This window comes from Bufo bufo, chromosome 5, assembly GCF_905171765.1.
Source record: "Bufo bufo chromosome 5, aBufBuf1.1, whole genome shotgun sequence".
NCBI lineage: Eukaryota > Metazoa > Chordata > Amphibia > Anura > Bufonidae > Bufo > Bufo bufo.
The window spans coordinates 72,240,447-72,384,625 of record NC_053393.1 but is presented as its reverse complement, the minus strand read 5'-3'; the positions used below and the strand labels follow the sequence as shown (position 1 = coordinate 72,384,625).

At 45.1% G+C, this 144,179-nt stretch overlaps 1 protein-coding gene across 1 annotated transcript; it reads right to left on the bottom strand.

Moving 5' to 3' along the window:
- Positions 1-23,914: 23,914 nt before the first annotated feature.
- Positions 23,915-141,178, bottom strand: LOC121002389 (neural-cadherin-like). The gene is made up of 34 exons (XM_040433850.1): positions 140,590-141,178; positions 132,465-132,659; positions 132,080-132,305; positions 126,121-126,325; positions 124,227-124,338; positions 123,762-124,011; positions 115,769-115,911; positions 115,503-115,675; positions 112,637-112,805; positions 112,331-112,501; positions 112,069-112,241; positions 111,781-111,948; positions 110,877-111,126; positions 110,397-110,524; positions 110,047-110,233; positions 100,539-100,682; positions 94,816-95,099; positions 93,087-94,704; positions 90,003-90,093; positions 87,910-88,094; positions 85,277-85,503; positions 84,487-84,764; positions 83,616-83,830; positions 82,824-82,951; positions 81,251-81,375; positions 78,161-78,284; positions 63,189-63,369; positions 62,943-63,109; positions 48,723-48,987; positions 37,433-37,610; positions 33,392-33,645; positions 30,332-30,483; positions 28,784-28,843; positions 23,915-24,346 (listed from the first exon to the last, which is right to left on the bottom strand). The coding sequence occupies exons 1-34, from the start codon at positions 141,176-141,178 to the stop codon at positions 23,927-23,929; spliced, it is 8,235 nt and encodes a 2,744-aa protein (XP_040289784.1). The 3' UTR covers positions 23,915-23,926.
- Between the last annotated feature and the right edge of the window lie 3,001 nt (positions 141,179-144,179).

Sequence of the window (144,179 nt, the reverse complement as noted above, 5' to 3'; positions counted from 1 at the left end):
CCACCAATGGGGGCACACTGGCCACCAATGATAATACAATAGAGGGAGGGAGGGGGGGCAAGGGGGGCCGCACTGGCCGGGTCTGCCCCCTCCTGCCTGGCAGCCCCGGATCTCTTACGGGGGGCTAAGATACGCACAATTAACCCCTCAGGTGTGGCACCTGAGGGGTTAATTGTGCGGATCACAGCCCCCTGTAAGAGATCGGGTGCTGCCAGGCAGCAGGGGGCAGTCATGTACCCAGTTCGTAGTATATTCTAACTAGAAGCGTCCCCATCACCATGGGAACGCCTCTGTGTTAGAATATACTGTTGGATATGAGTTTCACGATGTAACTCAAATCCAATGGTATATTCTAACATAGAGGCGTTCCCATGGTGATGGGGACGTTTCAAGTTAAAATATACCATCGGATTGGAGAAAACTCTGATCCTATGGTATATTAACTCCTGACTTTACATTGAAAGTCAATGGGGGACGGATCTGTTTGCAATTGCACCATATTGTGTCAACGTCAAACGGATCCGTCCCCATTGACTTGCATTATAAGTCAGGACAGATCCGTTTGGCTCTGCACGGCCAGGCGGACACCAAAACGACTTTTTTTTTCATGTCCGTGGATCCTCCAAAAATCAAGGAAGACCCACGGATGACAAAACGGTCACGGATCACGGACCAACGGAACCCCGTTTTGCGGGACGTTAAAAAACACTGTCGTGTGCAGGAGGCCTAAAGCTTTAGTCGGCAGGGAAATAGCTCAATCCTGAGAGGACACATGTACTATATAGAAGATGAAGCCGTTACCCATCGAGATGTTATTCAGGGGTTCAAAGCCCCAGTGTAGCCTCTGGAGACATTCTTCGGCCCCCATTTTGTCCAGCGAGACCGCATGGTAACAAATGCTGGCTCTGTCCGCTGGGGTGGTGAAGCATTTCAGGCAAGATGTCGCTACCTGAGCTCCACATAGAAATACTATTATCTGCAGCAGCAGATAATAGGAAGTAAAGACTCTCATGACGTTTTGTCGCTATATCCCTTCAGCCTGCGAACCTGAGAAAACGGAGAGAAGGGAGTATAATATATATATATATGGGGTCATTTATCAAACTGGTGTCAAGTAGAACTGGCTTAGTTTCCCATAGATTCCACCTTTCAGCTTCTTTGGAAAATTAAAGGAGGAATCTGATTGGTTGCTATGGGTAACTAAGCCAGTTCTACTTTACACCAGTTTGATAAATGACCCCCTAAGGCTCCTACAACAGCTTGTACTAGAAAGATAATGAGGGATGGGTTTTGCACCATAAATCAAATGGGAGAGATTTATCAAACTGGTGTAAAGTAGAAATGGCTTAGTTACCCATAGCAACCGATCAGGATTCCACCTGTGAAAAATGAAAGGAGGAATCTGATTGGTTGCTATGGGTAACTAAGCCAGTTCTACTTTACACCAGTTTGATAAATCTCCCCCAATGGGTCTAGCTGAAATTATTTATTGGTGAAGAACTACACGTCACAGCAAGCCCTGAAGTCTAGAGGCTTTGCTATAGAGATGGAGATTTGAGATCTGTATTGGGTCCGGAATCTCCAAAGCCTGAAGAAAGGAGGGTATGGATTTGGGAAGGGGGCACTAATTTCTCAGCTACAGGTACGGACATGGTAATGATGGAGTACTCACGTGTCACATCCAACTGACGAGTGACCGCTCTGTGCCCAGCGCCTCCTTATATACCCCGATGACATCACAATAGAGATTGCTGCTGGGTGACATCACAATGCACAAGCATGGTGCTGGGTGACATGCAGAGCGGCCATCTTTCCCTACAAAAATACCATCCATCAAATAATAATTGTTTTAGGATTCGTACGAAATAGTGACATGAATGAACTTAAAGCCTTCACTCGCAGCAGAAAATCTATAGGGCTGTGACATCACAGGGCTGGCTGCTGATTGGCTGCATGCATGGCTTTATGGGTGATCCTGCGTTCCCAGACTTCCTTGCTCCATGTCTATATAAGATTCAGGGGTCTCTAGGACCGAAGTGTGACTTTTTAACACCTCACTGACTAATTAATTATATAAAACATACATTTTATTAGTTCCTCTTAAAATGTGTCTTTGAACTCTTAACTACTAAGATTAAAATTCCTCAGAATTTAGAGAGGTGGGAATTATATCAGTTATCTGGATACACGTTTTCCCTGGCGGGGTGCCTGATGACTTCTCAGGACTATCCCCCTTTCCTTATACCTCCGATTAGTCTAATCTCTACACCAGCTGTATATTTAGCGGTGTATTAATTCCCCTGCTGGGGTTCCCTCCTCTCTAAGGCCTCCTGCACACGACCGTTTTTTTTTGCGGTCCGCAAAAACGGGTTCAGTTTTTCCGTGATCCGTGACCGTTTTCTTGTCCGTGGGTCTTCCTTGATTTTTGGAGGATCCACGGATATGAAAAAAAAGTCGTTTTGGTGTCCGCCTGGCCGTGCGGAGCCAAACGGATCCGTCCTGACTTACAATGCAAGTCAATGGGGACGGATCCGTTTGACATTGACACAATATGGTGCAATTGCAAACGGATCCGTCCCCCATTGACTTTCAATGTAAAGTCAGGAGTTAATATACCGTAGGATCGGAGTTTTCTCCAATCCGATGGTATATTTTAACTTGAAGCGTCCCCATCACCATGGGAACGCCTCTATGTTAGAATATGCCAAATAACCTGACCCAAGAATGAGTCAAAAAGAGCCACCCCATAAATGCACATCCGACCATAAAGAAATGTTAAAAATATATATAAAGTTTATTGGACACAACAACAACAGACACGCATTAAAAAATTGTATACAATATAGAACAAAGTGCGGTATGCAATAAAATGTATGTCACCGACACACACAGGTCCACTGAGTTACCACATATGTATGTATGCGTTATCAACCAGCATGTAAAGCAATACAATGAATCCCATGAAGCAAATGTAAGGTAAGGCCACTAGAAATGAGGATAAAGACAGACCGACATAAGGTCAAATACCAAGAGCCAAACCTACATAGCCAGCTGGTGGAGTGGACCTGGAAACATGACAAGCGCCCAACGCGTATCGCCGGAGCAATCCGGCTTCCTCAGGGGTGAAGAGCTGTATGTTGGAATGTCACCTAATATAGGGTATTGAATAGGGTATAATTACAATCACCTGTGTAGCAGAAAAAGCTGTAATCCGTGTGTGGGCATATCCAATTCCAGTCAAACCGGAAACCGGAAGTGTGGAAGTCACATGATCGGCTGGTGGAACGCATATGCGCTCCACCAGCCAAAACACAGCCATATAGCAAGAAAGGAAGAGGGGGCATTGATATATTGAATGGGCATTGCATAATGCAGCAATTTGAGGTCACAGAGGCGATACCGGACAGGCTGGTGGGCAGTGGAGGCGATACTCCCGAACCGGAAGTAGGTGTTCTCGTGACCAGAAGTGAGGTGCCGCTGTGGAACGCACTGTGAATAGTGGAGCGCACGATGCGTCCAGCACACGCACAGAGGCATCAAAGTCACAGCAGCATACTGGAGGGAACGAGGAACTTACGTTCACTGTTTTTTATTATACCTGATATGGGGCTCACCCTTTTGGTGGGGCCATCGACTATTCTCTCATCTTGATATTGGGGTCTATCAAATCTAGTATGCTGGGAACACGGGCACAGCAAGGATTTATACCATATCGGTCAACCTTGCTGTGTGTCATCAGAGCACCAACAGTGGGGGGAAATCAGGGGGTCTCTGCTTTATGTGTATGCATCCATTTTTATAGTGCGCAGTCTAGGTATTGCATTGAGGCGGGCATCAGCCATACATTGTGGCACATACTGGGCACTGGGCAACCATTATCTTATGGGGGCTTAAGGTGGGGGCTGTAGCTAGGACAAGGATCATATGAGGCTTGCGTCTATCACCATGATTGGTACTTCATTATAATTAAATTCTTTATCTGCATTAACTTTATAATGTTATTTCTTTACAGGTCTTTTTCACTTCTTCATTTTCACTCACTGTCTCATACGCACGGTTCGGGCACCTCTGTATCCACCATTCTTTTCACTTCCACATCAGTGGTTTTTCCAATTTTGTTTTCACTTAATCACTTCTCTTTTCTCCCTCCCTTGTAGGTCCTCCATGGGTTTTGGATCTCATATTAGGGTCATCCATTATCATGCACGTATATTGCATAATAATTATGTGTATTTTAGTTCACTTTCATCAACGTTTACGTCTTTGTAGAGATATATATTGTTATCACGTAGGTGTTTGGATGTATATGCTTTATATGTGTGTATATATGTTTTTATATGTGTTAAACATATCATACATAATATATCTCAAGGTCTTTCTTCTGCATTACATTGGTATGAATTGGTATATATTTTTGCATATATGTCTGTTTGTCCATCTATGCCCTTATTGCGATGCACTTGCTATATTATTCTGTATGTATATACTAATGTCTGTCCATGCACCCACTTATTATATTATTGGGGCACATTATGTTGTTTTTACCTGAGTGTGCCCAATATTATCTGCCCCAGGTGCATGCAGAGACAGCTCCATGATTGATTTATGTCCCATCAATTATCACTATAGTATAGTATTTCTATCCCTCTGGGTCTGTGCTCTCTCTGTTCCCTCCAGTATGCTGCTGTGACTTTGATGCCTCTGTGCGTGTGCCGGACGCATCGTGCGCTCCACTATTCACAGTGCGTTCCACAGCGGCACCTCACTTCCGGTCACGTGAACACCTACTTCCGGTTCAGGAGTATCGCCTCCACTGCCCACCAGCCTGTCCGGTATCGCCTCTGTGACCTCAAATTGCTGCATTATGCAATGCCCATTCATTATATCAATGCCCCCTCTTCCTTTCTTGCTATATGGCTGTGTTTTGGCTGGTGGAGCGCATATGCGTTCCACCAGCCGATCATGTGACCTCCACACTTCCGGTTTGACTGGAATTGGATATGCCCACACACGGATTACAGCTTTTTCTGCTACACAGGTGATTGTAATTACACCCTATTCAATACCCTATATTAGGTGACATTCCAACATACAGCTCTTCACCCCTGAGGAAGCCGGATTGCTCCGGCGATACGCGTTGGGCGCTTGTCATGTTTCCAGGTCCACTCCACCAGCTGGCTATGCAGGTTTGGCTCTTGGTATTTGACCTTATGTCGGTCTGTCTTTATCCTCATTTCTAGTGGCCTTACCTTACCTTACATTTGCTTCATGGGATTTATTGTATTGCTTTACATGCTGGTTGATAACGCATACATATGTGGTAACTCAGTGGACCTGTGTGTGTCGGTGACATACATTTTATTGCATACCGCACTTTGTTCTATATTGTATACAATTTTTTAATGCGTGTCTGTTGTTGTTGTGTCCAATAAACTTTATATATATTTTTAACATTTCTTTATGGTCGGATGTGCATTTATGGGGTGGCTCTTTTTGACTCATTCTTGGGTCAGGTCATTTGGCATATGTAGTTACACCACCCTTTGCACTCCCTGAAGTATTTGGTGTGCCCCCTGTCTCTTCAAATCAGTTCTATGTTAGAATATACCATCGGATTTGAGTTACATCGTGAAAACTCATATCCGACAGTATATTCTAACACAGAGGCGTTCCCATAGTGATGGGGACGCTTCTAGTTAGAATATACTACGAACTGTGTACATGACTGCCCCCTGCTGCCTGGCAGCACCCGATCTCTTACAGGGGGCTGTGATCCGCACAATTAACCCCTCAGGTGCCGCACCTTAAGGGGTTAATTGTGCGTATCATAGCCCCCTGTAAGAGATCAGGGGCTGCCAGGCAGCAGGGGGCAGACCCCCCTACCTCCCCAGTTTGAATATCATTGGTGGCCAGTGTGCGGCCCCCCCCCCCGGACCCCCCCTGATCATTGGTGGCAGCGGAGAGTTCCGATCGGAGTCCCAGTTTAATCGCTGGGGGTCCGATCGGTAACCATGGCAACCAGGACGCTACTGCAGTCCTAGTTGCCATGGTTACTTAGCAATATTAGAAGCATCATACTTACCTGCTGCGCTGTCTGTGACCGGCCGGGAGCTCCTCCTACTGGTAAGTGACAGGTCTGTGCGGCGCATTGCTTAATGATCTGTCACTTACCAGTAGGAGGAGCTCCCGGCCGGTCACAGACAGCGCAGCAGGTAAGTATGATGCTTCTAATATTGCTAAGTAACCATGGCAACCAGGACTGCAGTAGCGTTCTGGTTGCCATGGTTACCAATCGGAGCTCCAGCGATTAAACTGGGACTCCGATCGGAACTGTCCGCTGCCACCAATGATCGGGGGAGAGGGGAGGCCGTACACTGGCCACCAATGATATTAATACAGTAGAGGGGGGGCCGGGGGGGGGGGCGCACACTGGCCACCAATGATAATACAATAGAGGGGGGGGCCGCACACTGGCTACCAATGATAATACAATAAAGGTAGGGAGGGGGGGGCCGCACTGGCCACCAATGAAATTAAAACTGCGGAGGGAAAACTCAGCTCTGAAAAAGCTTTTATGCAGACGGATCTTCGGATCCGTCTGTATGAAAGTAGCCTACGGACACGGATCACTGACACGGATGCCAATCTTGTGTGCATCCGTGTTTTTTCACGGACCCATTGACTTGAATGGGTCCGTGAACCGTTGTCCATCAAAAAAATAGGACAGGTCCTATTTTTTTGACGGACAGGAATCACGGATCACGGAGGCGGATGACAAACAGTGCATTTTCTGAGTTTTCATTGGACCCATTGAAAGTCAATGGGTCCGCAGAAAATCACGGAAAACGGACCAACGGCCACGGGTGCACACAACGGTCGTGTGCATGAGGCCTAACCTATATAACTAAGAAGCTGATGTGTGTTTTTTTCCTGACCGGACTTCTGTTTACAAATCCAGGAGAGGGTTAATGTCCTGCGTTCGGGGGCCACTACAATTGGTTGCGTTCTTGCAGCATAAGCCAAACAATAGCAGGTGCTGTTTCACGAATGCAGGCCCATTCACTTTAGCGCCATCAGCGCTGGCCACACAGACAGTGCCCGTGCCAATGCGCGGCGCACGTTCGTGTGCATGAGCCCTTAAAGGGATTGTCTGACTTGAATAAAATGTTAAGGGATCATACAAAAATTCTACCATGACATTATCTATGGTGTGTCCATATACCACTGTTTAACCGCTGCAGTCAATCATTGGCCTCAGCAGTAGACAGCACGAGGCCAGTGATTGGCTGCAGCGGTATACAGGCTTGTCATTACTGCAGTCCTGTAAACAAAGCCTGGCTGGCAGGATCAGCGCTAGAATGGAGGGGGTGTGAACCAGTATAACTTGTTTTATTATTTTAACCCCTTCCCCGCTGTTTAGCAGTTTTTATTTTTAACTCGGACAACCCCATTAAAGGAGATAAAAATTGATGACCAGTCCTCAGGATAGATCAGGGATGCCCAACCTGCGGCCCTCCAACTGTAGCAAAACTACAATTCCCAGCATGCCTGGACAGCCTACAGCTATTAGGGTATGCTGGGAGTTATAGTTTTGAAACAACTGGAGGGCTGCAGGTTGAGCATCCCTGGGATAGATCATCAATATCTTATCAGTTCCCAGCCGATCAGCTGATGAAAGGAAGCGCTAACCCGAGAGCTCGTGTGACGTCGCGTGCAGCTCAGTCCCATTCAGGTATGTTCAGATGACTAAAATACATGTGAGAAGCTCATCTGCCTCTGAGAAATGTGTGCATTTGGCAGCAGAAACGTCTCAAGCTATTTCAGCCTTTCTCCATTGACTCCAATGGGTAACGCAGCTAGAATATGCCTGAAAGAAGAAATATGGCACATCTCAGACCTGAAAATAGCTGCAAAAACACAGTGGGAAGCTGCTGGTTGGGTTTTTGCTGCACATTACCCTGCGTAAATCTGCCATTTTACATCATGGAATACACAGCATACAGGGCCTTGATAAAGTATTTATACCCATTGAACGTTTCCAGATTTTTTCACGTTATATCCACAAACCTAAATCTATTTTATTGGCTCTGGATAGGTCATCAGTATCTGATCAGCGGGGATCCGACACCCGGGACCCCCACCAATCAGCTGTTTGAAATCGGTGCTCGCAGTAGCGCCACAGACTTCTGTGCTTATCAAGCACCGTACATTGTATAGCGGCTGTACTTAGTATCACCTCCGCCCCATTCACTTCAATGGGGCGGAGCTGCTCCTAGGCCATGTGACAGATGAATGTGACATCACTTGGCCTAGGAAAAGCTGGAGAAGGCCGGTGCCTTCTCAGACAGCTGATCCGCGGGGGTCCCAGGTGATGGGATAGGTCATCAGTGCAAAAGTCTCGGAAAACCCGTTGAGGAGCACAAGACAATTGCACTGTCAGTGTTATACTGACAGTCACCAGCAGGCTGCGCCAGAGAGGCGCAGCCTTCTAAGATACACGGCAGGCAGACAGGCCTGAGCCTTCATTAGACTTCAGACTGCCATGCACAGGCATTGGCACCCTGCGATGTTATTTGCAGGGGTGCCAATGGGAGACAGAGGGAGTCTTGTCCCTTTGTAGACCATTTGAATACCGCAGTCACTATACACCATGTTATCTAAGGCAGGGATGTTCAACATGTGGTCCTCCCGCTGTTGCAAAACTACAACTCCCAGCATGCCCTAATAGCTACGTATAAGCTGTCCAGGTATACTGGGATTTGTCGTTTTGCAACAGCTGGAGGGCCGCAGGTTGGGCATCCCAGATCGACCGGGCCATTAGAGCAGACCTGTTGAGCGATTAGACAGGGCCACTAAATGGTGTTAACAGTACGGGGTCCGGACATTGCTAAAAAATTGCACGTGGAGCGGGATGAGAACATTTAGTTTAAACCTTGCAGCTGGAACATTAGGACATACATATCTGGTGCACTGTGAAGGTCTTGAGAGACATTGTAGATCACGACCAGCAAGAGGGCCCTTATAACAGAGCCAGCCTGCAACAGACAAGGAGGCAGAATAAGGGATCGGAGCAATTACCGGGAAATAATGTTTTCACGAATGCACGTTCCCAATAATTGCCCTGTCTAATTGTGCTAGTTATCACCTGCAAAACGAGCAATTCATCTTTCATGCGGCACCAAAAATCCTCACTCGTCAGCAGGACTGGAGTCAATAGAAGTGGACGTGGAGTGAACTATCGTCATAACCTTTGTTCAGCTTTTATTCACTTAGCATCTCTCCGTATGAAAGTCTATCGACTTGTAGCGTATATCTTAGAACGGGGCTTGTTATACATTGGATATAAAAAGTCTACACACCCCTGTTAAAATGTCAGGTTTCTGTGATGTAAAAAAATGAGACAAAGATAAATCATTTCAGAACTTTTTCCACCGTTAATGTGACCTATAAACTGTACCACTCAATTGAAAAACAAACTGAAATCTTTTAGGTGGAGGGAAGAAAAAATATAAAAATAAAATAATATGGTTGCATAAGTGTGCACACCCTTAAACTAATACTTTGCTGAAGCACCTTTTAATTTTATTACAGCACTCAGTCTTTTTGGGTATGAGTCTATCAGCATGGCACATTTTGAATTGGCAAGATTTGCCCACTCTTCTTTGCAAAAACACTCCAAATCTGTCAGATTGCGAGGGCATCTCCTGTGCACAGCCCTCTTCAGATCACCCCACAGATTTTCAATCGGATTCAGGTCTGGGCTCTGGCTGGGCCATTCCAAAACTTTAATCTTCTTCTGGTGAAGCCATTCCTTTGTTGATTTGGATGTATGCTTTGGGTCGTTGTCATGCTGAAAGATGAAGTTCCTCTTCATGTTCAGCTTTCTAGCAGAAGCCTGAAGGTTTTTACTGGTATTTGGAACTGTTCATAATTCCCTCTAGCTTAACTAAGACCCCAGTTCCAGCTGAAGAAAAACAGCCCCTTGGCATGATGCTGCCACCACCATGCTTCACTGTGGGTATGGTGTTCTTTTGGTGATGTGCAGTGTTGTTTTTGCGCCAAACATATCTTTTGGAATTATGGCCAAAAAGTTCAACCTTGGTTTCATCAGACCATAATACCTTTTTCCCGCATGCTTTTGGGAGACTTCAGATGTGTTTTTGCAAAATGTAGCCTGGCTTGGATGTTTTTCTTCGTAAGAAAAGGCTTTCGTCTTGCCACTCTACCCCATAGCCCAGACATATGAAGAATACGGGAGATTGTTGTCACATGTACCACAGAGCCAGTACTTGCCAGATATTCCTGCAGCTCCTTTATTGTTGCTGTAGGCCTCTTGGTAGCCTCCCAGACCAGTTTTCTTCTCGTCTTTTCATAAATTTTGGAGGGACATCCAGTTCTTGGTAATGTCATTGTTGTGCCATATTTTCTCCACTAGATGATGACCGTCTTCACTGTGTTCCATGGTATATCTAATGTAGGGATCGACCGATATTGATTTTTTAGGGCCGATACTGATACCGATAATTTGTGAACTTTCAGGCCGATAGCCGATAATTTATACCGATATTCTGGGAATTTTAATTTTTGAGAAAAAAAAAAATTCCTACACAAATCTGCTGAAAATTAATATGTTTATTGTTAATGTGTATTTTTTTTGTTTATTGTTAATGTGTATTTTTTTTTATAAATCTTTTTCATTTATACTTAATATTTTTGTGTTTTTTTTTTTTTTTACTAACTTTTAGCCCCCTTAGGGACTAGAACCCTTGTCCTATTCCCCCTGATAGATCTCTATCAGGGTGAATAGGAGCTCACACTGTCCCTGCTGCTCTGTGCATAGTGCACACAGCAGCATGGAGCTTACCATGGCAGCCAGGGCTTCAGTAGCGTCCTGGCTGCCATGGTAACCGATCGGAGCCCCAGGCTTACACTGCTGGGGCTCCGATCGGAGGAGCAGGGGAGAGGGGATCCTGTGGCCACTGCCACCAATGAGTAATACTGGGGGGGGGGTGGCTTGGGTGGGGGGGCGCACTGCGCCACCAATGTTTTTACTATTGGCCGGGATGGGGGTGGGGGGCGCACTGCGCCACCAATGATTAATACTGGGGGGCTTGGGGGGGCGCACTGCGCCACCAATGAAGATAAGTCTCTCAATCATTCATATACAAGAGGCGGGAGCTGGCTGCAGAATCACATAGCCGGCTCCCGACCTCTATGAGCGGTAGCTGCGATCCGCGGCACCTAAGGAGTTAACTACCGCGGACCGCAGCTACCGCTCATAGAGGCCGGGAGCCGGCTATGTGATTCTGCAGCCAGCTCCCGCCTCCTGTATATGAATTTATGAAAGGCTTATCTTCATTGGTGGCGCAGCGGCCACAGCCCCTCCCCTCCTCTTGTCCTCCCTCCTCTCATTGGCGGCAGCGGCAGCACAGGGGGAGGGAGACACTGCTTCCTTCTCCCCTGTGCTGCGGAGGGAACACAGAGAGCGCTGAGAGCAGCGCGATCTGTGCTCCCAATACGTTATCGGTATATCGGCAAAATAGATGCCGATAACGTTCAAAATCCTCAATATCGGCCGATAATATCGGCCAAACCGATAATCAGTCGATCCCTAATCTAATGCCCTGGAAATCCTTCCGTACCCTTCTCCTGACTGATACCTTTTAACAATGAGATCCCTCTGATGCTTTGGAAGCTCTCTGTGGACCATGGCTTCTGCTGTGGGATGCGACTAAGAAAATTTCAGGAAAGACCAACTAGAGCAGCTGAACTTTATTTGGGGTTAATCAGAGGCACTTTAGATGATGGCAGGTGTTTGCTGACTCCTATTTAACATGATTTTGAATGTGATTGCTTAATTCTGAACACAGCTACATCTCCAGTTATAAGAGGGTGTGCACACTTATGCAACCACATTATTTTAGTTTTTTTTTTGTTTTCTTCCCTCCACCTAAAAGATTTCAGTTTGTTTTTCAATTGAGTGGTACAGTTCATAGGTGACATTAAAGGTGGAAAAAGTTCTGAAATGATTTATCTTTGTCTCATTTTTCACATCACAGAAACCTGACATTTTAACAGGGGTGTGTAGACTTTTTAAAACCACTGTAGGTCTCTCATAGGCCCAGGTAACAGGACCCACATATGACCATATGTTTGGCCCACATCCAATCCGCATTTTTTGCTGATCAGATGCGGACCCATTCATTTTAACGGTACCGCAAAAGGCGCGGACAGCATAGCTGTCCACATCTGCACATCCGTTCTGCAGCCCTGCAACAAAAGATAGAAAATGTTCTACTCTTGTCCATTTTGCAGAAGGATAGGACATTACTATTGAAGTGAAAAAGAAATTGTTTGCACGCACTCCGCCAGGATCTGCGATTTGCAGTTCGCAAAACACATACGGTCGTGTGCATGAGGCCTTGGAGCACCAATATATACCTCCTGTGCTGCTTACTCCTAGGGTAAATATACCACAGGTTAAAAAAGTAGGCCCTGAACTACCAAATATAATACCCAGAGGCATCACTTGAAGCTCCTGATCCCTCACTCCATGTGCTTTTTATAATACTGATTTCTATTGGGGTGGTTGAGGGGTCTTTGGGAACCCCTTAGACCCCCAGGTATATTAGATGTTATATCTAACCACTGTAGACCAACATGGATCTTACCATTAACCCCTTCACCACCTTAGACTACTAAGGATATTAGACATTATCCCCTAATCCACTCAGGATGTTATCAGGAATACCGTCCTTACTATTGTCGTCCATCCGGTTATGCCCCCGCTATCCAGAAAGCTAATTGACTGTTGTTAGACACAGAAGTTAACCCGAGCTTAATCTTCGACGCCAGTGCAGAGGGAAATGAAAATATTCCATTGTATTACCAGGCGACGAGCCAACAGCTTGTGACAACTGGGTCACGCGTTGCCATTTGTTTACTTTTTCAAATAGAGTTCAATACTTAAAGGGGGTGGAGCCAGCCACCACCTAGTTTCCTACAAGGACTGAACCAGGATTATTAAAGGGGTTCCCCTCACTTCTGCAAATAACATTTATCCTGTAGAGAAAGTTAATACAAGCCATTTACTAATGTATTGTGATTGTCCGTATTACCTCCATTGCTGGCTGGATTCATTTTTCCATCTTATTATACACTGATGGTTTCCATTGTTACGACCACCCTGGACTCCAGCAGCAGTGGTCGTGCTTGCACACTATAGGAAAATGTGTTAGCCTGTGCGCACTCCTGCGGTCCTGGCCACCGGTGAGGCCAGTGTTTTTTCCTATAGTGTGCAAGCACGTCCACCGCTACTGGATTGCAGGGTGGTCGTAACCATGTAAATAAGAAAAGTATAATTCAATGGAAAAATTAATCAAGCCAGCAAAGGCGGCAATATGGACAATCACAATACATTAGTAAGTGCCTTGTATTAACTTTCTCTACATGATAAATGCTATTTGCTGAAGCGAGACAACTCCTTTAACTATGGCTGCGCCATGCATAAGTTAATAATAAGACATCTCAGATGAGTGATACACATGCAACTACTGCCCTGTAATCAGCTGTCCCTGCAAGGGGACTGTGTAATAAATACATTATACAGAATTCTTTACATCCTGGCCCTCGGCACCAGTGAATGTGGCTTCTATGATCACTGGACCGGAGAGTGAGAATGCAAAATAAGGGAAGGTGTCTCTTAGGCCTCATGCATATGGCCAGTCTACAGTCTCTGCACTCCATGTGTCGCCATATGATACTTGTTTTGGAGGTATAGTATGGCCTCAGACTTTTATACGTACAGTATTAGTTTCATACAACGCAGTGGTCAACATGAGCTGTAATGTGGTGGTATGTGCAGAAAGCCCCTGAGGAGCCGGAGCGGAGGATAATAGTGGTAGTATCTCTGGCTGTTACAATCAATCACAGTGGCTTTCCTCATACTATTGCTTTCCAGGGCCGTGCAGTGAAATGAGGGGGCACTCTTTCCTCCCGCCATGCACACCTTCCTGATGGTAGTTGGGGTGCCTGTGATGTTAAGTCTCTGTATGAGTGCAATGGCCAGCGTATGGTGTAGGAGTCAGGAAACCAGGCCAGTGGTAGAAGAATAAATGTCTATCTTCACTCAAGTGCAAAATAGGAGCTGTAGTACATCCAATTATAGCAAAACACAGTCCAATTCTCTCCCATATAGCATTGTATGAATTTAGGCAAGGATGAGAGTTATGGCACTCTTTCCTTTAATATTTTGCCAAAGTGCCTCTCAGTAGAAACTATGGCTGGCAACAATACCTTGGCAATAATGACTGTAGTGTCCACCGAGGGATACAGGGTTTTAAAGTCACGTCTGGCCAGGATGTGTCCAGGTTTGAAGGTTGTTTTAACAATGTCCCTCACTGCAGCAAAGTTTGAATGGCTGTAGTCGCAGTTTACCTTACTGACTCCTATGCTTGTCCATGTAGATTCTAAGTTCACCTCTTTCTCTCCTCTTTCTGTAGATCTGTCTCTGTCACAGGTAATGGGGAGGGTATAACACACAGAAGGAATAGACCGGAGTCTAGGCCTCAAAGCTAAGGGAGAGGGATGGTGACCTCCTAGGAATCCCTAGACCTCTTCCCTGACTCCTGCCAGTATGAGTAGACCCTGAAGGTGGAAATACTCATACACCGGAACCTTAGCCCTGAAGACCCTGGAAGGCAGTAGGAGTGGTGGCAGCTAATGAGACTACTGGTTCCTCCCCAGATGAAGGAACCAGCGTCTCCCTGAGGCCTAGACAACAACACACACAAGCGAACAAAAAATGCACTTAGCTTCAAGAAGAATGGAGGAGCAGAAGATCTAAAGGAACAACACACTAGCTCAACCAACTCCAGCAGGAAATATCAACCGCATGGTAAGCAGTGTGAGTCGGGACTAAATAGAGCCTCAGTAATGACTACAAGCTGCACCTGCCAAGAGTTGTGGTCATGACCGAACAACAACACTGCAAGGAGAAAACAGAGAGACTGTCAGATAACCTCACGTGCCGCCAGTCTCTACGATCTTTTCACCTCTGTCATTGGAGGGACCGTGACAGTCTCAGTAGCTTTCTTGGGCCTGAGAAGGGAGAACACATGGACTATGCCTCCTCTATCTCTGAACTCTCTTTCTCCAGCTAGAGGTGGAGCCAGCCACCACCTAATTTCCTACAAGGGCTGAACCAGGATTGTTAACTCTGGCTGTGCCTTACATATATGGCTATGCTGGATACACATAACATGACAATGCATGGCATAACATTAAAGAACAAACCATTTGCAGATACCCCATGCTCTGGGATACTGCATATGTATGAGCACTGTAGCAGAGTTTCTTATTAGTATTGGACCCTAGCGATCTCCTCCACAGTATGGGGAGCAGTGATCACTAATGCCATCACTCCTCCCCATACTGACTTGTTTGCTGAAAGCAGATCGTGATTACACTTTTCACCGGTCCTGACATTACCATATAAATAGCTGGCAGGGTAGGGCATACTGATGACATGTGATATTGCTTATTATTTTTTCTATGCGCTGCTCCGTTTCCCCGCTGTACCCCCCATTCTGGTTTCCCGCCCTGTATGTAGATCCATATCATCAGTAGGGGGAGGAGGAGACGACCGTGTTTCTAAAGAGGCATCTCCTTCTCCCTGGATGTGAACCGGTCAATCACAGCAGAGAGCGTCACACCCAGGGAGAAGGAGACGCCCCTTGAGAAAAGCTGCCGGCCCCTTCTCCCTGTACCAATAGTATGGATTTACATATTAGGCAGGAAACCAGAACAGGGGGCACAGCGGGTGAACGGAGCAGCGCATAGAAAAAATAAGCAATATCACATGTCATCAGTATGCCCTACCCTACCCTACCCAGTATGCCAGCTACTTAAATGGTAATGTCAGGACCAGTGAAAGGTGGTCCTCTTTAACCCCTTAAGGACTCAGCCCTATTTCACCTTAAGGACTTGGCCATTTTTTGCAAATCTGACCAGTGTCACTTTAAGTGCTGATAACTTTAAAACGCTTTGACTTATCCAGGCCATTCTGAGATTGTTTTTTCGTCACATATTGTACTTCATGACACTGGTAAAATGAAGTAAAAAATTTCATTTATTTTTTGCATAAAAAAATACCTAATTTACCAAAAATTGGGAAAAATTTGCAAATTTCAAAGTTTCAGTTTCTCTACTTCTGTAATACATAGTAATACCCCCAAAAATTGTGATGACTTTACATTCCCCATATGTCTACTTCATGTTTGGATCATTTTGGGAATGATATTTTATTTTTTGGGGATGTTACAAGGCTTAGAAGTTTAGAAGCAAATCTTGAAATTTTTCAGAAATTTACAAAAATCTAATTTTTAGGGACAACTACAGGTCTGAAGTCACTTTGCGAGGCTTACATAATAGAAACCGCCCAAAAATGACCCCATTCTATAAACTACACCCCTCCGTACGGACCGCGGTATGGAAAGGGTTAAACGGCTGACATCACATCACAGATGTCAGCCGTTTATACCAGGGTGTCAGCAATGTGCTGACACCCTGGTATACCCACTGTACACCAACGATTATTCACTGTACACCAACGATATATCCCGCACTGCCCGCAACACCCCCCCTGCACCTCCCACCGGGATAGCATCATTCAGGGGTGCAGGGGGGGTGAAACATATATATTTTAGGAATACTAAAGTTTCTGATCGCGCGGGGATCAGAAACTACATAAAGCGCAGCAAACTGCAGGTCTGAATTGACCTGCGGTTTGTTGCGATCGCCGACATGGGGGGGTCACGGGACCCCCCCGCGCATTTAGCCGAGGTGCCTGCTCAATGATTTGAGCAGGCACCTTGTTCCGATCACAGCCGGCCGGGCGGCAGTGATTGGAACAACACATGACGTACTGGTACGTCATGGGTCCTTAAGGACTCGGGAAACATGCCGTACCGGTACGTCATGTGTCCTTAAGGGGTTAAGCATGCTTAAAAATACAGATTGCCCAATGAACGATTGCTTGCGCGTTCATCTGGTAATCGGCAGTATTGCACTGCTACATCCCCACTAATGAGCATTCCTACAAACACTTATCCATCATAGTAACATAGTATATATGGCGGAAAAAATACATTTGTCCGTCCAGTTCGGCCTGTTATCCTGCAAGTTGATCCAGAGAAAGGCAAAAAAAAAAACTGTGAGGTAGAAGCCAATTTTCCCCACTTTAGGGAAAAAAAATTCCTTCCCGACTCCAATCAGGCAATCAGAATAACTCCCTGGATCAACGACCCCTCTCTAGTAGCTATAGCCTGTAATATTATTAAGCTCCAGAAATACATCCAGGCCCCTCTTGAATTCCTTTATTGTACTCACCATCACCACCTCCTCAGGCAGAGAGTTCCATAGTCTCACTGCTCTTACCGTAAAGAATCCTCTTCTATGTTTGTGTACAAACCTTGTTTCCTCCAGACGCAGAGGATGTCCCCTCGTCACAGTCCAGGTGATAAATAGATGATGGGAGAGATCTCTGTATTGACCCCTGATATATTTATACATAGTAATTAGATCTCCCCTCAGTCGTCTTTTTTTCTAAAGTGAATAACCCTAATGTTGATAATCTTTCTGGGTACTGTAGTCCACCCATTCCAGCTATTACTTTAGTTGCCCTCCTCTGAACCCTCTCCAGCTCTGCTATTTCTGCCTTGTTCATGTAATGACCTAGAGTGCCTTTACCACCTCCTTTTGTACCCCCACTATCTTTATTGGTGTGATCCTGTGTCATCTCTATTTATTGCCATTTCCTGCAATGTGTGTATGCATTTCCTTATCAACTGCTGTTTTACATGTAATGTGCCTGGTTCGCCAGCAGGTGGCAGCAAATCTCTGCAGAGAGAGTTTCTCTGGAGAGGAACCTTCTAGTTCCATTCCAACCCTCTTTAGAGCGGGAGGAGTTAGAGTAAGTCAGTCTAGCCTACCCCCTCCTAGGGAAAGGTTGTGTGTTGGCTAGCAGAGCACTGCCTGCTCTGCTAGGCCCACAGGCCCAGCCTGTGAAGTCCTACATGGTTGCATGTCCCCTCCTGGGCTTGCATTGCCTCTTAAGCTAACAGCTTGATGCCAGGAAGAAGTTCCTAGGATTAAAGATAAAGTAAAAGACATACTACAGAAAGCTAAGTTCCAGCAGAAGAGAAAGAGTTTCCTATTTAACCCAGCCAAGCATAGCAGTGCTGAGAAAGCTACCGCATAGCAGCGCTGAGATTGTTGCAGAAGTGTTTGCCTGCCAGATAAGCCAATACCTGCTGATGACCAAGATGAAGTTTGGAAACTGGATTACAATTTATGTCAAGTAAAGCTGTGTTCAACGTTACTTCAAAGTCTGGACTCCGTTTATTCTACTGATTCATCACCCAAGTTCAATGACCCCTTTTTGCACTTGCTTCTGACTACACCACATGTGGGATCCAAGGATATCCAGGTAGGAGCACCGTGACACATGCCTATAACATCTACAGAGACACTGTAGGCTGCTCTACACCCCTCTGGCATTCCTACCCTGGGTTGCACCAATGCCATCTACAAAGCGGACTCCGAGTCCTCGTTGCTTAATTGCAGCTGGCGTCACGACTACTTGCTTTAACAGAGGGACATCTAATCGTAGATACCTCTTGAGGGGCAAGGGATCCCCCAGATGCTGGCAGTGGGCCACTGCATTCATAGGAGCCCAGAACTTTACACAGTACTCCATGTGTGGTCTGACTAGTGATTTGTAAAGTGGCAGGACTATGTTCTCATCACGGACATCTATGCCCCTTTTGATGCAACCCATTATTGGCCTTGGCAGCAGCTAATACCCAAAGGCCAGGGTAATAAAGCCCTTATTGACCACCAATATACCTTTTCACAGCAGGCACCAAATGGCTTTAGGCTGGGCTGCTGCCTTTTTATGGCGGCCCAGTCTAAGCGCTGCTCGAGGCACAGCTGTAACATAACAGTCGCACTCCTACTTTTACAGCCTGAACTGGCAGGAGCGCTGATCTGGGATGTCTGTACTCTTACATGCCGAGGGCAATAGCGCTTGTGGCATTTAGGCAGTTACAGGGGGAGAGGACTTCCTCTGTCTCCCATCAGCACCCCACAAATGAGATTGCGGGATGCCAATGTCAATGCAGTGCAGGCCAGGGCCTAGTTTTCCAGCAGTGTTTCCCTCTCTGGTGCAGCCTGCTGGTGAATGTCAGTATAGCACTGACAATAAAATAAATTGCACTACAGGAATTGTGCAAAACATACCAATAATAAGTCATAAAATATAAAGTTTATTTATAACAAATGTTAAAAGTAATATTCACAGTACATAACTGTGAATGGGTGGGGACAAACAGACAGTAACACACCACCTCAAATACGGACTCTCCAACTATGACAAAATGCAACAGTAATAGCGACCTCAAAAGATGTTAGTAACAAATCCCAATACAGGGTATGGCTTCCTGAGGAAGCGATCACACGCGAAACGTGCGTCGAGGAGCGTCATCACCCTCTTATTACCTCTCTTCACATCGGTATGTTGCCATTTATGTCGCATTAGTAGTTAGCGAGTATACATGTTTGCAACTTTGCTGCTCTTTATATGCATTGGTCACTTTTTGGCACATCCTCACACTCATATGCACTTTATACAGACTCGACCGCCATACCCTGTATTGGGATTTGTTACTAACATCTTTTGAGGTCGCTATTACTGTTGCATTTTGTCATAGTTGGAGAGTCCGTATTTGAGGTGGTGTGTAACTGTCTGTTTGCCCCCACCATTATGTACTGTGAATATTACTTTTAACATTTGTTATAAATAAACTTTATATTTTATGACTTATTATTGGTATGCTTTGCACTCGTTTCTGTGGTTTATCTAAGTATTTGGAGTGTGCCGTTTATTTGAGACCGCATGGTGATTTAACTACAGGAATTGTGCAAAATATTTTAAAAGTGATCAAAAGATACTTCCAAGTTAAAGAAAAAAAATACTTTTTTTAAAAAAATCTCCACATATTTGGTATTGCCACGTCCGTAACGACCCACACTACACAATTATCATGTCATTTATCCTGTACAGTGAACACCGTAAAAAAGCAACACAAATGCCAGAATTGCTGCTTTTTGCTTTTTCACCACCAACAAAACGGAATAAAAAGCGATCAAAACTTATTATGTAACCCAATACTAATGAAGACTACAAGTCGTCCTGCAAAAATCAAGCCCTCACAGAGCTCCGTAGAAAGAAATCTAAAAAAGTTATGAGTCTTTGGATGCGGGGGTTTTATTGTGCAAAAGTAGTAAAAAGAAAAATATAAACGATGTATTTGGTATCACTGTAATTGTACTGACCCAGAGAATAAGTTTATAGTGTTATTTATGCCCGAAAAATGAACGTCTCAAAATATATAACTTGAAAACTCAGTGGCAGTATTGGTGTTTTTTTCCCAACCCGCTCTCAGAAAGAGTTAATAAAAGTTAATCAGTAAACTATGTGTACCTCAAAATGGCACCATTAAAAACTACAACTTGTCCCGCAAAAAACAAGCCCTTATATGGCTACAATGACGGAAAACTTATACAAGGAATAGAATATAGTGTTCTTGCCTTAGTGTAGTAAAATCATGGTGTCCCAGCATATGCTGCCCTCTGGTGTTCAAATTAATAATTGCACCAAATAATAGATTTCATAACAAGTTGTGGATTATTATGTTAATGAAAAGGGACATTTTTGAGCACCTCAAAATCATACTGCTTAGGAAAAGGATTTTTTTTTATTGGGGAGTCAACTGTGTCAATTTCATTTTTACCCTCATAATTCAAGAAAGCTGACATGTGACTTGAAGATCCTCGATGACGATGCAAAATCTGTAGCCGCCCTAACATCAGGGTCTTCTTTTGTGGCAGAGAGGTTTTTGGGCCCCCTCAGACTACTGGGCCCAGTAGTGACTGCTACCTCTGCACCCCTTATAGTTACACCCCTGCAAGAAGAGGAGTAGCTTAAACGGCATCTGTCAGCAGATTTGCACCTACTGTATAAAACTGGCTGACCTGTTGCATGTGCGCTTGGCAGCTGAAGGCTTCTGTGTTGGTCCCATGTTCATATGTGTATGATATATGCAAATGAGCCTCAAGGAGCAACAGGGGCGTTATTATTACACCTAGAGGTTCTGCTCTCTCTAAAACTGCCGCACCCTCTCCAATTTGACAGGACCAGGCAGGCGTGATTACATTTACATTGCCTGGTCCTGTCTATCATAGTGCAGAGGGTGGCAGTTGCACAGAGAGCAGAGCCTCTAGGTGTAACGGCAACGCCCTTGTGGCTCCTAGAGGCTCATTTGTATATATTAAAACATCATTTTGTGTCACGTCACACAAAATAGGTCAAAGAACTAGACCTTCTAGAAGAGTATGGCGGTCAGTACCTACACAGTGTCAGAGCATATCGGCTACTTAGGTTGGGGCTTCATCCTGTAGAAGTGTAACTCTGGGAATACCTGCCCCCAAAGATGCACTTACCTGAATGGGTGAGATGTCTGTTCTGGTTGGGACAACATGATAACTGAGCAGCGCTGTCATGATTCACTGTGTACAAGAAATACTGAAGGTTATTTGTAACGCAATCTGCGACATTTCCCTGGTTACGCCAGGGTAAATAAAAACTGGTCTAAATTTAAGCTAGCAAGGAGGCTGGCTTACATTTAGACCGGCGGGGGATGCGTTAAAGTCATGTAGAGGCCGGAGCCTCCTAATAACTTCGGCCCATCCACTGCCAGCACAGGAGTTATTAAGACCAGCACCTAAAACATCGGTGTTAATAAATGACCCCCTAAGTTTTAATTTTTAGTTGCTGCTATGACCCAACCCAAAGGGCATACATCCCATGTAGGCAGCTGCAATGACATCGGAGCCAAATCAAGTTACAGTAGCTGCCTTCTCTTATTCTGAGCAAGGTGGACCTGCAGAAGACTTCAGGAGGTTCGGGCTTTTTAATATTTCTGTAGGTCATCAATATCAGATCAGTGGGAGTTCGACACCCGGCACCCACGCCGATCAGCTGTCTGGGAAGACAGCGCGCGCAGTGTGCACGTGCCGTCTCCCTTCCTTCTTCCTGCTGTGCTGCTGCTGTCCGACAGAGATATAGCAGCAGACAAGAAGACAGAAGGGAGACGACACTGCGTGCGCTGTCTCCTCAAACAGCTGACCGCCGGGTGTCGGACCCCCGCCGATCTGATATTGATTACCTATCCTGAGGACAGGCCATCAATATTTAAAAGCCCGGACAACTCCTTTTCACTTGTTCACAGGGCCCACGATGTTGGCTTTGACTGCACTTGATGGCACATGTGGCTGGCACTGCATTCGGGAGATTTCTGGGCTTTTTTTTTACTGGGAGCAGGTAGTGGTTGGCCTTGCTGTGGCTTTATTTGCATTCTGGCATTTATGGGGGCCATTAACAACTTTGAAAGGCAGAAAATAAAAGACAAAAAAAATAAAAATTTGCCCCATCGTACTGCAGAATGCATGTGTCTGTTTTCAGGTCTTTATTTTCCAGAATGGACATCGACAGCGTCATCACGTGTGACCCATCTGAACCATAACAAAAAGTAGAAGAAAAAAGAAAGAAAGGCGGCATTTACCGAATCTTCATCAAGTCGTAGCTCTATTCGGGTTAAGACATAGTGGGTGCGGGTCACAATTTGCAGAGGAAAAAGGCAACAGCCATTTCGTGCAACAATTGGCTTGACAAAGCGCAATTGTTGCGCGAAATGGTTGTTGCTTTTCCCTCTGCAAATTGTGACCCGCACCCACTGTGTTTTAACCCGAATAAAGCTACGACTTGATGAAGATTCGGTGAGTGCCGCCTTTCTTTCTTTTTTCTTCTACTTTTTATGATGCCATTGATCTTTCATTTTGGCTGAGCACCACTCGATTATTTGCATGGTTGCTGAGAGAACGTAACGTTCTCTCAGCAACCATGCAAATAATCATGCAGTAGTGCCGGCTGTGTTTTCTCCTTTTTATTGCGAAGCCACCATAATGTGGTCAGGCTCCCAAATCTTGAGTTATTTCCTTCTGCACAGTACATATGGAGAGTATCAGGAGGGTGGCATGTCCAGTCATTGTCTGCCGCCCAAGCAATATGTAGATGAAAAGTGTAGGATAAGTGATTATCAAGAGAAAAGGTGGACTACACTCTACTTCAGGGAAAGTGGGTCAATAAAGACTAGCTGTAGAAGTGTAGCCTATCCTCTACTTTCTTCATCAAAGAGATTGCCAAGTTTAGAAAACCTCTTCTCATATACCCTATTAGGGAATACTAAATTAATAGAGTGGGGTCCTTTTCAGGATCCCTATTCCTTGGCCAGAGTGGAGAGAAGCCACAAAGGGTTTCTCTTGGTCCGGAGGATCTGTCCTGTACTACACAGACAACCCATTCATTTGAATGTGCACTGTGTAATGCTTTAATATCCTGTGCAGTGGCGCTGCACAAATGGAACAATTGACTGGTTTTACCACTGAGAACAGCTGATCATTGGCGGTTCAATCAGGGGACCCTTCTAAAGACCCTTTCACATAGGCCATAAATCTCGGGAATTATCGGGAACCAGTGCTCCTAGGAGCACTGGTTCAAGATAATTGCCATGTGGAAAATTGCCAAAACTGGGGTCCGATAATATAGATAGTGGATAAATAATATTTGTGGGATAGCCCCTTTAATTACTATATGATGTCTTCCACCTATGAACACAATATAATAATGTCACAGATGGTCCAGGTCTTAGTTCCTCTACTACATTTATTGTATGCTCCATATAAAATAAAATAAACAATGTTATCAATGAATGAAGCTTGCGGCTCTAAAAAATAAGTCTACAGCTAGCTAAACCTGAGTTTTTGACGGATGGTAGAGATCACCAAGTCTGTCAAACTTTGGTCCCCATTCACTGAGATAACCAAAACTCAAGTCTTCATCGATACTAGAAGAATCTAATGAACTCAGGCTCCCAAATCTTGAGTTATTTCCTTCTGCACAGTACATATGGAGAGTATCAGGAGGGTGGCACGTCCAGTCATTGTCTGCCGCCCAAACAATATGAGCCACGTGCTCCTGGAGGTCAGTGACACTGCTGTCACTACTGGGTGTCTCTTCAGAAAGGAAGGGTCTTCGTGGTCTATCAGCATTGAGGAGATGGTCTGGCTCATGATAAAGCTTTGCTGTTCTTTGTTCACTTAAGGTAGAACAGAGCACATGGGCATTTGCTTGTGTTGGCTTTTTTAGTTTCTGGAGGTCATAGCCGTTCTGAAAAGAGAAACCGCTCAGTTATATCATACAATTTGCAGTTTGTAAAAGAATGTGCACATTTAGTAGACTGCCTTAAAGAGGACCTGTCACCACTCCTGACATGCCTATTTTAATAACTTCATGCATTCCCCATGTAATAACAATTCTAGAACATCTATTCTTATGTCTGTATGTTGTGCTATTCCTTTATTATTTCTACTAGAAGTTATGACTGAATTGCTAGCAGTCTGCAGTAAGGGTACAAAGGGGTGGTGACCAGTTGGGGGGGGGGGGGGGGGTGTACCTCCTGCCCAGTCTCACTTTATCCAGTCAGTGCTGCCATTTTCAGACTGTGCAGGTACACCCCCCAACTAGTTACCTCCCCTCTGTACCCTTACTGCAGACTGCTAGCAATTCATTCCTAACTTCTAGTAGAAATAATAGAGGAATGGCACAACATAGAGCCATAAGAATAGATGCTCCAGAATTGTTATTACATGGGGAATGCATGATGCTATTAAAACAGGCCTGTCAGGAGTGGTGACAGGTCCTCTTTAATGTCAGACTGGGGTGACTAAGGCCCACCAGTAAAACGCATTCTGTGGGCCCACTGTAAAGCTACATGCAAATATTAAATGCACACTCAGAGGAGGCAGAAACAAGAGACTAACAGTTCAGGGGAAAGAAGGGTATATTTATAATCAGAAGTATCAGCCCTGCCAGGCATCACTGCTGGTTTAGTAGGGTCTGCTGACAGATGTCCTTTAAAGGGGTTTTCTGAGAGCTTTTTTTTTTACTGATGAACGGTCAGCAGTATCTGATTGGTGGGGATCCAACACCAGGAACCCTTGCAGATCAGCTGTTTGTGCCACGGCCTTTTTCAGCTGTGCCTAAGCCAGTGACATCACCTTCATCGGTCACATGGCCTAGGCGCAGCTCAGCTCCATTGAACTGAACGGGGTTGAGCTGCGATTCCAAGCACAGTCGCTATACAATGTATGGTGCTGGTCAGTGGGGGTCCTGGGTGTCAGACCCCTTCCGATCTGATACTGATAAACTATCCAGAGGATAGGTCTTCAATTAAAAAAAACTCTCGGAAAACCCCTTTGGGACTATTATGTTAAAGCTACACAGTCAGGTTAATGCATTCAGTTTTGAAAGCCAAAATCAGAAGTGAATAAAAAAAAAAAGAGGAGTAGTTGTATCTGTTCTTTATACTTTTTCTGTCTTTATGATCCATTCCTAGTTTTGGCTTCCAAAACTGCAAGTAGAAACCTGAACGCGTGGCTGTACCTTTATGCAGCCATAGAGCTTGCTGTACAGCATATATGGAGGTGTGTGCCTTCCTGATTAATTTATGATATAAGATCCTTCTACAGTGGCTCCTGCCCATCGCTGCCTTGCTGTGTCTATTAGGAACATTACTCATTGAACTACTACTACTACTCCCATTTTTGCCTTCACTACCACTCCCCCAATCTCCTTGCTCTGTGTGCCTGCCTTCTCTCTCCCTGCCTGCGCAGTTAGGTTCCTAGCTTGCTTAAAGGGGTTGTCTCACTTCAGCAAATAGTATGTAAAGGGAGTTAATACAGGCCACTTACTAATGTATTGCAATTCTCCATATTGCCTCCATTGCTTGCTGGATAAATTTTTTCACCACATTATAAACTGCTCATTTCCATGGTTATGACCACCCTGCAATCCAGCAGTGGTGGTCGTGCTTGCGCACTATAGGAAAAAGCACCAGCCTATGTGTGGTTCCATGCTCCTGGCCACCAGAGAGGCGTTTTTTTTTTCCTATAGTGCGCAAGCACGACCACCACTGCTGGATTGCAGGGTGGTCATAACCATGGAAATGAGCAGTTTATAATGTGGTGAAAAAATAAATCCAGCAAGCAATGGAGGCAATATGGAGAATCGCAATACACTGTACATTAGTAAGTGCCTTGTATTACAGGGGTTGTCCAGGTTCAGATATTTTTACACAGGCAGCTCCTTTGATGTTAGCATCGGAGCATGCCCTCCCTTTCCCTGCGCTGGATCGCGCAGGGCAAGGGCTTTTTTTATTTACAATAATACACTGCTGTGCGGAAGCTTCCACCCAGCAGTGTATTCGGTGATGTCACCGGCTCTGATGGGTCAGCTTTAGCGCTGCCCTAGCCGTTTTACAGGCTAAGGCAGCGCTAAACCCCGCCCATCAATGCCGGTGACATCACTGGGCTCACTGCTGGACGGAAGCCTCCGTCAGGCAGCCCTAAGGAGAGCCCGGTTCGTCACCGGAACTCCTGAAAATGCTTTTGCCCTGCACGATTCAGCGCAGGGCAAGGAAGAGCTTCGGAGCATGAAAGGGGGGCTGCCTGGGTGAAATTCTGGGTATGTCCGGGCTCAGCTCTGAACCCGGAAAAGCCCTTTAACTTCCCACATGATAAATTCTATTTGCTGAAGTTAGAGATCCCCTGTAATTCCTGCTAAGGTGTTTATCCCTGTTGTCTGCCCGTGTACCGGCCTGTGCAATGTTGTGATTCTCTGCTGTCAGCCCTGGACTCGTGTCACGGATTCGCGCGAACTCTGCCTGCCCTTACTTTGGCCTGTTTCTGACTACAAGTATTGCCTGATCCCTTGATGCTTTATCCCGGTGTTTCTGATCCCTGTGGGTCAGCTGCCAACTACTCTGGGACTTCTCCAAGAGGTAGCGGCCTGGTGGCTCCCCTACAGCAAAGAATGGGACGAAATAAGTGAATGGGACGGCTTAGGTGTAATTACACCGGCTCATCACTGCGGTTGCGACAGCGATCAGGTAAACAATGAAGAGAAGGCATCGCTTGCACGGAGCCTAGCCTTCTCTTAAAACACCTGATCGGCGGGGGTGCCTGGGATCGGACCCCCACTGATCTGATATTGATGACCTATCCTCATGTCATCCCATGAGCAAGCACTGTTATCATGAAATACAATGGGTCTACGCCAGTCTCTGCTAGCAGTTATTTAGCATGTCCCCTGAGTTAGCTCCACACACGCTTGCACGCATGCTTATATTCATAGCTGCTGTGTGCTCACCTGCTCGCTTAGATCATGTCACTCAGGACTGGCTCACAGTCAAGCGACGGAGTCACAGCAAAAGCATGAAAAATGGCTGCCTGCAGAGAGCGGCAAGCTTGAATTTTCAGCAGGTTTTTTAGGAAAAGTGCTCCCCTGAAATATAAAATAAAGCCATTTTGAGATAGAATAATGTAGATGTCTAGTGGAATATAAAAAGAGTGCAAAATCGAGGCGGCTCACCTGTATAAGGTGCTCAGTGTCTAACTGACTCACCCTATCAGAAAAAATGTAATATTAATAAATGTATAGACAGGCACTCTATTACTGGAAACACTCGGAGAGGTAGTGTCGGATGAAGGGAACCTTCAATATATAAAATATAGTAGCAAAGCAAAGACAAAAAATGAAGGAGTCAGTTAGACACTGATGAAGGAGTCAGTTTCAGACTCCGAAACGCGTCTGGTGAACTATCAATGTACCCACGTGTTCTAACGTGGAAGGAATATGGTTTAAATTACCCAGTCTGAAGCACTTTACCTGCCGGCACTTGCTTTTACCGGTCCACACAGCCCGCCAGCTAGCACACGAGCACTCTACCATCACGTGGGACGTCAACTCTGCTACCACCACAGACGCCAACAGCGAGGCTCGGACTTACAGAGACAGCAGGCTGCCAGAACGATAGGACAGGTAATCGCGGTCAGGATACAAATGCCACGTGGGATGCCACTGTAGGCATATATCAGTACCTGACTGCCAACTTAACCCTTAAATGAACTGAGTATATTTAAATTTTGCACTGTTATGAACTGGGCCTATGGTTAATGGTCTCTGGAATAACGCAGTGCGATTCATTCTACGAGACACACACATACTATAGTGTGAACTGCACCGTTATCGGAAGATAAGTTAAAAGGAGATTATCCGATCCATTACATCCCTATTCTGGATATTTATGAACTACCAGGAGTGATTTGCTCCACCACACTATGGTATTAAGTGTTGCCAAACTAATAGGAGCAACTTAACAAACTACATTGCTGCAACATAGTTTTATAAATGCCATCTGTAATTGCGAGTGCAATTAGGTGGAAGTACTGTATTCTCCTATCAACAGAGGTTGGATCCTTAATATGCGTTTTTGTATACTTTACACCAAAAATGTGATATGATCATTAATTGATTATTTTTATCCTATGTGGCTATTTACAGATCATCTATGTTATTTATCTATAGAATGGTTTTTATCTTGTTTTAATATTTTTGTGCGCACTTTAGAGGTTCCTTCATTTTTTGTCTTTGCTACTATATTTTCTATATTAAAGGTTCTCTTCATCCGACACTACCTCTCCGAGTGTTTCCAGTAATAGAGTGCCTGTCTATACATTTAGGAATATAAAAAGAGTCTCTACTTACAATGACCTTCGTGCCTTTGTTGTTTATTGCCCCTCTAAGTCTGTCCGCTTTCTTCCAGCGCTGGAAAATAAAACAATACAATTGTTGAGTCTTACAACTGAAAAGGGTTTTCCAGGATTTTATAACTGATGACCTATCCTCTGGATAGGTAATCAGTTTCTGATTGGTGGGGGTCCGACACCCGGGACCCCTGCCGATCAGCTGTTTGAGAAGGCACCGTTGCTCCTGTGAGTGCTGCAGCCTTCTCCCTGCTCAACAAGCTGTGCTTGGTATCGCAACTCATCCCCATTCACTTCTATGGGGCTGAGGTTCTCCTAGGCCATGTGACCGATGAACGTGACATCACCGGCCTAGCAAAAGCTGTAGAAGGCTGCAGCGCTACTGCCTTCTCGAACAGCTGATCGGTAAAGGTCCCAGGTGTTGGATCACCACCGAGCAGATATTGATGTCCTATCCAGAGGATAGGTCATCAGTATTTAAATATCGGAAAATCCCTTTAAGTATACACTTCTTCTTGTAGAGACATCTATAGATTTCCTGATCGAAGTAAGTGAGTCTAAATGGCCCCTTGTTCTTTGACGGTGAGCTGGAGGCGCTTAGTGGGTGTAGATGCACTCTGTGACTTCTTTTTGTAAGGGTATCTTATAGTTACCTTTAGGCCTCATGCACACGACAGAGCCAGATGTATAGAGTCTGTATGAAGACACACAGATTTCCTGTGTACAATGGCATCATAGGAAATCTACTAAGACCATCTTTTTACGCCGGTCTTAGATTCCCCCCGCGAGGCACAAACAAAACATAGGTGATACAATCCTTCTAATGGTACAGACAAAGTCATTTTTTAAATGCAGTTTTTGAAGCCAATATCAGGTGTGGATCATTAAAGGAGATATAGTTTATTGAGGGCAAATATTACTACTTCTCTTTTATGATCCTCTCCTGGTTTTAGCTTAAAAACTGCATAATAAAACCTGAGTTTGTGTCCCTAAGGGGAATGTTGTACTTTACTAAGCAAACAAGTTAAAGGGGTTTTCCAAGACTTTTATACTGATGACCCATCTTCTGGGATAGGTCATCAGTATCTGATTGGCGGGGATCCGACACCCCGGAACCCCAGCTAACCAAGCACAGCGCCGTACAATGCATAACGGCTGTGCTTGGTATCACAGCTCGTTTCCAGCTGCGTTTAGGTCATGTAACCGTTGAACGTGACGTCAAATGGCCTAAGCTAAGCTGCAAGAAGGCCATGGCACTACTGCGAGCGCTGGTGCATTCTTAAACTGCTGATCGGCGGGTTTCTCAGGTGTTGGACCCCCACCACTCAGATACTGATGACCTGTCCTCTGGATAAGTCATCAGTATAAAAGTCTTGGAAAACCCTTTTAAGGGCAGTGAAGCTCCACATACATGTACAGCAGCTCTACAACAACATCATCATCATTAGAATTTGTATAATTGTTCTATTGATCTTCCAAATATATATGACGATGGGGAAGACTTTACTGCTGCTCTAATGGGACTGCATAGTTGTACTTTGGTCTGTACCTGGTCATGTTCTCCACCATCTTTGTTATAATTTAAGACAGTTCTTCGCATGCCCTCCCAGCTTTCGTGCTCAGGAGGCATATAGTAAACTCCTCCTTTCCGAAACTTAGACCGTCCCCACTGACTCCATACTGTATACGAAACCAACAACGCTGCAACGAGAAGATGATTTTTTATTGAGAACTCTACATTTTGACTTTATATCAAATGATATTGGGAGATTTTTAGAATTTTATGGGGGGTACTGTTTCTCATTAAAGAGACACAGCGGTGTATGGAGACTCATTTTTCAGACAATGCACCATGGGAAAAAAAATATACAAATTAGCCCATGCCAGCCAAACCATAGATGTGTGCCTCTAGTGTGGCTGGTAGGAGCTCATTTCCAGACTCTTAATCAAGAACGAACGGTAACTTGAGTTTCACTGCCCTTGGGGTACATGTTCTATAATCTCCACTGTGCTCTACAATAAAGGTGCTGTAGTGCTCACCTGGATGCCACCCACATTAGTCTCCCCTATAGATGGGTCTTTAAAAGGCATTGAAGTCTATGGCCCGTTTTTATCTCTCCCAAATGAAGTCATGAGAGTAGGGGCGTAGCTAATGGCTCATAGGCCCTGGTGCAAGAGTTCAGCTTGGGCCCCTCCCTTTCTCAGTGCTTTGTGGCCACAAGGCAGGGAAACACATAGCCTTCCTGCTGCCTGAGGCAAAAATTGAAATGGCACCCCTCCCCGTCATGCCAAATTATTGACCTAACCCCTTTCTTCCAGCCAGAGGTGTAACTTGACCAGCATGCACTTTCTATAATAGTGGTGTCTTCATATGTGGCACAAGGGTCTTTGGATCCCCTCAGGCTCCTGGGCCTGGTAGCGACTGCACCCCCTATAGCTGCACCCCTGCATGAAAGACTGACCAGGGCTGGAGGATCGTGACACTGTTATGTGACCACCTGCACGGTGTTCTTGCAGTTGGTGGAGATTACATATCTCTGTGGTATGTCAGAATTTTATTTTTATAAAAATAAAGTGTATTCATTGAAATAATATTCTATTTTCTAATATTCTTTGTGTTTCAGTTTCTTCCCACGTTACAAAACCTCATTCACTCAGCGTAGAAGACAAATTGGAATGGAAAACTCAAAATATCATTTGTGATAAATTTGCAGAGTTTAATGAAAATTGCGATATGGCTTTTATTGTGGATTATTCTGCACATAAAGTTATATTCCCATTTTATAGGCGATGGCATATTGCTAGGATAGATCATCGGTATATGATCAGTGGGCGTCCAACCTCTCAGTCCGATCCTGAGAATGAAGTGGCGGCTACACTGATTTGGTGCTGTTGCCCTTCACTGTTTTTCATTGCACAGCTTCACTTCCAGTCACCCGACTGTGCGCTGAACTACAGCCGGCCTCAGTCGTTGAAATAAAGCTCTGCTGCTCCAGTGAGGGGTCAGTGCTGTGGCCCCTTCATTACTAGTAAGATGGCACAGCTTAGAAATTTGCAATCAGTTAATGAGATGGGTACATCCTTTTTGGACGACCGAGTTCCACGTATTGGACTCACAGCTTGTCTGCGGCAGCACCCGTCCTGACCTCTCAGCACTGACGGGGTCACATAGCATTATATTGATTTATGATGCTATGTAACCCTTTCAGTTCTGGAGTGTATTGGATAAGGCCTCATGCACACGACTGTATTTTGTTTCTGTGTCCGATCCGTTTTTTTTGCTGATAGGATGCGGACCCATTCATTTCAATGGTGTGCTGTCCGCATCAGTATGTCCGTTCCGATGCTCCGCAAAAAAAATTGTGCATGTCCTATTTTGTTCTAGTTTGCGGACAAGGATAGGCATTATTACAATGGATCCGCAAAAAAAACGGATGCCATACGGAACGTCATCCGTTTTTTTTGCGGACCGCAAAACACATACGGTCGTGTGCATGTAGCCTAACACTGACGTAATGTTGTCAATGTTATCCAATACATTCCAGAACTGTAAGGGTTTCATAGCATCATAAATCAATATAATGCTATGCGACCCCGTCAGTACTGGGAGGTCAGGACAGGTGCTGCCGCATATTCACTCTGCAAGTCCGATACATGGAACTCGTTCGTCTGAAAGGATGTACCCATCTCATCAACTGATTGCAAATTTCTAAGCTGTGCCATCGCTATGCCATCTCACTAGTCTAAAAGGAGCCTAATCCACAACATCAGAACGTGGACATGGAGGTCAGAATAACATTACCTGCTCTGATGAATTTTGATATCTGATGTAGATGGCTGGGTCAAAATTTGGATAAATCCCATGCTTGTGTCAGTAATTTAGTCAGCGGGTTCATGCATGGTCAATCTTACCATTCTGCCCCAGCCATCAGTACCTGTGGAGAAATCCATACTCTCCTTGACCCCTGCTTGATTCCAAATCCCTGGCTCCTGGGCTGTCTTCACTTTAGGTTCCTATTGGTCAACTTCCTGCACGGACGGGGTCACGTGTGGCGCTGCAGACAATCACTGGCCTTAGCAGTTACGTGTCCCCAACAGATAGAGACCCAAAGTCCAGTGAAGACACCCAAAGAGCCAGAACTGAGAGGCAGGGACCAGGTGAGCTCCACCCTTTTCTGTGTGCAGCTTCTCCCTTGCTGCTTTGCCGTTGCCTGGCCCTGACAATCAAAACAGCCATGGACATGGAGAAAGAGATGGAACTTGGGTGCAACAAGAGAAAGGGTGACACCCTCATTGCACCAAATGCCTAATCTGCATATTGAGAAAAAGTACCATAACTCAGGAATAGAGCCTTGGATGAACAAAAGAAAAACAGTTTTTTAATCAGGAGAACCATGTCTACGTATGTGTCTATCCAAACAGCTGGATAGGGAGGTTGCTACTAGGGTCCTATACTTTTTATAGCAAATTTGGTCTAATTTTGCCCTGCATTAGGCATAATACAGTATATCAGCTTTCCAGAAGTGGTCCTTTAAACTGTACGTAAAAAAGTTCAATAAATGTAAATAAATTCAAGCAGAGGATCTCTTTAATGAAACAATGGGCTCACCTATGAAGATGAGAAGACACATACTGATGGCTAGGATGGATCCTGAGGTCAGACCAATGGGTCTCCCTGTCCTGGTCAAGCTGCTCTCACAGCTCCTTCCCTTGTAGCCATCTTTGCACAGACAGAGATATTTATGTTGGGATTGCACTACACAAGTGCCTCTGTTTCGGCAGCTCCGTCTTGTGCAGGGTGATGGGTGGCACTGCTTCTGTCCGGTCACATTGTTCATCACTTCAACCTTGTCTGCTGGGCATCTGAGTAACAAGACTTCATAAAATCATATTACATAAAGTGGTCTAAGTAAATGTTGCTTCGAGAAATCCTCAAACCATACACAAGGTTTTTAGGTCTTGGGATGGCGCAAAGCTAAATTTAATTTTGAAGATAAGAAGAAGATAAAATATGTTTTCTGCCCCTGGATATGACAGTATATGTCTCACTTTAGAAGTAACATTGTATAGTGTTGGTTCATGACTATGGCTATAAGACCCTCTTGTCCAATGTTCCCTTTCACCTAGGTTTTCATGGACACAACCCCTGTCTATCCTATTAGGGTATATGAATATCATGAAGAGGGTCTTCCCCTTTGGACCCCATCCTATCAGAAACAACAGTGTGGATTTCATAGGCAGACATTCTTGTAGCAGAAAGGCTGCTGATTTTCCATCTGACTTTACAGGCGGATAATCGGCAACAAAGTAGGTGAGGCTGCTTCATATCTCATCAGCATTCATCATTGACATGTGCTGATTTTAAATTCAAAGCATATCAATTCTTTCTGTGGATTTCAACCACTTCAATTTAACCGGGTGAAATCTGCAGCAAAATCCGCATAGCTGCACATATTCATGCAGATTTTACCACGGAATTTGTGAAATTCACATGGGATTTTTTGTGGTACGTATTGTGGGGATTCGCTCTGGTAGGCAGCTTAGCGGACGCAGTATAGAGGCAATCACAAAGTCTTTAACTTAAATAGTTCAGTGTTTATTCACACAGAAGGCACAACAAAATAACAGTTCCCAGTGTTGGTGTATGTTCACACCATGGACAGTCCACAGAACACAAACGTTCACCTTGTTAGCGGTTTTTCATCAGCCATCCACAGCAGGCTTTAGGGGGCCTGTTTTCCAGCAATGCAGCTCTCAGCCCTTTAGCACACCTCATGCAGATCCCAAAACCACAGAGTCTCCAGAGCTTCACTGTGAAATGGAGGAGAATCTACACCCAGCTGAGACTGCTGGCTGGGTTTTCATACCCCAAACCAAAACCCGGCCTGGAACGTGGGGTGTAGCCACCCACCCTGCACTTTGGCTGCTGCCAGTAAGAGCCGGCCCGGATCGGCTCTACAGCCATACTAAATAAATAGTGTCAGTCAGCACTAACTGCCGCTGACACTTAAAATTACCGGCTCTCACCTGACCTTGTACCCATAAGTAATATATTTATAGGTATGTACTGTCAAAATCTCCCTTCTTCCTAAAACTCCCATCTCAGCAAACATGGGATGAGAGGGTAAGCATAACAATATACAATGGTATTTTAATGTATTAAGAAATACAAGAATGCAACTAACTGATTTTACAGTTTTTTGGGGGGAGTTCAATATCCTCGGGATAGGTCATCAATATTTGATTGTGGTGAATGAACTCCATACACCCCCACCAGTCAGCTGTTTGAAGAGGTCCCTGTGCTATGGTGAGCCCTGCGGCCTCTTCCTAGGCCAGTGATGTCACTTTTATTGGTGACATGAACCTGAGGCTTCTTAAAACTCCCTTACCAGACCTATCCTCTACAGTTAATAGCATGACACTTTCTCCAATCTCGCAGGTCCACTGCCTGGGGATAACAGTTGATTCTACCCTGTCTTTCAAGTCACAAATCCAAACCCCTTACCTCCACCTGCTGCTTTCAACTTAAGAACATCCCTCGTATTCACCCCCTAAGTCAACTAAAAAAAATAGGACTACTGCAACTTCCTCCTCTGTGGTATACCATCTAGTACTTTCACAATCCTCCAATCTATCCTCAACTTAATCCACCTCTCCCCTTGTTTCTCCTCTGCCTCTCCCAATCACTTCACTGGCTCCCCATTGAATTAAGTTCAAGATACTAAGAATTACATATAAGGCCATGCACAACCTGTCTCCTCCTTACATCTCTGACCTGCTTTCCTAATACCTTCCCACATGTAATCTATGATCCTAACAGTACCTCATTCTTTGCTCTTTTGCTCTCCTCTGGTCTACTCCTCACTCAATCGTCTACAGGATTTCTGATGTGCATCTCCTATTCTCCACCAACATCAAAACCTTCAAAAGTAACTTGAAAACGCACCTCTTCAGACAAGCCTACTGTCACGGTACCTTCTGTGACAGAGGTTAGAAGATCGGAGAGACTGACTGCACATGAGGTTAACTGACAGTTTCTTGATTCTCAGTGTTGTGGTTTGGTAATGACCACACCTCTCGTTAGGTGCAGCCGTGGTCATTACTGCATTCCCTACTTAGTTTGGTTTCACACTTCATGCCATGCGGTTGATATTCTCTGCTTGGATTTGGAAGAGTTGGTGTGTTGACCTTACCTGTGTTTCTGCTCATCTATTTTCTATAAGATAAGTTGTACTGCTCTTTGTATTTGGTTTTTCCCCAGTGCTTGTTGTTACTAGGCCTCGGAGATGCTGGTTCGTTCACCTGGGAAGGAACCAGTAGTCCCATTCCCTGCCACTACCTAGGGCATTTCAGGGCTCCTAGGGTCTAGGTTCCGGGTCTATACATACTGACAGAAGTCAGGGCCAGGTTTAGGGGCTATTTAGGAGGTGACCTTTTCCCTCTCCCTAGCCTTGAGGCCTAGTTCTGTGTCCCTCCCCTGTATTCATGACACCTACCACCTGCAATAAGCATGCTGCCACCGCACAGCCAGATCAGCAGCTTCTACCCAACTTAAGACACCTACTGTGTCTTCCCCCTTTCCCTTTTAGATTGTAAGCTCTCACGGGCAGGGTCCTTTGCTGTACCAGTCTGTTCATAAGACATGCCTTTTCTACTTGTGTTTTTATATTATATATGTGTAACCCCTCTTAGATGTTCAGCACCATGGAATTAATGGTGATTTCAAAATAATAATAATAACCTGGCCTAGTGCAGCTCAGTTCCTTTCATTAATCGGACCTGGACTACAATATTAAGCAGGGCAACTATACATGTGCTGTGAGGAGGCCGCATCATACACCGATGCATTGCTGATTGGCGGAGGCCCTGAGGATAGGTCATCAATATTGAAAAAAAACATTTAAGATACTTTGCTGATACCTAACTTCAAGATCTTGGGGCCCTAGTCTTTGTGTACATATTCTGCCAACGGGGCGGATTTGGCATTTCTGGAGACAGAGGAAGCTATAATTGGAGGTCCACCTCCATTGGTGCGCTAAGCCCCACTGTTGGCTTAGCAGTGCAACCTGGGCACTTCTGCTAGTGGTCTACAGTGGGGCAGGGTTGCCAACCGTCCAGAAATTTGGCATAGGTGACTTTTTCATGTGTCTGTGAAAAAAAAATAGATGTGTCCGTGATTTTTTTTGAGGCTGGTGGTACTTGACTAGATTATTTCGGTTGCAATTATCAGCGTTTTACAACTTACAGTAAATACCGGTAATGAGTTCTTATCAGTATATTAAATTTTAATCATGTATTACTTCCTTCATTATAGTTTTCCAATTTGTTCGTAAAAATGTTGTCTGTCTGTTATTTTGGGATAAGTTGTTCAGAAAAAAGAAAAAATCTAGTTGGCAACCTTGCAGTGGGGGACCCTCACTGACCACTGCGTAGCTGAATCGGCTGCACAGGCACTATGCCCGCCCCTGGTTTTAGTCAGCTTTTTTTTGTGAACCACTTGTGGCCAGCAGGAAGCCAACTGATCTTTGGGGCCCAAAGCCCTTAGATTTATGTGGTAAAGTCCACCCCTGTCTTGCAGTAATGCTGTGCTTCTCTTATATAGCGTCTGGAGGATCCCCCCTGTAGTTATGACTCTTCACATACCACATACCTGCATTCATACTTTCTCCATAAGTCTATGCAGTTGAGATGAGGTTGACAAGGTTGGTTCCTGCAAACCTCCGAGTGACACCCATTGTTCACCCCCTCAGAACTGACCGTACTGTGCTCATTTCCCTCTCCACCTATTGGCAGCAAGTGGCCATTAATCCGCACATCACGCAGACATCCTGGTGGCAAATGTGAGAATGAAACAGATTAATTCTCCATAATGAATGGATAGATAATCGATCGACAGATATTAGATAGTCAGATAAAATATAAAATAATCGATAGATATTAGATAATCAATAGACAGATTTAGATAGACAGATAATATATAAAATAATTGATAGATATGGATTGAACGCAGAGATGATAGATAGATATAGAGATAGATAGATAGATAGATAGATGGATATGGACTGAACGCAGAGATGATAGATAGATATGAGATAGATAGATAGATAGATAGATAGATAGATAGATAGATAGATATGAGATAGATATGGACTGAACACATCATTGCCTCTAGTCTCTGGCACTGAAATTTACATTACTGGCCTGTTATAAGAAATTACTAGAATTATACATAAATCCTGCAGATTTACAGAAATTTAAACCAATACTTAGAAGATGTCTATCTTGCACCAAATCTACTCCCTCTGCCACCCTCTAAAATCACACTAGCGTTTTTGCTAGATCCGGCAGGGTTCAGCAAAAACGCTTCCATTACTGATAATATAACCATCTGCATCCGTTATGAACGGATCCGGTTGTATTATCTTTAACATACCCAAGACGGATCCGTCGTGAACTCCATTGGAAGTCAATGGGGGACGGATCCGTTTTCTATTGTGTCAGAGAAAACAGATCTGTCTCCATTGACTTGCATTGTGGGTCATCCGCATCCCAGGACAGAAAGCAAAACACAGCATGCTGCGTTTTGCTCTCCGGTATGAGAACGGAATGGAATGCATTCTGGAGCATTCCGTTCTGTTCAGTTACATCTTGTCCCCATTGACAATGAATGGGTACAAAACGGAAGCGTTTTTTTCCGGTATTGAGACCCTATGATGGATCTCAATAACGAAAAATATTAACGCTAGTGTGAAAGTACTTAAAACCATACATCAACACCATGTACTGATGTAATACGGATTTTCTTGCACCATATATACACAGTGCGCACATTTCACATGATAATTTCTGTATACTTTTGTGGTTAGCTATAGGCAGTAATATGGAAACCATTTACACTCACATAAGGACCTTAGGGGTATAACTAGGTCTAAGCATATCCACAGACTGACTAACTGGCCACAATGGCCCCTGGGTCAGCCATATACATAAACCAGTAAGCCTAACCTTGACATACAATAGTATTGCAGTGTATTATAGACGCCATCAGAGAATGACATTTTCAGAAGTTGTTGTTTTCAAATAAAACTTCAAAATGAAAAACAAAACTTACAAAGTCCTTTATTATGGCAAAAATTATAAAACTATACGTATTGGTGCATCCATAACCATATTTACAATAAAGTGAACATATTATGTATCTTGCACAGTGAATGTTGTAAAAAATATAAAAAGCCAGAAATTATTTTTTTTGTTCAACCCGCCTAAAAAAAAATATATATATATATACAGTACAGACCAAAAGTTTGGACACACCTTCTCATTCAAAGAGTTTTCTTTATTTTCATGACTATGAAGGCATCAAAACTATGAATTAACACATGTGGAATTATATACATAACAAACAAGTGTGAAACAACTGAAAATATGTCATATTCTAGGTTCTTCAAAGTAGCCACCTTTTGCTTTGATTACTGCTTTGCACACTCTTGGCATTCTCTTGATGAGCTTCAAGAGGTAGTCCCCTGAAATGGTCTTCCAACAGTCTTGAAGGAGTTCCCAGAGATGCTTAGCACTTGTTGGCCCTTTTGCCTTCACTCTGCGGTCCAGCTCACCCCAAACCATCTCGATTGGGTTCAGGTCCGGTGACTGTGGAGGCCAGGTCATCTGGCGCAGCACCCCATCACTCTCCTTCATGGTCAAATAGCCCTTACTTTCAAAGTTTTCCGAATTTTTCGGCTGACTGACTGACCTTAATTTCTTAAAGTAATGATGGCCACTCGTTTTTCTTACTTAGCTGCTTTTTTCTTGCCATAATACAAATTCTAACAGTCTATTCAGTAGGACTATCAGCTGTGTATCCACCTGACTTCTCCTCAACGCCACTGATGGTCCCAACCCCATTTATAAGGCAAGAAATCCCACTTATTAAACCTGACAGGGCACACCTGTGAAGTGAAAACCATTTCAGGGGACTACCTCTTGAAGCTCATCAAGAGAAGGCCAAGAGTGTGCAAAGCAGTAATCAAAGCAAAAGGTGGCTACTTTGAAGAACCTAGAATATGACATATTTTCAGTTGTTTCACACTTGTTTGTTATGTATATAATTCCACATGTGTTAATTCATAGTTTTGATGCCTTCAGTGTGAATCTACAATTTTCATAGTCATGAAAATAAAGAAAACTCTTTGAATGAGAAGGTGTGTCCAAACTTTTCCTAAAACTGGTCCTATAAAAAAATCAAGCCCTTACACAACTCTATCAACCGGAAAATAAGAATGCTATGGGTCTTGAAATGCGGTGATACAAAAATAATTTTTTTGTTAAAAAGGTGTATTATGTAAAAGTGGTAAAACATAAAAAGTATATAAACTTAGCATCACCATAATCATTTTGATCTCTGCTATTTTTGGAAGTCCCATAGAAATAAATGTAGTGCGCACTGAGCAAGCGCGGCCACCACTCCATTCACTTCTATGGGACTGCCGGAGATAGCCGAGCCAGCGCTTGGATATTTTCGGCAACCTGATAAAAAAGAATAAACTACTCTCCCCTCACTTTGGGGGTACCATTTAGGAATTGGCAAGTGGAACCCACACCTATCTGACATTGGTGGCATCTCCAAGCAATATGCTACCAATGTCTAAGATGAGACAACCCCTTTAAAGGGGTTATTCAAGTTCTATATAGCACCCGGTGACACGTGGTACGGCTCAGTCTTAGTCAGGGAGAGCTGCAGCAGAAGGGACAGATAGTGTAGGGACAGGAATTGTTTAGTGTTGAAAGGTGTAAGAGACCCAAAAGTCCTTTTAAGGACAATTGTTTTACCTGGCTGCAATATATATTATTAGCGCAACCTGCGCAAAATTGCGTGCAATTGTTTGGCCGCTGCTGACAGTGACACAACCTCTGCTACATCTGCTGTGTTACATTAGTGCATCCTAAATATCTGTGACATTTAGCGCAATTGTTTGGCTACTGGTGACAGCGACATTACCTGCGCTACATCTTCTGTATAACGTTTGCATATCCTAAATATCTGTGACATTTAGTCAAATTTTTTCGCTGCTGGTGACAGCGACATTACCTGTGCTACATCTCCTGTATAACGTTTGCACATCCTAAATATCTGTGACATTCAGTTTAATATTTTCGCCGCTGGTGACAGCGACATTACCTGCGCTACATCTCCTGTATGTTTGCACATCCTAAATATCTGTGACATTCAGTCTAATTTATTTGCGCATATACTTACAAAACCTGTGCTAGTGTACGTGTGGCATACTTGCAATATATATACCATTTAATATGCTCAAGGCGAGCAGTAAGGGATGGGGAAGTGGCCGTGCTGCTGATGGTGCATGCAGAGGCCGTGGCCCTGGGCGCGGTGAAACTGTGCCTGCTGCCAGAGCACAAGAAACACACTCATCCACGATACCTAGCTTCATGTCCCAGTTTGCAGGGCGGCGCAGGACACCGCTCTTGAAGTCACACCAGTGCGACCAGGTAGTCGGTTGGATTGCAGAAGATAATACTTCCAGTCGGTTAAGCACCACCCTGTCTTCCACAAAGTCCAGTCTCAGTAGTCAAGAGTCTGGTCAACAGAATCCTCCCACAATGGAGAGTCTTGGCAAACAAGTGATCCCACACTCGGATATTCAGAGGAGCTCTTTTCAGCGCCATTCCTTGATTTGGGCCTCTCGCCAAGCCCGCTTGAAGAGGGACATGAGGAGATCTTGTGCACTAATTCCCAAACTCTTGACCATACACAGTCAGAAGATGACGGTGGAGAAAGGCAATTAGTGTTTTACAAGGTGGATGATGATGATGAGACACAGCTGCCAATAAGTCAACGGCAATTAGTGTCTCAGGAGGTTGATGATGAGGATGAGACACAGTTGTCAATAAGTGAGGTTGTTGTTAGGTCAACAAGTCAGGAGGATGACCAGAGTGAGGAAGTGGAAGAGGAGGTAGTGGATGATAAAATCACTGACCCAACCTGGGAAGGTGGCAAGCCGAGCGAGGAGAGCAGTACAGAGGGGGAGGGATCCGCAGCACCGCAACAGGCTGGAAGAGGCAGTGGGGTGGCAAAAGGGAGAAGGCGGGCCACACCAAACAGGCCCGCAACTGTTCCCCAGAGCACCCCTTTGCGGCAATCTCCCTTGCCACGGGGTAGGTGTATTGCAGTCTGGCGCTTTTTTAAGCAAAGTGCGGACAATAACACAATTGTCATTTGCAACCTGTGCCATACCAAAATGAGCAGGGGGCGTGAACACTAGCAACCTCACCACCACCAGCATGATCTGCCACATGGCATCAAAGCACCCTATTAGGTGGGCCGAACGCCTGGGTCCACAATCAGTGTCTGCGGGTCACACCACTGCCTCCTCTTCCATTGTGTTACGTGCTGGCCAATCCCCTGTCCAAGACGCAGGCCCGGATGCCTCCCGCCATGCACCTGGACCTTCGCAAGCACCATCAGCTAGCACATCCACTTTTGTGTCCCAGCGCAGCATACAGATGTCCATACCCCGGGCCTTTGAACAAAAGCGCAAATACCCAGCCACCCACCCACAGGCCATAGCACTAAATGCGCACCTTTCCAAATTGCTGGCCCTGGAAATTTTGCCATTTAGGCTTGTGGACACTGAGGCTTTCCACAGCCTGATGGCGGCAGCCGTCCCTCGTTACTCAGTATCCAGCCGCCACTATCTTACCGGGTGTGCTGTCCCCGCTTTACACCAGCATGTGTCCCGTAACATCACCCGTGCCCTGACCAACGCAGTTATTTGGAAGTTCCACTTAACGACTGACACATGGACAAGTGCTTTTGGCCAGGGACGCTACATTTCCCTGATGGCACACTGGGTGAACTTTGTGGAGGCCGGGAGCGAGTCGTACTCTGGGATGGCACAGGTGCTACCGACACCAAGGATTGCGGGCCCTACTTACATCAGGATTTCCGCCACCACCTACATTAGTGGTTTCAACCCCCCTTTCTCCTCCTCCACCTCCTCCTCCACTTCCACGTTTGAATTCTCATCTTGCAGCACCAGTCAGCCATCAGTCAGTAGCTGGAAGCAGTGTAGCACTGCAGTGGGGAAGCGCCAACAGGCCGAGCTGAAACTAATTTGCTTAGGTGACAAACAGCACACCGCCGCAGAGCTGTAGCAGGGTATAAAGGACCAGACTGAGCTGTGGCTCTCGCCACTCAACTTACAAACAGGCAGTCTGATGATGGCCGTAACTTGGTGGCGGCTTTGGAGCTTGGCAAGCTCACACATACCATGCCTAGCCAACGTGTTCAACTTAGTGGTTCAGCGGTTTCTCAAAACCTACCCCAATTTGCCTGAGCTTGTGGGCGTGTGTGCCCATTTCTGAAAGTCATCTACAGCTGCCGTCTGTCAGGCAATGCTGCAGCAGCGCTTGCAATTGCCAGCTCACCGACTGTTGTGCGACGTGAGCACACGCTGGAACTCCACGTTCCATATGTTGGCCAGGCTTTGTGAGCAGCAGAGGGCAGTAGTGGAATACCAGCTGCAACATGGTCGTCGCCTTTCCAGTCAGCTTTCGCTCTTTACAAGCGACGAGTGGGCATGGATGTCTAACCTTTGTGAGGTTTTACGCAACTTTGAGGAAACAACACAGATGGTGAGCGGTGATAACGCTATTATCAGAGTAACCATCCCACTTCTGTGTCTACTGAAAAGCTCGCTGTCACAATGAAGGCGGACGCTTTGCATGTGGATGAGGTGGAAATGGGGGAAGACAGTACACAGGGTGATAGCCAGACCACCCTCAGTTGGTCTTCTCAGCGCGAATTGGATGATGATGATGAGGAGGAGCAGGAGACGGTTGCCTCCAAACAGCGGCTAGTACCCATAGCAGATTTATTCCATCTGTTCAGCGTGGATGAGCCGAAGAGGATGAGGAGATTGAGAGTCATCCTCCTGATGGGGACACCGAAGTCTTGTCTGTTGGGACTCTGGCACAAATGGCTGACTTTATGTTATGCTGCCTTTGCCGTGACCCTCGTGTTATACGCATTTTGTCCAACACCGATTACTGGTTGTTTACCCCTCTCGACCCCCGCTACAAAGAGAACTTCTCATCTCTCATTCCTGTGGTGGAGAGGACTAGCAAAATGGTTCAATACCATAAGGACCTTGTGGAAAAATTGCTCCAAAAATTTCCAGCTGACAACGCTGGCGGCAGAGTACATAGTTCCTTGGGCAACCAAGCAGAGGAGACGAGGGGAACGCACAGCAGTTCCAACAGAGGCAGGGCAACACTCTCCAAGGCCCGGGACAGTTTCATGACACCTCGCCAGCACCCTGACCCTGATGCGCAGCCTAGTGTCACAAGGAGGGAAAGTTTTGGAAGATGGTAAAGGAGTACGTAGCAGACCGTGTCAGCGTCCTCAGTGATCCCTCTGTGCCTTACAACTATTGGGTGTCCAAGCTGGACACGTGGCACAAACTGGTGCTCTACGCCAGTGGCATACACACAATCCATGGAGCCCCGGTGCAAAACTGATCCATGGGGCCCCCTCCCCGTCCTCCCCCAACCTGCCACTGCCCCCCCCCCCTCAACCTGCCACCGCCCCCCCCCCCCCCCCAACCTCCCCTACCATTCACCCAACATGCCTCCCAACAGTACCGCTTTGTGCGGGACAGGCCGATTTTGGATGGCAATCCTGCTGTACTGCCATCTGTGGAGGACACTGTTATGGGGGATCTGTGGATGACACTGTTATGGGGGATCTGTGGATGATACTGTTATGGGGGATCTGTGGATGACACTTATGGGGGGGATCTGTGGATGACACTGTTATGGGGGGATCTGTGGATGACACTGTTATGGGGGGATCTGTGGATGACACTGTTATGGGGGGATCTGTGGATGACACTGTTATGGGGGGATCTGTGGATGACACTGTTATGGGGGGGATCTGTGGATGACACTGTTATGGGGGGGATCTGTGGATGACACTGTTATGGGGGGGATCTGTGGATGACACTGTTATGGGGGGGATCTGTGGATGACACTGTTATGGGAGGGATCTGTGGATGACACTGTTATGGGGGGATCTGTGGATGACACTGTTATGGGGGGGATCTGTGGATGACACTGTTATGGGGGGGATCTGTGGATGACACTGTTATGGGGGGATCTGTGGATGACACTGTTATGGGGGGGATCTGTGGATGACACTGTTATGGGGGGATCTGTGGAGGACACTGTTATGGGGGATCTGTGGATGACACTGTTATGGGGGGATCTGTGGATGACACTGTTATGGGGGGATCTGTGGATGACACTTATGGGGGATCTGTGGATGACACTTATGTGGGATCTGTGGATGACACTGTTATGGGGGGGATCTGTGAATGACACTTATGGGGGATCTGTGGATGACACTTATGGGGGATCTGTGGATGACACTTATGGGGGATCTGTGGATGACACTTATGGGGGATCTGTGGATGACACTTATGGGGGATCTGTGGATGACACTTATGGGGGATCTGTGGATGACACTTATGGGGGATCTGTGGATGACACTTATGGGGGATCTGTGGATGACACTTATGGGGGATCTGTGGATGACACTTATGGGGGATCTGTGGAGGGCACTTATGGGGGATCTGTGGAGGGCATTTATGGGGGATCTGTGGAGGGCACTTATGGGGGAATCTGTGGATGACACTGTTGTAGGGATATCTGTGGATGACACATACAGTATATAGCATCTTATGCTATATATGTGTCATCCACAGATATCTCCATAACAGTGCCCTCCACAGATTCCCCCATAAGTTCCTTCTAGTAATCTATCAGTGGGGAGGGAGGAGGCGGGGACACTGGCGGTGGGGCTGGTGCAGTGCCCGGCGCTGCGCACACACCGGGGCAGCTCCTACCTTCTGGGAGTTCTGCTGCAGGACATTTTGCTTCACGGTCATGGCCCAGATCCTTCCCACGCTTCTTTTTCTGCTGCTGTGATCCAGAGCATGGGGCAGCGGCTGCGGAGTAAGCGGCTGTCAGGGCAGCGGGGCGGGCACATGGACCATGCACTGCGGGGGGTCCATGAGCTGGCAGCTTGAGCTTAACATCTCTCCCTGAGCTCCCTCCGTCATGCGCCTCCTGCCTGCTTCATTCATAAAGTGGGAGGAGCAGGCAGACGGGGCAGGAGGCGCATGACAGAGATGTTTCTGACACTCACTGCACTGACTGCTGGGCGCTGGCATTTTGCCAGCAGCTTGAGTGGAGCGATATGGCTGAGCGGGGCCACAATAATTGCTGCTCGGCCGCCCACCCGTGCAGCTTAGTTAGAGGGAGCACTGACTGCAGGGGCCAGGGGGGTCCACAGGTGGCCGGGCTCCTGGAGTGCCGGGCCCTGTCGCAACTGCGACCCCTGTATGTACGCCACTGCTCTACGCCTTGGAGGTGCTGGCCCGCCCTGCCGCCAGCATTTTGTCAGAGCGGGTATTTAGTGGTGCTGGGGGCATAATAACTGATAAGAACATCCGCCTGTCAACTGAAAATGTTGACAGGTTGACTCTTATCAAAATGAACAAGGCCTGGATTGCCCCTGACTTCTCTACTCTACCTGAGGAAAGCGGCTGAACATAAAGGCACTTTAAATGTGGCTTTTATGGTGTATTGAATACACTGTATTCCCATGCACCACTTCCACCACAATAAAAGGGTATATGGTTCAATCTTCCTTTTCTCGTCCTCCTCCTCTATCATATCAACATGCTTATTAGGCTGCCCTCGCTCCTAATGTTTTGGAGGGTCAGCTCGGCAGCAGGCCCTCACCCCTAATGTTTTAGAGGGTCACCAGCAGACCCTCGCCCATATTGTTTTATATAGTCAGATCAGCAGCAGGCCCTCGCCACTAATGTTTTAGATGGTCAGATCAGCAGCAGGTCCTCGCCACTAATGTTTTAGATGGTCAGATCAGCAGCAGGCCCTCGCACCTAATGTTTTAGAGGGTCAGATCAGCAGCAAGACCTCGCCCCTAATGTTTTAGAGGGTCAGATCAGCAGCAAGACCTCGCCCCTAATGTTTTAGATGGTCAGCTCAGCAGCAGACTCTTACCCCTAATATTTTAGAGGGTCACCAGCAGGCCTTCGCCCATAATGTTTTAGATAGTCAGTTCAGCAGCAGGCCCTCACCCCTAATGTTTTAGAGGGTCAGATCAGCAGCAAGACCTCGCCCCTAATGTTTTAGAGGGTCAGCTTAGCAGCAGACTATTACCCCTAATGGTTTAGAGGGTCACCAGCAGGCCCTCATCCCTAATGTTTTAGATGGTCAGATCAGCAGCAGGCCCTCGCCCCTAATGTTTTAGATGGTCAGATCAGCAGGCCCTTGCTCCTAATGTTTTTGAGGGTCACCAGCAGGCCATCAATCATCATTTTTCAAGGCTGTGTATGATGCCCTCCTTTATGTGTAACAAAGGGTGTATTGGAGTGCCGATTCCTTGTAATTTTTGGCAGCCCTTTCACTTAGTGCATAGGCTTTATGAGTGTAGGAGTCCCACTACCTGAACAATTGTACCACAGTGTGAATGAGGCCGTCCTTTATGTGATATACAGGTTGTATCGGAGTGCCTCTTCCTTGTAATTTTTGGCAGCACTTGCACTTTATATACAAGTAAATATACAGGAAAGAATGTTTCCTAACAATTCTTCCTCTAAAATCGATTCTATCTTCGGTTTTGTACGTATTATTGTCAGTCAGTAAAAGTGGCGTACTACTCGGACAACATCTTTCCCAGCAGTGACCTGGGAGTCCAAGATGCATCCAGACATCCTCCCCATGCTGTTTCCATCAATTTCTGACCTTTTCCTGTGAACCAGGCACCCTCCCCTCTTCAGAGCAGGGGGTGACTGGTTTAATGCTAGAGTACTCCCATTGACTTCCACTTTGCTCGGGTGCTCTACGCAGGAGCATCCCAAGGTTTTCGACCCAAGCACCCGAACACCCGGGCACTTTGGTGCTCGATCAACACTAGTGCAGACTCGTTACAGTTACACTATAGTTATCAGAGCTCTGACTTGTAATGAGCCATGCTCCTGCGTGGTGATCACATGACTGAGATAGATTATTATCCCCTGGTAATAAACAATATATGTTCCCATCGAATGACAGCAAGCAAAGATCTTGCTAACCATGAGGAAAGGCTACAAAAATGATATTGTAAAAACGTTACATGCCGTTACACCTAGAGGCTCTGCTCTCTCTGCAACTGCCACTCCATCTGCACGTTGACAGGGTCAGGCAGTCATGACATTTTCACTGTCTGGCCCTGTCAATCAAAGTGCAGAGGGAGCGGCAGTTGCAGAGAGAGCAGAGCCTCTAGGTGTAATAACGCCCCCGTTGCGTCTACATGCGCATTTGCATATATTAAACAATTTTTCTCAGCGATGCGGACACATATGAACATGGGACCAACACAGATGCCTTCAGCTGCCAACTGCACATGTAACAGGTCAGCCAGTGTCATAGGTACAAATCTGCTGACAGATGCCCTTTAGGTTGGTGGAAAAAAATGTAGCCGTCAGTAAGGCTACACGAACACGACAGTGAAAAAAAGTCAGTTAAAAACTGTCATTTTTAACGGACGTTTTTTTCACTGATGCCTTTTTGAGAAACAGACGTTAAAAATGGACCCATTCAATTGTATGGGGGCAGTCTGTCAGTGAAAAACGGACAAGATAGAGCATGTTCTATTTTTTTACGTCCGTTTTTCACTGACAGTCAAAAAAATGTGCCATGTGAATAACCCCATAGACTATCATTGGTCTTAAAACGGACTTGTGATGGCCGTTAACAAAATGCACATCACATGCCCGTTTTTCCCTGTAGTGTGCATGTAGCCTAAGTGTATGGAATTGGGCAGAGCTCACACTACAATTCTCCATGCGGACACTCACCTTGGAAATCATTCTCGGTTTGCTGTGGTAAGCTGTTTCCTAGCAAAACATTTGATGGATCAACATCAAACAGCTTGTTTTTCCCGACAGTTGATGTCACTTCTCGGATTCCGCCACCTCTTTCAATGCTCAAGGTGAATGTGTTTCCATCACGCTCCAGGCTCACAAGTGTCCATTGTCCATGATCTATCCGGACGTCAGGCAATCGGATCACAAGGTTTCGCTCTCCAAAGTTAAAGCGAATAGCAAAATGTCCTTCTGCAACCTGCAGGATAGAGTAAACTTAGATTTTCTAAGGGTATGGCACCGCTGGGGCTTGCGCTGCGCAGTCATACCAGCTGCAGCAAGCTCAGATGAACTAATTAGGACTGCATTGTTTGTTCAGTCTTCAAGTCTATTTGCTACACCGTAACTGGCAAACCGCACGGCCATTAACAATGAAGACAGAATAAACAATGCAGTCCTAATTAGTTAATTTGATGCCACTGCGACCCTTATGACTGCGTGGTACTTAGCTGCAAGGCAACTGTGTTGTAACCGCAGCATGGCCATGCCATATAGCCATACCCCCAGCGTTGATCCTAGGTAAAGCAGCTGCAGTCAGTTAGCTGAAATACGTGTATATTTTATATATATATATATATATATATATATATATATATACACACAGTTGCAAGAAAAAGTATGTGAACCCTTTGGATTGATATGGATTTCTGCACAAATTGGTCATAAAATGTGATCTGATCTTCCTCTAAGTCACAACAATGGACAATCACAGTCTGCTTAAACTAATAACACACAAATAATTAAATGTTACCATGTTTTTATTGAACACACCATGTAAACATTCACAGTGCAGGTGGAAAAAGTATGTGAACCCCTAGACTAATGACATCTCCAAGAGCTAATTGGAGTGAGGTGCCAGCCAACTGGAGTCCAATCAATCAGATGAGATTGGAGGTGTTGGTTACAGCTGCCCTGCCCTATAAAAAACACACACCAGTTCTGGGTTTGCTTTTCACAAGAAGCATTGCCTGATGTGAAGGATGCCTCGCACAAAAGAGCTCTCAGAAGACCTACGATTAAGAATTGTTGACTTGCATAAAGCTGGAAAGGGTTATAAAAGTATCTCCAAAAGCCTTGCTGTTCATCAGTCCACGGTAAGACAAATTGTCTATAAATGGAGAAAGTTCAGCACCGCTGCTACTCTCCCTAGAAGTGGCCGTCCTGTAAAGATGACTGCAAGAGCACAGTGCAGACTGCTCAATGAGGTGAAGAAGAATCCTAGAGTGTCAGCTAAAGACTTACAAAAGTCTCTGGCATATGCTAACATCCCTGTGAGCGAATCTACAATACATAAAACACTAAACAAGAATGGATTTCATGGGAGGACCACAGAGGAAGCCACTGCTGTCCAAAAAAAACATTGCTGCACATTTACAGTTTGCACAAGAGCACCTGGATGTTCCACAGCAGTACTGGCAAAATATTCTGTGGACCGATGAAACCAAAGTTGAGTTGTTTGGAAGAAACACACAACACTATGTGTGGAGAAAAAGAGGCACAGCACACCAACATTAAAACCTTATCCCAACTGTGAAGTATGGTGGTGGGGGCATCATGGTTTGGGGCTGCTTTGCTGCGTCAGGGCCTGGACGGATTGCTATCATCGAAGGAAAAATGAATTCCCAAGTTTATCAAGACATTTTGCAGGAGAACTTAAGGCCATCCTTCCACCAGCTGAAGCTTAACAGAAGATGGGTGTTGCAACAGAACAACGACCCAAAGAATAGAAGTAAATCAACAACAGAATGGCTTAAACAGAAGAAAATACACCTTCTGGAGTGGCCCAGTCAGAGTCCTGACCTCAACCCGATTGAGATGCTGTGGCAGGACCTCAAGAAAGCGATTCACACCAGACATCCCAAGAATATTGCTGAACTGAAACAGTTCTGTAAAGACGAATGGTCAAGAATTACTCCTGACCGTTGTGCACGTCTGATCTGCAACTACAGGAAACATTTAGTTGAAGTTATTTCTGCCAAAGGAGGTTCAAGCAGTTATTAAATCCAAGGGTTTACATACTTTTTCCACCTGCACTGTGAATGTTTACATGGTGTGTTCAATAAAAACATGGTAACATTTAATTCTTTGTGTGTTATTAGTTTAAGCAGACTGTGATTGTCTATTATTGTGACTTAGATGAAGATCAGATGACATTTTTTGACCAATTTGTGCAGAAATCCATATCATTCCAAAAGGTTCATATACTTTTTCTTGTAACTGTATATATATATATATATATATATATATATATATATATATATATAGTGAAACAGTGAAGAGTTGTGTCTGGCAAGGCAGGTATTTTCCTCCCAGCATGTGCGGCTGGGCTGGTTTCCAGCCAGGTAAGGTCAAATACCGGACCAGAGTTTAAGTGCCGGTCCGGTTTTTGGTAGCACCTGGCTGTGCTTAAATAGGCAGCTGGGCTCAGCAGAGATGTCTCTGTTTTTGGGATCTGAGGCTTTGTGCCATGCTGGAGGGCTGAGATCCGCATGCTGGGGAAACAGGCCTCCTAAAGCCTGCTGTGCACTACTGGAGGCAGAACTGCCAGCAAGGTGACTTGTGTTATATGAACTTTCCATTGTGTGTGAATTAACACCAAGACTGCAAAGTTACGTGCTGTTTTGTGCAATTGCCTGAAGTGTGAATAGACACTGACGTTTTGAGTTAAGAACTTGTATTTTGCCTCTGTACTGCGCCCGCTTACCCTATCTACCAGAGCGAAACCCCCTCAATATATATATATACAGGGCTTTTTTTCTCAGAGAAAAGGTGGTGGAACTCACCCCCCCTCCCCTGGCCACGCCCCTACCCATCCCTAAGACCGCCCCCTACCCGCCCCTAAGACCGCCCCCTACCCACCCCTAGGACCGCCCCCTCTACCCAACCCTAGGACCGCAAGTAAAATTTGGGGGGGAAGGGTATAAAAGTCCAGCCCAGCAAAGAAACCCCCCAGATCGGGATGACACTGTTAATGGGGGATCTGGGGATGGCACTGTTATGGGGTGGAGGATCTGGGGATGGCATCCACAGATCCCCCATCCTATAACAGTGCCATCCACAGACCCCCCCCATCCTATAACAGTGCCATCCACAGACCCCCCCCACCCCATAACAGTGCCATCCACAGACCCCCGCCACCCCATAACAGTGCCATCCACAGACCCCCCAACCCATAACAGTGCCATCCACAGACCCCCCCACCCCATAACAGTGCCATCCACAGACCCCCCCACCCCATAACAGTGCCATCCACAGACCCCCCCCACCCCATAACAGTGCCATCCACAGACCCCCCCCACCCCATAACAGTGCCATCCACAGACCCCCCCCACCCCATAACAGTGCCATCCACAGACCCCCCCGACCCCATAACAGTGCCATCCACAGACCCCCCACCCCATAACAGTGCCATCCACAGACCCCCCCTCCTTAACAGCGCCATCCACAGACCCCCCACCCCATAACAGTGCCATCCACAGACCCCCCACCCCATAACAGTGCCATCCACAGACCCCCCCCACCCCATAACAGTGCCATCCACAGACCCCCCCCACCCCATAACAGTGCCATCCACAGACCCCCCACCCCATAACAGTGCCATCCACAGACCCCCCCCACCCCATAACAGTGCCATCCACAGACCCCCCCCCCACCCCATAACAGTGCCATCCACAGACCCCCCACCCCATAACAGTGCCATCCACAGACCCCCCTTAACAGTGCCATCCACAGACCCCCCTTAACAGTGCCATCCACAGACCCCCCCCACCCCATAACAGTGCCATCCACAGACCCCCCCCACCCCATAACAGTGCCATCCACAGTCCCCCCCACCCCATAACAGTGCCATCCACAGACCCCCCACCCCATAACAGTGCCATCCACAGACCCCCCCTCCTTAACAGTGCCATCCACAGACCCCCCACCCCATAACAGTGCCATCCACAGACCCCCCACCCCATAACAGTGCCATCCACAGACCCCCCCACCCCATAACAGTGCCATCCACAGACCCCCCACCCCATAACGGTGCCATCCACAGACCCCCCTTAACAGTGCCATCCACAGACCCCCCTTAACAGTGCCATCCACAGACCCCCCCCCACCCCATAACAGTGCCATCCACAGACCCCCCCACCCCATAACAGTGCCATCCACAGTCCCCCCCACCCCATAACAGTGCCATCCACAGACCCCCCACCCCATAACAGTGCCATCCACAGACCCCCCCCTCCTTAACAGTGCCATCCACAGACCCCCCACCCCATAACAGTGCCATCCAGAGACCCCCCACCCCATAACAGTGCCATCCACAGACCCCCCCCCACCCCATAACAGTGCCATCCACAGACCCCCCACCCCATAACAGTGCCATCCACAGACCCCCCTTAACAGTGCCATCCACAGACCCCCCACCCCATAACAGTGCCATCCACAGACCCCCCCACCCCATAACAGTGCCATCCACAGACCCCCCCACCCCATAACAGTGTCATCCACAGACCCCCCCATTGCCGCTCCAGTAGAGACTTATAAAATCTGTAATTAAATGAATAATGATTCCTGCTGCCCCCTCAGTAAGATAACTTTCAATATATTGTACTCACAGCCGGCTACTGTTATCGTAATGCAGGCGGCCGGGCAGACGAGCGGCAGCGTCACTGACTGACGTCACGTGCGTGCGCCGCTTACTTTATGAATGAAGCAGGCGGCCCAGGCAGGTGACGTCAGTCAGTGACGCTGCCGCTCGTCTGCCCGGCCGCTTGCATTACGATAACAGTAGCCGGCTGTGAGTACAATATATTGAAAGTTATCTTACTGAGGGGGCAGCAGGAATCATTATTCATTTAATTACAGATATTTTATAAGTCTCTACTGGAGCTGGGGGCCGGAGCACAGTGAACGCACCGGCCCCCAGCTCCTCCTCCCAGTCCCTCCCCGCTGATACATCGCAGGCTGCGATGTCAAAAGGTGGCGGAACGCCGTTCCGGTGCGTTCCGCCAGAAAAAAAGCCCTGTATATACAGTACAGACCAAAAGTTTGGACACACCTTCTCATTCAAAGAGTTTTCTTTATTTTCATGACTATGAAAATTCTAGATTCACACTGAAGGGATCAAAACTATGAATTAACACATGTGGAATTATATACATAACAAACAAGTGTGAAACAACTGAAAATATGTCATATTCTAGGTTCTTCAAAGTAGCCATCTTTTGCTTTGATTACTGCTTTGCACACTCTTGGCCTTCTCTTGATGAGCTTCAAGAGGTAGTCCCCTGAAATAGTTTCCACTTCACAGGTGTGCCCTGTCAGGTTTAATAAGTGGGATTTCTTGCCTTATAAATGGGGTTGGGACCATCAGTGGCGTTGAGGAGAAGTCAGGTGGATACACAGCTGATAGTCCTACTGAATAGACTGTTAGAATTTGTATTATGGCAAGAAAAAAGCAGCTAAGTAAAGAAAAACGAGTGGCCATCATTACTTTAAGAAATGAAGGTCAGTCAGTCAGCCGAAAAATTGGGAAAACTTTGAAAGTAAGGGCTATTTGACCATGAAGGAGAGTGATGGGGTGCTGCGCCAGATGACCTGGCCTCCATAGTCACCCGACCTGAACCCAATCAAGATGGTTTGGGGTGAGCTGGACCGCAGAGTGATGGCAAAAGGGCCAACAAGTGCTAAGCATCTCTGAAAAATCCTTCAAGACTGTTGGAAGACCATTTCAGGGGACTACCTCTTGAAGCTCATCAAGAGAACGCCACGAGTGTGCAAAGCAGTAATCAAAGCAAAAGGTGGCTACTTTGAAGAACCTAGAATATGACATATTTTCAGTTGTTTCACACTTGTTTGTTATGTATATAATTCCACATGTGTTAATTCATAGTTTTGATGCCTTCATAATCATGAAAATAAAGAAAACTCTTTGAATGAGAAGGTGTGTCCAAACTTTTGGTCTGTACTGTATATATACATAAACTACTGGAAAATAAAAAACGAACACCTACAAAAATTTAAAGGGTTTCTGTCATGGGAAAAATCGTTATGTAGCTGACTGACATTAGCGATGTGCTAATGTCAGCAGTACATAACAGTATGTTTGTTAAGTACCTGCCTGCCGCCGTTCTCTTAAGAAAACAGACTTTTATAATATGCTAATAAAGCGTCTAGGTGCTATGAGGGCTACATCAGTGGGGGTTTAAACCAACTGAGCCTGCGAGGACCCAGTATTATGACTCCCACGGCTATGCTGGATAGACTATTGGCTGATATGTTCTGGAGGGCTCTGCCACCCCTTCTCCAGCACTGGATCGGCCAGGTGTCTCCTGGCAACGCCCTAGAAATGGTGGACCTGGTAGAGCGCTACGAGGCTACTAAGACTGTTACAGAGGATTCTTTTGGGATGGGGCAGTCAAACCCCATAAATCTCCATTCCAGACCTGGCAACTTGTATCAACCAAACCCACCCGGGGTGTACCCTCTATGGACCTGGCACCGATAGTCTGCTGGTGGTGTCAGGAGCCGGGCCATGTAAGAGCTGACTGTCCCCATCAGGTGGAACCCATGGATACTAACTATGGCTACCGTCAGTTGCTATATGCCAGGAAGCTGTGTGCAGCTGGTACCCCAAAAACTCTAAACCACCTGTGCCAGGTGGAGTTAGGAGACACTCCAGCGAAGGCTCTGCTGGACTTAGGGAGTCTGGTGTCCCTAGTAAGGGCTCCCCTGGTATGGTCAGCAGAGTATACTGGCCGGAAAGTCAGGGTCATGTGCACCCATGGAGACTTAAAAGACTATCCCACCGCCCTGGTGTCTCTAACCGCAGGGGCTGGCAGATGGACTCACGAAGTGGCAGTTGCCCCAAATTTACACTACGAACTTATAATAGGGAGAGACTTCCCGGCACTGTGGCCTGCTATGAGAGTGACTGATACCCATGAGACAGGGGTAACCCTAGCAGAGTGTCCCGGCTCAGGGGGGGGACCAGAACCCTGGGAACCTGAGACCGAAGGGCCAGCGGTGGGGGTGACCAACACTTCGATGGAAGAGAGGGAGACAACCCCGCTAAGGGTGATGGTGGGAGATGCGGAGGACTTGCCGCCGGGTCCTGAATTGGCAGACCTCAATGTCTCCGGGGATAATTTTGGTACCGCCCAACATCGGGACCCAACCCTATCCCGCGCCTGGGAAAATGTGTTAATAGTAGATGGTGAACCACAACAACCTGGGGCAGAGTTAGTGTTTCCCCGTTTTGTGGTTCATCAGGATATGTTGTATCGGGTAAACCAACTACGGGGTGAGCCTATTGAACAGTTGGTGGTCCCCAAGGCTTATTGCAAGCTTGTGTTAGATCTAGCCCATCAACACGTTCTCGGGGGTCACCTGGGGCTGCAGAAAACTTAGGATCATAATCTACAGCGGTTTTAATGGCCCAGCATATTCAAACAAGTGGAAGAGTTTTGGAGGTCTTGCCCGACCTGCCAGATAACTAGCCCCCAGCCACATTTCTGTAGTCCCCTAGTACCTCTCCCGATTATCGAAGTACCGTTTGACCGAATAGCTATGGAGCTCATAGGCCCAGTACCGAAGTCCGCCAGAGGGCATCAACACATTTTAGTCATTCTAGACTACGCCTCTCGGTACCCAGAAGCGGTGCACTGCGACATACCTCAGTCAAGCTCATAGCTAAGGAGTTAATGGAGATGTTTTCCCGAGTAGGACTCCCTAAAGAGGTTCTGACCGACCAAGGGACCCCTTTTATGTCCAAGGTGATGAGGGAACTCTGTAAGTTGCTGCACATAAAACAATTACGGACGTCTGTTTACCATCCGCAAACGGACGGTCTGGTAGAAAGGTTTAACCAAACATTAAAAAATATGTTGAAAAAGGTAGTGATTAAAGATGGGAAGGACTGGGACCTCCTTCTGCCCTATCTCATGTTCGCAGTGCGAGATGTACCCCAGGTCTCTACTGGGTTCTCGTCCTTCGAACTGCTATATGGCAGACACCCTCGCAGTCTCTTGGACGTGGCCAAAGAGGCGTGGGAACAACAACCCACGCCACATAAAAGTGTCATTGAGTACATTACCCAGATCGGATAGAGACAGTGTTGCCTCTTGTTAGGGAGCATATGGAGGCAGCTCAGCGAGCCCAGAGTCGGGTCTATAATCAGCAGGCTCGGGTCTGGATCTTTATCCTGGGTTTTGGTTCTGGTGCAGACTGTGGACAGTAAGTTCCTGGCTAGGTGGCAGGGGCCCTACAAGGTGCTCGAGAAAATTGGAGATGTAAACTACAAGGTATACCAGCCAGGGCGGCGAAAGCCGGAGTAGGTTTACCATGTAAATTTACTCAAACCGTGGAAAGATAGAGAAACCTGTACAGAAGACAATCCGCGGCCGGGTTTTCTAGAAGAGGTACCGGCCCCTCTGTCTGATGCAGGAGAGGCGGCTTCCACAGTAAAAATTGATGACAGCCTCGCCTCTAAACAGAATCAGGAGGCCAGGGAGTTCGTTAGTCGGAACACGGATGTGTTCTCCGACCTCCCTGGACGCACTTCCATAATCCAACATGACATTGTCACTGAGCCTTACCGGGTACCCGAGGCTCGGGGACAAGCCATATCGGAGGCGGTGCAGCTAATGTTGCAGCTGGATGTCATTGAGGAGTCAAAAAGTGAGTGGGCCAGTCCTATAGTATTGATACCCAAGCCAGACGGGACGTTGCGGTTTTGTAGCGACTTTCGAAAACTTAACGAGGTTTCCAAAATCGATGCGTATCCCATGCCCCGGGTGGATGAGCTCATCGAGAGGTTAGGGCAAGCCCGGTATTTTTCTGTTTTGGACCTCACGAAAGGGTACTGGCAGGTGCCCTTAACGGAGGCTGCCAAAGAGAAAACTGCCTTCATCACGCCTGAGGGGCTGTATCAATATAAGGTCTTACCCTTTGGTCTGCATGGCGCCCCTGACACTTTTCAGCGACTAATGGACATTGTGCTTCATCCACATCGTTGGTATGCTTCGGCTTACCTGGACGATATTGTCATCCACAGTACTGACTGGGAAAGTCACCTACCCAAAGTGCAGGCTGTAGTGGACTCCCTTCGGAAAGCTGGCCTAACCGCTAACCCAAAAAAATGTGCGATAGGGTTAGAAGAGACTAAGTACCTGCGGCATGTCATTGGGCGCGGAGTCATCCAACCACAAGTGAACAAAATAGAGGCGATACGGAATTGGCCCCGATCTGTCACCACTAGGCAAATAAAGTAATTCCTGGGAATGGTGGGCTATTACATGAGGTTTGTTCCCCACTTTGCTACTCTAGCCGCGCCCTTGACAGGGCTCTGGAAGGGAGGAAAATCAGTGATGGTTCGCTGGGATGATCGGGCGGAAGCGGCTATTGCCGCTTTGAAGTCGGCCCTGTGTGGGTCACCGGTTTTGGTGACGCCCGACTTCAAGAGTGAGTTTGTGGTACAAACGGATGCCTTCGAAGTAGGCCTCGGTGCTGTACTGTCTCAGGAAGTCAATAGGGTGGAGCATCCCATTGTCTTCCTAAGCCGCAAACTTACTCCAGCCGGAACCAGGTACAGTATAATGGAGAGAAAGTGCCTGGCTGTCAAGTGGGCACTCGAGTCTCTCTGCTACTATTTGTTGGGGAGAAAGTTCCGCCTGGTGACCGACCACTCCCCTCTTAAGTGGATGAGCCAGACCAAAGACAGGAATGCCCGGGTCACCAGATGTTTTTTGTCTCTGCAGAACTTTAAGTTCTCGGTAGAACACAGAGCAGGCCGGTTGCAGGGAAACACGGATGCCCTGTCCTGGGTGCATTGTCTGGCATGTGTCCGCCCCATCAGGGTTTTACAAAGAAAGGGGGTATGTGACACAGTGAGTGGTTGTGTCTGGCAAGGCAGGCATTTTCCTCCCAGCATGTGTGGCTGGGCTGGTTTCCAGCCAGGTAAGGTCAAATACTGGACTGGAGTTTAAGTGCCAGCTTCCTCACTGAGCCTGCGCCGATTACATCACAGGCCTCCCCGGCAGGCCTGCGTGGCAGCAGCCGAGCTTCCTTCACTTACTGCGTCTGCGCAGAATACTAAACGGAACGGCGCAGGTGCGGGATTATGAGGACGATGCGGAGAAGAAGGACGTCAATCAAGTGGACGTGGGCGTGCCAAAAGGCGAGTAGACTGAGCCTCTAGGTGCTGCAGCAACGCCCTCATAGCACCTAGAGGCTTCATTAGCATATTATAAAAGTCTGTTTTTTAAGAGAACGGCGGCAGGCAGGGACTTAAAGGGGTTATCCGAGTTAACTTAATTTCTCTCTATGGCTTTATTTCCCCTATACATTAGTTTTCCTAAATAACTTGCAGTACCTATCTTGTGCCGTTTCTCTGCTACACTAAACAGTCATGTGACTGCCCACGTCATCAGCTGTGACGTTCCGTTTACATGGAGCTCTCTGCTTGTCGGAGTGACTAAGCCATGTAAACGGAACGTCATCAGCCTTGGCCACGCCCCCACCTCTCTGGATTACAGTCCGTGCGGCTGTGAGTTGATCGCGCATGCGCGATCCTCACTTGTGCCGCGGCTACCTCAAAGTTCCTCCCTGCGGCTAATAGGTGATCGCATATGCGCGATCATCAGGCCAGGCAAAACCAGCAATAGCTTGGGGCCCCGAACTGGTTGGGGCCCCGAGCTGGCCAAGCAGAGTAAAAGTCAGAAGATCCAATGGTATAAAATATTCTATCCCCCAGGCGTTCCCATGGTGACGGGGACGCTTGCCTGGTTAGAATATACCATCGGATCTGAGTTTTTCGAGCTCAGTGAGATCGTAAAAAAACTCAAATCCGATGGTATATTCTAACCCCCAAGCGTTCCCATGGTGACAGGGACGCTTGCCTGGGGGTTAGAATATACAGGGCGCTGTAGTGAGCTCTTTACTTGCATTCTTAGCTCTGTACTCCGGTAATAGCAGAGCAGGCAGTTCGGGGGGCGGCGCTCACTCACTGTCACTGACGTCACGCGCCTGCTCCTCCCACTAGGCGGAGCAGGCGCGTGACGTCAGTGAATGAACGCTGCCTGCACTGCCTGCTGTTGTTACCAGAGCTCAGCCAAAGTAAGAGTCAGAGACTCAGAGATTTCAAAATAATAAGAAAATAGCTCTGCATTGAGAAATGAAGGGACTGATTAGTTTATTAATATACTGCTGCTGTGAGCGTCGGGGAGGGGGATCTGTGGATGGCACTGTAGGGGGATCTGTGGTCTGTGGATGGCAGGCAGTGCCATCCACAGATCCCCCTACAGTGCCATCCACAGATCCCCCCTCCCCTAAACAGTGCCATCCACAGACCACAGATCCCCCTCCCCTAAACAGTGCCATCCACACAGATCTCCCCCCTAAACAGTGCCATCCACAGATCCCCTCCCACAAATATTCATGAAGGAGAGATGAGTCATTGTTGTTACTGCTGCATGTAAACACAGCAATAACAGAACCTAGAAAAGGTGTAAAGATCGTTTTTTTTTAAAAAAAATCAAGCTTGACTAATGTATATGTATATCCTGATTAATTTTGTTAGGTTTTATTTTTTTTCCCATAACTCGGATAACCCCTTTAACAAACATACTGTTATGTACTGCTGACATTAGCACATCGCTAATGTCAGTCAGCTACATAACGATTTTTCCCATGACAGAAACCCTTTTATGTAATTGAGCTGAGATTGACAAAGTATGAACTGCTGGTGGTGCTTGGTCAATGATCATACAATCAGGGTGGTTCCCCCCTTATTTTGGGTTCTGCCTCAGGGTACATGATGAGGCAGCAAGGTCACATTAATAGTGGGTGGCATCTCCCCTTGCTGTGATACAGGCTTCTAGCTGGCCTGGTAAGGGTCATACAGATGTTGGATATCCTCCTGTGATATGTCATTCCAGGCACTTTGATCTCGGACCCATAATTCATCCAAGGTGGTTGTTGGCTGCTGTGCATGGGAGACCCGTCACCCCATCCAGTCCCAGACATTCTCAATGAAGAAGAACTCTGGTGATCGAGGTGGCCAGGGGAGCTGCTTGATAGGACAAACAATTCAGCTCCACCGGATGAATAAAATCTCCTTCTTTAAATTTTCAAAAAGTAACTAGGCACAGCAGTGAGTACTAATGTTGACGTGTTTCACTAATGTTTCGATCGCATTAACTGTAGAAATGGGAAGGAGATTTTATTCATCCAGTAGAACTGGATTGGTTGTCCTTGGTTTCTGTTAAAATCACAATCGCTGGAGTGGGATCCGTCGATGTGGATTACTCCTGTGGCTGAATAGCTGTTTTTTCACTGTGAGATGCTTGATACCCTGAAGATGAAGAGCACGCTGTACAGAGCAGGCAGTGTGTGGACGGATGTTATCTTGTTGGAACACCATGCTTCTGGTGTGGTTTTTTTTTGGTCAATGAGATATATACCATATTTTTCAGACTATAAGACCCAGCTAGGATTTGGAGGAGGAAAATAAGAAAACAAATATTTTCCATCAGACCTCATAGCAGACTGCTAAATCAGACCCCAAATCCTAATCAGACACCCATTCTTCATCAGACCCCAAAATAGACCCCCAAGTTCCTTTAGCCTTAGATGAGACTCCCCAACCTCCATCAGCCTCAGATCAGACCGCCAACCTCCATCAGCCTCCCATCAGACCCCCCAGCCTCAGATCAGCCCCTCATCAGACCCCCTAGCCTCTATCAGCCTTAGATCAGACCCCCAGCCTACATCAGGCTTTAAATCAGACCCCCCTCCCCCCAGCCTCTATCAGCCTCAGATTAGACCCCTCAGCCCCCATTAGCCTCAGATCAGAATTTAAATAAATAAATAAAAGGAATTCTGTCATGAGATTTGAGCCCTATAAGCTAAACATATGGCCAGGTCCGTACTAATAACATGAATCCTAAACTGCCCTTATTAAACCTGCTTGTGGCTCTATTAGCCCAAAAAAATGGTTTTTATAAGCTGTCACTCACCTACCTAAGGTGCCCAAGGGGTTTTACGTTAACCCAGGGTGCCCGCCCGCATCCCTCGCCGTCTGGTGCCCAGCGCCGCCTTCCTCACCTCAGCCCCGCCTCCGCAATCCTCCCGTCCCATTGCTAGATTCGGCGCCTGCGCACTAGGCTCAGCCTAATGCGCCGCGAACTCCTGGCAGCGGCTTCGTTGAGCGAAGTGCGCATGCGCCGCCTGATGCGCATGCGCACTTCGCTCAACGAAGCCGCTGCCAGGAGTCCGCGGCGCATCAGGCTGAGCCTAATGCGCAGGCGCCGAATACTAGTGTTATCTGTGATTTTACATACGACTGCAGGTAACACTACCACATGATCAACACTAGTGTTATCTGTGATTTTACATAGGACTGCAGGTAACAACCACATTATCAGGACTAGTGTTATCTGTGGTTTTACATAGGACTGCAGGTAGCACTACTACATTTTCTGTACTCAGATAGCCATCACTGTGTTATGTGTTGTTACATAGGACTGCAGGGGACATCTACTATATTATCTGTACTCAGAGAGTTATCACTGTGTAAGGGGGCCCCCTGAGACTTTATCGCCCAAGGGCCCACATGAGCCTGGAGCCGGTGCGGCGCGATATGTGTGTGGGGCTGTGTGTGGGTGTGGCTTGAGGGTGGGAGGGGAGACAGGGGCACCATAATCTCCTAATGCCCGGGGGCCCCATAAGTTGTCAGTCCGCCCCTCGCACAGCGTCAGGTCATAGTGCGTGCCTACGTGCAGTACATCCTGACGCTGTGTGCAGTCAAGACACAGTACACAGCAGGACCAGGAAGACGACCAGGGAAGGTGAGTACAGCCAGCGCAGCGCTGCCCTCACCTCCAGCATGCTGATGACTGCTTCCATAAACTATAAGACCCACTGCCACTTTTTCCCCACTTTTGATAAAAAGTGCGTCTTAAAATGTGAAAAATATGGTATATAATTCACAAAAAAAGAGGCAGCACTCCAGATATGGTGAAGGGTGGTGGACCCGCTTTTATTCACCCCAACTACGACGTTTCAGCCCAACATGATGAGGCTTTTCTCAAGATATATATATTGGGATACTTATTAATGGCAGAAGAGGAGTGGTTGGCCACAGATTCCAACTCCGGCACTCACCTCCAACCGCAAGAAAGAAGATCTGTCTTTTGATACCAGATGGAGAATCGTAGACGAAGAGGTCCGTGTACGAAGCAGAAGTTGTATGTGAGTAGTGTGGGGGCTGAGAGGATGATGTATCACAAAATGGACCCAACTTCCTCTTTCAAAACTCCATTCCTGCAGAGCTGACATACACAGGAAAAGCATACAGTCAGGAATACATTAGTATGTAGTAATGTAGATTAATGTCCACAATTTCCTTACCTGTGTCACAGTGCTCCCCAGCAAATCCTGGATTACAGTCACACTTAGCAGAGTTCCATTCGCTTATGCAGAATCCATGACCTCCACAAGGGGGCGATCCAGTAACCCTGCAATGATCATCTATTGCAGAGCAGCCTGCAGCACTATTTTCTGAATCCACAGGCTGCTCCAAGTCATAGACCTTAGGAACAACATACAACATAATTGTTTAGACTGCAAATCCGATCATCCAGGCTTCAATTTAACATGAAGTATATTTTCTAATCTTTGTAAATAAGAGAACCCTGTAAAATGTATCTTCTAAACAGTATCTCCTCTACAGACCTGTGTGAGCGCTAATTTTTTGCGGGGCAATCTGTAGTTTTTATCCTGGAGTGTGCATGACTTTTTGATCGCTTTTTATTACTTTTTTGGGGAGGTGAAGCAACCAAAAAAATGGAGAATCAGTGAATTTTTTGATTTTTAGTATGGTCATTTTGGGATGTGGTGGTGTGTATGCAGTGTCGGACTGGGTGCCTAGGGCCCACCATTAGCATTTATTTTGGGGGCCTACCGTACGGATACATTCAAATACTACCTGCTCACACAGCAGCACGATGCTACCAGATGATTGAATATGGGGGTCCCTGCATCAACTTTGAGAAGGTAGGTCCTGGGGTAAAGAGGACACTGGTGGCTTTTCTCTATTCCTAGAAGCCATCTCAGCTCTGATCGTGTCTATAATAATAAACTGGGGAGTTTCTTTAATAATCTATCAGGTTTGTTATATGAACATCGGCTGGTGGAAGTGCTGTACACTGAATATATGTCTGTAGTGCAGGAAGTCTACTGTGTTATCTGCCACTTGTGTAGTAGGTGGGAGACTAGGGGCCCACCTTGCTCAGGGGCCCACTGGGGAATTCACCTGTACCCCTGTGGGCCAGTCCGAGCCTGTATGTATGATGTTTATTTTTTATTATTCTAATTATGGGAAAGGGGGATCATTTTAATTTTTATAGTTTATTTGTTTTATAGGAACTACAGCTTTAAAAACCTTGTTTTTTTCAGCGAGACCATGACTTTTACATACAACCACATGAGGGAGTCCTTCCGGCTCAGGGAGCTCAATGGTCCCTGGGAAAGCTGCTTTAGGCTACTTTCACACTTGCGTTGTTGGATTCCAGCAGGCAGTTCCGTAGACGGAACTACCTGCCGGATCCGCAAATCCGTATGCAAATGGGTAGCATTTGTAGACAGATCCAGATTTTCTAATTTTTAAAGGTCTGCGCATGCGCAGACTGGAAAACCGGATCCGTTTTTCCGGAACACTTGGTGCCGGATCCGGCATTAATGCATTTCAATTGAAAATAATGCCGGATCCGGAATTCCAGCAAGTGTTCCGAAATTTTGGACGGAGAAAATACCTTAGCATGCTGCGGTATTTTCTCCGGCCAAATACCGTAAGAGGGACTGAACTGAAGACATCCTGATGCATACTGAACGGATTGCTCTCCATTCAGAATGCATTAGGATAAAACTGATCAGTTTTTTTTACAGTATTGAGCCCCTAGGATGGAACTCAATATCGGAAAATATCGGAACTCAATATCGGAAAGTACCCTTAGATGTCATGATCACAATTGACCATGGCATCGGAGAGGTATAAAGTCTTGAATAAGTCTGCAAGTAAGTTTGTGTCATTAGACCTATAGCCAGGCCTAGATCGACAATATAGCTCCACACACTGTATATGCTGTACAAGAATGGAGGCATCTTTCATCCCCTGCCAGGCTGTACAGGCCTACTGTAATTTATTAGTATCTGGTTACAGGTCCTATATACTTTATTATGTTATATTAAATTGTATTCTAAGACAGCTGCATCATAATCATGAAGATAAATCCACTCGTACCAAACCAATGACATCTCTTCTAATGGCCCACAAATTCATCTGATGTTCCGATATCATGTATGTCACTAGCAATGGCGGATTATAATAAGGGCATTTGGGTTGGCAGCCCCGGGTCTGACATCTCTGTGGGGCTGAAGGCCAACCCAAACGCCCACATTGAAGTACTGTATATATTAAGCAGCACTAAGCACTGCAGTGTCCCCATAAGCTGCACGGTGGCCGCCACACAGCTTCTATTCACAGCTAGTGCAGGGTCTCCTCTGCAGTCCCCGCTTCTTGCCATGCTGCTGCGTCCTAGACAGTAGAAGAAGAGGTCAGAGAACAGCGAGGCAACAATGAGGACGGGCCAGCTTTGGGCAGCGCAGACTGCAGGTACCATGAATTATCTGTACCTAGAGAGTTATCACTGATAGTAATAACTGTCTGAGTACAGATAATGTAGTAGATGTTCCCTGCAGTCCTATGTAATACCCCAGCACAATAGCACAATAAATCACTGTGTTATGTGGGATGTTAGGACTGCAGGTAACATCTACTACATTTTCGATACTCAGAGAGTTATCACTGTGTTATTTGTGGTGTTACATGGGACTGCGGGTGACATTTAATACATTAACGATACTCAGAGAGTTATCACTGTGTTATCTGTGGTGTTACATAGGACTGCAGGTGACATCTACTACATTATCTGTACTCAGAGACTCTGAGTACAAATAATGTCGTAGATGTCACCTGCAGTCCTATATGTAACACCTCAGATGACACAGTGATAACTTCCTATGTACAGATAAATGGTACCTGCAGTCCTATGTAACACTACAAATAACAAGGTAAAAGGTAGAGATTAAAGAATTTCTCAAAAATTCGGTTTGCCGAATTTTCCGAAAATATTCGATTCGATCCGAATTTATTTCTGGCGAATCGCATTAAAAAACAACTCAGATAAAAGGTCAAATAATATGTCAACCAGGCCAAAAAGGCAAAATAGTGGCCCAGTGACAGAGTGGTGAGGTGGCAGCAGCATGAGGAGACCACAGAGTGGTGAAGTGCCAGCAGCATGAGGAGACCACAGAGTGGTGAAGTGGCAGCAGCATGAGGAGACCACAAAGTGTCTGTCATGGACGTACCAAGACATACGGACGTTCCGGCGACAGGTGGCAGGAGATCTGTGAGACTGGCAATGTGTGGTTTGATCTGACATGTTTTCCTTTTGGATCAAATCACGTCTGTGTTGTTTCTGGTGTTTGCCACACCTTATTTCTCCAGGTGTGGCTATTGTGGTCATTTAATCTTCTCTATTTATTGTTGTTTCTGCCACTATGCCATGCGGTTTATAGCTTCTGTTGGACTTGTGGTTAGCTTGTGTTTGGTTCTCGGCTGAGTTCCTGTTGCTACCAAAGCTTCATTGAAGATAAGTGTTTCCTTTGCCTTTTGTATTTTTTTTATATATTTGTGTGTGTTGCCTTTCCCTGTTGTTTGTAATTTGGCCTGAGGGAGACTCCTTCCATTTGGAGGAACAGGTAGACTCAGTCCTGACATTAGTTTCAGGGTCCGATAGGGTGAGATAGGATTCTAGGTATCTGGTGTATGAAGTTGCCTACATTTGGGGCCTGTTCATACTGGGAGTCTGTCAGGACTGAAGTTAGGGTTTTCTCTAGGAGGTGTCTATCTTCCTTCCCTAGTTTACAGGCTTTATTCTGGTATCCCCTTTCCCTCCTATGCTCGGTGTGGTGTTTTCCTCCCACACACGAGCGTGACAGTGGCCCAGTGACATAGTGTTGAGGTGGCAGCAGCATGAGGAGACCACAGAGTAGTGATGTGGCAGCAGCATGAGGAGACCACAAAGTGGCCCAGTGACATAGTGTTGAGGTAGCAGCAGCATGAGGAGACCACAGAGTAGTGATGTGGCAGCAGCAGCATGAGGAGACCACAGAGTGGCCCAGTGACATAGTAGGGAGGTGGCAGCAGCATGAGGAGACCACAGAGACTAGTGGTGATGTGGCAGCAGCATGAGGAGACTACAGAGTGGTGATGTGGAAGCATCATGAGGAGTCCACAGAGTGGTGAAGTGGCAGAAGCATGAGGAGACCACAGTGTGGCCCAGTGACATAGTGAGGATGTGGTAGAAGCATAAGGGGACCACAGAGTAGTGATATTACAGCAGCAGCATGAATAGACCACAGAGTGGTGAAGTGGCAGCAGCATGAGGAGACCACAAAGTGGCCCAGTGACATAGTGCTGAAGTGGCAGCAGCATGAGTAGACCACAGAGTGGTGATGTGGCAGCTGCATGAGGAGACCACAGAGTGGTGAAGTGGCAGCACTATGAGGAGATGACAAAGTGGCCCAGTGACATAGTGTTGAAGTGGCAGCACCATGAGGAGACCACAGAGTGGCCCAGTGACATAGTGTTGAGGTAGCAGCAGCATGAGGAGACCACAGTGTGGTGAGGTGGCAGCAGCATGAGGAGACCACAGAGTGGCCGAGTGACAGAATGGGGAGGTGGGGGGCAATACCAATACCAGCTGAAGATGGTGGCTGGCAGTAGGAGCACCTGGCAGCAGGTGTGGCATCAGGCGGGTGGCAGCATCAGAATAGTAGCTGAAGCAGGTAGCCAGAAGAAACAGGTCTCTTTTGTCGAAGTGTTGGTGTGACACCATGGATGATCTAGTCTGATGCATCAGGCACTGGTATTTGAAAATCCTGGCTGATCCACGCCTCATTCATCTTCACAAAGGTCAGTTTCTCTACATTTTGGGTGGACAGGCGAGTTCTCCTTGGGGTAACTATGGCCCCACTGCACTGCACACCCGCTCTGATGCCACACTGCTGGCTGTGCAGGAAAGCTTGTCCAGGGCAAACTCGCCCATTTGCGGCCACAAATCAAGTTTGGCTGCCCAGTACTCCAGGGGATCTTCAATGTGGGGTGGCAGGGTGCACTCCAAGTATACCACAACCTGCTGGTTCAGGTGCTGCTCTATGTCTACCTGCTGCTGCTGGTGAGTAGTTTCTTCAGCAGGCGGGTGAAGAAAACTGCTCATCAGCGACTCTAGACTTAAGTTGCTGCTGATGGAGCTGGTACTGCTCCTGCCCCCCCCCCCCAGCAGCCATGGCAGTGGAATGTGAGCACAGAGGGCCCCCCAGTCAGACCTGCGTGAGGATGGGTGATGGCGCACATAGGCAGCAACCAACTAACTACATAAAATGTGTAGATGGTAGTTCAGTTTGTCCTCCCTCTCAGCGGGTGTAAAAAAGGCCCCTATTTTCGACCGGTAGCGAGGGTCTTCCGCTCTTCCGCTGCGTCCCCAAGCTCCCCAGAACCTATTCGAGACGTTGCCATGCTGTGCTGCGGCTGTTGTGCCTGGAAGCCAAGAGCCACACCGGTCCTGCACTGCTTTCAGCTCTGCGGTCACAGGCCGATCAGTGGCTAACCCCACTCAAATTGACAGTTGGTAAAGTGGTGTGCGACAACGGTGCCAATCAGCTGAGCGCGCTGAAACAGGACAAAATGACACACGTGCCGTGCATGGCACACGTCCTGAACTTAGTCGTGCAGCGATTCGTTGCCAAATACCCCGGGCTCCAGGACATCTTGTGGCAGGCCAGGAAAATTTCTGCCCATTTTAAAAGATCTTACACGGCCATGGCTCACATTGCGGACGTTCAACGGCGACACCACTTGCCCGTCAGACGTCTGATTCGTGACAGCCCTACGCGCTGGAACTCCACCTTGTATATACTTGATAGGCTGCTCCAGCAGCAACGTGCCGTTAACGACTACCTGTACGAACTCTGCAGCAGGACAGGTTCTGGGGAGCTTGGTTTCTTTTCACTGCGCAAGTGGCTGCTCATGCGCGATGCATGCAGACTTCTGCGGCCATTTGATGAGATCACCAAACTGGTCAGTCGCAGCCAGGGCGCCATTAGTGACATCGTACCTTACGCCTTTCTGGAGCATGCATGGCATCATGTCATGGAACAAGCCATCGAGGAGCAGGAGCAGATAGATAAGGAAGTCGCAATGCTGAATTAATTCCCTGGGGGGGGGCTACTCCATCTGAGACAAGTCAGCAGGAGTCTGAAGAGGAGTCAGAGGAGGATGGTGGCTGGGGGGAGGAGGAGGAGCAAGAGCAGGCTTTGAGGGGGACTTTAATCTTTTCGGGGATCCCTGGTGTTGTCCGTGGCTGGGGGGAGGAGACCGAGGACGACATTCTCCTGGGCGATGAGCAGGATCCAGGGCGCTCCACCGCTTCCAATTTAGTGCAAATGGGGGCCTTCATGCTCCAGTGTTTGAAAAGAGACCCCCATATAAAAAGCATAAAGGGCAAGATGGCAACGTACTTAGACCCTCGGTACAAACACAAAATGGCGGACATGTTACCAGCATCACAGAGGGCAGGCCGAATGTAGCATTTCCAGGCCTTGCTGTGTGAGATGCTGCATTCTTCTGTTGCGGGCGCTGGCAGAGGAATTTCCACCCATAGCGAAACAGGTGCGGGTACCAATCCTACCGCGCCTGCAAGAAGAGGGCGGTTTGAAGATGTGTTGGTCACTTTGGATATGAGATCATTCTTCCAGCCAACCCATCGACAGCCGTCCTCCGGATCCAGCCTCAGGGAACGCCTAGACCGGCTACATCGGGTTAACGGCCGTTGTGGACGCTCTGAGAAGCGAAGAACCCGTGGACTACTGGGTGTGCAGGCTTGACCTGTGGCCAGAGCCGGCACAATTTGCCATGGAACTATTGGCTTGCCCCTCGTCGAGTGTCCTGTCCGAAAGGACGTTCAGCGCAGCAGGGGGATAGTGACCGATGAGTGAGGCATGGATCTCGGAGAAATTCAACACCTGTGACGACCACGTGTAATTGAATTTCCTCATGCCAGCCCACATATATCCACCACCACACAGAACAAAGAATGGTCCTTATCTTATGTATATACAGTGGCATAAAAGGCCTTTTCTGTCAGGTGAGTGCCTAATTTTCGGGGCCTGTACTGGCCTACAGTAAAATTTGTATCCAGTGACTGCCTAATGTACCTCCAGCCACATCATCACAAGTTCTGTTAGGTGAATGCCTAATTTTTGGGGCCTGTACTCCAGTGGCCTACAGTAAAATGTTTACCCAGTGACCGCCTAATGTACCTCCAGCCACATCATCACAAGTTCTTTTCTGTCAGGTGAATGCCTAATTTTTGGGGCCTGTACTCCCGTGGCCTAAAATAAAAATTTTCTACGCTCCAGCAGGGCACATTTTTGAGAGTTTCCCTTTAAGACGCATAAAAATGGCCCCTGATTAAAATACATATTTTTTGTGGGAATTTTTGCCAATGATCCCCCTCTGGTATGTCACTGTCCATGTTGTGGGAGTAATTGTGCACTTCTAATAAGTATTTGGTGGCTGCAAATATGACCTGAAGGTTTTTCAGGTTCGCCTGCCATTAAAGTCAATGGGGCCCGCCGCGAAAGTGCGGTTCACAAACATTTGATGTTCGTCCATCACTAGTCTTCTGTCCCCTGGCCAGCCAGATTTAGCAGCATCTGTTCCAGGACATGAATCAGTGGAATGATGTTGTTCATCCCGTAGTCCTGGCGACTGACAAATACAGTGGCCTCCTTAAAGGGCCCGAGCAAACGGCAGGTGTCACGCATGAGCTGCCACTGTCTAACATCGAAGTTACACAGGGTAGTACCTCTGTATCATCAAGAAATCGTTTATGGCCTTTCTCTGTTCATATAATCGGTCCAACATATGGAGGGTGGAATTCCAACGGGTTGAAATGTCACATATCAGCCTATATTGGGGGACGCCGTTCTGCCACTGCAGCTCAAGGAGGGTGTACGAGTGGCTGAAGTGCATGCAAAGTTTTCTGGCCATTTTCAGGATGTTTTGCAGATGGGGTGAAGACTTCAGGAACCGCTTTACAACCAGATTAATCACGTTCCCCATGCACGGCGCATGGCTCAGCCCTCCTTGACGCAGCGCTGACTCCGTGTTCTTCTGGTTGTCGGTGACCATGGTTCCGATTTTGAGTTGTTGAGAAGAAAGCCAGGATTCGATTTCTTGATGAAGGAAGCGGAGCAGTTCATCCCCTGTGTAACTCCGTTCGCCCAGGCAAACAAGGTGGAGAACAGCGTGACACCGCTGTGCCCTGCACATGTGGTATGCTGGAGGGGCACTGAGAATTGTCCCTGCAGTGGAGGCTAAGGACACGGTGAAGGATGAGGAGACAGAGGCGACATTGTTGCAAGACTAATGGCGTGAGAACATGGAGGCGGAAGCGGCGTCACCTGGCCAAGTTGCTTGGGTGGCTGGGCAGGAACCACATTTACCCAGTGGGCCGTAAAAGACATATATTGTCCTTGACCGTAGTTACAGCTTCACACGTCGGCACTGCCATGCACTTTGGCAGACAATGACAGGCTCAAGGATTGGCCCACCTTCTGTTCTACATATGTGTGCAGGGCTGGTACTGCCTTTTTGGCAAAGAAATAATGGCTTGGGACTCTCCACCTCGGCTCGGCACAAGCCATTAGTTCTCTGAAAGGTGCAGAGTCCACCACTTGGAAAGCGAGGGACTGCAGTACCAGCAACTTGGCCAGGAGCACGTTCAGCTTCTGCGCTGTTGGATGAGTGCATGCATACTGTTGTCTCTTCGCAATCGCTTCGGTAATCCATTGCTGACGGAATGACTGACGAGGAGTAGGAGCAGGAGCATCAGGACCAGCAGATGATGGGAAGGCCAGCAGATGATGGGGAAGACAGCTCCCTTCGGCTGAGGTGGTGGAGCCTTGACTGCATGAAATTGGGTGCGTGCCACTGGGTGATGCAGCGTTTGCTGCAGCAGGCTGGACCACCACATCGGAGCCACGGTTCTCCCAGCCCCTTTATGGTGATGCTGCACGTGTTGACGCAGGACCGTGGTGCCAACATTGGCACCCTGGCCACGCTTTACCTTCTGCCCACAGATTCAGCAAATGGCCATGTTCACCTCCTCCGGCGGCCTAACAAAAAATTGCCACATCGCCAAGTATGGCATTTACCCCCCAACACTCCGTGCTGACTGCCTGCTACCGCTGCCTCCGTGAACCCCTGCACAGCCACTTTCCGGGCCGGTAGGCTCCTGCGAAGCGGGTGGTCTACCCCGGGAACATTTGGCTCCCGACCACCCACTGCTGCCACCCTGCTGACTCACTGCCACGCTGCCACACGCTGCCAGCCTGCTGGCTCAGCCGCTGCCTCACGAGCAAGCTGCCACTCTCTTCTCCTGATGATGATGAAGCCCCTTCTTCACCCGGCTCCCAAGTGTGATCGGCTACATCATCATCATCCGCTACTGTCTGCACGTCACTGATGTCCACCTCACTGGTCTCAGGGCCAGTAGCCTGACCACTCGCAACACCTGCTCCCACTCATCATCACTACTTGCCCGTCTACCGGAGGAAGCGGCGAATGTCTTCTCCAGATCTTGGCTGGGCAGTAACTGCTGACTGTTCTCTAATAGCTCGTCCTCGCTGAAAAGTGAAGCCAAGCCAACGGCATATAATACTTCTCGCGCTGAGGGAACTGAAAATGGCAGAAGAAGGTTCAGGACAGGTGGGGGCACAGGGCCTGCTCCAAGGCTATGCTAACTTAAGCGTCGTGTCTGATGTCACTTGCGACGAAGTCGAAGACCGAGTCAACCATTCAAGCTCTGCTGGGTTGCTGGTCAAGACACGACTGCTAGATGACACCGGGAGCTCAGGCCTCTCGCTGCGACTCCTGCTGCCATCCCCCTTCTGCTGCCTGCGACAGAAACATTTTGCCCACTGCCCGTTCCCTTTGAAGGGCCTGTCACCTGTCTGTCTGACATACTGTCTAATAAAATAATTAAATTAAAATTTAAATAATACCCCCCCTAAAAAGTCTGTAATACAATGTTACTTCACCGCTGAATGGCAATTTTGACATATACAGTTGAAAGAAAAAGTATATGAACCCTTTGGAATGATATGGATTTCTGCACAAATTGGTCATAAAATGTGATGTGATCTTCATCTAAGTCACAACAATAGACAATCACAGTCTGCTTAAACTAATAACACACAAAGAATTAAATGTTACCATGTTTTTATTGAACACACCATGTAAACATTCACAGTGCAGGTGGAAAAAGTATGTGAACCCTTGGATTTAATAACTGGTTGAACCTCCTTTGGCAGCAATAACTTCCACCAAACGTTTCCTGCAGTTGCAGATCAGATGTGCACAACGGTCAGGAGTAATTCTTGACCATTCCTCTTTACAGAACTGTTTCAGTTCAGCAATATTCTTGGGATGTCTGGTGTGAATCTCTTTCTTGAGGTCATGCCCCAGCATCTCATTAAGGTTGAGGTCAGGACTCTGACTGGGCCACTCCAGAAGGCGTATTTTCTTCTGTTTAAGCCATTCTGTTGTTGATTTACTTCTATGCTTTGGGTCGTTGTCCTGTTGCAACACCCATCTTCTGTTGAGCTTCAGCTGGTGGACAGATGGCCTTAAGTTCTCCTGAAAAATGTCTTGATAAACTTGGGAATTCATTTTTCCTTCGATAATAGCAATCCGGCCAGGCCCTGACGCAGCAAAGCAGCCCCCAAACCATGATGTCCCCACCACCATACTTCCCAGTTGGGATGAGGTTTTGATGTTGGTGTGTTGTGCCTCTTTTTCTCCACACATAGTGTTGTGTGTTTCTTCCAAACAACTCCACTTTGGTTTCATTTGTCCACAGAATAGTTTGCCAGTACTGCTGTGGAACATCCAGGTGCTCTTGTGCAAACTGTAAACATGCAGCAATGTTTTTATTGGACAGCAGTGGCTTCCTCTGTGGTATCCTTCCATGAAATCCATTCTTGTTTAGTGTTTTACGTATCATAGATTCGCTAACAGGGAAGTTAGCATATGCCAGAGACTTTTGTAAGTCTTTAGCTGACACTCTAGGAGTCTTCTTCACCTCATTGAGCAGTCTGTGCTGTGGTCTTGCACTCATCTTTACAGGACGGCCACTCCTAGGGAGAGTAGCAGCAGTGCTGAACTTTCTCTATTTATAGACAATTTGTCTTACCGTGGACTGATGAACAGCAAGGCTTTTGGAGATACTTTTATAACCCTTTCCAGCTTTATGCAAGTCAACAATTCTTAATCGTAGGTCTTCTGAGAGCTCTTTTGTGCGAGGCATCATTCACATCAGGCAATGCTTCTTGTGAAAAGCAAACCCAGAACTGGTGTGTTTTTATAGGGCAGGGCAGCTGTAACCAACACCTCCAATCTCATCTCATTGATTGGACTCCAGTTGGCTGACATCTCACTCCAATTAGCTCTTGGAAATGTCATTAGTCTAGGGGTTCACATACTTTTTCCACCTGCACTGTGAATGTTTACATGGTGTGTTCAATAAAAACATGGTAACATTTAATTCTTTGTGTGTTATTAGTTTAAGCAGACTGTGATTGTCTATTGTTGTGACTTAGATGAAGATCAGATCACATTTTATGACCAATTTGTGCAGAAATCCATATCATTCCAAAGGGTTCACATACTTTTTCCTGCAACTGTATATATATTTTTTCTGATTAATAAACTCCCGCCCCAAAAAAAATAATTATCACAATTAACCGCAGAAGGTCAATTAAGACGTATTTTTTTCCCCTATAAGTACACCCCAAAAAAAGAGATATAACAATCACAATTCCCCGCAGAACGGCTAATACTACATGTATTTCCTTTTCTACACCACGTAAATAGCTGTAGTACAATGTAACTTCACCGCTGAATGCCAATTATGACATATTGTTTCCTTTTTTTCCCCTATTTCTACACTCCAAAAAAATAAATACCGGTATAACAATCAGAATTCACTGCAGAACTGCTAATGGGACGTACGTATATTTCTTTTTCTACACCATGTAAATGGCTGTAGTTTAATGTTACGTCACCGCTGAATGGCAATTAAGAATTATTTTTTTTCTCTGATTAATAAACTCCCCCCCAAAAAAAATAATCACAATTCACAGCAGAACGGTAATTAAGACGTATTCTTTTTCCTATTTCTACACCCCCAAATAAGAAATATAACAATTCGCCGCAGAACGGCTAATGGGACGTACGTATATTTTCTTTTAATACACCCCGTAAATGGCTGTAATACAATGTAACTTCACCGCTGAACTGCAATTATGACGTATATTGTTCCCTTTTTTTCCTATTAATAAACCAACCCCCCAAAATAGTAAAACAATGTAAAATAAACGCAGAACAGCTAATAGGACATACACATCTTTCCTATTAATACACCCCGTAAATGGCTGTATCACAGAACTTGCACCCCAATCACAAGCAAGGTTTGCAATTCGGATTTTAAATTAGTGCAGCAAGGTGTAATATGATTGTTCCTATTGTCCAGGCTGTATACTCTCCTATTGCACCCTGTTTTCCTTTTATAGCGTGAATGATGCCTCTCTATGCTTTCCTACACCTTGAATAATCTTTCCCTGAACTTGTAAATTATTTTTTTCAGCACAATAAAGTCTTTCCTAGCACTGTCCCTAGCGCCTGCTGACGTCTCACCCTGCACTAAGCACACTGGAAAATGACAGAATCCAAAATGGCTGAGGATATTTATAGGGCTGTGACATCACAGGGGCTGGCTGCTGATTGGCTGCATGCATGGCATTGTGGGTGATCCCTTATTCCCAGAGTTCTTTGCTCCATGTCCTAACACATGCAGCAGCCATTTTAGTAAAAAATGTGATTCGTTACCACAAAGCGTGAGGAAATTTGGAATCAGTGCGAATAGAATTTTTCCTGAAATTCGGATCAAATTCCACTTAGTCAACTTTGCTTCGCTCATCTCTAGTAAAAGGGTTCTCTGAGATTTACATATTGATGGTCTATCCTCTGGATAGGTCATCAATATGAGATTGGTGGGGTCCGACTCCTGGAACCCTCGCTGAACAGTTGTTTGAGGAGACCGCCGTGCTCCAGTGAGCGCCGCGGCCTCTTTGCTCCTTACTAAGCACAGCACTGTCCATTTGATAGCACTGTGCTTGGTATTGCAGCTCAGCTCTATTCACTTGGATCCGACTGAGCTGAACCTTGACCACAGGACTGATGAATGTGATGTTATATAGCCTAAGAAGAGGCAGCGGTGGAAACGGAGCACCGCAACCTCTTCATACAGAAACAAATAACTATTGGCGACACACAGAAGGGGGGATGTTCGGGTAAAATAGAGGGAGGGGGCCCGAGTTGGGTAGACAGCCCCGGGTCTATCATGCAGGGCCGGGCCGATACAGAGGCTCGGGAGGCTCCAGCCTCAGGGCGCAGGCCAGTCTGGGCGGCAGGCAGGCCACTGACCACGTCGCTGCTGCTGCAATGTAACGTTACAGAGTTACATTACCCTACTTCGTGAGATTTCCCTAACATTTTATCTTCTCACATAGAGACACAACCCTCTTATTGGTGACTAATACAGATGTAACGTTACATTACCCTACTTCGTGAGATTTCCCTACCTCCAAACTTCCGGTCGCACTGCTAATGACGTGAGGAGGCGTTCCTGAGTTTTGACGATCTGCGCATGCGCAAACGGACAGTTTATAGAAAATCTCAGCGGAGTTCAGCTGCACACCGGGACACTGCGCATGCGCCGGAGAGCCTCAGTAGGGAAATATTACGGCCCAGTGTGCATACGCGGCCAACTCCGGCCGGCGCATGCGCAGTGTCCCGGTGTGAAGCTGAACTCCCCTGAGAATTTCCATAAACTGTCCATTTGCGCATGCGCAGATCGTCAAAACTCAGGAACGCCTCCTCACGTCATTAGCAGTGCGACCGGAAGTTTGGAGGTAGGGAAATCTCACGAAGTAGCGTAATGTAACGTTACATCTGTATTAGTCACCAATAAGAGGGTTGTGTCTCTATGTGAGAAGATAAAATGGTCCCTGTTTGCACCATTCAAGTGAGGAACAACACACTTTTAACCTCACTTGCTGGGTGCAATAGCAGATGTAATCTGAGGTTCTAATGGGGACTATGACAACCCCTATGGTACTGTAATGAATGTGCAGTGTAGTAGTTGTCACCCAACATTTGATGCCATTATAGTAGGGTAATGTAACGTTACATATTCTTTTCCGTCTGATCTGAGGTCTGATGGGGTTCTGGATGGGGTAAAATTACAAGGAACGCCCCAGGGGGGGCGCACTTGGGCAGCTCAGCCTCTGTTGGTGGTGGACCTTGTCCCAGCCCTGCTATCATGCACTTAATCCCCCCCTTGTCACTAGCCAATTTCACTGATCATAGCGCTGATGATTTTATTATTCGCATGCATGTGCAGCCTGTACTACATGAGAGAAACTGGCTCCTCGGGGGAAGAGATTTGTGAGACAAGTGAGTCTCATCTAAGTCATAATCCGGTGTCTGTGAGTGTGTGTCATGCAGGAAGAAGAGGACAGTGTGCTCCAGAGAACCAGTAGAAGTAGTCACTGCAGGACAATGTAGTCTGCATGCAGGACCTTTTGTTCGGCCAAAAGCCTATATTTATTCCAGAAAGCGATGGATCCCCTCTGGATCCCATTGTAGTCAATGGGGCCCGAGGGTCCACGGCTGTATCCAGCTATGCAGAATACATTGTACTTCACTAGTCTGTTCCTCTGCCAGAAAAGACTGCCAGAGTTTACAACGCAAATGTGAACTTAGCCTGAGAAGGATCTCCAGATGATAAATCGCTGAGACCCTCAGCAACCTGTAATCAGATGTTATCTGTGATGCAACCTAGCAAAGAGTGTTTAATTCTTGCAAGCGTCACCACAAGGAAAGGAGATGCTCTTTGTTGGCGCTCTGCACTCTGGTTAATAGATGAGGATCTAGAACAGGGGACTCCAATCTATTAATTAAGAATCTGCAAATGTATTTTCTAAATATGACAACCCCTTTCATTCTACAGGTATGCAACAAATTATAATGTGCATGTAATATATAAATATGTCAATTCCTCCAGCCTTAAATGCAAAAGAAAACACAAGGAAGAGTCTGCTGGTCTAGTTCAGACTGGACTACTTCATCCTACCTTGCTATCAACCTGCAGATTCCTGATACAGCCAGTAAAGCCTTTGAAATGTAAGGAAGGATGAATACCATCTGGAAAAATCTTTACTCCACCAAGTTGCAGGGGCTGATAAACATTAAGGAACCTAGGAAGACCAGAAGGAGAAAATAGCTTTCAGCATGTTTAAAGGTATACACAGTATAATTTTATCATTGAATACCGGGAATATAAAACTTAAATGAGTTATCCAACTATCCGACTAGCATCTGATCAGTGGGGGTCAGACACCCAGGACCCTGGCCGATCAGCTGTTTGTGAAGGCCCTGTGCTCCAATGAGTGCTGCGACCTTCTCGCTATTTATCCTAGGCCAGTGTTGACTGACGACCATCAATCACGTGGCCTAGGTGCGGTTTAGCCCCTTCCACTTGAATATGGCAGAGCTGTGCCCAGGCCATGTGACCAATGCTTGTAATGTCACTGGCCTAGGGTAAGCAGATAATCAAATGCTGATGACCTATCCTACTTGTTTCAAATTTTGCTGGATCAGTCATATGACAGTACCCCAGACCGAGGGGTATCTGCAATGTTTGGTTTGTAATGCAATATTATGTACGTAATTCTAATGTAAGGCACTGCATATACTCACCATGAGACATGCATGGTCAGAGTTAACTATCCTGGTCCAGTCCTCCCTGGAGCTTAGAGTGTGGGCTGGCTCTACCCCCTAATTCCAGAAGATTCCAGTCAGTCTAACTGTAGAGAGGGAGGAGGTAAGGAGTAGTCTCCATGAGCTCTTCCAGACTCCAGCTTCATGGCCCTGGAGCCTTCAGCACCTCCACATGCTCCAGGAGATGAAAGAGGGCAAGATCTGAAGGAGGATTTACTTGGCTACAACATGAGAGTTAGCAAGGTAACCCAGCTTAAAGTGTTCCAAACCCTGCTGCTGCAAAGAGGAAACAAGTTAAGCCACCCTATGCACCCCAGACTAGTGGACACAGAAGCTATTGCTAGACTGTAATTGCTAGCCAGAGATCCCAATAACAGGCACTTTAGCAAAAGAAGGAGTAACCACAGGTCCATTGCTGCAAAAAAGCTGCCTAGCTCATGCTTGGATATCTGGGAGGAGTTTGTACTGTGTATATATAATTGCTGAATGTGTAATGCCCCAGAGTGCCATTATCACTCTGCACCCCGCTACTATCTCCTATGGTTAACTTCATGTCATCATATGCATTTATTTCCAGGTCCTGTATAATGTGCATATCTATTTCTATGCAACTGTTATGTACATGTAATGTACCTGGTTCACCAGAAGGTGTCAGCAAGCATGGCAGAGCTACACTTAGAGAGAATGGAACCCTTCTTTCCATTCTGATTCTCCCTCTAAGGAGGGGAGGGTCTTAGATAGTTAGGAATCAGTCTAGCTTACCCCCTGCTAGTGGAAGGAAGCAAGGGCTGGGTACTTCGCCGTCGGCTCTGCTGGATATGGAGGCCACAGCTTGAAGCGTCTGAAGCCAGGAAAAAAGTTCCCTGGACTAATCTAGAGTCAGACTACAGAGAGAAGTTGCAGCAGACAGCTAAAGCAAAGTTATACAAAAAGCTTGTCAGCAAAGCAGAGCCATAGAGCAACAGATGTAGCAGGGTTGAGTTTGTTCGCCTGCCAGAGTTAAAGGGTTTCTGTCACTAGAATTTTTACTATTAAACTGGCTGACATTAGCGATGTGCTAATGTCAGCTGCACCTAACTATGCTATTCTTGTGATTATTCATGCCCCCGTTACTGAAGATTTTGTATTATATGTAAATTAGCCTCTAGGAGCAGGAAGGGGGGGACATTGCTCCTGCTCCTAGGGGCTCCTTTCTCCCACCTCATTACACGCCCTTCAAGTCTTGATTGACAGGGCCAGGCAGCGTTCATATCCTCCTGCCGCCCCTGTGCACTGGGGAAATCTCGCGGCGTTCAGTATTCAGCGCAGGCGCGGTAAGGGAAGGACACTCGCTGGCTGCCAGCTTCCTCACCACTCCTGCGCCGAATACTGAACGGTGCTAGATTTCCCCATGCTAATTTGCATATTATAAAAGTAAGAATTCTGCAGTAACGGGGGCATGAATAATCACAAGAATTGCATAGTTAGGTGCAGCTGACATTAGCACATTGCTAATGTCAGCCAGTTTAATAGTGAAAATTCTAGTGACAGAAACCCTTTAATGCTAAAGCCTACTGGGAACCAAGACAAGGCCTAAAACTGTTGGAGAAATGCATATTGAAAGTAAAGCTGTTATTGAACTTCATTACAAGCTCTGGACTTATTTTATCATCCCCTTCATCAACAACCCCCCTTTCATTGCTTTGGGGCCAACGCCTGGGGTCCAGCGTATCAAGGTAGGAGCACCGTGACCAGTGCAAAACATTAAGGGACATTGTAGGCCACCCTACACCACTCTGGCATTCCTACACCTGGGTACCATCTACTACTTCACTAAAAAGGGGCCCTGTGCCCTTGTTCCTTCATTGCAACTGGCATCACGAAACAAGTACTAGTTCTCTTAAAGGGCCCTGGGGGGAGGGGCCCGCTGCAGATGTACTACAGCTTCTATTGTGCACACAGTAAAGAAAGAATTTTGTTAAGTTCAATATGGTCTGGTCTCTGACTCTCTTAACACCACATGCTGGCCATTGCATTCCCATCACATGCCCTGCCTAGCACCCACTTAGACATTTACACCATTGGCCACCCCAACTACCTTCAGGCTTGGAGCCCACAGCTACAGGAAGTGCCCAAAGTGAACACAAGGTGGTCCTCCTTCACTGCACTGACCCCAGGGAGTTATGGTCTGAGGGAGTACACGGTCACACATCATCATCAGGGCCACTACAACTCCCATCCCCTGCCCCTGCTCCTAAGGGGCTCACTGCATAGACGCCTCCGTCGTCCGACCCCATTATAATGGGGTGCATTGCATTTTGTTGTTATTACAGGAAGAATAGTGGTACATGCAGCACTCTTCTTTTCGTCAAATCTGATGGGATTTGCAGTAGAGTCTCTAGAGCAAATATGAACATAACCTTAAATACTTGTAGAATACTCAGCTTGGTTTTCTTATAACTACCTCTTTTTTCCAGGTGTCTCTCCAGAAACTTCACACCATGAGCGGTCTCCATGTATTCCATGAGAGGCACCAGCACCATTCACCAAAGATTCTTCTGAACAGTGATCGAGGATCATCTTCACTTTCTAACACATAAAAAGCAGATCTAATGAATGATTCAATTCAATTTTAAAAGATCATCATCAGCTATATTCCTATTAATCAAATATATATTAATATGTAATACATAATAATCAAATATAGGCATGCCAAATCTAAAGTACAATTCCAGTGAAAAATAAAAATGTTGCCGTGCTCTTAGATACTCATGTATATTACATTTATGAATTCTCTCCCTTCAAAGCTCAGTTGCATTTGCTGAAGATCTCAGCTTTTTCCTACTTTACTAACAAGAAGTTGTCATTGTCTGCCATGTTACAGATATGGGGATCTGCAGTCACAGATCTCTACAAGCCTGATAGCTCTCATTACACTTTTCAATCTTCCCCCTGCCTCCGTGTGCTCATACAGCAGTGAACCGTTTCCTAAATTAGTGCTGAGGCTGCTGTAATCACAGATCTTTATTAACAAGCAGGTTTTTTCTACAAACACAGAAACAGCTTCAAATTTGCGAAGACATTCACATTATTTGCTATCCCCCTCTCTTTTAGTGTCTATATAATTAATTCTCTTCATTTATGTCCTGTAGCTGACATTGGCAGGGAGGAAGTAAAGGGCTGCAGTAATACAATCTACTTCTCTGGAAAAGAATGGCAGTCTGCAATTGAATTAAGCTACCGACATGGGAACTGTGAAAAATCTGAAACTGTTGGCAAGTATGCTCACGATGATGAAGAGCAGCTAATAAAGGCTTTACACACAGTTTTGTCACAAAATGACAACTGTATTTTTTTTGTTCATTGTCTGGCTTAAATTCGATCAATCAATTAACCTATCCTCATATTGACTACTAGGAGTTATTGGGCTATAATGTGAGCAAATAGTTTTGAATTTGGCCAGTGAAGTAAATCTCCCAATTCCTGAATTCTACCAAATACTGCCCCTGGGGCAGATTTACTAGTGATATTGCACTTTGCACTGCCTAAGAATACAAATAACAGTCTTAATATTACACAAATTTACTGTTCTGGCACATGGACCTTTCTAAATTTGTATTGTAAATCTTGCACCAGATTTTTGGTATAATTTCATGCCAAAAATTTGTCAATGCACCAGAAAAAGTCTCAGTACACAAAAAAACTTAGAAGTTTATGCCACCTATAAGTTAGCACAGTTTCACTCCAAAACAAAATTTGGGTGCACACAGCTGCATTTAAACCACACCCTTTCACTGTGAAGCCACGCCCATTCTATTGAAACCACGTCCCATTGTTGGACAGGGCCTAAAATGCTTAGAAAAGAGTGTAAAACAATAATTGTGATGCAAAGCATGCATGCAAATTTTTTGCCACAAAATGCGCCAAAAAACTGGCATATTTTCATATCGATTCGATTGTAAGTAGTGTTTCATGTATAAAGTTATAAAAGGCAAGCACTGTATATAAAAGTGGGAGAATTTTGATTTTTTTCATACCTTTCCATTGCTCAGAATCTTTAAGTTATGCCACTGGCGATCTGACACATCTCGCCTCTTGTTGAACTTCAGGAGGAGAGATCCAGAGCCATGATTAACAGCCAAGCAAGGGGATCCATTTTGAATCTCTATATGAAATAAATTGATGATTGCTTGTATTGTCTCGGGACAAAGTATAAGAACTGTCCATTATACAGTACAGAACAAAAGTTTGGACACACCTTCTCATTCAAAGGTTTTCTTTATTTTTATGACTATGAAAATTGTAGATTCACACTGAAGGCATCAAAACTATGAATTAACACATGTGGAATTATATACATAACAAACAAGTGTGAAACAACTGAAAATATGTCATATTCTAGGTTCTTCAAAGTAGCCACCTTTTGCTTTGATTACTGCTTTGCACACTCTTGGCATTCTCTTGATGAGCTTCAAGAGGTAGGGCGCCACTGCAGGGGAAATGAGGAATTACACAGTTCTCGTTTAAATCAATTAGCTATTTATGCCATGCATAAAAAAGCCAGATCCTCCAGAGCTAGAGATGTGCTTTGTAGCTGCTGTGGCTAATAGATGAGGCCACCCAGCTTTCCATATATTACGGGTGGTATATACATCTACTGTTCTGTATTCACCAACTCTTCTTCTCCTACATCAGTAAGCACTTCTGCATCTAGAACTACACTCTATAGACCTCCTGAAATCGCTGCATCCAAGTAATAAAATAAGTCACGAGGCAAGTGATGATACAAATATCTCAAAAGGCTGATGATCATGTATTAACATTCTCACCTACAGCAATGAAATCTTCTGACTCCCCGTGGTTCTTGGATGCCATAGGACCATTGTAGAGAAGAAGTCCATCAGTTTCTTCAGTGATGAAATCCAGGGATATATGACTTTCAAAGCAGAGGGTTATTGGAGGGAACCAGGCAAAACCTTTTCCTGTAAATGAGTGTTTGGTTTGCTGACATTCGGGTCCATAGTAAGCAGGGGAACATTGACACCTGTCAAACGAAAAACAAAACAGGAGTGTAACCTAAGCAGACTTCATGCTTTTCCTTTTGAATCTCAGTTTTGGAAACCCTTGGAGCCTGTCATTTGATTAAGCTATATAGAATATAAGAGTCACCCCCTTCCCCACCAAGAGGCTAACAGACTTGGATATGAAGAGAAATGACAGAGAGACTACTCTTTCGGTCATCACTTGCTTTGATTCAAAGTTCTCCTCAAGGTGGCAAAAAATTAAAAGACCTCAGTCCCATCCACCAGGACGCTGATCATCATACAATTAAAAACATACATGCAACAATAGAAATTATTTTACATTTCTTGTATGCATCAATGTACGTGAATGTTATTATGTTTCTTAAGCTGAAAAAGTGCCATGATTGAAGAATTTTACCAATGAGTCAAACACCAGATCTGTTCCTGCTGTTCAGGAGCATGCAAACAATTATACAAGAGAAGGATGGAATGATCATATGGCCAGTTCCTCTCTTGCTTGCTTACAAGCAGTGTCTGCAGAGAAGAGAGTCCGGCAAAGGTTTGCACTGTCCATGTAGATACCTCAGCAGCGCCTTCTAACTCCACAGGGTGGCTAAAGAGACTATAATAAGTGCAAAACGATACAGATCTGTTTCCCTATTTGATAATACATTACCTATATCCGAGCTCTGTGTCCACACAGGTCCCCCCATTAAGACAGGGACTGGTTGTATATGAGGAGCAGGAAAGGTGCATAAGTTCTCGAGACGCACAGGAACAGCGGACCCGGGTTGCAATGGTCACTGACCCCAAGCAGACACCATCAGTTCTCGTCATTGTTGGGAGATTTTTATATATGTTTCTAATGACACAGCCAGTCTTGTGGCTGCATTGGGCATTCCTGCACTCATCTTCTCCGATGTGAGCCACTTGGACGCCCATTGCAGATTCTAACTGTGGAGAATATGGACTCTGTTAAACCAATCTATATACATGGAATGTATTTTTAAGGTGTATTTACATGTGCCGACCGAGCAGACAATTATCGGGAAAGGACCGTTCCTTCCTGATAACTACCTTCTTGCAGGAGGAGGAAAGAGGTACATTTACATTGGCGATCCCCTCCACTGAATCGGGAGGAGCAATAGCTAATGTCATCGTTCCTCGTCATACAGATTCATTGTTACTGGGCAGCAGATTCCTGTTTACACGGCATGATCTGCTGCCCAAAAACAATGATTTAGGTGTTCACATATATGATTTCACACGATGGTTCGCTCTTTCATTGGGTGATCTGCGGCACCTTTTACAGGGGCCAATTATAGGGAACGAGCGTTCGTACTAGTATTCATTCCCGATAATTGGCCCAACAATTTCCCCAAGTAAATCCGCTTATAGTTACGGAATAAAGGCCATTGTAATCTAATATAACAGTCATGAACTAAGATACAAAGTTTACATCAGACCTTGTCACGATGTAAAGCCACCATGGCATTTAGCTTCCCAGGTTCGTAATAGGGGGGTCTGGAAATCCAAACATCTGTAGAGTTGGTTGGATCCGGAACATTCAGTACACTGAAGAGCTGGACATCATCTTCTGCAGAGGAAATTATTTTGGATAAAAGTTTCTTCAGCTGCTCATATTTACTGATCATCCCTTGTGTTTGGGCTATGAACTGTTCTGCACTGATACCTGGATTAAGAGGAACAAATTATATTAAATTGTCTCTCTTATCATATATGACTGTCTATCTATCCATCCATTTTACATAAAGATAACTTAAAACGATAATCAATATTATCTTTTTTTTAAATGACCACTAGTTGTCTGATGCATGTGTCCAAATATAGGCTACAGCTTTCTCCTCCAACCTCTCCATAAACATTATTTCAATTCAGGGAGAGAAGCAAACTCCTGACTGACACCTCTTCTGGTCATAATGGATTGGGCATATTGAAATCTAACTATCACGGCGGGGAGTGGGGGAAATCCCCCACCGTGCGGTATCAAAGGGTAAAAGGGTATCAGCCTGGCCAAAAGGAGTAATAAGGGAGCAGGTCACCTCCTACAACATCCCTAATCCTCTCCCTGACTCCTCCCCGTATGAGCGGACCCCGATGGTAGGACGACTCATACTCAGGATACCTAAAGACCCTAAGTCGCCCTGGAAATCCCTCACCAAGGAGCAGGGAAGAGACGACCTGTTCATCCCAGTAATGGAGAAACAGGAGTCTCTATCAGAGGCCAGGCTGCAAGGAGAGGGGAACACATACAGCTATAGAGATGGCAGGTAAGTGAGACCAGTAACACACTTACCTGCCACAGACACACTGACTGGAACCCGTGCACAAGTGCTGGTGTCCACACCAACATTAAAAGGACACAGCACACACCACAACCACACAGGAACCCAGGAGACCCATAGCTGCAATAAACGTGAGACACCATAAGAACATCAATGACCACTAGGGTGGCCCTCACTGGACAGATGGACTAAGACCAGGAGGATAGCTCCAGCATACACCATGGCTGGAGTACCCCTCAGCTTCAGGCATCCAGCAGAGGCTAAATAGCCCAAGCAACCACACCCACACACACATAAACCCAGTGTTAACAAAACACTAGGAAGGGAGTTAACCCTTCCAACACCAGACAAGGGAAGAAAGCCACTTAAAGGGGAAGTGCACACACAAGCATAGAAAGCTACACATTGCCGCAGGCAACAACATGCGTGGCAACCATGTCACGGCAATCACCCAGAAGGCCGAGACACCGCCACTGCATGCTCACACAGCAACACATTGCCGCGGGCAACCGCAAGTGTAGCAACAGTGTCACAGCGCACACCATAGGCCGTGACACTAACATACCCCATTCTTGTTTCCTCTGATATCTGCCTTCAGAGGATAGAAGGAAGACCTCCATACATGTTAGATTGCTATTGGATCTCATGGACATGAATGTGTACAAACAGGTTTAAAGGCAATGTACACCTTTGGGGGCAATTTTTTTATTATTGCATTTTACTTATTTTGAGATTCAATTGGTCTTTATTAAAAATTTGGATCCTTTTTGTGTACATAGCTGAGATGCTGTAGTAGCAGCCTGTGGATTTTCAGTATTTTCCGTCATCTGGGGAGCAGACAGGCTCCTTATCTCTGCTCTCTGACATTATAAAAACTCATTATAGCTCAGTTCTTATCTTACTGATAAGAATATGGCTTAACTACATGTTTATGACCTCTTAGTAGTTTAGAGATAGGGTTCATTAGATGATGGCACAAAGTGAAAGTGAAAGTATCAGTCACACAGACAGAAAAATCGTTAACACTTTGTGACAGAATGGCTCAATATTTTTTAATAAAAGGCAATTGAAAATATGATTTTAGCCAAAAATGAGTAGAATGCAATCATAAACAAAAATTGCCTCCAAAGGTATACATAGCTTTTAACCGTATTTAGACTATCAATAGGTAGATGTTGTAGATGTTGTTGTAAAGTTAGCCAGCCAGAAGGTGTTACAAGGAAGAGAAAAATGTCTTACATGTCTAGCAGGTTGTACCAAATGTATTATTCTGCCTATCCCATTCTGATAAATTTGTCATCTGTCTAGTTTTTTCTTGTCTAAGTTACTTCTTTGTTGTAATGTATTAGTTTGTAATGTTTAATCTCTGCCTAAAATAATATAGAGAACAAACCTGCTTATGATTATCACCCTTAAATCAGTTTTAAGTGGCCGTTGCGATTTCCTTCCACAAAACACAGATATATGTAGACATCTATATGGTGCCTAGGTGCATCTGTTTTTTTTCCCCTGTACCCAGATACTTGAAAGAATGAGTCATAGATTGAAAATGAACAAGAATGGTGCATGTTGTGGGTTTCTCTGCTTGGACCAATGGTCCATGCAGAAAAACTGATGTGTGAATTGCACCATTTATTTTAATGGGTCCATGTCTGTGCGGGTCCATGTGCTATGTGAGTGCAGCCCGCATAGAACATGGATGGAAGAGACTGTTGTCTGAATCAGGCCTTAAGGTGATCATGGGTACTCCCATTTACATGATGTCTGTGTTATAGGACTACAAGTGAACTTACCTTTTATTCTTATAGCAATAGCATTGTTGGCATCTTCTTCAGTTATGGCAATGAGTGCTACCTTGACAATGGAGACCACGTCCGGCCAAACTCCGTCTGTTACTCTTACCCTGACTTTATAAACACCTGGAATGGCCCCTACTCGTATGGTCAGCAAACCAGAAGAATCATGGACAGAAAAGATCCTGTCAGGTTAAAAGTGAAAAACTTTAACATTAAGAGAACATCATTTCCCAGCCATAGAAAATATGAGAAAATACTGAAAGGAAGGTTAAGGGGGTCATCCAGGTACAGATAATGATAACCTATACTCAGGATATGTCATCGTCACATTGGTGGGGGTCCAAGTCCTGGCATCCCCGCCAATCAGCCGTTACAGGGAGCCATCACGCTCAACGGAGCCCGGCATCTCTCCAGGCACAACACGGTACATAGTATAGTGGCTATGCTTGGTATTACAGCTCAGCCCCTTTCACTTCAATGGGGCTGAGCTGCAACTAAGCCATGTGACCGATGTACTGTGACATCACATGGCCTAGGAAGAGGCCCTGGTGCTAATGGAGTGTCGGTCTCTTCTAACAGCTTATCGGCGGGGTTCCCAGATGTCAAACCCCCGTAATCTGATATTGATGACCTATCCTGAGGATAACCCCTTTATCCCTTTCATGACGCTGCGATTTTCTGTTTTTTTATTTTTCGTTCTCTGCCTTCCCAGAGCCATAACTTTTTTATTTTTTCATTCACATTATAGTATGAGGACTTGTTTTTTTGCGGGACAAGTTGTACTTTTTTAATGCCACTAATATTGCTTAGGATGTAGTGGGAAGTGGGAAAAAAATTCAAATGAGGTGGAACTGAAAAAAACGCAATTCCGCCACAGTTTTTTTATTTTTATGGCGTTCGTTATGCAGTAAAAATGACTTGTGCTCTTCATTCTCCAGGTCAGTAGGAATCCGGCGATACCACATATGTATAGTTTTCAGTGGTGTACCTCTAATAGAGGCAAACCATGCAGCTGCTATGGGCCCTGTGGAGGAAGGGGGCCCGACCCTGCAGGAAAGCCCCGCCCCCAATTACACTTGTATATTTAGCTGTGAAAACCTAGCTAGCTGTGCAGAAGTACCTGTGATGATGTCATGAGCATGTGATTAGGGCAGCCATACAGAGTACAGAGTCAGTAGTTTTACAGCTGAAGGACCTGTGATGATGTCATCGTCATGTGACCAGGGCAGGGAGATGAAGCTCAGCCATCGAGAGGAAAATGTAGTGAAACTACATGGGGAGGAGCTTCTGTGTGTGTCTGGAGGACAGGTGAGTGGTGTCCTGGGATAGCCCATAACATCCTAATACTGGGAGTTGTAGTTTTGTCCTACTGTATCCCCCTCCATGTAATGTTCACTGATGCCCTACAACAACAGTCTGGGCATGCTAGGAGTTGTAGTTCTCTCTTCTTATACCCTCTCCCTGTAATGTCAACTTGTGTTCCATAATAATATTTGCTGTTCTGCTCTGTCATAGAAGCACAACGAAAATCACGGTAGTGCCAGATCTGGCGCATCCGGACCTGGGGGTCCAATTCAGATTCTTGCTATGTAGCCCAATGATTATTATGTACACCCCTGATTATTCTTGTTTTTAATACTGAAAAAAAATTAAAACCTTTGAAAAGAGTATTTTTTTCTTTTCATCGCCATTAGGGATGAGCAAATTGACTTTGAATGAAACATCTGAAGTTGATGCGCAGAATACTGCACATAGAGAGCTCTCCGTACAGTATTAGAATGCATTTCCTCCTATGAGCCGAAGTTACTACTTTGCAAAGTCTCGCAAGACTTCGGGTAATAACTTCATAAATTAATTTCTACTGTAAAAAACCTTTTACCGAACTCGGGTTTGTACGGTATTGTATTCTAACGAAGTTTTATGCGCATCAACTTCAGATGTTTCATTCAAAGTCGATTTGCTCATCCCTAATCACCATACTAGTGACACCAATTGTTTGGGAACAGAACCAAAATCTGTAAAGTGTTGGCTGCTGCCAAGTAATGTTGGTAAAGGTCCTCTTTTAGATTACTTTTGCAATTTGTAATTACCTTGATTTAGTTTCCATATAATACATTTTGTGCTCCCAGTCATCAAGGTCTGGTGCTGGAACCTTTCCAAGGATGATTGTTGGTAGTATTCCTGTTATAAAAGACAACATACAATAAACTCTGGTCATAATATCTGAGACTGGTTAATTTTAACTCCTTAATGTCAATCATCTGAAAAAAGAGGGAAATAATATCTAATTATGTTGGCCATTTTTGCAAAAGTGACAAGGTAAGGCGTGTGGCTATATTACTGCTTCGCTAGTGGTGGAACAAGCCCATAATTTCTGCCCGTCACCAGGATTACATCACTGTTAATTTGCCCCCATTGTTGGATAGGAGTGCATGGAAGGTTGTTACCACTTTTCCTGGTAGAGCCAACCCTGTCAAAATGGTCTTAGTGCTACAATTCCTGTATGTTTTACATAACAGCCCTGTTTGGATCCTTATGTGTTATGTTTTTTGTTTTTTATAAAATACAGAGTTAATTCCGTAATTTATCTGGAACAGACAGCACTTAAAGGGCTTCTGTCACCCCCCAAAAGTCATTTTTCATTTTTGGGCTAATTAAAATCCTTATAGTGTGATTATTCAATATATAGTGCTCTTACCCTTATCTGTTGTCTAGTTTCTTTAAAAACCGCACTTTTATAAAATGTTAATTACCTGGCTACCAGCAAGTAGGGTGGTTACTTGCTGGTAGCCGGCGCAGCCTTCTTTCCAAAAAACGCCCCCTCTTCTTATTGATTGACAGGGCCAGCGAGCGCTCTCCTCCTCTGGCTGGCCCTGTCTGCGTTCTAAATCTCGCGCCTGCGCCGTACCGGTCTTCAGACGGCGCAGGCGCACTGATAGGACGCTCGCTCGGCCGCTCTCCTTCCTCAGTGCGCCTGCGCCGATGACGTCACATCTACACCAGGCGCAGGCGCGCTGAGGAAGGAGCGGCCGAGCGAGCGTCCTCCTATCAGTGCGCCTGTGCCGAGTGAAGACCGGTACGGCGCAGGTGCGAGATTTAGAACGCAGACAGAGCCAGCCAGAGGAGGAGAGCGCTCGCTGGCCCTGTCAATCAACAAGAGGAGGGGGCGTTTTTTTGAAAGGAGGATGCGGAGGCTACCAGCAAGTAACCACCCTACTTGCTGGTAGCCAGGTAATTAACATATTATAAAAGTGCGGTTTTTAAAGAAACTAGACAACAGATAAGGGTAAGAGCACTATATATTGAATAATCGCACTATAAGGATTTTAATTAGGCCAAAAATGAAAAATGACTTTTGGGGGGTGACAGAAGCCCTTTAAGAATTTGGTTGAAAACCTTGCAGAAAGGTAAAGATAATGGAGGACTAGGAGTACCTAACCTATTTCTGTACATTCTGGCTGCTCAGGCCCAACAGCTTGAAAGTTGGTGTAGCCTAGAGCCTTTGGGATTGGTGGGCAGGTAAGTGTCCTATTTAGCTGGAGGCAGACTTCCCGCATATGGAGGCCCCCAGCGAATATTCTTACTATATCAATTTTTTAAGGTTTGGCAAAAAAATGTAAGAACTGACTAATGTAATGGGTTGCACAGCCCTTAAGTCCCTCTGGAATAATCCCAAACTGTCTGAAGTGCCCAGGTTACAGGGTTTTTATTTATGGAAAAGGAAGGGCAACTATTGGTTAACCCAACTGTTCTCTGTGGAGCAAAAGGTTTGACCAGTTAAGGGTGGAGTTTGAGCTCCTAAACTCCTTATTTTATCAGTAGCTACAACTTTGAAGGTTCAGGGTCATTCGTTAGATCTAGCTATACACAAGTCTCTGATTATGGGTCAGTTATCTCCTTTTTCTATCAGTATTTGCTCTCTTTTAAAAATCAGCAGTTCCCATAAATAGTTCAGGCAAAATGGACATGTGATGTTGGTACCCTAACAGATGAGCAATGGTCTGAGGTTTTGTCGGTTACCCCTTCTTTGTGAACCTCAACTTTTTTGGATTCACAGAGGTTATGAGATTCCAGTGTTCCTTGATAATATTGGAGTCAGGAATAGTTTTAACTGTTCCCAATGTGATTTCAAGGGGGATTTGTATCAGTATTCATCGTCTATTATATTAGATGAGAAAACTAATAGCAAAATATTGGATTCAACTGGTAGTTACTACTAGGGAATATAGTGATTAGACTGGAAAAAGGGGTCTATAAAAACACGTAGAATGGAGGCGGATTTTGAGTCTGTCTGGGGGCCGTAGATTGATACCCCTGGTCAATCTTCACATTAGCTGTATAGAAACCCTCTGAGTGTTATTTTGTAGGTGTTGTACATGTTTATCTGTTGATATGAAGGTCTATAGATATACTGTATGCCCCATAGAGTAGTGTTTGAATGTATCTAAACTATTATTCTGGGCACTATTTTTACTGATTTATGACTGTTGGGAAAGTACTAGTGGAGGAAGGGGGGTCCACCTTTTTGGGAATATTGCGTTTCCGCACTGCAGGGACTCCACAGTCTTGTTAACTGGTGTGTACTTAACTGTTCTGCTGGTAATATATTCCTGCCGGGGGTTGATTGGTTTGCTATTGTTTGTTTATTGTTGTATACCTATGTATAAATTTAAAAAAAAAAATTTGATTAAAAGAAGAATAGGCAGATAAGCAGAAAACTGGTCACTGGTTTGTCAGAAGCAGGGATGAAATAAGGCTGGTGGAGGCCACTAATTAAAAAAAAAATGTATGGGATGTAAACCCCACATCCTACTCCAGCCACACATACAGTAAGAAAGGTGGCTGCACATGCATGTGGCCCTATACACTAAAATCTGTTGGAGTCATGGAGACAGCTGAATTGCATTTCTGAACAACCATCAGACAGGATTGATGATGCAGGCACCCTTAATCTTTAACGGCGGAAACCCCAATTCAAGTGCCCTATGTGTCCTGCCTATAATCTAACCCTGGTCAGAAACCAATTCAAAGGTGACAGCCAATGTGACTGCACTTCCTATTGTCACTTTTGCAACAATCGCTACTGGAACAAAGCAGAAAAATAGTAATATTTGTTTGCGGAAAACTAAATAGCCAAACATTGGCTATCAAGGGGTAGTCTGATGTAATATTACCCTTGTAGGCATAGACAGTGCAATCCATGTGTCCAGAAGAATGAGGATGATCGTTTCGGTCTCCAATTACGATGGTTAAGGTATTCGTAGATGTCAAGGGAGGACTTCCACTATCAGTTATTAAGATTGGTAAATAAAAAAGTTGTTGCAACTCTCTGTCGAAGCTGCGCAGGGCAGTGATCATGGCACTTCCATTGTGGAAGTCTGTTAGTGTGAAGTCATTGTTGCCTTGAGGATCAGTCAGTAAGTAGAAGGCAAAAGGAGGACCATTTTCTGTTGTGTCATTGTCTGCAGCATATAACAGAGTTGACGTCTTGTTTATTTGCACGACATGCGGATATTCAGTATTTTCCCAAATCATGGGTCTATATTGGGTTTCAAATCCAGGAGCATTGTCATTGATATCTTCAAGGCTAAAGAAGATGGTTGCAGTTCCAGTAAGGGATGGTTCTCCCATGTCAGTGGCCAATACCACCAGCCGGTGATGGGGGGATATTTCCCTATCTAATGTCTTTGAGACCACAATATAACCATCACCAACAAGTGAGAACTGACTGTGGGGATCTGAAGAGTTCAAAATGCAGTAGGAAAACATTCCATTCAAGCCTGAATCTAGATCCATGGCTGATATCTGAACCACTGTTGTGCCAACTGGAACATCTTCTAGCATTGGTCTAATGTCATAAAAATGTGGGTAGAACACAGGGGCATGGTCATTTGAATCTTCAACATGAATAATACAGTAGGCTATATTAAAGAAGTCCATGTCTTCTACTTTGATTGTCAGATTAAATGATCTCTCGTGGGGTTTTTCATAGTCCATTCTTTTCCTAAGACGAATGATACCCCGTTTATGGATTTTATCTGTCTCTATAAAAAACTTGCGGTCATCATCTCCTCCAATAATACTGAACACCATCATTGCATTTTCTCCTTCATCATTGTCCCAGGCTTGTAGAACAGTCACTTCGCTGTTTATACCACAACTTTCCGGAACGAAGGCCGTGTAAACCTTCTGGGTAAAAACTGGTGCATGGTCATTCACATCTGATACCAGAATGGTGGCAGTGCCTGTCCCGGTTAGTCCTCCTCCATCCTTTGCTTCTACCACAATCAGGTATTTGTCCTCTTTTTCTCTATCCAAAGATCCAAGTACAGTATATATGGAGCCGGTAGATGGATGAATTGAAAATAAATTGAGGTTTATTTCATTCTTGACATTTTGGACTATTCTGTAGGTCAAAATGGAATTATTTTCAGACTTTGGATCATCCAAGTCTAATGCTATCATCTCCATGATTGTAGTATCTGCTGGGGAGTTCTCTGGGATGTAGTCCGTGAAGCAGCCATCATACATGCAGAGAAACATTGGTGGGTTGTCATTTACATCTTTGATATCAATAATCACATCAGCGAAACCTGTCAGTCCTTCGCCATTCTCATCCGTGGCAAGAACAAGAAAGCGCCAAGTAAAGCATTCCTCTCGGTCTAGCTTCTTGTGCACGTATATTTTTCCACTGAACTGGTCAATGACAAACTCACTGTTGGCCCCCTGTCCATGTAAAGTATATCGGAGAGCACTTTGATCTGCTTCTTGATCAGGATCAGTAGCTGAAACCTGCACAGAATTAAAAAGAAGGTACACATATAGAGTTTCCCAACAAAGTTTAGGTATAAAGAGACCATTGACCCCATTTCCTCCCTAAAATCTGTATAACTTTATCCTTACTTGCAGCACAAGCAGTGGGAGATCGGTCAGTTCCTCCAGAATGCTGTCATGATATTCACTCTGTGTAAAGATAGGAGGCTCGTCATTTAGGTTGATCACACTGATAACTACAGAGGTATGATTCTCCCACTTTCCATCGGATGCCACCAGACTGAGCTCAAACTGTGTATCCTGCTCGTAGTTCAGTCTCTGGGTAATAAATATGGTTCCAGTCTCTGGCTCAACATCAAATATCCCTTTGGTATTTCCACTGGTAATTTGGTATCTTAGTTTGGCATTGGCACCTACATTGAAAGCACATTATTTTAACCAAAGATCTTTTCAAAAATCCACATTACATAACAGTGTTTATAATCTTGATTCTCACAAAAATAAAAAATCAGCGACAGAGAACTTGATGGGGACCTTCAGATAATTGATGGTTAGTAGGAGATGGATGCAGAGGACGTTGGGGAACATACCTGGGCCGTCGGGTCTTAAGTCCCGGTTTGATTACACTGAGAAGGTTGGGAGCAGTACATTGGCTGTACTCAAGGATATTGCAAAGCATGTCAACAGCATGACAAATATATCGGGATGTCCTCATGCTTTTTGTTTCTGGCCTCTGCATATTATATCATTACATATCATGTATATTTTGTGATTTTATTTTACTCTGGTTTTTTTGTGATACAAAAAAAATCTAAGTAACGCCACCGCTGTACATATTTATGAGGTGGAGTGCAACCTTGTGTGCAACCTGCATATTTTTGGGTGTTTTTCCTGCATTTTGTGAATATTCTTTTTCTCCCTATAATTGTGCTGAGTGGGTGGGCAGCCCCTGTGGAGTGTAACATACTTACCTGCTGCATGGTTCCGCCTCCTTCGTTCCACTGCTGCATTCACAGTGCTGCGGTCCCCTCTTGTAAACTTTGCATGGGTGGGGGTCACATGTCTGGCAATGAAGAGCTACACCAGTCATTTCTACCTCGAGCAGCATATCACTTGGTCACATGCCACAGGGTCGGTGTCAGCACCCGGCAAAGCAGGGCAAGTGTCGGGGGCCCACTGCTCTAGGGGGGGGCCCACTCAGGTCTAGTCCCAGATTGCTGAACAGTGGGAGATCCCGAAGAGTCGGGACTCTTCCTGGCTTAGGAGTCCCTGCTCTGACTCCATATATGGAATCAGTGCTATGACCATGAAGGGGGTATCCCCAAGCATTTTTAGTATGTTTGGGGACACCCTGTGTATTTAAGTCTAATTACCCTCTCTTTCAAAAATGTTCCTGCTGGGATTTGAACTCACAACCTTCTACATTAAAGGCAAGAATCTTAACCACTGAGCTATTGAGCTCAATGCTAAGGGTCCTTTCACACTAGAGTTTTTCTTTTCCGGCATAGAGTTCTGTCACAGGGGCTCTATACCAGAAAAGAACCTATCAGGCATATCCCCATGCATTCTGAATGGAGAGTAATCTGTTCAGGATGCATCAGGATGTCTTCAGTTCAGTCATTTTGACTGATCAGGCAAAAGAGAAAAACGTAGCATGCTATGGTTTTATCTCCGCTGAAAAAAACTGAAGACTTGCCTGAATGCCGGATCCAGCATTTTTCCCCATAGGAATGTATTAGTGGCGGATTCGGCATTCGGAAAAATGTGAAAAAAGATACAAGACGGATCCGTCTGTCGACATGATAAGCGGAGAGACGGATCCGTTCTTGCAATGCATTTGTGAGACGGATCCACATCCGGACTGCGTCTCACAAATGCTTTCAGTCACATCCAGATTGGCGGATCCGGCAGGCAGTTCCGACGATGGAACTGCTTGCCGGATCACACTGCTGCAAGTGTGAAAGTAGCCTAAGCTGTGACAGAAAAACCTCATAGTAATTTCTCTTGTATTAGGTATTCCTATACAGCAGAAGTATTTTTTCTTTTTTTTGTAATTGTAAAAAAATGTATGGAACAAAATAAATGTGTAATTATTTAAAAAAAAATATATATAAAATCATACCTCTAATATATATGAATGCATAATATGTGGGAAACTACTACTGAGGTTTTTAGCCATAATATAGTTATAGCAGATTAACATGAAGCTCTATAGCCCAGTGGTTTGAGTTCGAATCCCAGTAGAATCATTTAAAAAATAGAGGCTAAATAAAACTTAAATAGACCAACCTTTTTAATTTGTGTAACTATTATTTTTTGTTAGGAAAGGTGGCAACCCTAACAGAACCCCTGATCCCCGGTGACCGCCATAACTTTTTTTTATAGTTATGTCTATGGAGATGTGTGGGGGCTCATTTGAGGGAAATCTGTCTTTTTTGACAATACTATTTTGGGGTGTGTATGACTTGATCACTTTTATTCAATTTTCTTGGGAGATAAAGTGATGAAAAAACAGCAATACAGCCCTTTTTTTATTATTTTTTTCTGTTACATCCTTCACCATATGGGCTAACTTTTAAAAAATATTTTAATAGTATGGGTGTTTTCGCATGCGACGATGCCCATAATGTTATTCTTTTTATTTTATTTTTTATTTTGGGGAAAGTGGGGTGATTTTACTTTTTACGTTTTTTTATATTTTCAAAACTTTTTTTAACTTTTTTTATTACTTTTTATCAGATGGCAACTTATACAGAAAAATGGAAATTGCTCCATTATTCTGTATAGAAGTCACTATATCACAGTTTAGTACTGCCACCTAGTTGCCTGAACTGGGATATACTAATAATGAGCCTGGAAGCCTAGTACAGGCTGTGGCTCATTTTTAGGACAGGGTGCGTTCCCCGATCTCCGCTGGGGGAAGGCGCGTCTGAGCAGGAAGCTCGCGCTTCAGGTTTTTAACACTCTCAGATGCCGTGGTGACATTTTACAAATGCCGCAAGGGGGCCCACTGAGATTTATCACCCAAGGGCCCACATGAACCTGAAGCCGGCCCTGCGCTTGGGGGAAACATCAGCGCTAACAGCTAGTCATTTGAAACAAAAAGCAGTGATGGACTGAAGAAGCCGGAAACCAAGCAGTGAGGAGCAAGTAGCTATGCTTCTCTCCGCAGGTTTACCTGGAAGGGGAGCCAAAATTTGGTAAAAAAGCTAGAGAACCCCTTTAATATTCATTGTATAGTGGAAAATATTGCAACTTTCCATATGGCTGTCCTGCCTGGTAATGTATATGAAATTACTGTCAGACAGTATTATCTCTGTGATATAGCAATTATGACACAATTTTTCTGGAACTGATATAGCTGGCACGCTTCCATGTGGCATGCACTACTGTTTGGCAGTGCTAAGACAGATATTAACACGTTTTATTATAAGTGTACTTAAAGGGGTTGTCCCATGAAAAATATTCTACAGTTTTCAAACCAGCATCCGGGTCTGAATACTTTTGTAATTGCATGTAATAATTTTTATATAGCTACTAAGTTATTCAGTAAAATGTATCTGTATGGTGGCACTTAATTTCTTATTTCTTTGACCGGCTCACTGAGATGGCCGCACATGCTCAGTTTCATCCTTCAACTGCCTCCTGAGCTGTGATAGGGAGAGCACGGACACGCCCACTGAGCTGTGATAGGGAGAACACGGACACGCCCCCTTAGCTGCAGTAGAAAAGACACTCCCCTTGAGCTGTCAGCTTGATATAATACTAGCAGAGCAATGAATGAGGAGATCTCTGGATCCATGTGAGGTACAGGGCTGGTTCTAGCTTTGTTAGAAAGAGATTGTCATGTACTATATGATGTCTGATTTCCATTTTTTACATTAGTCATGGGATAACCCCTTTAAGGAAACATGAAAAAAGTTGTTTCTTAAAAGGGCATCTGTCAGAAGATTTGTACCTATGACACTGGCTGACCTGTTACATGTGCACTTGGCAGCTGAAGGCATCTGTGTTGGTCCCATGTTCATATGTGCCCACATTGCTAAAAAAAAATGATGTTTTAATATATGCAAATGAGCCTCTAGGAGCAACAGGGGTGTTACCATTACACCTAGAGACTCTGCTCTCTCTACAACTGCCTCACACGCTGCACTTTGATATGAAGTGTAAATGTGATTATGCCTGGCCCTGTCAATCAAAGTGCAGAGGGCGCAGCAGTTGCAGAGAGAGCAGAGCCTCTAGGTGTAACGGCAATACCCCCGTTGCTCCTAAAGACTCATTTGCACATATTAAAATATAATTTTTCTCAGCAATGAGGGCACATATGAATATGTGAATAACACAGATACCTTCAGCTGCCAAGTGCAGCCAGTCTCATAGGTACAAAACTGCTGATAGATGCCCTAAGGTAGAATATATTCTTAGAGATGTGGTCAAGGCTATCTAGGTGAGGTCTTCATTACAGCAGGTCGTAGTTTTGAAAAAATGAATGTAGACAAGTTTGAATATGTATGTATTATATATAAAGTAGGGATGCTATGGAACATATTTAAAGTTACATGAACATACGTGTGGATGAGAATCACTTGATGTTGCAACAAAAAAAAAAACATAAAAACCAAAAAGGCAAATTATATAAATAATTAAGAAGTTACCAAAAGACAAAGTTAGTCAGCACATCCTGTAAAATGAAGTAAATGCTCAGGTGCGCAACGCCATGGCCGAAACAAAACTACAAAAGTAAAAGCAAACACAATTCTACAGCACTTTGCAAACATAGACTATATGAACTAACTCTCTATTCACCATATAAAATGAATATGAGGTACTTAAAGGGAACCTGTCATCAACTTTATGCTGACCTCACTGAGGATAGAATAAAGTAGTGACAGAAATGCTGATGTCAGCGGTGTGTCCCTCATGAGCTAAAAGTAAGTGGTTGCCGAGAACCAGCATCATAATCATTGCAGCTCAGGCCTGGAAAAGAGTCAAATCTACCTGAGAAGAGTCCTGGTTATTATAATCTCCTGCTCTCTCACCATCTGCTGATGGTTGGCAGTTCTCTCCTAGAGAGAAAGGGAGAAAACTAGGTAGAAGACGGTCAGCCATCAGCAGGTGGGCAGGAGAGCAGGAATTCATGAATATCCAGGACTCTTCTCAGGTGGCCGGGACTCTTTCCCAGGCCCAGTCTGCAATGATTGTGATGTTGGTTCTTGGCAGCCACTTACTTTTAACTCTTTAATGAAAGACCGCTGAAATCAACTTACCTGTCTGTACTTTATACTGCCGTTAGTATGGACAGCATAAAGCTGATGACAGGTTCTCTTTAACAAATAGATTTTGATCAAAATTATTTGTGCCCATCTAGCACAGCAAAGTGACCTTTTCTGTATGGGAACCTACTCTGTAGGATACCTCTGTGCTAACCGGCCTCTCATTAATTCAAGGAGAACAGGCTCCACGTGTATGCTGAATCTGCGGAGTATGCTACCTCTCTCCGTGCCAGCAGATCTCAAATGAATTCAGGGAGAGCAGATTACAGCTATATATTGCATTAATTAAAAGTGGAAAAGATGGTTTAGTGAGTGCATGGCCAAAATGGAGGCAGTCACACCTCCAAATACTCTGTTTTTAAATACACTGTCCCTGAATTAATTAGAGGCTGGTTGGCACAGAGAGCGGTATCATATAGAGTAGGTTCTCATCAGAAAGAGTTCACCTTGCATAATTATGATCAAGCTATATTTGCTAAGTAGCTCACATTTATTTATATAGAGACTACAGCATTAGTTCATATATTCTATGTTTGCAGAGTGCTGTTGCATTGTGTTTGCTTTTAATTAAGAACTTACCTTCATCCTTATCAGTAGCGCTTACAGTCAGCACAACATAACCCACTTCTTTATCTTCTTCCACACTGGTCTCATATTTCTGCTGTGGGAACACTGGAGCATTGTCATTCACATCATTTATAAATATTCTGACGAAGGCTGTATCTAAGGAAAAGACAGATTGCAAGTTATTTTCACAGCTCATTGAAACATACTTCCATTTTGGCAGCCCCTGTTACTTCCCTTTCTCTTTGTTCAGATAAGTTTTACCTTGGCGTGTATTGTATGCAAATTCGATACTTGGAGGTGTGCAGGTGGCGCAGATGCCCTGCAGTTTCATGGAGTCTTCTCTTGAAGAATGCCATGTCATGATTTCAGAGCTGCTAGTGCTGATGTCACAGGCAATGGGGGTGTCAATGAACGAGTACTAGGCATGCTTATGGAGAATAATCTGCAACTCTACCAGCCTTCTGTACTACCCATATAAGTCCAGCTATGGCATTTGTTTGCATACACCACACAGCAGGATTCAACCTATCCTTCTAAACAAAGGGAAATCATAGGAAAGTAGAAGGGGCATGGTTGCAATGCTATTAAATGGATCTATCATGCCATTCAGTCCGTTTAATAGCCAAAAACGTGATGACAGGTTTCCTTGCAATGACTTGCAGATCTCATAGACCCATATTTTACTCACAATAGATCACAAAAAAAAGCTAATTTAGAACTTGATGGCAGAAACACATCTCAAAAAAGTTGGAACAGGGGCAACATAAGACTGGAAAAGTATGTGGTACTAATAAAAAAAACACTGGAGGAACAATTTGCTACTAAGTCACATGACTGGGTACGAAGAGAGGATGTTAGAAAGGCAGAGTCTCTCAAAAGCAAAGATGGTCAGAGGTTCACTAATATGTGAAACACTGTCTAAAAATTGGGAAACAATTTCAGAAAAACGTAAAATTGCGAAGACTTTGAATATCTCACCATCTGCAGTACATAATATGATAAAATGAATAAGAGAATCTGGAGAAATCCATGTGCACAAGGCCGACAGTCAATATTGGATGCTCTTGATCTATGGGCCCTCAAGTGTACAGTGTTCATTTTAGGACATGGTCAGATATCATAGTCAAGTATTGGGTCAGGTGTCAGGGTCAGGTGTCAGAGTCAGGTATCAGGGTCAGGTGTCACATTGGCATTATTTTGATACTTGACTATGATATCTGACCATGTCCTAAAATGAACACTGTACAAGTGGCATTGCATTAAAACAGGAAATCACTGCATGGGCTCCTCAGGAACACTTCCAGAAATCATTGTCCATGAACACAGTTTGCTGTGAAATCCACACATGCAAGTTAAAGCTGTAACTTTAAATGCAAAGAAAAAGCCATATGTCAACATGATCCGCTGTATTCTGTGCGAAAAGCACATTTAAAAGGGACTTAAGGCAAAATGGAAAACAAAACTGTTCTGTAATCAGATTAATCAAAATTTGAAATTGGAAACCACAGGCACCGTGTCCTGCGGACTCAAGAGGAGAGGGATCATCTAGCTTGGTATCAGCACACAGTTCAAAAGCCTGCATCTCTGATGGTATGCGGTTGCATTAGTGCCTATGCCATGGGCAGATGACACATCTGGAACGGCCCTATCAATGCTGAACAGTATACAGAGGTTTTAGAACAACATATGCTACCATTCAGACACTGTCTCTTTCACAGAAGGCCTTGTATATTTCAACAAGACAATGCTCAGCCATATACTGCATTCCATGGTTTTGCAGAAGAGTCCAGGTGCCAACTGTTCTGTCTGCAATCCAGACCTTTTACCAATAGAAAACATTTGGCGCATCAGGAAACAATAAATCCAGCAAAGAAGACCCAGGACTGTTGAGCAGCTAGAATGCTACACTAGACAAGAATGGGACACCATTCCTCTCCCAAATCTACAGCAATTGGACTCCTCACTTCCCAGATTTTTACTGACTGCTGTTAAAAAAAGATGTTACACAATGGTAGACATGGCCCTCTCCCAACTTTTTTGACATGCGTTGCTGATATTGAGTTCTAAATAAGTTAATCTTTTTCATGAAATGGTAAAATGTCTCACTTTCAACATCTGATATGTATTCTATGATCTATTGTTAGTAAAATGTGGGTCTGTGAGATCATTCTGTTTTACATTTATATACATTTAACACAGCGTCCCAACTTTTTTTTGAATTGGAGTTGTATATTCTTACTTTCTCACATAACACTGTATTCTGGAAATATGGAGTATTCCTTGCTCATTGTGCAGCGACCCAGAGGGGAGACGAGGATGTGAGGAGTGGTAGTGGCTATGATGGTGGTAATAGTACTTCACAGTTCACCGTGGCAGTCCTCACCCTGGCTTTCTCTGGGCCGTGCACAGTAAATGGAGGGCACAGCCTTTCTCTCAGGGCACACTCTGGACCTTTAGGGACTCCTGCCTGGTGTTGAATGGGATGACCTTGATATTAGGTAAATGGCTGCAAGGCAGGAGGTGATAAGCAGTGGCTGGCGGAAGAATTGTGAAGTCAATGACCAGGCCCGTTTGGGTGACACAGATCTCTTTACTGAGGATGTTGAGCGTTGCAGTACAAATAGCAGTGATTGGTACAGTCCTGAGGTACCATAGAGCTTACTTATCCCTACTGACTGTGCAGCACGCCAGACCTGCAGGGTATTGCGAAGCGAGGTCACGGTTATAGGCAATGGAGGGTTGCTCACTGTATTGGAGAACCCTGGGTAGGCATGCGGCCGTGAAGGAGAGGTAGACACAGTTCCTCTGGGGCACACTCTGTATATAGGGACCAGGCCTGATGGTGGATGAGGTGCCCTGGATGTTACAGGTATTTTTAGTGCCTGGGGCAAGGTTCCTGTTGGATTCGTGACGCCAGTGCCTGTAACAGTGGCACACCGATTTATAGTTGGAATAACTGAGGTACACAGATGGTATAGTGAACCAAACGTTGCTTTACTGAACAGTCCAACTTTGTACATACAGATGTTAACACAGTCCTTTAGATCACAGCTTTACAAGCAGGCTTTATTCCACACGATGGCAGGTAGTAATTATGCAAGATACTCAGAGGGTAAATCCACAATGCACTCAGAATCAGGTTGTACCTTTCCTCAGAAATAGCGTACACTGTCCTTTTCTAGAACTCCTGTCTGGCTTCAATCCCAAGGCCCGGATGCCTAAATGGTGGCTTATATCCTTGGTATATATATATCTTCCTCTCGTATTAAATCCTTGCTTTTCTTTCTAAAGCATCTGCCCATCAGTGTTACTTATCTTTGCTTGGAATGAGGAAGGACTGCGGGTTTCTCCCAGGAGGTTCTGTCCTGCAACTGGGGTGTCTCTACTGAGCTAATCCTAGCCTCAGGAGCTTCAGGTGGACGAAGTAACTCCTCTAGTCCCCTGGAATGAACTACCACTCCCCTGTCTGGGCCTTCCTATATATCTCTAGGGCTCTCTAGCTCCCTCTAACGTCTGGGATGTCTAACTACACCCAACTAGGCCTGACACCAGTTAAACACAGGGAAACACATATAAAAACACATTAGATGTATTAAAGACACATTAACCCCTTTTGTGCAGTGCCCACCTTTACCTAGTGGGACACTACAACTGTGTATGGGCAGCAACAATAATGGTAGTAGTACTACAGTCTCACTCCAAATACACTTTGCAATCTTTCCAAGTAACCACAGGCATGCATTTCTCTTCTCATCAACTCTTTCTGCAATTCCTGGGCTGAGGGTTGCAGATCTTAGATGTAGATGGCCAGTCCATCTCAAAGTGTGGTGGGCAATTGCCATAGGGAATTAACCTTTTCCACTGAATACAATCCACAGCCTGCATGGTTCAAGATCTTCTAAAATGTCTATTCTATTTCCCTCATGGGGATGCCACAAGTAGCTCTCTGGCAGTTTTGCAGTCTCAGGAGTAGTGTCACCTGGAGGAGTCTTCTTTCTGGGCCTACTTTTCAGGAGCTTGCACATGTAGGTCTTGTCTGTTTCTCTGCTCAGCTAAGACTCTCTTACTAACCAAGGGGCAGACCAAGTCCATCATCCTGGCAACCTAATCAGATCTGCCAGTTAGTTAACCATTTGTGTAAGAAAAAGGGGCAGTAACGTTTTAAAATCTATCTTTTATTTGGACGATTAAGAACTAAGATGGTGAGCCCCTACTAGACAAACCACATAACAATGACGAACAATGGTAAGGTCACTTTTGGTCCGGTCCATTCAGGCCCATGGGTGGGAGCCAAAGTGGAGGTGACCAAAATACATATACAATATTGAAAGGCCCTGGGTGGTGTACCCAAGGTCTACTAGTATGCCAATAGGCAGAAAAAACAGGGTGGGTCTTACCGGTAAGGATGCCCGGGTCGTATGGTCCACTGTTCAAAACAGGTGTCTTTGAACCTGGTTGCGACCGTCAGTCGGTTAGGTCTTGATGGCTGAGGGCAACAGGGAAAAATCTAACCCTGTTACTGCCCTACTTGGCCTGTTGTACCCTAACCACCTAACACGAGGTCCTGGCCCCGCAAGGGGTGGCCCCGTCCGGAACCTGACCCTAAAACATGCACCCTAGATGGCCCTGTGAAAGGAGGGAAAAGGCCAAAGAGGGGCTGTGACTATAAGGATGGTACAGTGTGTAAAGGGAAAAAAAGTCCTGAAGGACTATTGTAAGGATGTATTCATAGTCCAAAGGACAGATATGGGGATATATTCATGGTCCCAACGCGTTTCCTTAATGAATATATAACACCTTATGATAGATACAGTTCATCTACTTCTACACGACCCCCTAATTCATCAGGGGACAGGGGTCATGGAGATAGGACAAGTACCCCACTCCTGTGTCGGCTGTATGATGTTAGCGGACAGAGGGGAGGGGAAAGGAACAGAGATTATACCAGCTTGAATGGACGTATACAGTCCAAGTCAGCACAAGTATCTGTAGAAGGGAAAACATAGAGAAAAGCCCACTCAGGTACAAAGTATAACCATAATTCCAGCAGCTGGCATATTAGATGCAAGTTACTTACTGTGTCTCCCATGGAATGCGTATGGCCTATACCAAGGAGGATTGCAGGGCAGCTAGATACACTGCCTGTCTGCCGGCGTCTGTTAGCGCCAGTGGTGTGCACTCAGGGGTTTAAATGTGCAGAGGGGGCTGGCCGTGCGTCTGTTTAGGGGGCGTGGCCGCCGCGCACGCTTAGGCTTGTGTATTGCATGACGCGGTCGGCCACCTCCCATTGCACCTGCGCACTGGCAAGAAGGGGCGGCCGTTTGCGACGAAACGGAACGCCACGCCAGCCGTCCGATGGGGGCAGCGAAGGTGGGAGGAGTCACTGGTAAAAACGAAGTGACACCTACTACCAACCCTGCGCTGGTGTTGGGGATGGAAATATACATCAACCCCTATGTAGGACCTAAAGGGGGCATTTCTGGCAGGTTAACTATCAGGTCTGGACGGAGTGCCATGACACTACAAATGAGCGATAATGTTTCCAACTTATATGTGAATTTACTTAACTACACCGCTCAAATCTGGCAGTGCAATCATGACTAAGATCCGCATATATAGCAACATAGTGGAAGTAAGCAAACCCGAGGTGATGATAGCCTGAGGCGGGTATAGGGCTATACTGGTCATCTCAAACCAGGTCCCAGGGACAGGTGACGGTTATTTTAAAGACGATGCGCCTCCTGTCCAGACCATGGGAGAATTAAATATACAATTGGTATACATGAAAAACGGTTATCAGAGAGGTTACAGGAAGCAGCCAAAGTGCAGTTGGTCGTTCAAGCCAAGGGGGTTGGTGGTCCTCAGCTTGAATATCCACCAACACTCCCTCTGGAGAATTTTTTTGTCCCAATCGCCTCCCCGTAGTGGCTTCTTGATCACCGCCAAACCTATGAATTTAACCCCTGATGCACGTCCACCATGGGCCGAGTGCATGTGTCTTGCTACCGGGGTATCTCTCTTATTACGGATGTCGCCCATGTGCTCACCTATACGTATCCGTAGCTCCCTACGGGTCTTGCCTACGTATCTGATGCCACACTCACAGGTGAGCAGGTAGATTACTCCTATCGTGCGGCAGTTAATGAAACCACGTATTTGGTGAGTGAAACCTATGGGGTCAAAGGTCACTGTTTTAACCTGGGTGACGAATTTGCAAAAACTACAGCGGCCGCACTGGAAACATCCGAATACTGGTTTGTCTAACCACGTTCTTTTCTTGGGGGGGCTATAATGGCTATGAACAAATAAATCTCTGAGGTTGGTTCCCCTCCTAAAAGTAATTGATGGATGAGTACTGATTACATCTGCTAGATCTGCGTCCATCCGGAGAGTGTCCCAGTTGCGGGCCAGAATCTCCTTAATTTCCCTGGCCGCTGAATCATAGGTGCCGATGATTCGTAGGGACTTTTGTGGTTCAGTTTTGGCTCCTTTCACGGGGTGTAGGAGTGTGGTGCGTGCCTCCTGTTGTGCTCTCTGATATGCTTTTCTTAATACATTATCAGGGTATCCCCGTGCCCGAAAACGCTCTCTTAACTCATGTGCTTGGCGTTTGAATTCACGCGGTTCCGAGCAGTTCCGCCTAAGTCTAAGGTATTGGCCAACGGGGATACCCCGCTTCAATGGGACAGGATGACAACTGTCCCATCGAAGCAGAGAATTCGTTGATGTTTCCTTACGAAATATGGTTGTCTGGAGACCTCCCTCCCTGTCTCTGGATATGCAGATGTCAAGAAATGGCAGATTGTCACGTACAATTACAGATGTAAACCTGAGGTTAATGGAATTATGATTGAGTTCATCCACCAGCCTCCCGAATTCGTCCTCTGGCCCGCTCCACAGAATGAAAATGTCATCTATGAAGCGGGCCCAGAGGACGATGTACTCGGTGTACCAACCCGGTGTATCACCAAACACCGTAGTTTCCTCCCACCAGCCCAGGAGCAAGTTTGCATAGGATGGTGCACAAGAGCTACCCATCGCGGTGCCCCTGAGCTGGTGGTATAGACGTCCATCAAAGAGGAAACAATTACTTGTCAATACAAAGTTCAGGAGTTTAAGTGTCAGTTCATTATGTGCAGAGAACTGCATTCCTCTAGCTCTCAGAAAGTGTGCTGTGGCTGAGAGACCCTTCTCATGGGGGATTGAGGAATATAGGGCCTCGACATCAATCGATGCCATGAACCAATGTGGTTCAAGATTAAGATCTTCTAACTTTGAGAGTAAATCTCCAGTGTCTTTAACATAAGATGGCAGGGACTGCACGAATGGGCTTAGAATGCGGTCCACGTATATTCCGCTATTCTGTGGCAAACTGCCTACCCCTGATACAAATTCATAGGTTTGGAGGTGATCAAGAAGCCACTACGGGGAGGCGATTAGGACAAAAAATTTCTCCAGAGGGAGTGTTGGTGGATATTCAAGCTGAGGACCACCAACCCCCTTGGCTTGAACGACCAACTGCACTTTGGCTGCTTCCTGTAACCTCTCTGATAACCGTTTTTCATGTATACCAATTGTATATTTAGATCTCCCATGGTCTGGACAGGAGGCGCATCGTCTTTAAAATAACCGTCACCTGTCCCTGGGACCTGGTTTGAGATGACCAGTATAGCCCTATACCCGCCTCAGGCTATCATCACCTCGGGTTTGCTTACTTCCACTATGTTGCTATATATGCGGATCTTAGTCATGATTGCACTGCCAGATTTGAGCGGTGTAGTTAAGTAAATTCACATATAAGTTGGAAACATTATCGCTCATTTGTAGTGTCATGGCACTCCGTCCAGACCTGATAGTTAACCTGCCAGAAATGCCCCCTTTAGGTCCTACATAGGGGTTGATGTATATTTCCATCCCCAACACCAGCGCAGGGTTGGTAGTAGGTGTCACTTCGTTTTTACCAGTGACTCCTCCCACCTTCGCTGCCCCCATCGGACGGCGGGCGTGGCGTTCCGTTTCGACCACGCCCCCTGATTTTGTGACGCTGCGGTAGCCGAGCGTCGCAAACGGCCGCCCCTTCTTGCCAGTGCACAGGTGCAATGGGAGGTGGCCGACCGCGTCATGCAATACACAAGCCTAAGCGTGCGCGGCGGCCACGCCCCCTAAACAGACGCACGGCCAGCCCCCTCTGCACATTTAAACCCCTGAGCGCACACCACTGGCGCTAACAGACGCCGGCAGACAGGCAGTGTATCTAGCTGCCCTGCAATCCTCCTTGGTATAGGCCATACGCATTCCATGGGAGACACAGTAAGTAACTTGCATCTAATATGCCAGCTGCTGGAATTATGGTTATACTTTGTACCTGAGTGGGCTTTTCTCTATGTTTTCCCTTCTACAGATACTTGTGCTGACTTGGACTGTATACGTCCATTCAAGCTGGTATAATCTCTGTTCCTTTCCCCTCCCCTCTGTCCGCTAACATCATACAGCCGACACAGGAGTGGGGTACTTGTCCTATCTCCATGACCCCTGTCCCCTGATGAATTAGGGGGTCGTGTAGAAGTAGATGAACTGTATCTATCATAAGGTGTTATATATTCATTAAGGAAACGCGTTGGGACCATGAATATATCCCCATATCTGTCCTTTGGACTATGAATACATCCTTACAATAGTCCTTCAGGACTTTTTTTCCCTTTACACACCGTACCATCCTTATAGTCACAGCCCCTCTTTGGCCTTTTCCCTCCTTTCACAGGGCCATCTAGGGTGCATGTTTCAGGGTCAGGTTCCGGACGGGGCCACCCCTTGCGGGGCCAGGACCTCGTGTTAGGTGGTTAGGGTACAACAGGCCAAGTAGGGCAGTAACAGGGTTAGATTTTTCTCTGTTGCCCTCAGCCATCAAGACCTAACCGACTGACGGTCGCAACCAGGTTCAAAGACACCTGTTTTGAACAGTGGACCATACGACCCGGGCATCCTTACCGGTAAGACCCACCCTGTTTTTTCTGCCTATTGGCATACTAGTAGACCTTGGGTACACCACCCAGGGCCTTTCAATATTGTATATGTATTTTGGTCACCTCCACTTTGGCTCCCACCCATGGGCCTGAATGGACCGGACCAAAAGTGACCTTACCATTGTTCGTCATTGTTATGTGGTTTGTCTAGTAGGGGCTCACCATCTTAGTTCTTAATCGTCCAAATAAAAGATAGATTTTAAAACGTTACTGCCCCTTTTTCTTACATATTTGCTTCACAGAGCAGTACTCTTGAGAGAGGTGTCTCCGCACCTTCTCTCTCCAGGGACCACCCTCTTTCCTTAACCATTTGTGTCCATATATTGCCATTAGGTATACGTAGTGCACAAACAAACAAGTGCAATTACAGATAATCACAACATTTAACTCTGTAACATTAAATTAACCCTTTTAGCAATAATTAACAGTTTGCAGTGGTCCTCTGGGGAACTGCAATTGGAAATTACAATTAAGTTACAAAGAGCAGCTGTCCTTACCTGTGTTGGGATGTCCTTGCATTCCTGGCAGTGCTGACTCTGTGGAGTCCTGAGTTTGAACTTCAATGAGATACGAAGCTTGTTCCTCGCGGTCAAACAAAGTTGCTGTGTATATAACTCCCATCTCAGGGTTAATTGTGAAATGTTGGTAGTCGCCATTGATATCTTTCAGTATTACATATTGAACCTGTACATAAAAAAAGATAATTTAACCAATCAATGGAAATACAACTTGAACTACTTGAACCTTTAGCTGTCTTCCTCACATTAAACAAATGATTAAAAAAGAGAGTCTAGGCATAGTATTTGAGCCTCTTGTTTACTGTAAGTCCTATATATTGTAAGTAAACCTTTCCATGAAGTCCAGTGTCTTGATCTGTAGCTCTAACTTCTACTATTGATGAACCAATCTCTGCTCCCTCTGGTAAGGTCACTTCATAAGTAGAAGCAGTGAAGAATGGGACATTGTCATTGACATCTGTAAAGGACACATAGGAAAGAAACAAGAATCAATAGCAAGCTGCCAAGTTCATGATTTAAACACCAGGTTTAAGTGAGCAGAAGCCAAGATGACAGAATGAGAACTAGCTCCTGACTTTTATCCATACCTTTGTATTACATCTGATGTCAACACTAGTCTCACTTCTGGGGTATGTTGAACCCACCACTATACAGATCAAGTTTGTCTATGTTGTGCCATATGGGCCATTTTGTGGTTAGGTCTCATTTTTGTGTCAGAACCTAGCCCACTGTTTCATCCTGTCTTGCCATTGGCCAGTCCAACCCTGTTTTTTTTTTATATATTTATCTGACACCTCAGAACCACTCACCAGTCACATTGATGTAAACAGTTGTGAAAGAAGCTAAAGGAACATTAGCCATGTTCTGAGCTCTAATCTTCAAGGTAAAGAACTTGGTCCCTTCAAAATCCAGTGGTTCAGAAACAAGTATGGAGGCTGAGCCATCAGCTCTGTTAGGCTTCAGGTAGAAGCGGATGGGATTATTTGTCTCTGATACTAGGCCTTCCACCATGTTATACGTTATTTGAGGATCGTCAAGAAGAGATGTAGCTTTCACAGTCTACAATAAAATCACACAAGATTACTTGTACTCCATCCAAGTCAGAACCAGGCACATTACAAAGGCCACATGGGCCATCTGATACTTTAGAAATGCAATATATGTGCAGATCAAATAATTTTCCACTCTCAAATAGCCATTTTCAATTAGGGCATTTTTGGTTATCAGAGGAGAGTTTCACATTCAAAACCTATATTAACTAGCAGTAGCAGAAAACATATCTCATTCTGGAGGACCTAACCTGTCCATGCATTGCACAGACAGACCATTAATTTCAACTGCAGTATTGTATAATGCTTCATTACTCGTATGGTGATGCTACAGGGGAATAGAACATTTGCTAGCAGGTTCTGCAGCTTACAGCTGATTACTGGGGGTTCCTGCAGCAGGACACCAAGCGATCAGTCTTTTTTTTACAGACCCGTCTAACAAAAAGGCATTGTGGTGTGTATGTAGGTGAATGAGGGTCACTAGCACTATACCGAGCCTTGACTAAAGCTTTTCATATAATGTTGAATTTTGAAGTGTTCCTTCTTTTTCATATTGACACAAGTTTGCACACTGGTGCAGATAAAAATATCAGTTGGATAACTACATACTATACCACCCTACCATCACTACATATCACTAAATATCAGTAGGATCACTACATACCACAATCTTGGAATAGCGAGTAATATTTTCAGGAATGGAAATCCAGTAGCTTCCCTGTTCCCATTGAGGTGGCTGGTTGAGAACATTAATGATGGTTACTGAAAGCTCCACACTAGAGCTTCGGTTGCCTCCATCTGTTGCAATAATGTTTTGAGTGATCTGAGAAATCTAGGCAAAATCATATGGTAAACAGCCACTCCATTCACTTGGACTCCCCCCCCCCCCCCCCCTCCATAATAGTTATTCCATATCCTTGATATAACTAGAATACCCCTTTAATGTAATTACCTGGGATATTGGATAGTTGACATAAACCCATCCAGTGCTGGGGTTGACCTGGAAATAGTCTGGCTGCTGAGCTAACATTGTGTATGTAATGGCAGCATTGACTCCCTGGTCATCATCAACAGCAACAACACGAAGAAAACTTGTACCAACAGGTGTATCTTCATGAAGGAAAACTAGAAAGGAAAAAAAGAAGAGACGGTGTGGATACGTTATGACTGGCAAGATCTATGTCATCAGCCATTGAAGTGTAGAGGTCACTCACATTGGTAATGACTGTTTTCAAATTTGGGGTCATTATCGTTGACATCAGCCACAAAGATAGTAATGTGGCAAACACCAATCAAGGGCTCTTGAGCCTGGTCTGTGGCAGTTACTGAGAAGGTATACTCCCTTTGATTCTCTTGGTCAAAGCTCTGAGAGCTAGTGATCACACCTACATACACAAAGAAGGTAGGTTAACATAAATTGCATCAATTCTGTACATTTATTTTGCTAAACTTCTTGCATTATTAATTATAGGTTGAGTTTGGCCTAAAGGCCAGTATAACCTGAGGTTGGAATACTTTACCTGTATGAGCATCAATAGTAAATGCCAGGATGGCACCTTCTCTATGCATTAATCCATACTTCACTTCTCCATTCACACCAATATCCGCATCATGAGCTTCTACTTGTAGGACAAAAATACCAGAAGGCTGGTTCTCCAGAATCCATGAATTCTGACTATACTGAAAACACTATGGATAAAAAAGTTAGAAAAGAAGTCCCCTAGGATTTTGGATGTCTTATATCTGAGAAGGAGGAAGACGCATATCTTATAGTATTGGAGACCATGATTGGCCATACACATTAGATAGCTGCTGGCCAAATGCCTGCTCGGCTGAAGCCTATCTATCCTGACCCTCTCCATACACATGGACTACTGGCCAAGACTGCATGTGTTCTGAATAGGGAGAGGAAGCTTTTGACCAGACACCTCTGGTGTCCAGAACAAAAGGTTCAATTATGTTGAAATCCAACAGCCCGATCCTTAGAAATGCAAACATTTTCCAACAGGGAAGAGTTAGAAGACTCATATACTCAATGCATCGTCAGCAGGTTATGCCAACATAAATGTAATGTGTATAATCAGCTTAGGTCAGCAGCTAGCCTTACTCTACAGATAAAAGTTGGTTGAACGTGCCCATTTTAATAGACTTAGCCAATGACATTATGTACATGTGGCCTCCGAGTTGTCCCAGGACATGATATGTGAGGGTCAAAAAGGGAGTGGATTTAAAAAGGCCCAATGTTTGGTTCCTACAGGAGATAAACTGCTGCCAGAAGGGTCTACCAGGGCTTATTCCCATCTCCCATAGAAGTAAATATGCATGCTTGGCACAGCTGAGAGTATATATTTATTGGAGTGGATCAAATGAAACAGCTGCATATTAACGAAGCCACTGTTTTGTTAAGCATATACACCGCATTCCAAATTATTATGCAAATAGGAAACCCATGCAAACTCCATTCAGATATTGTCCTTGGTTGAATTTGAACCCAGGACCCCAGTGTTCCAAGGCACCAGTGCTAACCACTGAGCCACCATGACAAGCTACTTCAATCAAAAACATCTTAGCACAAGTTACATGTTAACATAGGATCCCTTCTTTGATATCACCTTCACAATTCTTGCACCCATTGAACGTGTGAGTTTTTGGAGAGTTTCTGGTTGAATTTCTTAGCAGGATGTCAGAAAAGCCTCTAATAGCTGCTCTTTAGATATGAACTGCTTCCTATCCTCATAGATCTTTTGCTTGAGGATACTCTAAATGTTCTCAATAGGGTTGAGATCAGGGGAGGATGGTGGCCACACTATGAGTTTCTCTCCTTTTATGCCCATAGCTGCCAATGACTCAGAGGTATTCTTTGCAGGATGAGATGGTGCATTGTCATGCATGAAGATTAATTTGCTACGGAAAGCATGATTCTTCTTTTTGTACCATGGAAGAAAGTGGTCAGTCAGAAATTCTATATACGAGGTAATTTTCATACCAGCTCTCTCCTCATGATTCTGGCCAAAAACATGACTCGCCACCTTCTTGCTGACGTTGCAGCCTTGTTGGGACATGGTGGCCATCCACCAACCATCAACTACTCCATCCATCTGAACCATCCAGCGTTGCATGGCACTCATCAGTAAACAAGACTGTTTGAAAATAAGTCTTCATGTACAGCCAGGTCCATAAATATTGGGACATCAACACATTTTTTTTGGGCTCTTTACACCACCACAATGGGTTTGAAATTAAACGAACAAGATGTGCTTTAACTGCAGACTGTCAGCTTTAATTTGAGGGTATTTACATCCAAATCAGGTGAACGGTGCAGGAATTACAACAGTTTGCATATGTGCCTCCCACTTGTTAAGGGACCATAAGTAATGGGACAGAATAATCATAAATCAAACTTTCACTTTTTAATACTTGGTTTCAAATCCTTTGCAGTCAATTACAGCCTAAAGTCTGGAACGCATAGACATTTCCAGATGCTGGGTTTCATCCATGGTGATGCTCTGCCAGGCCTGTCTTCAGTTCCTGCTTGTTCTTGGGGCATTTTCCCTTCAGTTTTGTCTTCAACAGGTGAAATGCATGCTCAATCGGATTCAGGTCCGGTGATTGACTTGGCCATTGCATAACATTCCACTTCTTTCCCTTAAAAAACTCTTTGGTTGCTTTTGCAGTATGCCTTGGGTCATTGTCCATCTGCACTGTGAAGCGCCGTCCAATGAGTTCTGAAGCATTTGGCTGAATATGAGCAGATAATATTGCCCGAAACACTTCAGAATTCATCCTGCTGCTTTTGTCAGCAGTCACAACATCAATAAATACAAGAGAACCAGTTCCATTGGCAGCCATACATGCCCACGCCATGACACTACCACCACCATGCTTCACTGATGAGGTGGTATGCTTAGGATCATGAGCAGTTCCTTTCCTTCTCCATACTCTTCTCTTCCCATCACTCTGGTACAAGTTGATTCATCTGTCCATAGAATGTTGTTCCAGAACTGTGAAGGCTTTTTTAGATGTCGTTATCTAATGTTTTCATACCTAGTCCAAAACATTTCACTATTTGAAGCTTTTCGTCAGCAAAGAGATCCTTTTTCTTTCCCATATTGCTTGAACCCTGTGGCCTGCTTAATAATGTTGAACGCCCTTTTTAAGTCATTTTCTTTTAATTGGGTTCACCTTGCAAACTAATTATTATAGGTGTTTGAGATTGATTTCAGTGATCCAAAAAGCCCTGAGACACAATACCATGCATGAGTTTAATTGAAAAAATTACATCTTTATGACCAATTTGCATAATAATTTGGAACGCGGGGTAGACAGTCATAGAAGACACAAGTGAGAAGTTTCAATGACAATACACATCGAGCATGCTTAACTCACCTCTTTGAAGGTTGGCTTGTTGTTATTGAAATAATTTATCTGTACAATGACTTGAGTGAAGCTGCTCAAACTTGAAGGTCCACCAGATGAGTTATCGTCAACTGCGGAAATGTTCAATATAAACTGAGTTTTCAGCAACCTTGGCAGTGGGGTTCTACGAAGTTTTAAGATACCTTCAGGACACATTGAATAAAGGGTCATAAGACTTATTCCTTAGAGTAAAGCAATATGTTTATTCATTATTTGCCTGCAGTCTAATTTATTACCTTTCTGGCTGTCCAATTCAAAGTTTCCTTCTTCATTTCCATCAACAATAAAGTATGATACGCTGTCTCCATCAGGATCTTTAGCATGAACCATGGCCACCAAGGTGTTTGGTCCGGCATCTTCTGACAGGAAAGTGTTATATCTAGAAATGATCGCACAGATGTTCAGGCTCGGACTGACCCATAGTGGAGCATGTGAATCCCCCAGTGGGGCCCTCAGTCCCCCACCTTGCATAATAGATTGACATGGCACAGTAGATTGACTGCACTAGATACGAATAGGCAGCTTGCAGCATCTCAACCAGCCTATGTGTTCATATAAAAACTGGGTGAATTATTTAACAAACTACCCTATTTATTATTATTGATGCATCAGCCTTCTAGGCACAGAGGCAGGCCAGACAGTATCCTCTTCCCCAGGGACCCGCTTTCTCAAAGTCTCTGCAGGGACCCTATAATCAATCATGAATGTCTTGCTGCTGCTTGCCACTGTGTGCACAGGTAACATTTGCCTGTAGTTGTACTTTGGACCCCCGAATGAATTTTGCTGGTGGGCCCTAGGCACCTCAGTCCGACACCGCAGACATTGATCACCTAGATCAGTGGTGGGCAACCTTTTTTTTCAACTGAGCCAAATCTCGCCAAAACCACGATTGAAATTTATTTTGAGAGCCACATTTTTAAAACCGAAAATACATAGGATGGTACACTGTTTTTAGTTTCAATAAGTTTTTATTGAGAATATTGTGCATGCAAGTATCCACATAGGTCGGGTACTGTGGGACTCTTTGCACCGGCCCTGTCACGTGGACGTGACCAGAGCCTGTGCAAGGATTTTTTGGCAACACAAACGAAGCTACATCTCGGTGACCCCCCCTCCCCCCGCCCCGCCCGCAGCTCACCTGGTCCTGGTTCTGTCTGCAGCAGCTGGCTTCTCCTCTGTGTGGTCCTGATATCTTCGCTCTGCTTCAATCTGGTTTGAGGACTGTACTTTTCGCCCTATAAGATGCACATAGGTTTTAGAGGAGTATAATAAGAAACAATATTTTCCATTATACCTCAGGTCAGACCACCAATCAGACCCCCAATGTTAATCATACCTCAGATCAGCCCCCCATATCAGCCGTCAGCACCCCATCCATCATGCCCATGTCAGCCGTCAGCCCCCATCCATCATGCCCCCATGTCAGCCGTCATGCCCCTATGTCAGCCGTCAGCCCCCCATGTCAGCACCCCATCCATCATGCCCATGTCAGCCGTCAGCACCCCATCCATCATGCCCATGTCAGCCGTCAGCACCCCATCCATCATGCCCATGTCAGCCGTCAGCACCCCATCATGCCCATGTCAGCCCCCATCCATCATTACCCCCCATGTCAGCCATCAGCCCCCCATATCAGCCATCATGCCCCCCATGTTAGCCGTCAGCACCCCATCCATCATGCCCATGTCAGCTGTCAGCCCCCATCCATCATGCCCCCCATGTCAGCCGTCATGCCCCTAGGTCAGCCGTCAGCACCCCATGTCAGCCGTCAGCCCCCCATGTCAGCACTCCATCCATCATGTCCATGTCAGCCGTCAGCCCCCATCCATCATGCCCCCCATGTCAGCCATCATGACCTTATGTCAGCCGTCAGCCCCCCATGTCAGCACCCCATCCATCATGCCCATGTCAGCCGTCAGCACCCCATCCATCATGCCCATGTCAGCCGTCAGCACCCCATCATGCCCATGTCAGCCCCCATCCATCATTACCCCCCATGTCAGCCATCAGTCCCCCATGTAAGCCATCATGCCCCCCATGTCAGCCGTCAGCACCCCATCCATCATGCCCATGTCAGCTGTCAGCCCCCATCCATCATGCCCCCCATGTCAGCCATCATGCCCCTATGTCAGCCGTCAGCACCCCATGTCAGCCGTCAGCCATCAGCCCCCCATGTCAGCACTCCATCCATCATGTCCATGTCAGCCGTCAGCCCCCATCCATCATGCCCCCCATGTCAGCCATCATGACCTTATGTCAGCCGTCAGCCCCCCATGTCAGCACCCCATCCATCATGCCCATGTCAGCCGTCAGCACCCCATCCATCATGCCCATGTCAGCCCCCATCCATCATTACCCCCCATGTCAGCCATCAGCCCCCCATGTCAGCCATCATGCCCCCCATGTCAGCCGTCAACACCCCATCCATCATGCCCATGTCAGCTGTCAGCCCCCATCCATCATGCCCCCCATGTCAGCCGTCATGCCCCTATGTCAGCCGTCAGCACCCCATGTCAGCCGTCAGCCATCAGCCCCCCATGTCAGCACTCCATCCATCATGCCCATGTCAGCCGTCAGCCCCCATCCATCATGCCCCCCATGTCAGCCATCATGACCTTATGTCAGCCGTCAGCCCCCCATGTCAGCACCCCATCCATCATGCCCATGTCAGCCGTCAGCACCCCATCCATCATGCCCATGTCAGCCGTCAGCACCCATCCATCATTACTCCCATGTCAGCCATCATGCCCCCCATGACAGCCGTCAGCCCCCATCCATTATGCTCCCTAATGGGGGACAATGTTGGAGTCTGCACCATCGGGGGGGGTGACATGATGAGGGACAATGTTGGAGTCGGTACCTGATATATCACTGGGGTCTGGCTGGAGTGGGGTCGGTCTGGTCCTGGCTCCAATCTCAGCTGGCTCTGCCTTAAGGTGTCTTCTCCAGAGTCCAGACTAGAGTCCAGCAGGGTCGGCCAAGTTCCAACAAGTCGTGCCTCAGTGTTACTCTGTGACTGTGTTCTTCTGCTGCCAGCCTGGAGGGGCAGCTTTTACAGGCCATAGCAGACAGAGCAGCTCCGCCTCCTCGCCTCCCTCCGCCGCGGCCCCACTGACAGTCAGTGACGCCTCCTTTGGCCTGAGCGCCGCACGGCACACATGTAGGCAGGACAGCCGCAGGCTGCCGCCCCCGAGAGGAGGGAGGGGAGCGGGCGCCCGGCACACAGAACAGTGCTCCAGACTAAAAAAAATTCCTACATTGGCTCCTGAACTGAAAAATTTAGGAGCCAAATCAAATTTAGGAGCTAAATCGAAACTGAATCAAAATTTTGGTATCGTGACAACGCTACGCCGATCAGATCGGCGTAGGGTTGTTTTGAAACCAAAATTTAGATTCGCTTTCGTCACCATAAAAAAGTATTGTGATACTCAATACCGTGCAAAAAAAAAAAAACACCAAAAAAAGCTGCGTGCATTTCGCATTTTATGAAACATTCGGCCCATAATAGAACAGTCCTATGCTATTTTTTGGGGTGACAAGGTGACTAAAAAGGCTATGTAATATGTTTATTTATTTATTGTTTATATATTTTATATGTAAAATTGGGAAAGGGGGGATTTAAACTTAATATTTTAAAGTACTTTCACATTAGCGATTTTCATTTCCGGCACTGAGTTCCGTCACAGGGGCTCTATACCGGAAAATAACTGATCAGTTTTATCCCCATGCATTCTGAATGGAGAGTAATCCGTTCAGGATGCATCAGGATGTCTTCAGTTCAGTCATTTTGACTGATCAGGCAAAAGATAAAACCGTAGCATGCTACGGTTTTATCTCCGGCGAAAAAAAATGAAGATTTGCCTGAATGCCGGCTCCGGCATTTTTCCCCATAGGAATGTATTAGTGCCGGATCCGGCATTCAAAATACTGGAATGCACCCGCACTAAATCCGGACCCATTCACTTCTATGGGGCTGTGCACATGAGCGGTGATTTTCACACATCACTTGTGCGTTGCGTGAAAATCGCAGCATGCTCTGTTGTGCGTTTTTCACGCAACGCAGGCCCCATAGAAGTTAATGGGGCTGTGTGAAAATCGCAAGCAAGTGCGATTTTCACGCATGGTTCCTAGGATGAAAGTCTATTCACTGTATTATTTTCCCTTATAACAACATGGTTATAAGGGAAAATAATAGCATTCTGAATACAGAATGCATAGTAGAAGGTCAATATAATAAACATTGGTGGCGCAGTGCGCCCCCCCTCAATATAATAAACATTGGTGGCGCAGTGCGCCCATCACCCCAATATAATAAACATTGGTGGCGCAGTGCGCCCCCCTCAATATAATAAACATTGGTGGCGCAGTGCGCCCCCCCATCACCCCAATATACTAAACATTGGTGGCGCAGTGCGCCCCCCTCAATATAATAAACATTGGTGGCGCAGTGCGCCCCCCCTCAATATAATAAACATTGGTGGCGCAGTGCGCCCCCCCATCACCCCAATATAATAAACATTGGTGGCGCAGTGCGCCCCCCCATCACCCCAATATAATAAACATTGGTGGCGCTGTGCGCCCCCCCAACACCCCAGTATAATAAACATTGGTGGCGCAGTGCGCCCCCCATCACCCCAATATAATAGACATTGGTGGTGCAGTGCGCCCCCCCTCAATATAATAAACATTGGTGGCGCAGTGGGCAGTGCCAATGAGGGTTAAAAAATAAAAATAAAATTAACTCACCTCCTCCAATTGATCGTCTCCTGTTCTTACTTCTTTCTAGTTTCTTCAGGACGCAGGACCTGTGGTGACATCACTGTGCTCATCACATGATCCATCACCATGGTAATGGGCCATGTGATGAGCTCAGTGACGTCACCACAGGTCCTGAAGAAACTAGAAAGAAGTAAGAACAGGAGACCGGCAGCTACCTGATCAACTGGAGGAGGTGAGTTAATTTTCTTTTATTATTTTTAACCCTCATTGGCACTTCCCACTGTGCCACCAATGTTTATTATACTGGGGGGGGGGCGCACTGTGCCACCAACGTTTATTATACTGGGGGGGGGGGGCGCACTGTGCCACCAACGTTTATTATACTGGGGGGGGGGGCACTGTGCCACCAACGTTTCTTATACAAATACAGGAGGCGGGTGCCGGAATCAAATAGCCGACACCCGACCTTTGTGACAGGGAGCTGCGATCAGCGGCAGTTAACCCCTCAGGTACCGCACCTGAAGGGTTAACTCAACTGCAGCGGATCGCAGCTCCCTTGTCACAGAGGTCGGGTGTCGGCTATTTGATTCCAGCACCCGCCTCCTGTATTTGTAATACAGGTCAGTTTTCTTCATTGGTGGCGCAGTGGCCACAGCCCCTCCCCTCCTCCTCCCGTCTCTTCTTATTGGCAGCGGCGGGGACAGCAGCAGCACAGGGGGGAGGGAGAGACTCCTCCTGCGCTGCTGAGAACATCAGCTCCTGTGCCCGCCGCTGTATTGAGCAGAGCTGCGGCGGCGGGTCTAGTCGCAAATGGCATCTGGAGCCCTGCAGAAGAGCCGCATTAAAGTGTGTAAATAGCCGCATGTGGCTCGCGAGCCGCGGCTTGCCGACTACTGACCTAGATCATCCTAGATTTAGAATTAATAAACCAAGGATTCTGAAAAATTAAGTGCTATGCATTGCTTTGGGGCATTTTTTTTAATTTCTTTTGTAATTATGGGATGAAAAGCACATTTGCAATTGTTTTTTTATTAAAAAAATACTCAGTTTGTCTTCTGCAGCCTGCATGTGTTCTCCTACACTGCAGGCTGCTCAATCCCATTCAGTTTGAAATCAGATGGCTCGGTCTCTAGCCCCTCCTGTGTCTTCCTGACCAACTTTGATTTGACCATATTTCATCTTAGATGGTCGCTAAGGAGGTTCTGGGGACTGAGAGCTCAACTGATGGATTTCACACTAAATGGTGTTGAGCGGTCTGCAATGTACAGTATAATAAAAACTGTAGTAAAAAAAAGTTGCCCCCAAAGGTATCTATAGCCTTTAAGTCAATTGAACAAAAGTCACCAATTAATGGAGACCTACCAAAGGAAAAAATATGCTGCTGTATATATTTAAAATGTGAAAAACATTATTTTATAATCTAATAACTTCTATGCTAAGGTATGAACAGAAGCTGTCAAAGTAAAAAGCTTAAAGCTGAGGCTGTGCTACTTAAACATTTATCATGCAGTGAGTTTTTGAAGTCAGTTATGCCTCAGTCTGCATTGTGATTGTTTGTGCCTAATTTATCAAATGTCACAAGTTGTTTGATAAATCTACAAATATCTCCAGAGAAGTTACTTTTGTTTTTTATGCCAGCTCCTGTACCAGAGTGACAATTTTACTGACTTTTCTTTTTAAATGGCATATGTTAAATCTGTCATAAAAAGTCACAAAAGTTTTTTACTTTTTCACAGGGCTTGATAAATTTATCCCCCCTTTGTGTAAATTCAAATGACCAAATACATCAATGTCCCTATATGCACGCATATAGCTACCACTATTAAAGACAAGCAAGCCTTTATTCATGATAAAATTGATCACTTCAAGGGGCTAAATTTTGTGTGTATATATATATATATATATATATATATATATATAATTGATGCTGTGGTTAAAAGTAAGTCTTCTTGAATTAATTTCTTTGAATTCTGTCATGTGATAGCTCATGTCTAGCTCTTATCTATGATCTCCTGACCTCATAAACACTCATTATAGCTCAATTATTATAAAAATGAAAAAGAATATGGCTGAAGTAATTGTTTATGAGCTCAGGAGATCAGAGATAAGAGCTACACATGAGCCATCAGATGATCCCAAGAAAACAGAAAGTGACAGCTTGCAAACAGACTGATTTTAACCCCTGTGTCTCAGAAATGTGCAAGCACGATCTTAGACTATTATCTGCTATATTACGAGTAGTACTGCAGATAAGGAGTCCAGATTGCTACTTTTTATTTTCCTACTGCCTCATTGTTGGGATTGCCGTGCATGCGCACAAGAGTCCTCTACATCATGTTAGCGCAGCAGTCTGACTGTGCTTTTCAGTGCAGCTTTGACAGCTGACAGAAGAGGAATGGGAGTCACTTACTACTCATGTATTACTGCAGACAATAGCCCAGAATCATGGTGACAGCTTCCCATTAAGAAACAGATATAACTGTATTTGGTGACATCACATACATAGGTGGCTGGGTCATTCCGAGCAGGAGCCACTCTTACAGAGAAGTTCTCAGCACTGGGTACTAGAGGGTGTTCTGCCCAGCAGGGTTATAAAATGGTTTTAGTTCATTCTGCCAGAGTCTTGGTATTTCTCAACTGGTTAGTGTGGTTATAGCACCATGTAGCAGTGTTAAGTTGTATTACACTTTGTTTTTCTGTTACACTACTACATTGTGGGTGGTGCACTGCATTGTGGGAGTGAAAAGCATCCTGGGAAAGAGAAGTCTCCAGGACACATCAGGAGAGCTGTCCTTTTGCATATCTTCTTCTTAAACTTCAACATCCTTGTAAAAGCATATCTGGTGAGAGATCTACCTTTGTTTCAGGAATATTGTGTTATGCGGTGCTGTTCAACTAGTTGTAATTGTTACTCAGGGAGTTGTTACTACTGTTAGCTAGACATGTAATCTTATGTACAGGCAGCAATTTTACCATGTGCTTCAGTGTTAATGCAAATGTTATAGTACATGCTATCTATACTTTTTACTTATATTTGCTATTTGTATTCTTGTAGTTTTACCAATCAAACAATCCTGTTTTACCAATAAACAAGTTAGACTACAAAGAACAGTCCTCTTATTTGGAAGACAGGAATGGTTTATGCTGAATGTCAGACTTCACACTGTGTGAACGTGTATGAAGACAGAACAGAGGGAGGTTCTGAGTGAGAGAACCATTTTATGATGCCCTAATAGGTCATAGTAGACTTATTGGCCCTATCCTCTTTGTGTATGTTCACACGTGGCAGATCCATGGCATATTTTCGTATGTCAAATACACAGTATTGTACAGTACCAGTAAAGTGGATGACTAATGTGATCTTCTAACATCTGTCTATGATGTATCAAAATATTAGTTTGATTGGACTTGTATCCCGTATCTACGGGTTAATGCCTAATCCTTTCTGGTAGCAATAATTTTGACAGTCTTTGCATTATATTGATAGTATTAATGGTATAAGATTCTTACACAGTTTGGGAGAAAACTGGGGCTTCATCATTGATATTCAACATCTGTAGACGCACAGAAGCTGTTCCTGTACGAGGAGGGTTTCCTTTGTCTATCGCGATCACTACAAACTCATACATGTGGTTGGCTTTCTCGTAGTCTAGTCTCTGGCTGGACAGGATGACTCCTTGAGATGTGATGGAGAAGTCAGAGCTCTGGGTGAAGAAAGAAATCTCTGCATTGCTCCCGGAGTCACAGTCCTGTGCTGTAACTAATATACAAAGATCACGAAAGCCATTATACACTTACATTACATACAAATACACAATAAACCATTGCAACAATAATGCTATAATAGAAAACTGCTATTTTTAAGTTAATTAAAAGATAATACATAGGAATAGAGGATTTCATGGATTAGTGGGAGTTGTTGAATAGTGGCTGTATGACGTCAAGGTCTAGGAAGCAGAGAGTAAAACACTGCACCTTCTAAGATGGATGTGCCCACAGGAATATTTTCTAAAATGCTGTCCTGGCTGTAAATTGACTTATGGAACTCAGGGGAACAGTCGTTATCATCCGTGATGTGAATCATGACCTGGTTATTCAAAAAAGACAAAACTGAGACAACCTTAATGGAGTAATGAGACTCTACAATCACTGTAGAGAGAAACTTGCTTACTCAACAAGTGCAAACAGTCGTAACAACCCCTTTTTACAAGCCCATTCACTGGTTATCTTACTTTAGGTCAGTGTGGTTTTTAATGTATCATTTATTAGCCAAAGCAAAAAAGCATCCACTCCGGATTTAAAGGAGTTTCCCCGGGAGTTATATTACTGATGACCTATCCTCTGGATAGGTCATCAGTGTCTGATCGTGGGGGTCCGACACCCAGGACTCCCGTCAATCAGCTGTTTGAGAAGGCACCCATGCTCGCAGTAGGTCTCTGGATGACCTATCTAGAGGATAGATCATCAGTATAAAGCTTCCAGAAAACCGCTTTAACTAAAAATGCAACAAAAAAAACTGCGCTGAAGTTTTTGGGCTCTATTCACACAGTCTCCACTGGCAGTACTGCCAGACTGTGTTTGTAAAGGCACCCATACACATTAGTGTACTGTTGTCTGAATTTGACATTTTCTGTAGCACCATTAATGTGTACATGGAGCTGAAGACTCTCCTTGACAGAACATGTCAAAGTAAAAAAGGATCGGGCAAATTACATTTTTTTGCTTGATCGTATTGCTCTCCTGGGAAATAAGCTGCCGTCACAGATGTCTGGCAACAGCTTTAAGGTTCATTCACACGACCGTGCTTCTGAGTCCGCAAAATGCGGAAAGAACGCGGCTGGTATCCGTGTTTTGCGGACTGTAAAACTCTTAAGCCTCATTCACACGTCAGTGTTTCATGGACGTGTACTGTACGTTTTCGGACAGCACATGTCCCCATTCATTTTAATGTGTGTATTCAGACATCAGTGTTCTAGCACGGATGCATGCTCTATTTTGTCCGTTCACGGATCCATCACATCCATTATATGTCTATGGGTCCGTTAAAATCATGGATCATTAAGAAGAGATGCTTTTAAAATTATTTTTCAGCTGTTTAGTGTCAGTGAAACACGGATGCAACACGGACAGCAAAAAACAGACACATGGACCCAACACAGATCCTTCACGGATGCATCACTGACCACCTGCCCATGGATTTGAGCACGGACACAGACGTGTGAATGAGGCTTTACGGTCGTGTGAATGTACCCTTATTCTCTCCTCATAGAACACATACACTCTCTTAGATGAACTGAGTATGCATGTGCACAGGGGAGGAGACAACACCCCCAGGTTGGGTACTCCTAGTTGTGCATTTTGAAAGAAGTAAAGAGATTGAGAGATAGAGATACATGTATTGCATCCCTGTGGCTGAAGCAGCGAGAGAAGGTGCATTTTTTGGAAGAATGACAAAGAGAGGAGACAACCAGGCCTTTCTGCCACATTTGCAGCCCCTAGAACGGCAAGAACCATAGAAATTTCAACCTATGTAAGATCCGGTCCATGCATGATAAAGACTTTGACTGCTGTACTCCATTGCAAGTAAAGAACGGTTGTTTGATGCAAAACCGGTCCCACCATTGCATGGACCAACACCTGCATTGCCACAGTATTGCATTGTCCCTTTGCACATTTTCCATGGGGACCTTGCCTTGCACCCCAATACCAACCAACACCAAGGGCACCCTGAACCACCACCAGGCAGGAGGCTCCCCCAAAACCAGGGTGTGCCCTGACAGAACAAGGGAGCGCTCTCCTTCACTGTGAACCGCCCCAGGGAGTGTCGGGGAGGAACAAAGCCACCATAACTACAACCACCCCCTGGTACCTCGGTGACACTGCTGAGTGCGCTCTCTGTCTCCAGAGCTTTCACCAGCAAGTCATAAATACGATGTTCACTCTCGTAGTCCACAGCGCGAGTCAGGCTCAGCTCCCCGCTCTCTTGGTTAATGCTGAACAGACCACTGGGATTCATTAGGATGGTGTAGGTGATAGGTTTGCCTTGAAAGGACACCGCTTCCACCACTGCCGTTCTACAAGAAAAAAAAAAAAAGATTTAGCATTTTAGCAATTCATTTTGCATTTAAAAATCTTTACAGTGTTTTTACTGGTTTTAATTTATTGTCAGTTTTCTATTGTTTTTAAAATGTTTTTTTAAGATGTTTATACTGATGACCTATGCTCAGGATAGGTCATCAGTATACAGTATGATCGATGGGGGTCCAATACCTGGGACCCCAGCCGATCAGCTGTTAGAGAAGGCACCGGCGCTATTGTGAGCGCCGCGGCCTTATTGCTGCATATCAAGCACAGCGCCGTACATTGCACCTAAAGCCATATAATTGGTTGAGTGTTTGTGGCATATGGGGATCTTTATGAGAAAAGGGGCCAACAAAAGCAACCATATGTGGAGAACCTTGTTTAAAAGGATTTTCCGAGATTTTTTAACTGTGCTTGGTATCGCAGCTTAGCCCCATTAACTTGGCCTAGGAAAAGCTGTGTGAAGGCAGCAGCGCTACTCCGAGCATTGGTGCCTTCTAAAACAGCTGATCAGCGGGGGTCCCGGGTGTCAGACTCCCACCGATGAGATACTGATAACGTATCCTGAGAATAGGTCATCAATATTTAAGTCTTGGAAAATCCCTTTAATACATCTGTAAGTTTTGCTAATTTTTTTAAAGGTAATTTAAAAGGCTATGTGCATAAAATTTATTCAGGGAAGGTGTCGCTCACATAAACTGCATGACAGGAGGAGAAACTTGAGTTTCTAGACTGAATAAATGACCATAAAGGTTAAAGATATTGGTACACTGTGGGGTTGGCGGCATGTGCACATTTTATCAAGCAATAGGTTGACACATACAGTACTGACCGCTATCCTGTTGTACTCTATCGTGTGTGTATGCTCTGCCAATCAAAATTTATAGGCATCAGCAGAAGTGCACCCCCTGCTGGCGACCATAATGCTATACTGACAATTGTCTGGGAAACAATGCAGAAAATAATCATAATCCTGGATGGCAGGACCATAGCGCAGCAATTTAATCTTCTATACTGTTACATCTGAAATGTATATTCATTACCTGTCGGTTCTGTCTCTCTAAGCAAAAGAGAAAACAACAGATTCTTCTATCCTAGTTGGTAAAACTGGGCAATATAATGGGGACCCATTTTAAAGAGGAACCTCTCCTGCATTCCCCATGTAATAACAATTTTGGAGCCTCTTTTCTTATGACTATGTTGTGCCATTCCTTTATTATTCCAGCTAGAAGTTATGAATGATGGGCCACTTAACCCCTTATGGACCGGGCTCATTTTCACCTTAAGGACCAGGCCATTTTTTGGAAATCTGACCAGTGTCACTTTATGTGTGAATAACTTTAAAACGCTTTTACTTATCCAGGCCATTCTGAGATTGTTTTTTCGTCACATATTGTACTGGAGTCCAAAAAAATAATTTTTTATTTATAAAAAAATACCAAATTTACCAAAAGTTTGAAAAAATTAGCAAATTTCCAAGTTTCAATTTCTCTACTTCTATAATACATAGTAATACCTCCAAAAATAGTTATTACTTTACATTCCCCATATATCTACTTTATGTTTGGATCATTTTGGGAATGCCATTTTATTTTTTGGGGACCTTACAAGGCTTAGAAGTTTAGAAGCAAATCTTGAAATTTTTCAGAAATTTTCCAAAACCCACTTTTTAAGGACCAGTTCAGGTCTGAAGTCACTTTGTGAGGCTTACATAATAGAAACCACCCCAAAATTACCCCATTTTGGAAACTACACCCCTCAAGGTATTCAAAACTGATTTTAAAAACTTTGTTAACCCTTTGTTAACAAGAGTTATTGGCAAATGGAGATGAAATTTCAGAATTTAAATTTTTTTGCAAATTTTCCATTTTAATCCATTTTTTCCTGTAACAAAGCAAAGGTTAACAGCCAAACAAAATTCTATATTTATTGCCCTGATTCTGTAGTTTATAGAAACACCCCATATTTGGTCGTAATCTACTGTACGGGCACACGGCAGGGCGCAGAAGAAAAGGAACACCATATGGTTTCTGGAAGGCAGATTTTGCTGGATTGGTTTTTAGACACCATGTCCCATTTGAAGCCGCCTGATGCACCCCTAGAATAGAAACTCCAAAAAAGTGACCCCATTTTGGAAACTACGGGATAAGGAGGCAGTTTTTTTGGTACTATTTTAGGGTACATATGATTTTTGGTTGCTCTATATTACACATTTTGTGAGGCAAGGTAACAAAAAATAGAAATTCTGAAATTTCATCTCCATTTGCCCTTAACTCTTGTGGAACACTTAAAGGGTTAACAAAGTTTGTAAAATCAGTTTTTAATACCTTGAGGGGTGAAGTTTCTTAAATGGGGTCCCTTTTTGGAGTTTCTACTCTAGGGGTGCATCAGGGGGGCTTCAAATGGGACATGGTGTCAAAAAACCAGTCCAGCAAAAACTGCCTTCCAAAAACCATATGGCATTCCTTTCCTTCTGCGCCCTGCCGTGTGCCCGTACAGCAGTTTACAACCACATATGGGGCATTTATGTAAACTACAGAATCAGGGCAATAAATATTGAGTTTTGTTTGGCTGTTAACCCTTGCTTTGTTATGGGAAAAATGGATTAAAATGGAAAATTTGCCAAAAAATTGCTGTTTTGGCACCGTTTTTATTTTTTTATTATTTACAACGTTCATCTGACAGGTTAGATCATGTGCTATTTTTATAGAGCAGGTTCTTACGGATGCGGTGATACCTAATATGTATACCTTTTTTTATTTTATTTATGTTTTACACAAATCATGTTTTAGTGTCTCGATAGTCTGAGAGCCATAGTTTTTTCAGTTTTTAGGCGATTGTCTCAGGTTGGGTATAATTTTTGCGGGAAGAGATGACGGTTAGATTGACACTATTTTGGGGGGCATACGACTTTTTGATCGCCTGCTATTACATTTTATGTGATGTAAGGTGACAAAAAATAACTTTTTTGACACCGTTTTTTATTTAATTTTTTTACGGTCTTCACCTCAGGGTTTAGGTCATGTGGTATTTTTATAGAGCAGGTTCTTACGGATGCGGCGATACCTAATATGTCTACTTTTTAATTTTGTTTTACGTTTAACATAAAAAAGCATTTTTGAAACAAAAAGATTTATGTTTTAGTCTGAGATCCATAGTTTTTTTTATTTTTTGGGCCATTGTCTCATGTAGGGGCTATTTTTTTGCGGGATGAGGTGACGGTTTGATTGGTACTAATTTGGCGTACATACGACTTTTTTTTATCAGTTTTATTACCTTTTTTGGGAAGTAAGGTGGGCAAAATTTCAATTTCATCATAGTTTTTATTTTTAATTTTTTATGACATTCACTGTGCAGGGAAAGTAACATGACCATTTTATAGATCAGATCGTTATGGACGCGGTGATATCAAACATGTGTAGGGAATTTTATTTTTAAAATTTTTAATCAGTGACAAATATGTTTTTTTATTTACTACTTTTTTTTCACTTTTTAACATTTTTTTTTTACACAGACCCACTTGTAACTGTACTGTATTTTCACTTTACTTAGTCTGATCAGACTTCTGCCTTTAGCAGAAGTTTGATCAGCACCATGGACAGCCGGAAGCCTGTGAAGGCGTCCGGTTGCCATGGTAACCATTACTCGCTGCCACAACAGAGCAGCGGGTGATGGGGAGGGAGGGGGGCCCCCTCCCTCTGTGATCCCGTCAAGAATCGGGGGCTGAAAAGGCACAGCAGCCCCGGATGGGAGAGGGAGGGAGCTCCCTCCCTGTTAACCCTTTCCATACAGCGGTCCCTACGGACCACGGCATGGAAGGGGTTAAACGGGTGACATCTGTGTGAGGATGTCAGCCGTTTCAAGCAGCTTTCTAACCGCTCGGCCATCGCACCGCCCGCACTCCCCCCGCGCTGCGCCCGCCGGCACATCACAAAGAGGGCTGCAGGGCTGCAGTTAAACGTTAAAAAAAGGCATTTTGAAGTTTCTGATCCCCGCGCTCACGGACCGCGGGGATCAGAAACTTCCGAAAGCGCTGCAAACCGCAGGTCTGAATTGACCTGCGGTTTGCAGCGATCGCCGATACGGGGGGTCGCAGGACCCCCCTCGGCATTGACCCAGGGTGCCTGCTGATTGATTTTGCGGCGGTGATCGGAACTATACAGGACGTACCTGTACGCCCTGTGTCCTTAAGTACCAGGACATAAGAGGTTAAATAAAGCTCGTAGGAGTAGCCCTAAGCCAGATTTGTGCCAGTGACACAGTTGATCCAGATCCACTTACGCAACAATTACAGTATGTATTACATTTAGCGATGAGCGAAGTTTTGCCGAATTTTACCAAAGAATTTGCTTCCTGACAAATTACTTTGCCACTAAGCGCACTTCTTTGTAAGTAGTGGGTGCAATGACAGGGAACGCCGTCAGATGCCGCGTTTATTGTTGATTGTGGCATCTGAGTTTAATATTAAAGTGGATAATAAAAAAAGGTCTATAAAATCATACTTACTTTATCCGTTTCAGCGAGGCCACCATCTTGATTAAAGATTCAGCGCGAAATCTTGTGTTGCCCGTGATGACGTCACCAAGAGACCCGACATGGTGATGTCGTACGTCACGCCGCACAGGATTTTGTTCAGGATATTCAATCAAGATGGCAGCGGACTGCTCTTCGAGCTCAAATTGATGAGGTAAGAATAAAAAAATGTTTTAACCCATTTCATGGAAAATCAATTCATTATCACGAAGCCCGAGGAAATTCGGCTTTGCAGTGAATCTAATTTTCCCTGAAATTCGCATTGAAGTCCACTTCGTGGTCTTTAATTCGCTCAACACTAATTACATTATAACCTTACTTGCTCTAGTCACATGTCCACCTTGGTTTTATTCAATAGGATAAAGCTATACTATTTAAAGGGGTTTTCTGGGATTTATGAATATCTAATTGTGGGGGTCTGATTACCGGAACCCCCGCCGATCAGCTCAGGCTGTGGCCTCTTCCTAGCCTAGGGACATCACGTTCATCGGTCACATGGCTTAGTTGCAACTCAGTCCCATGCATTTCTTGAGAATAGGTCATCAATATAGGAGTTCGACAAAACCCCTTTAAACTACAGACTGTTGAATCAAAACTAGCTATTAGGAAGGGTTACAGCCACCTGAATTGCGCAAGCATACTTGCAGTGTGTCGAGTTGATTCTATCTGCCATTTGTACACCACAATATAGAACTAGGGTGGTCATTTCTTAGGACCGGCGTTTTAGATGCCGGTCTTAATAACCCCTTGCCCTGGCGTTGGATCCACCAAAGTTATGTAGAGGCGCCAGTCTCTACATAACTTTGTTGCATCCACCGCCAGTCTAAATGTAAGCCAGCTTCCTTGATAGCTTAAATTTAGACCATTTTCTACACCAAAAACAGGCGTCCTCTCTGCCCATGCCACGCCCACTTTTTTAGAGCTGGCGTGAGTGGGGAAAAGATTCAGATTGCGGCGCAAAGGTCCTTTGTACCACAATATGTGCCAGATACACTCCAGAAAACTGGCATATATCTGATAGTAAATTACCCCCTAGATTTTTATTCTAAAAGAGCTGCTGGATTTCTTCTCTCCTCCAATGCTATGAGTCTGGGTTTTACCCCACCCCCACCATGGACCCCTATTGTGAGCAATGTCCATGAAGCTGACTGGCTTTGGCTATCTGTTTTTCTTTACATAACACACACATTCACAAAACTGAGGTTTCTACTTACTTCTCCCCAACGGCTGTGTTTTCTGGGACATACAGACTGTAAGTCATATTGGTAAACTGCGGTGGCCGTAATCCAACCAGGATGGAGATAGACGCGTATGGGCTCTTTTTTCCGTGTTTATCGGTGGCCTGAACTGTGAGAGCATATTCCATGTTCCACATTACCGATAAACCAGTTGTACTGATAACTCCAGTATCTTTATCCACCTCGAAGCGCTGGTCACCACCTGCAAAGAATCCAAAAAGTCAGAAATACAGTTTTAATAACTCAATATAGGAGGACTTATATATACATGTTTTTTTGTATTTTAATTGGATGTAGGTCTGCATGGGAGCCATAGACATGCCATAGACACATACTCCTTAAGTATACAGCTTGATGTTACCTTCCATGAGATGGTAAGATATGCCACCCCCAGAGCTCTCGTCATTGTAGTAATGGGCCAACAGCTGGTACACAAAAGTGCCTTTTGGTGCTTCAAGGTTCGCACAAGCCAGGTACGGGAATGGGTACATGGTCCACTCCAGACTCTCCTCTCGGGGAACAACAATGGTTATGTGGCACAAATACCAGTCACCATCTGCAAACAGATGAATCAACACACATGAATTTCAAGAACAACTTTTTTTCATGAAGTAATTGTCCCTGTGTTACTTGTATTCTGTATCACAAGGTTAATTGTAAGCATTTAAAGGGGTTATCTGCGCTACAGATATTGATGACCTATCATCGTAGCAGGGTCAAAACTACCACCATAGCAGCCGTAGGGCCTCGTTTGCCAGTAATGATTACTGTGTGCGTGTGTACTCCCAGGCGAGTGTACTGCCCTGGAGCAAGGACACTTTGGACTATGAATGTTTGTGGACATTTGCCCCTAATGATACTATGCAAAGGCATCAACTCACTACTTTAGTGCACTTGGGAGGGTTAACTTACACTATGATTTATGTCGTTGTTTACACTTCTACTGTTTTGTTGTTGAACTACATTTTATATGTTTATTGTAATACATCCAATTCATTTGCACTGTTATTGCACTATATCTGCACTGTCCTGTGGAAAGGACAGCCAGCTAATACTGAGAGATTTTAGGATTATTTATCTATGCACTGTGAAATCTTCCACAATTACTATAAGGGACTATGCAAAGTTTTGGAGGGGACAAAAACAGACACACTGACCTTTTGACTGTCAAGTTTAGCTCTGTTGTTTACGTCTTTAAGACTTGATTATGTCTGGAAAAACTGCTTAGTCATTCCCATAGACTTGTTTTGAAACTCTAAAGAAGTCTATGGCAAACTGAAATTGCAACATGGTTGCTGTTTAGACTGTGCTTCTCCGTCCTAGTTCTCCATTCTAGAAGGTTCTAGTTCAGTTCGAAATTGTACTGTATATAAGGAGAGCAGTCAGAGCCCCTAGTTGTATGAAGACAGGAACCAGTGTTTAGTAGAAGAAACTTTGCTAGACTGCACGAGTGACCAGAAGAAGATGCTGAGATGGGAATACTCCGACACAGACTCTGGGTCACCAGCCCTTTGACCAGACGGCCAGTCGGATGACTGAGTCACAGACCCTGGGCCACCAGCCCTTTGGCCAGGGTACCAGCCTTGTGAGAGAGAGGAACAGCTAGCTAAGGCCTTTCCTCAGTGCAAAACATTCTTCTGCCAGGAAGGAGACTGGAGAAGCCATCTCAGTGCCTTGCCTGTATTGTTTTGGAGTTCCTCCAGTAAAGAAGCACACTGGTTTATTACAAACCCTGACTCTCTGGACTTATTTCCCATTGGGGTGCACCACGCTTTACCATCCCCTCCAAAGAGCAGCAACACGTGGTGACACCTCAATGGGGGACCCATCTAGACTGTGGTCTGAAATTTGGGCCCGACTACTGTATCTGTCATCCATTAGGACTCTGGCCTCATTCCCCAACCTGTGTTCTTCCTGGCAGGTGCAATGCAGTGACATAATTGCACCTGCTGAGCTAAATAGGAGAGGCCTGTTCGCTCTCCTGCTCAACTCAGCTTGTGCAATGATGTCAGTGCATTGCACCTTCTGTTGGGAAGAGCACAATGTGCTCCGTTTATCAGGGGAACTGAGCTGGGTAAGTATTGCTATTTTAATTTTATTAACACCATAGGAGTTTCCCTACTGTAAGGGGGTCACTAAAGCAGCAGCAGCACTACTGTAAGGGGGGCACTAAGAGGGCATAACTACTGTGTGGGGGACTAAGGTGGCCCAGGCAGTATGCTGGAAAGTAGAGTCTTGATTTTTCCTCCTGTCCTGTGCATTTTTATTTTTTACATGACTGGGTGCAGGGGTGGACTGGGAACTTAAAGTGGCCCTGGAAAAAATACTAAAAGTGGCCCCGTTTTGTAGTTGGATCCAAATGAATGCAGGGCAGGGATAGCAATACCATATTGTGGCACATTATACCACCCTAACTGAGCCAAATACCACAGTCCATCACATTATACTGCCACCAGCAGAACAAAATTAACCCCCAAAAACTTCCACTGGCCGGCCGTGAGGAGGGCTCAGGCAGCCCCCTGGGCATCGGCCCACTGGGAAATTTCCCTGTAAAGTCTATGGCCAATCCGCCTCTGACTGGGTGGGTGGGAGATTGCATGAGCGGTTTTGACTAGCCGTGGGAGGGGGCCAGCCTTTTCTAGTTATGCCCCTGATCCTTAGGATAGGTCTTCAATATCACATCGTTGGGGGTCTGACAACTAGCAACCCCACCGATCAGCTGTTTCACTCAGCCGCAGTACCAGAAACTATACAGAAGCAGAAGTCTGTGTCAACTGTGTAATTTCTGCTGCTGGCGTACTGAGCTGCAGTACCCTGACATGACCACTACATATTGTATACAGCCTTTTGCTTCCAGCTCCCATCTCTATATATACACTGCGTGCAGAATTATTAGGCAAATGAGTATTTTGACCACATCATCCTCTTTATGCATGTTGTCTTACTCCAAGCTGTATAGGCTCGAAAGCCTACTACCAATTAAGCATATTAGGTGATGTGCATCTCTGTAATGAGAAGGGGTGTGGTCTAATGACATCAACACCCTATATTAGGTGTGCATAATTATTAGGCAACTTCCTTTCCTTTGGCAAAATGGGTCAAAAGAAGGACTTGACAGGCTCAGAAAAGTCAAAAATAGTGAGATATCTTGCAGAGGGATGCAGCACTCTTAAAATTGCAAAGCTTCTGAAGCGTGATCATCGAACAATCAAGTGTTTCATTCAAAATAGTCAACAGGGTCGCAAGAAACGTGTGGAAAAACCAAGGCGCAAAATAACTGCCCATGAACTGAGAAAAGTCAAGCGTGCAGCTGCCAAGATGCCACTTGCCACCAGTTTGGCCATATTTCAGAGCTGCAACATCACTGGAGTGCCCAAAAGCACAAGGTGTGCAATACTTAGAGACATGGCCAAGGTAAGAAAGGCTGAAAGACGACCACCACTGAACAAGACACACAAGCTGAAACGTCAAGACTGATTTTTCTAAGGTTTTATGGACTGATGAAATGAGAGTGAGTCTTGATGGGCCAGATGGATGGGCCCGTGGCTGGATTGGTAAAGGGCAGAGAGCTCCAGTCCGACTCAGACGCCAGCAAGGTGGAGGTGGAGTACTGGTTTGGGCTGGTATCATCAAAGATGAGCTTGTGGGGCCTTTTCGGGTTGAGGATGGAGTCAAGCTCAACTCCCAGTCCTACTGCCAGTTTCTGGAAGACACCTTCTTCAAGCAGTGGTACAGGAAGAAGTCTGCATCCTTCAAGAAAAACATGATTTTCATGCAGGACAATGCTCCATCACACGCGTCCAAGTACTCCACAGCGTGGCTGGCAAGAAAGGGTATAAAAGAAGAAAATCTAATGACATGGCCTCCTTGTTCACCTGATCTGAACCCCATTGAGAACCTGTGGTCCATCATCAAATGTGAGATTTACAAAGAGGGAAAACAGTACACCTCTCTGAACAGTGTCTGGGAGGCTGTGGTTGCTGCTGCACGCAATGTTGATGGTGAACAGATCAAAACACTGACAGAATCCATGGATGGCAGGCTTTTGAGTGTCCTTGCAAAGAAAGGTGGCTATATTGGTCACTGATTTGTTTTTGTTTTGTTTTTGAATGTCAGAAATGTATATTTGTGAATGTTGAGATGTTATATTGGTTTCACTGGTAAAAATAAATAATTGAAATGGGTATATATTTGTTTTTTGTTAAGTTGCCTAATAATTATGCACAGTAATAGTCACCTGCACACACAGATATCCCCCTAAAATAGCTAAAACTAAAAACAAACTAAAAACTACTTCCAAAAATATTCAGCTTTGATATTAATGAGTTTTTTGGGTTCATTGAGAACATGGTTGTTGTTCAATAATAAAATTAATCCTCAAAAATACAACTTGCCTAATAATTCTGCACTCCCTGTATAGCAGGGGTGGCCAGGTGTTGGACCTCTGCCGATCTAATATTGATGACCTATCCTGAGGATAGGTCATCAATAGTACAAGCCGGGAGAACCCCTTTAAAGCCATTTACGTAGGGCAATCATATTGAACATGGTATCTGATCTGCAGGTAGTATAATTAATATAGGGGGAGATTTCTGAAAACTGGTGCAATGGAAAACTGGCTTAGTTGCACTTAGCAACCAATCAAATTCCAACTTTCATTTTCCTAAGGCGCTCTGAAAAATGAAAGGTGGGATCTGATTGGTTCCTATGGGCAACTAGGCTAGATTTCCTTTACATCAGTTTTGAAAAAAACCCCCCCCCCCCCCCCCAATCCTAGTGTTGTGGGCAAATATCCAGTATAAGGACAAATATCCAGTGTCATGCCTTCAGCAAGTTTATTGTTAATTTATGCATAACTTTCATACATAGTTAATATGTTTTTTGTATAATTATCTGTGGATTGTACAGCACCATCTAGTGGCCGTTTTACATACAATCGCAGGTATTTCACACTACAAGTTTGGTCTACTTCAGCTTCATCATCCCTGCACATAGCAGCCATTTTCTTCATTCACAGTCATCACTGCATGAGGATAGCACATGGCTTGGAAGTCTCTGAGACATCCTCTACGTCTAAGCTCACAGTAGCATCGCTGGTATGTCACGTAGCCACATTACAGCCTGTTTTGCATCTGTTTTCCTATGTATTTTGCATATCCTTTTCCTCTCCTTTATAGCAGCTTATAGTTAGCAGCTAGGGACCATGCTTGTTATGCAGATAGTTAGCATGCTCTGGTTTAGATATGCATCTGTGTTTGTATATGCATTACTATATGTCAGACCCCATTAGTAAGCGCATTGTTTTTTCTGTTCCCAAGTTTTACCACTGATTTAAATCCTTGCAATAAAGATAAAGTTGGAACGTTACTCCATTGTCAATTCATTGCCTGGATAAGGTTTAGCTGTCTGTCAAGCTATGTACCTTCACACATAAGGAGGACAGAACAACCATATATATATTTTTTTTTAAAAGGAAAGCACATGGATGACATCTATGTGTAGCCCACATCCATATCTCTGTCTTGAAAATTATACAACGTGCCCTATACTTGTGCATATTGTGGACAAGAATAGTCATATCTAGTGATGGGAGTGAGAAAAATGCAGACTGCACACGGAAGGTCTCTGAATTTTGCAGATCTGTGGTTTATGGACCGCAATACGGACATGGTCATGTGCATGAGGCCTTACTTGCAATATATTTATTTAATTCCCTGCTCATTCTATGATTAGGAGTCCGGTGGGTGGTCCTATTCTGACAGCCTTCTCTGTATGAGTGTGCATCAGGCTGCGCGCTCCCTCCACAGTTTCATTTCACAGGACATTGCTTGTTGCAATGTTTTGTAGTGGGGCTTTGTCGCCCAGCTAATGCCGGGTGGACAGGGTCCAAGGATTGTTGAGTTCATTGATTGAATACCTGGAAATTCATTATTTAGTTATTTTGGTCATATGATTCTGAACCATTTCATGAATTTATTTATTTTTAATTAACTGTACATATGTTACCCTTATTAAACATTGCAGAGTATTTACCCACAATTCGTTGTTAGATAGATATGTTATGTATTGCGGTTGTGATGTCATGCTCTATAATATACAGCCTGCAGATTGTCCTGCACAATGCGACAGGTTCCCTTTAAACCTGCAAGAATCCATTTTAATTGGTTCATATTATGAAATAAGCCAATACCAGTGCCCTGTGGGGTTTACTCCTCGTAAAGTGCTTTATAAATGGTTTCTCAAATCAGATAACCTTGAACTAAATTTTCAGACCTTCCCTAAAGGCAGATCCCCTGTCGATACCCTGCCATCAGAGCTCCGGCTACATTTATACATCAGATAACATCAGATGCAGGGCTAAAAAGTCACATCAAACACGACTCAAGAGAAATATTTGAACATAGTAAGAACATTTCATGAATTTTTTAAGTTCTTTAGAGAATATCATTATTTCATTATCATTTCCAAGTCTTCTATACATTGCAGACGACACTAAACTGTGTAAAGTAATTAACACGAATGAGCACAGTATAATATATATATATATATATATAGTAGTCGTCTGCAATATATGGAGGTTCCTATTGTTACTATGAATATTTCAGGACCCCACATGTTCTGTATGTGGCAACCATATATTTGTTAAAATAGGGAAAAAAAAGAAAGGTGAAATCTGACCGGCACAACTGTCGCAAATGTATGAAAACGGTCTATAAGAAAAACTGCCTGTGTTGTCCACAGCAACCAATCACAGCGCAGCTTTCATTATTCAAGAGCAGAATACAAAATGAAAGCTGTGCTGTGATTGGTTGCTATGGGCAACCAATATTAGGCAGTTTCCTAAATCTCATCAATTATATTTGATACCAAGAGTATTTTGATCCAAATGATATAAGCCTTCCTTATTTGGGTGACAACCAGTGGCATTGCTAGCAACTGGCACCAGGGTCATGTGACCTGGCTGTTTAGCCCAATGCCCTGGGTCTCATCATGCCTCTCCACCATGCCACAAGGTGCACCAGGCATCTACAAACACCCCTGGATAACATGGACTGGCGCTGGTGTCCTATGTCCTGATGGATCTATTTCAAAAAGATTTTCCATTTTCTGAGAGAGACAGGACCAACATGTCTCAATTCTTTCTTAAAGGGGTATTGCCAACTCAGAAATTTATGGAAAATTTACATGGTATGCCATGAATGTCTGTGGGTCCACCTCTGGGCCATGCGCCTGGTGAGGTCACTGCATCCACTCGGAGAATGAAGGCCCCCCCCCCCAGAGCGTATAGCTTGGGGGGACACATGGTGGCAGGGGCACTGGATTTTATTTTATTTCAATTGTAAGGTTTCTGTTAATGATGCTGTTTTGTAGGATTTTCTCTCCCCCCCCCCCCCCCCGCCCACTTCTTTTTCCTTCAATTTTAGGGTTACCTGACAGGAATCCGGTTTTGGCCGGTCCTTCTGGTGATCTGCCTAGAGACGTGGCGCTTGGAACAGCTGTAGGATTGGCCAGCTGTTCTGAAGCGGGAAAAATGCTGGACAGCTGATTGGCAGCTGTCATTTTCAGCGGGAAATCTGTATGGATAAAAGTGACAGCACACGGTCATCAGCTGTCAGTTCCAGTGGAGCACCCTTCAAGGAGCAGCGCCCCGCCCTCCCTCCTTTTTTTATTGTCGTGTTGCCTATTTTGGGGGTGATCGGTCACCCAGCTCGTGCTGGGTGGACTTAATGGTCCCTAAAGTTAATGAGATTTAAGTATTTATTCAGTTATTTATATTTTATGGTTGGATTATTTATTGATATTTATTGCTAAATTGGTATGATAACTTGGTAAAACCCCAAAAATAAAGCAACACGGCCTATTTATTCCACACTAAAGTGTCTCGTGTCTTTTAATTATTTATTTTGGTAAGGTTATATGGTTTCATGAGATGTGTCCTCTGCCACCCATGAGGTTGTCCGGGCTACAGACAGGGCTGCCATCAGGAATTTCAGATCCCCATACAGGCAAACAGTGTGCCCCCCAAACTCTTCGCCAGCCCTTCTCACATTCATAGTCATAACAGCCATAACTTTTTTTTTTGCAATACACAAAAGTAAGATTTTAATTTCTATCAACCTTTTTATGGGTTAAAAGGAACCTGTCGGCCTGATTTTGAACCATTATCTACAGTTAAACATGAGTAGTACTGCAGATATGGGGGGGGGGGGGGGGGGGAGATTTATCAAACTGGTGTAAAATAGAACTGGCTTAGTTGCCCATAGCAGCCAATCAGATTCCTCCTTTCATTTTCAAAGGAGCTGTGAAAAATGAAAGGTGGAATCTGATTGGTTGCTATGGACAACAAAGCCAGTTCTACTTTACACCAGTTTGATAAATCTCCCCCATGGAGTCAAGATTATCATATTTTTTTCCCTACTACTCCCCATTCTCCCACTATCAGTTTGGAAACTGAATATAGTGGTGACACAATGCCTGTTCCTTACCTTGCTCCAGGTTATGCACTTTCACTTGTATCTCAGTCTGTCCACCTTGCAATTTATGGCTTAGATACAACCGTCCAGATCCACTTTCTATCCTTACCGGGGGGTTGGAGGGCCAGCTGATTTCAAACCATTTAGCCCGATACCTCCTGTCTAGAATGGTAAATATGGTTTCCCCAAGGGCTCCTCCTGCTGGGACTCGTACGGTGTAGGATGAAGATATGGCTCGCGGGTAAATAGAGCGAACAGGTCTATATTTGGAGGTGAGAGGAGGTAGCACAGGAGTAACTGGAAAGCTGGAGAGAACATGAATTGGTTTTGGCACAAGAGATGTCGGGTAAGGAGTGGAAATAGTTGGAGGCAAAGCTGGCAACACTGCAGTAAGATGCCCACCATTCCTTGGCCTTTGAGAGTCATGGACGTTTAGAGAATAGACATCTACATTTAGAGCAGATTTTGGTACTGTAGAGGAGACACCTTCCATGTCTACATTTCTCTTCTTGCAGCCCTTCCTGGTATTGAGAGGAACCCCTCTTGTGGCATCAACAACATCCATTCCATTGGTCTTCCAAGCCTGTTTTTCATACCCCATGTTTTCTACTTCTTTCAAAGAGCAGATCAGGACCCCTGAGTCTAATCCAGTTGCTCTACCAGCATTTTGTGTCAAAAATCTTGGCAGTTGAGCATTTATAGCCTGGCAGTCAATGACAAGAAGCACCAGGAGGGTATGAATGCATGTAATGCAGTTATCTGAAGGTCTTCTGCTGCAGCTCACAGATCCTGAGCCTAGGAGCATCATTAGATCACACAGTACTGAGCATGAAGCCAGTAGGAGAAATCTGTCTAGGGAAGTTTGTTGAGCTCCAGCCTCTGGCAGATGCAATGTGAGAGCTCTGAGCTCCTGTCCAGTTGCTCCATAGACCCTGGACACTCCCCACCGAGCAGGGAGTGACAATGGATGGTGAATCCAGACAGCGTTACCCCTATTACATGGCATCCCAATCACTGCTGTCAATAATGGTAATTCATCAAGAATGACCACAAGTATGTGAAAGTGCCTGTCATTTACAGAGAGAATGTTTTCTATCCAGTGTGACTAAACCATGGACAGACAATAGTCCATATATTGCACATGCATTACATTTATATTTGCATGCCTTCTGAATTATGGACAATCTGGAAAAAGACGTGTGGAGACATCTTTTTCAGGCAATGTTACATGGAAAAAAAATGAATGCTAATTAAATCAAAGCAGCCAAACCAGAAACGTCCATTTGTGGACAGCTGTTTCGCATTTCTTGCCCCTCATCAGTGCAGAGCAGGGTACTGGTAGGCTGGGTGAGATGTCCTAGATGCTGGATAAGTCTCCATACACCACTGAGTCTCTTCAATGAAGGGTAGTAACCTACCCCCCCCCCCCCCCCCCCCCCTCCCATTAAGCAGCATCTAAGTTCATATTACATTGTGTCTTCTGTTCTGTCAGTGGAAAAGAAAATAGAAAATACGGGGGAAAAAATCTGCTTTAATCCCCATTTTTATGAAAGGGTTATTTCCTGCATCAGTTGTGCTCAGTTTGTGTAGTTCCATCAGGTTTTAGATATTTCTGACAGGAGTAAGGCTGGGGCTACATGGAGATATTGGTCACTACACTTTTTCTTTACCATTCTGGGGTTGTGGTAACTTGCGATGTTGCGCTGTGACCCCACTCAGTTCAGTGGCTGCACCGCCACACATGATGTTAGGTAGAGCATTGGGCGTCATGACCATGATCGCTATGTTGCCCCAGCCAAAATGCCCAGCCTTTTGTACTTTTCCTCCTGTTAAAAATAACTGAAACCTGTTGAAACTGACCCAAAACTGATGCAAACTGAGCACAACTGATGCTCAAAAGGGATGAATTTTATTCTGTTCTTCTATTCCTCTGGCAGAACAGAAATACGGATAACACAACGCTGATGTGAAGTCACCCATAGGCATCTCATTCAGTTAAAGGGGTCGTCTCACTTCAGCAAGTGGCATTTATCATGTAGAGAAAGTTAATACAAGGCACTTACTAATGTATTGTGATTGTCCATATTGATCCTTGATTGCCGGCTTGATTCATTTTTACATCACATTATACACTGCTCGTTTCCATAGTTACGACCACCCTGCAATGCAGCAGTGGTGGACGTGCTTGCACACTATAGGAAACACTATAGGAAAAGGTGCCAGTCTTTCTAGTGGCCGGGACCACGAGACTGTGCATATGCCGGTGCTTTTTTCTATAGTATGCAAGTACGACCACCGCTGCTGGATTTCAGGGTGATCGTAACCCCTGGATACAAGCAGTGTATAATGTGATGGAAAAATGAATCAAGCCAGCAAAGGAGGCAATATGGACAATCACAATACATTAGTGCTTTCTCTACATGATAAATGCGACAACCACTTTAAGGCATTGTTCACATTTGTATATGGTATACAGATGGCTCACTGTGGATAACCGTGACTGGTGCTCAAGGTAAAAGAAACACCCCTTGTTCTTGATTTTATGTAATTGGAAAATTGACCTGGCACTCAAAACATCTGGAGGATATGTGGAAACATACAAATTTATTATACAATAAAACCGCAATATGCCTAGGCGATATACATCCTGTTCATATACATCAATAATAAAACTTTATCACTATAAAATGTTAAAAACACATCAATTGTTTGCAATGTAATAGGAATACTAATTTGGTCTTCTATTTGCATAGATAGAAATCCCGATGGCAATTGTCATGTAGTCAGTCCATACATATAGGGCTTCTGGTCTCTGTATGGGGGGACACAATTCCTACGTGGTCCCAAACTTTCAGAGTTGATAGGTTCACCCGTCTATAGAGGATCTAATGTACATATTTAGTACTCACGGTACGTTGCGCTGATCAAGGAAAGCTTTTTTTACGTGTAGAGATTCTTTCAGTGGTGTCCCACAGCTCCACCACGCTCCAGCCTTGTTGGTTTCGATTTGCAGCGTCTTTCGGGATCTCGTCCCAATTCTCGTGAGATTTGGTCCATCTATGCGCTTCGTAGATAAAGCGAAATTAACTTTCTTGACGGTAAGATTTAATACATGGCCATGTATATTGTATATTTGTTTCACACACAGGTATTCCGCCCAGACGTGTTTCGAGATGGCTTATCTCTTCCTCAGTGGGTCACCTGTGGTCTCAAACATCTCAACTTTTAGGGGCTGATACCTCTACAGTCTACCAATACTGTGTTCACACTTCTCGATTTTATTTTCCCTTATTTTTGGACTGATATCTTAAAATCTTGACATGTAATATTTTGGCATTTGATTCCCTTGTGTGTTTCTAAATGGAATCTATCAGGAGGTGTGCACTACTTCTAGTATCTTATAGTTTAGAGTCAGGTGCGTTTTACATGCGTTTTTTCGTTATGACTCGATTTTCTATTTCCCTTATTTTTGGGTTTCTGCAGTCCACCAGTACCATGTTCATACTTCTTGGTTTTGTTTGGACTAATATCTTTCAGTCTCCCATAAAAGCGACTTTAGGGGTATCTCTTTCGTGGCCCTGGAAAGGGTGGACGTACACTGG

Bases quoted from the DNA above. Each gene is read 5' to 3' on its own strand.
- LOC121002389 (XM_040433850.1), bottom strand. From the start codon at position 141,178: ATGGGGTATGAAAAACAGGCTTGGAAGACCAATGGAATGGATGTTGTT. The intron at 88,095-90,002 runs GTAATTACAAAT...TTAACCTGACAG, and splicing joins TATATGGAAACTAAATCAAG to GATCTTTTCTGTCCATGATT. The intron at 83,831-84,486 runs GTAATGTATTAT...TTCGTTTGACAG, and splicing joins GACACAGAGCTCGGATATAG to GTGTCAATGTTCCCCTGCTT.